This window comes from Ictalurus punctatus, chromosome 17 (assembly GCF_001660625.3).
Source record: "Ictalurus punctatus breed USDA103 chromosome 17, Coco_2.0, whole genome shotgun sequence".
In the NCBI taxonomy this organism is placed as follows: Eukaryota; Metazoa; Chordata; class Actinopteri; order Siluriformes; family Ictaluridae; genus Ictalurus; species Ictalurus punctatus.
In genome coordinates this window covers 6819223-6963401 of record NC_030432.2, presented here as the reverse complement: position 1 = coordinate 6963401, position 144179 = coordinate 6819223, and the positions used below count along the sequence as shown (strand labels likewise).

At 39.0% G+C, this 144179-nt stretch overlaps 1 protein-coding gene and 1 long non-coding RNA gene across 3 annotated transcripts; both read left to right on the top strand.

Moving 5' to 3' along the window:
- Positions 1-8866: 8866 nt before the first annotated feature.
- On the top strand, positions 8867-13935 carry LOC108277424 (uncharacterized). Its single transcript, XR_001815117.3, has 3 exons — positions 8867-9269; positions 11001-11031; positions 11464-13935. It is a non-coding gene; the product is annotated as an uncharacterized LOC108277424 (long non-coding RNA).
- Positions 13936-46745: 32810 nt separating this feature from the next.
- On the top strand, positions 46746-128669 carry zgc:77784 (Ig1_Robo domain-containing protein). Of its 2 annotated transcripts, none has more exons than XM_017490164.3 (27): positions 46746-47374; positions 53515-53841; positions 77607-77764; positions 78159-78279; positions 78369-78507; positions 80645-80772; positions 87386-87510; positions 96637-96808; positions 98944-99149; positions 106022-106103; positions 106723-106891; positions 110703-110869; positions 113367-113488; positions 113580-113796; positions 114539-114657; positions 114788-114965; positions 116715-116930; positions 117642-117684; positions 117778-117917; positions 119159-119398; positions 119840-119942; positions 121079-121291; positions 122794-122942; positions 123063-123179; positions 123262-123399; positions 123670-123800; positions 126325-128669. In XM_017490164.3, exons 1-27 carry the CDS (start codon positions 47314-47316, stop codon positions 126334-126336), a joined length of 3993 nt encoding a protein of 1330 aa, XP_017345653.1. In that variant the 5' UTR covers positions 46746-47313; the 3' UTR covers positions 126337-128669. The 2 variants fall into 2 exon arrangements, with proteins under 2 accessions (XP_017345653.1, XP_017345654.1); XM_017490165.3 differs by having other exon boundaries at positions 122797-122942; positions 126325-128668.
- The last annotated feature ends 15510 nt before the right edge of the window (positions 128670-144179 follow it).

Sequence of the window (144179 nt, the reverse complement as noted above, 5' to 3'; positions counted from 1 at the left end):
TAATTATTTATCATGCTATACGTGCAAATAGATGACTGTTTGATGCCGTCAGCTGCGTCTGAAACGGTATACTTACTATATAGTAGCCAAAATACCTTAAAAACCAGGTATTAAAACCAACACAATTCCCAGTATAGCCATTAAAACCATTGCAAATTTGAAACTGTAATGGTCCTTGTGGGTCTCTACTGGTAATTTGTTGCCTTCTATTGGTGATTGGTGCCATGTTATGTCTAGTGGATACCATTAAGGGCCAGTCATGGTAATGGCACTTGTTGTAATGGTATTTGTAGTGGAAACCATTAGAATTTCTGTGCTGGTTTCTACTGTTTTTTTGTTTGTTTGTTTGTTTTTTAGCAGGAATGGCCAGGGGTCTAGCACCCATTTTAAAGTATGAATATGTTCGCCTTAAGGTTATCTATATGTTATTGTGCTCCAAAACACTGACAAAATTCACATTTAGAAGATATATGCATTCAAAATTTACAGTCTCTCTCTACCAACAATACAGATCAAGAATGTTGATGACATCGTTCTGCACTTCAGTTTCTCATCAGATTTTCTGTCCAGTCAAATGCTCTGTGGAATCTGAAGTGCCCCACCCCAACATTATAAAAATCACCTTGCCTAAGTTCCCATTGTTGAGCGAGAGAAATCATATCAGCAAGCATGGGTTGTAAATGTGCGCATTTTATTCAGTTTTCCAACTATAATTGGTTAAGAAGGAAATTCACTTTGATGGAGGTATTTATGCCAGCTCACAGCTTTGGGACAGGCATTTTCCCGATGATTCCTTCACCAATTTTGAGATGCACATTGCAGGGTTTGCGAGCTACCTTCAACTGGCAGAGATGGCAGAAGATTCTGCAATGTCCCCTGGAACAGGTGAAGGAGCTGGAGAAAAGACGTCTACGAGTGAACCCAGAGCATTGTAATTGCATGGGCTCATGTCCATGGTACTAACCATCAAGTACAGCTTAGCCCAGGCTGTGAGGAAAGCTAAATGCTATTGCCTATTTATAAAGGGGGAGGGGCCACTCGATATGGCCCACCCTGACTTCCTGTTTCAGTGGAAATTACATCAACACATTGAATAGCTCTATTCATTTCAAGGCACTTCACAGGGACTTTAAAAGTGAGGGGGACATATATCCAGAAGGGATTAAATGTACATAGGGTCGTTGACTGTCTGAATTGGTCATGTTGTTGTTTTTCTGCGTCCTCCTCTGAAAAAATTACAGAGTGAATTACCTACTGTTGTTCGCCAAACTTTAGGTCCGTCTGATAATTTTTCTCCCATGTCACCACAAGATGTTTGACTGCTCCTAGTTTGATTAACATTACGATGATCAAAGTATCACCCAGTATTGAGCTATTTCAAATGTAAAAAGAAACTGAAAAGACTGCTTAAAAAACGTCTTAAAAACAGAAGCAACGTCACAGAATCTTAACTCTAAGAAGTCGGGGCTTTCAAAAAAACCAACAACAAAAAAACCCTGTCTTTTTGGACTTTTCCAGAAGGAATTATGAGTTGGAGACCAATTCAAACAGAATTTCCTACCGGAAAGTGGGAAACTTCCCAGTTCCCACTTGGTCATGAACTCAGAAATAAATAAAGCAGGAAATTCATAAAGAAAATGGTTAATGGTTAATTGTTAACAGCTTAATGGTTTTAGCTCATAGCAGCTAACTTAGCCCACAAAAATACACAAGAACATAATCATTTATCAACTGAAGCTGTAAGTGTGATGAAGTGTAGGTGTGATGTAAAACTGTAGAATAGGTGAAATACATTGTATTGCTTTTGTACAATTTTTTCACCTATTCTACAGTTTCACATTTTGACCAGCAGATGGCGGGCAAGTGTTTTAATAACAGTTTTAACATTTCACAGCAGACAGATGATGTCTTTCATTTCAAAAGTGGGACAGCAGCCTAAAGAACACGTTTTAGCCTAAAGAAAATGAAATAATCCCAATAATAGGCCTTCACTTACTTTGCTAGTTTGGAAGAAAGACTAAGGTGGATGGCTGGTATCTCAGGGGGGAAAAAAGATCATTACACTTACAGGTTCTTTATCATCATTCAGTAATACTGGCTTTTATTAGATGGTGCTTCCTTACAAAGTGGTTAAATTAGTAGTATAGAACATAAAGTGTAATCATTGTGTGTAACTACAAAGTTTACTAATGTTTGGATATGTTAATAAAGTATCATCTAATATGTATAACCAACAGTTAGAATTGTTATTTAGAAGAATTATCTAAATCCATAGTACACTTATTAATCAAGTTATATTATAAGTGTGTATTGAGTTAGATGAATTCTGTGTCTTACTGAACAGTCGGCGCAATTGTTTTTCTGTGTCAGCCCGTACCGCTCTGCACAGCAGGCATAAAATTTAAAACTATAAAACACTTTCTAACTTGTGACATTCTCAGAGTATAAATTAAGAACCTTGTGTTTTGCCTAAAGCAGCTTTACTCTATGGCAGTAAATTAAGAACTTTGTGTTTATTTAAAGCAGGGTCATTCTCTATGGCAAGAAAATAGCAATTAGACCCCCACTAGAACTGGGTTTCCAACCAAAGCCCTCTAAGCTTTCAAATCAGAGTCAAAAGAAAAGATAAGACTTACAGGAGGCAGGGTAGCAGACTGAGACTGTAGGATGAATTATGAGACAAAGTAAAAAAATCTGGTCTGGTAAAACTTTTAAGGAAAATGCATTTGAAAACGCATGTGCCATAAATTTAAGGTGACATATATACAGGACTAAGTAATTGTGGCAAAGAAGATTGATCTGTTTTTAATGAAAAAAAAGAGGCAAGAACCCCGCCTAATCTGAGTATGCTGTGGATAAAGGTATATAAAAAAGGGATGTATGTGTTTGTATCAGTTAGACTTTCTGCAGACTGTCTCACTTTATTGTTTATTTACTTTTTGACATCTACTAACCCTCTGTATCTGAAGTTTTTGTTAGGCTGAAAAGATTGCTCACCATGACAGTAGCACTTCCCTAGGCAACACAACCCTAGGTACAGTAATATAATTTTTATAACACAACACAAATTTTACAGGTTCATACTGTTGTATATCTTTCAGAAGTCAGTATCAATAACCAAAAGACCAGCCAAGAGCCAGGTTTTAGAAGTATAGAAGATTTATTATAGGTACACAAAAGCAAATGAACAAAAGAATAATGTATGCAATAATGATCTGGTAATCGATGGTTTCTGTGTCTCTATAATATGTTTGATATATGGTTTGGTTTGGTCAGGTCTGGTCTGAGGTGTGTCTAAAAACACACAGGTTAAAGACAAACATCTTCGCGTACAAATGCACAATAAGTTAGACCCTAACCTTAACCCTAACCCAAAATAGGAGGACACCTTCCTAGCACTTCGTCACACAACAAGGTCGTAATAGCCTATATATATATATATATATATATATATATATATATATATATATATATATATATATATATATATATACACAGTATCTCACAAAAGAAGAGTACATCCCTCACATGTTTGTAAATATTTGATTATATCTTTTCATGTGACAACACTGAAGAAATGACACTTTGCTACAATGTAAAGTAGTGAGTGTACAACTTGTATAACAATGTAAATTTGCTGTCCCCTCAAAATAACTCTACACACAGCCATTAATGTCTAAACCGCTGGCAACAAAAGTGAGTACACACCTAAGTGAAAATGTCCAAATTGGGTCCAATTAGCCATTTTCCCTCACTGGTGTCATGTGACTTGTTAGTGTTACAAGGTCTCAGGTGTGAATGGGGAGCAGGTGTGTTAAATTTGCTGTCATCGCTCTCACACTCCCTCATACTGGTCACTGGAAGTTCAACATGGCACCTCATGGCAAAGAACTCTCTGAGGATCAAAAAAAAAGAATTGTTGCTCTACATAAAGATAGCCTAGGCTATAAGAAGATTGCCAAGACCCTGACACTGAGCTGCAAGACCATACAGCAGTTTAACAGGACAGGTTCCACTCAGAACAGGCCTCGCCATGGTCGACCAAAGAAGTTGAATGGACGTGCTCAGCAACATATCCAGAGGTTGTCTCTGGGAAATAGACGTATGAGTGCTGCCAGCATTGCTGCAGAGGTTGAAGGGGTGGGGGTCAGCCTGTCAGTGCTCAGACCATACGCCGCACACTGCATCAAATTGGTCTGCATTGCTGTCATCCCAGAAAGAAGCCTGTTCTAAAGATGATGCACAAGAAAGCCCGCAAACAGTTTGCTGAAGACAAGCAGACTAAGGACATGGATTACTGGAACCATGTCCTGTGGTCTGATGAGACCAAGATAAACTCATTTGGTTCAGATGGTGTCAAGTGTGTGTGGCGGCAACCAGTTGAGGAGTACAAAGACAAGTGTGTCTTGCCTACAGTCAAGCATGGTGGTGAGATGTCATGGTCTGGGGCTGCATGAGTGCTGCCGGCACTAGGGAGCTACAGTTCATATAGGGAACCATGAATGCCAACATGTACTGTGACATACTGAAGCAGAGCATGATCCCCTCCCTTTGGAGACTGGGCTGCAAGGCAGTATTCCAGCATGATAACGACCCCATACACACCTCCAAGACGAACACTGCCTTGCTAAAGAAGCTGAGGGTGAAGTTGATGGACTAAACCCTATTGAGCAACTGTGGGGCATCCTCAAACGGAAGGTGGAGGAGCACAAGGTCTCTAACATCCACCAGCTCCGTGATGTCATCATGGAGGAGTGGAAGAGGACTCCAGTGGCAACCTGTAAAGCTCTGGTGAACTCCATGCCAAAGATGGTTAAGGCAGTGCTGGAAAATAATGGTGGCCACACAAAATATTGACACTTTGTGCCCAATTTGGACATTTTCACTTAGGGGTGTACTCATTTTTGTTGCCAGCAGTTTAGACATTAATGGCTGTGTGTTGAGTTACTATGCAATGCAATGACTTCCGAAAGCTGAACCAGGTCTCAGAATTCGACAGCTGTCCCCTCCCCTGAGTGGATGACCTAGTGGAGCGACCGGGGAGGGCCCGGTTCATATCCACCCTGGACCTAACCAAAGTATACTGGCAAGTGGCCCTGGCCCCAGAGACAAGACTGAAGACGAAATTCAGCACGGCAAATGGCCACTGGCAGTACCGGGTTCTCCCCTTCGAGCTTCACGGGGCGCCCGCAACGTTCCAGCGAATGATGGACATTGTCCTGCGTCCCCATCGTCCCTTCGCAGCTGCCTACCTGAACGATGTGGTCATCTACTCCTCCACTTGGTCGGACCAATTGTTCCACCTGGGGGAGGTCCTGAAAGAGCTCCAGAAGGCCAGGCTGACAGCCAACCCCAAAAAGTGCCACTTGGGGCTGACTGAGGCACAGTACCTCTGGTACCGTATCGGCCGGGGTCTACTAAAGCCCCAGATGAAGAAAATTGAGGCAGTAAAAGACTATCCCTGGCCTACATAAAAAAACTGGGGTTGGCGGGGTACTACTGCCGATTTGTGCCTAACTTCTCCTCTGTAGCCTCCCCCCTCTCAGATCTCACAATAAAGAGCCAGTCGGACCGGGTGAAGTGGACAGCAGAAGCGGAAAGGGCCTTCCAAGCCCTGAAAGAAGCCCTCACCAGCGCCCAAGTGCCACGCAACCCAGACTTTTCCCTTCCATTCAGCGTGCACACAGATGCATCCGAAACCGGACTGGGCGCGGTTCTCTCACAGACCTTCGGCGGAGAGGAACACCTGGTCCTCTACATCATTTGTAAGTTGTCCCCCGCTGAAAGGAAACATGCAGCCGTGGAAAGAGAGGCCCTGGCAATAAAGTGGGCCATCGAAGAGCTACGATACTACCTGGCCGGTCGGCACTTCTTCCTGGTGACAGACCACGCCCCACTACACTGGATGGCCATAGCCAAGGACACTAACGCCAGGGTAACCTGATGGTTCCTCTGGTAACAGGACTTCTCGTTCCAAGTCCAGCACCAGGCGGGACCCACCATGGGAAAGCAAATGGTTTCTTGCGACGGAATGCACTGTGGGCCTGACACGCAGCGGCAGTAGGCTCGGAGCTGAGGGGGGGTACTGTCGTGACGGACCAACAACCGGTGCACAAGAGATTAAAATAACTCCTCCCGCGACTGCCGCGGTGGTGCGGAAGAGACAGCTCCACTTCAGCACCACCAATGTTTTGGACAGCCAGAGAGCACGTGGCAGTTGGGCGGGGCTGTCGTCACACACATGGCCTCAGATGCTTATCGGTGAGTGCCTGCTTACTAATCGTCATTGTGTGTGTTTTCTTTTCCCAGACGACTCAGACGCGAGCGAAGACTCCACCCTCTGGCTGCAAACACGGCGTTGTCTGACGGCCGAACAGAACCCCCTTCACTCGGGAAAGCCTCGGCGCGACTCCAGCAACCCCACAGACAACTGAGACCCTCACCGTACGATTACACGCCCACACGCAAGCACCCACACACACCCAGACTGTCCTGAATAAAGATCCTCCGCGGCAACACCAAAACGGCCTCCCGTGTGTCTGTGCTCCGCTGGCTAGCTTCCCTACAAATATCAAGATCATATCATATGATAATAATGAGTCTTTATTACTCACATATACATTACAGCACAGTGAAATTCTTTTCTTCATGTACCCCGATATGTTAGGAGGTTGGGGTTAGAGCACAGGGTCAGCCATGATACAACGCCCCTGGAGCAAAGAGAATTAAGGGCCTTGCTCAAGGACCCAACAGTGGAAGCTTGTTAGCACTGGGGCTTGAACCCCCGACCTTCCGATCAGTAACCCAGAGCCTTAACTGCTAAGCCATCATGATCAGTACTTATAGCTATAAAGTAAGTAATAATAATAATAATAATAATAATGTGGAATATTAAGTTATTAAGTTGTTTACAGTTTTAATGTCTATAAAACTACAAGAATAGGAAATGGTCTGTACCATTACTTTCATAACAGTGGCAGGATCTTAAATGCATCTCAATTTTCATCATCATCATCCATCTATCCATTTTCTCTACTACTTATCCTACACAGGGTCATGGGGAGCACCCTGGATGGGGTCCCAACCCATCACAGGGCACAATCACACACACACACACACACACACACCCATTCACACAATACAGACAATTTAGACATACCAATCAGCCTACAACGCATATCTTTGGACTGAGGAAGGAAACCAAAGTACCTGGAGGAAACCCCTGAAGCATGGGGAGAACATGCAAACTCCCCGCACACGGGGCAGAGACAGGAATAAAACCCCCAACCTCCATGCTAACCACTAAGGCATATTTCTGATAAAATAATAAAAATGAATGCCATGGATTTAACCATGGAGTTCAGTTCTTATTTCTTTTCAGAGTGCAGAACGTGGGAGAAATTGGAAGCAGAAGTGAATCACGACATACAGTCCATTCACCTCACAACACCCTCGATATGGAAAGAAAGAAAGTTTCTTGAATTCGGTGCTAATTAGCCTTGGTTAGAGGTTCCTTATGATTAAGCAAAACATGCATAACCTCAATAATTAAACCTCATTAAATGCTGATAAGTAGTCATGCTAATGGAAGATAACCCCTTTCAGAACATCCCAATATCAGAAAATAACACAAGTTGGATGTGTTAAAGTGGCACATTTTCTCTGCCAAGTCTATTATCAGCCATAAGCTTCACAGTGGTTTTGTTAATTTTTATAGTTATACGGTGTCATAAAGTACACCACCAACACATTATTTAAATTAAAATTAAAAAGGATTTTGTGTGAGATAGATTTTTGTCAGTTTTTAATTACATTAGCATTGTAACTGTCACCTGTGCCAGTGTCTGTGAAAAGGTAACTGCCCAGAGCCCTGCCGACTGTTCACACCACTTCTGGCTGGCAGACGGTTTTTGCTATGTGGGTGAATCTCGGCTGAAAGTGGGTGTATTTGCGGCAGGTCCATACTCGATGTAGCTATGTGTATCTACTTTCGGACTGAATTCGTTAAGTCACAGTCGGGCCACATAAAACAATATGTCACTTTACAGTGTCTGGGCCAGATCTGGGCCGGAGCAAATTGTCGGTTTTCAGTGTGTGGGCCAGTTTTGGACCGGGGACCCAGGCGTATACTGAGCCAGAACTAAAGCAAGTATGTGGCCCACAAGTGGGGCAGACAAATGTTACTATCTGGGGTATTTTTACTGTCCTAAAGGTTAAAATGAGGTATATATACTGTCTTAAAATTCATATAATTGTTACAATGTGCATTTATAATGACTGAAAATTCTTTCATTAATCATTTAATTCAAGTGTAAGAATTCATTAATGGAATTTTTTTTCAAACAAAAGTAGGGACATGCTAAATTCATAATTTGATAGTTTCAAAATGTGAATGTGCTTAATTCATTTGAGTAATTTTTTTAAAAAAGTGTTCAAAAATGTATTGTTTCTGTTTAAAAATGAATGTAAGTCAATGTATGAGATTGATTCACAATTGTTAGCAGATGAGAGAGATGCATTGTCAACCTCTAAAGTTCAGGGGGCGGGGCTAAAGTGCACAACAGGAACTGACGGGGAGATATATTTCCGGGGCGGAGATATGATGAATGCCAGGAGGAAGAAACAATTAAGCACATCTTTATATCCATCCATCCATCCATCTTCTATACCGCTTATCCTTCCTTCAGGGTCACGGGGAAACCAGGAGCTTATCCCAGGGAGCATGGGGCACAAGGCGGGGTACACCCTGGACAGGGTGCCAATCCCATCTTTATATCATGTAAGAAATTTATACAAGAAAGGCTTGAAAGAATTGAAGAATCAGCTACTGGAAATAGGTTTAGTAGAGTATAATGTATAAAGTATAGAAGAAAGTGGAAATAAAGACCAAGGACGGAGATATCTGTTTAATTAAGGACAGGACTGGAAGGACGAATTTAATTAAGAAATAGTAAGTTACAGGGAGACAGCAGGTGGCAGTACTGCAACATTATGGATGCCAACTGCCTTAAAACACCAAAGAAGAAGAAGAAACTAGTTTAATAGAGAACAGGTGGGCCTAATCATGGTTGAAGACTGAATTATCTTTGAGGCCTGATTTGTGATGGAGGGTGGTGGGCGTCGGAGACTGAGGTTTTCATCCAGGATTGACATCATCGTGTTTTATTCCACAGGATGGATTTAAGCCTGGGAATTGTGTTTTTCCCTATTTCTTTCCTCATCCGGGTTTGTGAACTCTGCTGTGTGGTTTCCACTTGGTCTGGATTTTTGTAAGTACTCACCATTTCTGAATGTGTATGAGCTCCAACAAAACAAATACCCAGCTGGGTGTCCTTTTTTAATTTTATTTTTATTTTTATTTTTTATTATTATTTTAAAATTTTTGTTTCAAATGAAGGGTTTAGAGTGTATGTGAAAGTGAATGAGTTTAAATGGTGCACAAAAGAAAACCAAGGAAGGAAGCATAACTTTAGTTTAATAAATAATCCTGTGTTCCAGTTTAATTTTTGTGTCTTTTCTTTAATGAGACATTGAAGGTATACTGTGAATTTCTATTTTACATGTGTGGTATCTAATGGAGAAATATCAAAAGTCATTACTAAACTTTCCTTAATATATCAGAGCCTGGGAATGAGGTATGTTAAGTAATAGGGAGTTATTGAACTTTTTTTTTTTTTTTTTTTTACTAGGTCTAAATTTCGATGTGCCTCTGACCAGTAATTTAAGTTAACTGTAATATCCTGAGACACTATCGGAGCACATCATGGGTGATACAGCTACATTTACAGGGGCTTGTCCAGGTTCAACAGATTTAAAAACTTACACCCCGCTGGTTCTTAATACATCATGTTGCCTTCTTAATCTCTTTAATGCAGAACACAGATGGTATTCCTATTTTCAAGTCATCCAAATTCTCAGTTTGGCCTTTTTACTGTATCATTAATGAGCTAAACTTTCTGGCGTGTACAAAAAGAGAAAACATTATTTTTGCAGGACTTTTCGTTTGATGATGCAAAACCATCTATGCTGACTTTCCTTAAACCATTGTGACACTCCTAACAAACTACAAAGAGACTGAGTCCTTGTTCAGGTTTCTGAATAACCCAAGCCTTTCACATGCAAAGTCTTAACCATTGCAGTGATTTGTGATTTTTACCTGCCAAAGCATTCGAGTTAAATACTGTTCAGTTCACGTTTCAAACACCACAAATTTCCATTGAACAGCCAGACAAGACAGTAACAATGGGAGAAAGGGTACATGTGCATGCTTTTCCCTTTCAAAGGGAAGATCCAAAAGGTCTTGCACGTACTCATAAGAGATTCGTTGAAGATACCAAGTTGTCATTTGGTTCAAAATCCATTTTGTGTGTGTGGTGTTGAGGATCCCACTTACCTTAGCACATTAGATAGTTTTGATTTGGTCTTAGGCACAGCTATTGATTACATCCGTTCTGTCCTGCTTGGTGTCATGATTTTTGATGTTTTTGTGGTTTTCTACAGACTTCTCGTTCTGTCTTTTTAGCATGGTCAGATAAATTGAAGTAGACAAACAGGAGTGAAATTCAACCACCATTTGGACCACGTTACCCTCGTGCTGTTTCTACCCATAGAATGTACTACAAAGCCTATGAGTATCTGTATATGTTGTTCTTTGGGCTAGTAGTGTTCAGAGGTATTCTAGCAGATCTGTACTACAACCAGTTTCTGCTGCTAAGTGAGTCAGTATTAATTCTTCTATTGGACTCTTAACTTCTGAATAATTAGATCATGCTGAGAAACTTCTGTGAATTAAACTTTATTTAAAGTTTTCAAAAAACTGAACACTTCAGAGTTTAAGTCTATATTAAGAGTGACATTGAAGGAATTGGATTAAACATAATTTGACATGTTAAGAGAATTCAGAGCTGTACAATTTATGTACATGGGGCAGAATTTGTTCTTGGAACTAGTCATCTACCAGATGCCTTTATCCAAAGTGACTTTTATATGTCTCATTACAGGAACAAAACCCTGGAGTTTTTTTGGTGAAAGGTATGATTGCTTATGACTCAATCTTTGAATACTATAGATTACTAAATATTAATACTATGTTAATATTATACAATATTGAGATGTTTGAGTACATATTAAGACCATTCACTTGTGATGTAGAGATGTCTTCTGAAACTTTAGGAGATAAATAGGAGAGCAGCAGAGTGTCGCAGGACCCCTCGTCCCTTGTGTGCCCCCCCCCCACACTTCTCTATACTTTTAAAATTTTTATTTGTAACGTGTTTATCACTATTTTAGATTAAAAAAAAACCATAACGTTGCAATATCGCTAAGCTTTCATTGGACAAACATCCGTGACTAGCCTGTTCACATCACCTTACTGTTAGCATTGTATTGCAGTTTACATTTCTCCCTCATCCACCGCTGTTTTATAAAGGCAAATGTCAGTTGTTTCTCCACCTTTGAATGCAGATGAGTACTCGCTCAAGCTGCACATGTAGTTGGAATTGGAGGGTGTGGAGAAACACATCTGCGACCTACTCAACATGCAGGTCCAGCTGCGTGAATGACGGAGGTGCTAGAAATATCTTGCGCTATTACCTACAAATCTAAGGTAAGCATGCAGTGTGCTACTATCACTCCCAGCAAGGACCATGCACCCAGGACGTATCCAGTCCAGGTCTCCCTCACTCCGGTGCTGACACACCACTGACCTTGAGTGCACCAGCAGCGGAAGGTGTGGGCCAGACCCTGGCCAAGGACCTCTCCCCTTCCGCTGCCCCCCGACTTTGAGATCCCCATCAGGAACTGCTTCGCCTCTCTGTGAGAAGAAACCGAGCGCTGTGATTATCGGAGACTCCATTGGTCAGAACGTCTGAGGTGTCACCTTGTCTAAAGGTGAGGTGTGTGCGCACACTGTTTCTGGTGCTCGTGTTCTTGATGTCGCTGTGCAGGTATCCGTGATCCTGACGAAAGACGAGAGCATCGGCGCTGACGTGCTGCATGCAGGAGTGAATATCGGGCTGTGGCAGACGGAAATCCTGAAGAGGGACTTTGGCAGCCTCATGGAGACGGTACAAAGCAGATCGCCCGCGATGAAGATCGTGTCTGGACCCCTCCACACATACAAACGTGGACTTGAAAGGTTCAGTAGACACTTTGCCTTAAATGAGTGCTTAATATCTTGGTGTAATGAACAGAATCTGCTCATTGTTAATAAATGGTATCTTTTCTGGGAGTGTCCTAGGTTGTTCTGTGCTGATGGCCTGCACCCCAGCAGCCTCAGGGAGGAACTCCTGTCAGACTTCATGTCCAAGATGCTACACACAATGTGACACCATGTGAACTTCCAACATCAGCATTTGTAGTCCATCCTATTGAGACTCTGTTCCCCGAGTTAAACCAATACATCGAAATTTTCAGAAAGCTTGTTTTCCTGTTGCTCATCTATAGTCATATTCTAGGCACCACACAAAAACCTAGTCATAAATTCAACCCCTTTGGAGTTCTTTATACTAGTATGACACATGTAGCCACAAAAATAAGTCGATTCCACTAATGATTATTTACAGACCCCAAGGTCCATATTCTGAATTCCTTGATGAATTTGCAGATTTAATGTTGGACCTGTTTGTTTCTCTAGACAAAGCATTAATCATTGGCGATTTTAATATTCATATTGATAACCCAAAAGACCCTCTAACAGTGGTTGTGTCCATTCTAGATTTAGTATAGGTCAATCAGAACGTAATAGGACCCACTCATAATGGTGGTCACACTCTTGACCTGACACTAACATATGAATTAAATATAGAAATTTTTTTTGTCACATTTCTGCAGATCATTATCTCCTCTTGTTTAAATTGACATTGAAATTGATGCACATCGCCATGCTACCGTGTAAAACATACGTTCACACAGGAAGAGAGGGAATTGTGGTGGCGTTTGGGTGAGAATCAGACGGACTGTTGCTTCCTCCATACAATCGATGGAGTTTCCCTTGGTTACTATAAGCTTGGAGGGACTCCACTTGACGTGACGATCATGGGATTACAAATAGTTTTTTCATCTGCCTATTTTCCCGGACTTCCTACACTCATCTAATTGCTCTGCTCCTCCACGATTCTGGATTCGTCAGAGAAGAGTGAACTGTTTAAATCTCTGCCAACTGGAATTCGTTTCACCAGATCTGACCTAGTTACCTCAGTCTCCTCTGAATATGGCCCTAGTTAATGCTAGGTCCATGTGCAACAAAACTTATTTTAAATGACTTTTCTGCCAGACATAACTTGGATGTTTTATTCCTGAAGGAGACCTGGGTTAGTCCTGGTGAGTCAACAGTCTTCGAGGAACTGTCTGCCGAAGTGTTTTATTAGTACTCCATGGTCTGCTGGCAAAGGCGGTGGGGTTGCTATGGGCTTTAAACAGTCACTTAATGTATGGACGGTTTCTGTTGGGATTTACTTCTCGTTTGAGGTACAGTGTGTTGCGTTAGAGTCGACCTCTTCCGTGCTTTGATCTATAGGCCACCTAACCTGGCTTTTTTTTTTGTTGTTTTTTTTTTTATATAAATGTGGTTCTTTTTGTAACTTTTGTTTTATTTTTTTTAACTTCTATTGTTCTTTTCTATGAACGCATGTTATTGGGTGATCTTAATGTGCATGCCTGCTGCCCTGATCTACCCTTGGTTACTCAATTTTGTAATATCTTGGATTCCTTATTCAACACATAAATCGGGCAACACATGCCCTTGGTCATACTCTAGACCTTATATTTTCATATGGAATTGCTGTTGATGTTATTGAAAATGCTTCCTTCTCTGATCACAAGCCCACTGTTTTTCACTTTTAATATCTGTGAACTGTGATATTTTTGTAAAGCTGCTTTGAGACAATGTCTATTGTAAAGAGCGCTATACAAATAAAATTGAATTGAACAATCTTAGCATTGCATGTGATGTAGATATCTCTTCTGAAACTTTAGAGGAGATCAATATGAGAAGCAGGAGCCTCAAGCAACAGTCTCCATTTGATGTTCATGTAACCTCATGTATGTCTAGGAATGTCTAGAAACATTTGAGATGTTAGAGATCAAATTTTTTTATTTTTCTTTCCTCTGGAAGATGCAACAACACCTCTTCGGAGGTCTTGTGTTCATGCCTTAACAAGTCAGAGCTGTTTTGGTGGCACAAAGGGGACCGACACACTATTAGGCAGGTGGTTTGTATGTTATGGCTGATCGGTGTACTCGTTATAGGGTTTTATTTTTTTTTTTCCTCCCCCTCTTCATTTTTGAACGGCATTGACTGATTTGGATGCTTTAAATTGAAATGTAAATAACTATTTACATAAGTACTTTGAAGGTCTAAATAAAAATCTTTCAGTTTCAATAACGTGTGTTAAAAAAAAAATAATAATAATAATTTAAAAAAAAAACTTACCCTGAAATATTTAAGTATAGCATATCAGTGTATATGGTGTCCACATAGACTGCTTATACACACTAATGAATATTCATTATGTGCATGAATATATAATGATGGTGATTTTGGAAGGGCTCAAGACAGTGCTTAATAATTTATTAATTTCTGAATATTTCATGGGGCAGGTTTCTCAGTCTGTGCTTTCCTAATTAAAGTCAAAGCTGGTGGCGTTTTGATGTTTTTTGACTTGCATTTGTTCACCTTTGACTATTGGTTGTACAAACAGTGTAATTATTATAAACACATTTCTGGTGTACAAACAGGGATTTTTTGACTTTGCTGCATCTGTTTTGAAAAGACAAGAGTTTTCACGATGGGTAAAACAACTTCCACATATACAGTTATTTAGGGTAGGGGTTCTGAAACTTTTTGCAGACAGTGACCATTTTATCTGTAAATGAAATTCCATGGACCTCTTTAGCACCTAATCCAACAACTCAAATACTGCATTAGCTTCATTTTTTTGTTATATTTTGGCTATATATTTGGAGCTTTCTACCACCACACACAGTTCCACATGGGCATGTATAGTTGACTTGTTTTCAACTTATTGACGTTTGGATTAAATCCCTTCAGCTGAAGTAACCAAAAAAAATCAAACCTTGATGATTAATAGAATAATAATTATATGCATTTACAGATCCCACACTGAGAACTACTGATCTTGTGTATGGTCAAGTCAGAGTAGACTTGAATTTTCTCCCACATATTTCTCTCACTTCCGCTAGGAAAATCTGCTGCCTGTGGCCACACTGAATAATTCATCTTTAATGCTTGACCCAGTGAGAAAATGTTTCTGCAAACTGCAGGGTTGGCGTTATTCCATCACACAGTTTTGCTAGCATAGTCTCGGTTATGAACTATTTGTTCACAAATTGCACAGAACAATTTTGCATGTGCTGTATTGTGCATATAAAATAATATTGGAAATATAATGAACTATTTTAATGTATTGCTATAGAATATATTCTTTCCAAATTTTCTCATTCCAATGGTACAAACAGTGCTTTAAAACAGGCCATTAAGAAAAATACTGTTCCTTTACACTGTATTCAGTGCTTTTTAAATCTTAGGGTTAACTTTTCACAAGTTAATAAATGTCTTTGTCTGACACACAAGTCTGTCCTGCCATCTAGTGGCCAAGGACTCATTGCTCCTCTCACTATTTACATAAAAGAGCATTTTAGATGAGTGGGACTTAAAATTATGTCCATATCTATTCGGGAAGAAATAAAGCACTGCTAACTACTGATATAACATCTATGATGTCCACAGATCACATGAGTAATTTTACTTTACTATACATAATTATTTTTGGGAATGTATTTTTTACTTGGGTATTATTGTAACTGATTAAAATTAATTTATTTTAGTACTTATTACAAATCTTGAATGTCTATTATTCTCTCATCCAGCCAGTGACTCTAAGCTACAGTACATGTCAGTATAATAGGCTCCCTGAATATTTTATTTACATTTCAAATTAAAGCATCCAATCAGTCAATAACTTTAGCCATAACATTAAATCCACCTGCCTAATATTGTCAATGTTAGCAGCAGATCCTTTAAGCGGTGGGGCCTCCATGGATTGGACTTGTTTGTCCAGCACATCCCACAGATGCTTAATTCGATTGAGATCTGGGGTATTTGGAGACCAAGTCAATAACCATTCCTGAACAATGTTTGCAGTGTGGCAGGGCACGTTATCCTGCTGAAAGAGGTCCTTGCCATTAGAGAATACCGTTGCCATGAAGGGTTGTATTTGGTCTACAACAGTGTTTAGGTAGTGTTTATGGTACATGTCAAAATAACATCCATATCAATGCCAGGACCCAAGGTTTCCCAGCAGAACCTTGCCAGAGCATCACACTACCTCCGCCGACTTGCCTTCATCCCATACTGCACCCTTGTGCCATCTCTACCCCAGATAATCGATGCACACACACCTAGCTGTCCACATGATGTAAAAGAAAACACGATTCATCAGACCAGGCCACCTTCCTCCACTGCTCCATGGTCCAGTTCTGTTGCTCAAGTGCCCATTGTAGGCGCTTTCGCCAGTGGACGGGGTTCAGCATGTGTGCTCTGTCTGGGCTGTGGCTACACCTTTCTATCATAACCAGCATTAACTTTTTGAGAAATTTTGTGCTGAAAATTAAAATTAGCGCTACTGTGGGATCAGACCAGACAGGCTAGCCTTTTCTCCCCATGCACGTCAACAAGCCTTGTGTGTCCATAACTCTGTTGCCGGTTCACCGGTTGTCCTTTATTGGACCACTTTTGGTGTGTTTTAACCACTGCAGGGAATACCACACAAGACCTGCTGTTTTGGAGATGCTCTGACAGTCATTTACCCATAACAATTTGGCCCTTGTCAAAGTCACTCAGATTCTTACGCTTGCCCATTTTTCCTGCTTCCAACACATCAACTTCGAGAACTGACTGTTCATTTGCTGCCTAATATACCCCACCCGTTGACAGGTGCCATTGTAACGAGATAATCAATGTTATTCACTTCACCTGTTAATGGTTTTAATGTTATGGCTGATGGAATTAGTTTATCATCTGCTGTGACCTTTTCATGCTAATCAATGTAGTTAATGATATAGCTATCCCTGTGCATCTGAAGATTGATAAGCCACTGGACTGCAGTGTGGAACTTTATGATGAGCATCCCTGGCCCTTCTTCAGTAATATGATTCAAAATTTACAAAATGAGGCTATTTGCTGCTATATTACAATTTCAACAACAGTAACGCACCATATTTTTACAGTATAATGCTGGCAACCACTGCTGCCTTTTTACAGTGTATCTAATTTGAATAAGCATGATAAGTTTCACTAATGTGCTATCATTAGCTTCCTATACTATATTTTCTTTCACGCCTCTTTAGCCTAGCATTGATTCCAGTAGCTAACATAATTGGCTAAGCAGCAAGACAAATTATATTTTATGGTAAATATTGTTAATTTATGTGCTTTATTTCTGATTAATTCATTCACAAACTTTGTGAATGCTATAGTGTTTGTCATGCAAACAACAAGCAAATTTACAGAGATTAAATGAGTTCTGGCACAATGGCCTAATTGCTTACAAAGGTTTTGGATTAGGTATAATTAATGTATAATTTCTCAGTATCCCTGGTGATGTTGAGGATGTCTTTTCTCAGGAAACATCATTACAAAACCCCAGAGAGCTCATGCAAATGTAGCACATGAAGTTGCTGAAATAAAAATGCTACCAGAGCAGAATTGAAAGCAACCCTTGAATGCCTGTAATAATCAACGATTCTTGTCTTTACAGAATCTACTGACAAAGTGTAGACTTTAACTAACTAAATCTCCAACCCAGTCAGATCATGCATCACACAAGAATGCTCAATTTGTTATATAATACTCCCTTTTTTTGTATAAACAAGGATCTACAGCATGTTCCAAAAGTCTCCACAGACAGCCCCAGGTCAGTTGTACCTTTTGTCAGTGGATGTTCCTGGACGTCCACTTCTTGTTTGGTCCGTGACACTTCTAGTTGTTTCAAATTTGTTAATAAGCTTGGTAACAGTGTCATGTGTGATGTGCTTGCCATGTTTCCTGTTAAAGTCCATCGCAACCTTGTGACAGATTTCCGATCAGGCCATGAGAATGATTTCAATACATTCTTCTTTCCTCAAAGGCATTCTTAAAGGGTATCTGAAAAAAATGTGTAATATAATCTAAGTATGAAAAATGTCTTCCAAAATTTAGCTAAAGTGTCCATTTCCCCAATGTATGGAGGCTTTTGGGACAACCTGTATATGCTATTTAAGGGCAGACATTGTATACTGTATAAACAACCACCACCAACCAAACAATACACCCTAAAATGTTCTTTGGTTTGCTACTCTGGGAAACCATTACAGATTCTATACACTTGTAGAAAAAATGGTACTAAACTGTACCTTTCTTTGTTGCTGGTGTGCTAACCTGAAGCATAGACCTATTGTACTATTAGTATAGTGGTTTTATTTATTTACCTAGAAATCTGCGTTTAGTGTGCATTTAAAGTTTTCCTATACAAACTAATTATAGAACATTTACATACACTATATGACAATCACACCCATATGTGCTTGTTGAACGTACCATTCCAGATTTAGTCCCCATTTGCTATTATAAAAACCTGAACTCCTCTGGGAAAGAAACTCATTCAGCCACAACAGCATTAGTGGGGTAAGGCACTGATGTCAGGTGAAGAGACCTGAGGTGCAGTCGGCATCTTAAAGGTGTTCAGTGGGGTTGAGGTCAGGACTCTGTGCAGGACACCCGAGTTCTTTCACTTCAACCTTGGCAAACCATGTCTTCAATGACCTTGCTTTGTGCACAGGGCCATTGTCGTGCAGAATCAAGTTTGGACCCCTTTGTTCCACTGAATGGAATTGGCTTGCATACCAAAAAACACCACTGCTTGTCATTTTTGTACCTCTGCCAAGACTCAGAAGTTTCACATTCTCTGCTTGTGTTGCAATTACCCCCCCATTCATTTCGGTTGATGGCTTTGTGGTGAAATAATTATGTATACATGATTGTAGCCAGTTATTGGAAGCCTTCACTGAAACAGGTCTTAGACTAAACCTGGAAATTTGTAAATCAATATCTTAGTCAAACAGCCTGCAGGAAGAATGTTCTTTGATTGAATTTCAAAAGATCAGATATAAGATATTGACAGGTGGAAAAGCCAATCTTTCTATGACACAGTGTGCATTATTGATGCCTGTGATTGAATAATGACTAGCCAATAGACTACTTTAAAATAGACTTTGAAATTGCAGAAAAATATATTAACTGCTTATATAAGAATATAACAAGCTTCTGTTTTATAAGTTTCTCTTACCTGTTTAACTTTAGATAAATATATATTTCACTAGTTATGCATGTATCCGTTGTATCAGATGCAACTTTAAACCGCATATTAGATGTTTGTTGATGCAGAGGATAGACAGGATAGAGATAAGTAGAACACACTCATCTAATGTCATTAAGAACTAGTTGGCTGGGTTAATTAACATTGTATTACCTTTCCTTATGACTGAGAATCAATAGACAGCTTTACTTAACTTACTTACATTACACTTGATAAATTTATTTCTTGTTATACAACCCCAATTCTGGAAAAGTTGACAGTATTAAAAATGCTAATAAAAACAAGTGATTTGTGATTTGTAAATGCACTTTGACTTATATTTAAACAGAAAACGTATAAAGACAAAGTATTTGATGTTTCACCTAATCAATTGCATAGTTTTTTGAAGATAAATGTTTATTTATAAATTGATGCACGCAACAAGTTCCCAAAAAGTTGGGACAGGGGCAATTTAGCAATTTAATTGCGATGTGACAAGTTGAAATAAGGTGATGTGAAACAGGTGAGGCAATGGTCTAATTATAGTATATAAGGAGCCTCCAAAAAAGGCCTAATCCTTCAAGAGCAAGGATGGGTCGAGTCTCACCAATCTGCGAATAATCCAACACTTTGAGAACAGCATTCCCCAAAGACAAATTGGTGGGATTTTGTGCATTTCACCTTCTACAGTGCACAATATAAATTAAAAAAATTCAAGGAATCTGGTCAAATCTTGGTGTGTAAAGGGCAAGGCCGAAAACCGCTTCTGAATTCGTGTGACCTCCGATCGCTCAGACGTCACTGTCTTAAAAACCATCATGAGTCTGTAATGGATATCCTGACATGGGCTTGGGAATACTTTGGTAAACCTTTTTCAGTCAACACTATCCACAGATGCAAGTTAAGGCTTTACTATGTAAAGTAGAAGCCATACATCAACACTGGCCAGAAGGGCTGCTGACATATCTGGGCTCTGTCTCATCTGAGATGGACAGTATTAAAGTGGAATCGTGTTTTGTGGTCCAGTGAGTCAACATTACAAATAGTTTTTGGACAAAACGGCCGTTTTTTTTTTGGGAAAAGGAACATCCAAGCTGTTATCAGTATTAGGTCCAGAAGCCAGCGTCTGTCATGGTATCAGGGTGTGAAAGCGCATACGAGCTTAGCCAAGTCACCCAGTTGGTAAAACTTTTAGTTTGGGTGTTCAGACATTCAGGGTTCAAACCTGACCTGTGTGCAGTAAAGAAGCCAACCTACAGTGTCCAATGTGTAGTAAACTTGGGATCCATTGATCATATTTCTGCTTCCTGGAATGTTTTTTAAAAACAGCTGGTATACCCACAAATGGATCCACAACATAGCAAGAGCAGAGCTCCAGCTTGAGACCCACAAGGTGGTCTCACCTGCAGAGCTTCTTCTGGAGATCAACGTGGTGACCTCATACCCAGAGCTCCAACCTAAGACTCACGAGGTGGTCTCACCTGCCGAGCTCTAGCCAGAGGTCAACGTGGTAACCTCCTCCCCAGACCTCCCATCTGAGGTCAACGAAGTGACCTCCCATGTCAATTTCCAGTCGAAGACCGAAGAGACGGCCTCCCAAGCTATGTTCCTGTCCCAGGTCGAAGAGGTGGCCTCTCCAGCCCTGTTCCTGTCTGAGGTCGAAGAGGCATCCTCTCCAGCCCTGTGCTCCTCCTGTTCCAGGTTGAAGAGATCCAACATGAGACCTACAAGGTGGTCTCACCTGCTGCACTCCCGTCTGAGGTCAACTAGGTGACCTCCCACGTCAAGTTCCAGGTACTTGTCTAAGTGCAACATCACAACTGACCACGTTGTGCTCACGCCAGAGTCTGCTGATACGGCCGACCAAGTTCAGCCTTCCTGCTTGGCTGAGGACGTCGCTCTGCCTTCCTGCTCGGCTGAGGACGTCGCTCTGCCTTCTTGCCCTGTTGAAGCTTACGATCCAATTTCCCTGACCTCAAGTGACTGAATTCATTTTGGGAATGAAAGGTAATAGTGACAAACAGTAAACTGAAGAAAGTCATTGTTTGATGACTCTGGGTGTCTGCTAAAGCTAGTGGCGTCGCATTGCGTGCATATGATGTCCTGCGCCGTCGACTAGGAGGCGGCTTATACTTCTGGTTAGTTAAAAAAAAAAAACGCTAGTGTTTCTTTTGAAACGATATTACCTTTCTAAAATTCATACACTAGATGGTAGAGTATGCAATGCATAGTGTAAGTGTATAGTATGTCATTTGGAACACAGCTTTACTCTTTACTCTTGGAAGCGTGTTTTTGGAACAGATGTAACGTAAATGCACCCTGCGCCGTCCGCAGACCAACTAATCGATGATGAGATTCGTTGGTAACGATTTTCATAATCGATTATTATCAACTTTATCGAGTACTTGTTGCAGCTCTAAAACTATAAGAAAATAATTACAGAATATTTACCCATTATTGCTTGAAACATGACAGGGTCAAGAGCTTCCTTCAATTCCCTGTCTGTGTTCTGCTTAGATTTTCCTCCTAATACATGTGAAGGTTTCCAATAACATAAATGAGTTGTGTAGAAGCAGATTTAATACTAGGGTCAAATAGAGGTTAAAATATTTATAGTACATAGTGTAATATTACTGCTATTGTCAGTAGTGTATCGGTCACTAAAGTAATTTAATGTACAATGCTGTGAAAAAGTGTTCTGATTTCTTCTGTTTTGTATATATCATATTAAATTGTTCAGAAATGAAAACAAAATCTAAACTTAAACACAGTCAACATGAGTAAACACACAATACAGTTTTTAAATGGTAATTTTATTTATTGAAGCAAAAAAGTTCTCCAATACCAGCTGGGCCTGTGTGAAAATGTATTTACCCCTGTAGTTAGTAATTCCCCAAAATCTATGAAACTGCATTCATAATGGGGTTCAGCTGAATTAGACGCAACCAGGCCTGATTACTGCAAACCCAGTTCAAACAAATCAACACTTGAACTTTTTCAACAGTATGAAGTTGGTTAAAAGGTCTTACCCAGTAACACACCATGTCAAAGTTGAAAGAAATTCCAGAAATGATGAGGAAGAAGGTGATTGAAATACATCAGCATGGACAGGGTTACAAAGCTATTTTAAAGGCTCTAGGACTCCAAAAGATCTCAGTGAGAGCCATTATCTCCAAATGGAAAAAAAAACCCAGGAGTGGTGAACCTTCCAAAATTCCTCCAAGAGCACAGTAACTACTCATCCAGTAAGTCACAAAGCCAAGGACAACATCAAAGGACCTCAATTGCATCAATAAAGTTCATTGTTCTTGACTTCACTATCAGAAAGACACAGGGTGAAAATGGCATCTATGGCAGAGTGGCAAGGTGAAAACCACTGCTAACCCAGAAGAATGTTAAGGCTCATCTGACTTTTCCCAAAACACACCTTGAAGATCCTCAAACCTGGGAGAATATTCTGTGGATTTATAAGTCGAAAGTGGAACTGTTGGGAAGACAGAGGTCCCGTTACATCTGGCAGAACCAAACAACAAATTCCACAAAAAGAACATTATGGTCAAGCATGGTGTTGACAGTGTGATGGTGTGGGGATGCTTTGCTGCTTCAGGGCCTGGGCAACTTGCAATAATTGAGGGAAACATGAATTCTGCTCTCTATCAGAAAATCCTAAAGGAGAATGTCTGGTCTTCAGTCTGTAAGTTGAAACTCAAGCGTAACTGGATTTTACAGCAAGACAATGATCCAAAGCGTAGGAGTAAGTCCTAGAAGTAAGTGAAAGACCGATCTCCAGTTATCAGAAGCGTTTGGTTGCAGTTATTGCTGCTAAAGGTGGCACAACCAGAATTTAAGGGGGCAATTAGATTTTCACATTGATGATAGGTGTTGGATAACTTTTGTTTTAAATAAAAATTAAAAATGTATTGTGTGTTTACTCAGGTAGCCTTTGTTTTATGTTGTATTTCATTTGAAGATCTAAAACTGTTTAATATGAGATACTCAAAAACAGAAGAAAAATACTTTTTCACAGCACTGTACATGATTCTTCTAAAAAATTGCCAGTGTGAGACTGATGGCCTCCATCGAAGATTGCTTCTAAGAAGTACCTCCTCATGAAACACAGCCACTAGCAGTACTCTGGCCATTATAGTGGCAGTGTTAGCATCTACCGCAGCCCTCCAAGCATTGGTGGTGACAAATACATTGGATCCAGGGTGAATCTCAACCTAAGAAATATAACAGAAACACAATGAATGTTTTAAACTGCGCTATTATGAACTACAGGTCACACCTGTACATATTGCTATAGGTCTCACACATTCATAATATCTAACTTGAATCTACTGTAACCTTCACCTAAGCATTGGCAGTGCTGAAAGAGCTCCCCGATAAACTTTGATAAATTAGCATTTTAAAATGCATTTTAAATTAGCATAAAAAGACAATATGCATATCAATTAAACATTACAATTTTATTTTCTGGATGGTTTAATTTTCTATTTAGTAAGGCCACAGCTCTTTGATAGCTGTAACTATTTAGATTTGTTTGACACCCATTACTACCAAACTACCTACCATCACAGGAGTAAAATAAATTATACCATTCTTGAATCTGATTGGTCACTATTTTTGTGCGTTATTTATGTATAACAGAACGGCTCAATGAATACCTCTGACTGTATCATAAATGATAGGTTTATATTAATACGATCAAATACATTCTTGTTTCTATAGTAACAGTACCTTTTGTTTACCACTCTACCTCGTAGTCAGTTTCACTGTCTGCTCCATCCAAAAACTTATTAGTGTCAAAATTCTCTATCTGGGAAGTAGGCACAATGCTTCATTTCCCAACATCGGAGCCTCCATACCACTGTACCAGTGCAAACAACATCAGAACAAGCGATGATGAACATGAGCGAACTCCACCTATCTTTGCTGATCCTGTTGATTGTGGCAGTTGAATTTTTGAATCGTCAAGAAAGTTGACTGGTTAATATGAATGGGGTGGAGTCAGACCATACAAAATATCATTCCAGTGGATCATTTGCTACAATTTTATTCATTGTCAGTATGTATATGTACGATTGCTCTTAACTGCTTGTTATATATTTTTTTTTTCCTTGCGATATTCTAAATTGCCGTGTGGGTTTTATACATCACCTTAATTGACCGTATTAATTGACATGGTCCTTGTCATATTAAAAAAAAATGTATGCTGGGCACACACGGTACTCGGTACGGGACATCCAGGTACACAACGCACACACCATCTCCTGGAAGAGAAATACTGGTGGCCCAATATGATAGGAGACATACACAAGGTGGTGAAGTCCTGTTCATCGTGCGCACAGAGTAAAGTACCTCGGACCCTCCTCCCCGCTGGGAGGCTCAAGCCCTTACCTATCTCCGAATGCCCATGGTCACACATCTGTAGATTTCGTAACAGACCTGCCTAGATCCCAAGGAGATACCACAATTCTAGTCGCAGTGGACCAGTTCTCCAAGTCCGTACGTTTCATTCCCTTACCCGCTGTCCCCACTGCATTCAGGACAGCCGAACTTCTATTCCAGCATGTGTTCAGGTATTACGGCATTCCTGAGGAGATTGTCAGTGACAGGGGCCCGCAGTTTACCTCCAGAGTGTGGTCCAGCTTCATGACGAAGATGGGAGTGACAGTGAATCTCACCTCGGGTTATCACCCACAAGCCAATGGGCAAGCCGAACGAGTCAATCAGGAACTGGGGCGATTTCTCCGTACGTTTTGTGCCAATAACCCAGAGGACTGGAGCAAGTTCTTGCCATGGGCCGAGTACGCCCAGAACTCACTACGTCATTCAGCTACCAATCTCACCCCCTTCCAGTGCGTGCTCGGTTACCAACCCCCACTGTTCCCGTGGAACGCAACTCCCACCGCAGCTCTGGCTGTTGACCACTGGTTCAAACGTAGTGAGCGTGTCTGGGCAGACACCCACCGACGCCTGAGGGAGACCTCAGACATGTACAAACACAAAGCAGATCGCCGCCGCAAGGAACACCCTGATTACCAATCCGGCGATCGGGTGTGGTTGTCCACAAAAGATTTGAGACAAGCGCGTGGCTGTAAAAAACTAGCACCGAGGTACACGGGACCATTCAAGATCCTCAAGCGAGTCAATGACGTCACCTACCGTCTGGAACTGCCACGACACAGTCGCATCTCCCCTTCATTCCACGTATCATGTCTAAAACCTGTTGTCAACGGTCCTCTAGACACCGAAGTACCAGCTGAAACTCCCCCGACCCCTCTGGAAATTGATGGACAACCGGCTTACCGCGTCAGGAACATCCTCAACTTGAGACACAGGAGGGGCAAGCTGGAGTATTTGGTCGAGTGGGAGGGTTACGGACCTGAGGAACAGTGCTGGGTTCCCAGGCAGGATATACTTGATCCACAGCTTACCAAGGACTTTCACACAACTCATCCTCATCTCCCAGGTCCACAACCCCGGGGGAGGCCAAGAAAGAACTCTGCTCCCGGAGTGAGCCCTTTGGGGGGGGTTCTGTCACAGCTCGGTCTGATCAGAACTCAAATTCCCAGGGTGCAATACTCACTTCTCAGGCACGCATGCGCTCCCCATCCCCGGAGTTCTGATCAGACACACCTGGCACCAATCACACACTAGTACTTAGAGAAGACATCCACCAAGAATCGGCGCGAAGTATATGCTCAGTAGCCTAGTTTGCTGCGTTACCAAGCCGATCTAGTTCGTTGTTTCTTGTGATCCTCGACCCTTGCTTTCTGTCTCGACTACGCTTTCTGGATATCCCCATTTGTATTGTTCGCCCGATCGCTTGACCCTTGCCTACTCTACGACTACGCTTCTTGAACTTCCCGATCCTACGCTGTTCACCCGCCTCCCGCTCCTGCTTCCGTACCGTCTCGAGGATGGTGACAAATCCAAGGGGACTTTGGCTAAATACAGCTGGTTAACAAGTATTTGCAAAAATTACCATATGTAGCTATATATGTTGTTTCCCTAAATTTACATGCATGGGTAAGACATATAATTTTTATATTGGGGCACACATACTTCACCCTTTTATCAAAATTGGTTATATATGTTTTGATCATATGACTACACATGTAACATATATGAAAACCTTTCTTGGATATATGGAGATATATGTTCATATGTTAGATTTTCATATGGACAGCAATTGTTAAGAACTTAGGTGATGGCAAATCAGTAACTCAAATTGCTAATAAATCTGGCAGAGATCACCCCACAGCTACCACTGTTGCGCCCTTGAGCAAGGCACTTAACTCTCTCTGCTCCAGGGATGCTGTATCATGTTTGACCCTGTGCTCTGACCCCATCTTCTGAACAAGCTGGGATATGCAAAGAAAAGAATGTCACTGTGCTGATATTCCAGATATTCGATCTCCATTGAAGGCATGTTGAATGGGCCCTGACATACATGAAGGTGGATTTCCAAACTGTATTGTTCACTGATGAGGGTTGAGCGAATCTTGATGGACCTAATGAATGGAACAAGACTGAGACACCAGCAAAGGAATGCTGGTGTCAAGTTTTGGGCTGGAATAACTGTTAGTCCCTGTGAGTTCCTGAAGATGTAAAATTAAACAGATGCTTCTACTGAATTTCTGAAAAACAGAACCATGCTTAATAAGGCCTTGTGGTTAAGGTGTTGTATTTCTGATTGGAAGGTTGAGAATTCAAATCAGCACCACCAAACTACCACTACTGGGCCTTTGAGTAAGGCCCTTAATCCTCAACTGCTCAGATGTATAAATGAGAGCATTCTAAGTCGCTTCTTCATAAGGGTGTTTGCCAAAAGCCATAAATGTAAGACGAAAGATATTCATGCATATATTCAGTGTTCCATCACATGCTGTGGAGAAGTTATAGAAGAATTTCTTTGATCAGACTATGATTTAAATATGTTTATTATATAATCCGTCAGGTCCAATCAGAAGTTAAAATAGTAAGTGATGATAAAAATATTTTAATCCATCAGAGGCCTAATAATGACTTTGAAATGTATCAAAGAATATTCCAATATAATCATGTATAATCAATGAGATATAAGATATAAGAGTATTCATGTATATTAATCAAAGAAACCAGGACAAGCTGATATAACTCCAGTTTGTGAGGAATCACTGAGCACACATTCCTCATTCACAGTATCTTTTTTCTTCCTAGCTTGTTAACTTCTGTCATTCCTTAGCATGCATCCACTATTATTACAAAGCTTTATGAGCAGGAAGTTAAAAAAAAAATAAAGGATATGCATGTACTGATGAGGCCACCTATTTAGGATGCACAAATGTTCAAAGGAATGTATTTGGGAGTTGGTTGCAGAAAGAACGCCTTCATACTCTTATCAAAACAGATGGATGGGCTGTAGAGAGTCTTTGTTTTGGAGGGGTATAAAGTGGAGTCAGTGTGTCAAGATGAGGTTGGGGAGTCTCTTTGCAAACCGACTTGGCTTTTGTTACTATTGTAATAAGAATCTCATTTCTTTTTTCCATCAAAAACCTTGTGACTCAGAAGTTTTTATTTTTGCTGAAGAAGAGTCCGTGAAAAAGACTGAAGAGTACTTGATGAAAGTCAGCTTCAAAAATGGCTGTTTGATGGAGTGGCCATCTGAATTCCATTGAGAAACTATGCAGCATCATCAAACAACAAATGTATGCCTCTTGATATCAATTTTCCTTACAGGTTGAATTGTGGAATGCTTTTTCAAAATCAGCAAGAAATATTCTATATTCAAAAATTCTGAATCTAACCAAGTCGGTGCCCCAAAGACTCGACTCATCCATTTCTAACCATGGCAGTTACATCAGTAAAGTAGCTCATTAGGTTGTACATTTGTTAAATAACACCTTTTTTAATTAGTTCTAAATAAACAAACTTGCAAATTCCAGATTGTTTGTAATAACACGGTCATGAAACAATTTATTTTTCATGGTTATTGGATAGATTTGCATAATAGCAGTGTGGAGAAAGGTCATATTTTGGCAAACTTGCAAATATCTCTCCAAATATTTCATGTAATGCCTCATAATTTTGATTATTTATTTAATATATAAATAATTTAAATGTGGTGCACTTGCCACTGGTGCAGTATGTACTTTTTATTTTTATTTTTTTTGGGAGGAAGAGGTAAGATAATTAGCGTTTTGGATAATACACACACTTTATGTATTAATGTGGCACCAGGGCCATGAATTTCTTGTAAATTTCAGCATTGTTAATGAATAAAGTGATTCATGATTAATGGGTGAGAGAGATTAGTAATTTTGCCAATTTGCATGGCACTATATAAGATTTTACATGACAAAAATCAGCCATTCCTTCCATTCCTCATTCCTCACACCAAAACTTGCTGAATCCCTTTCTATTATTGTATAGACAAAACAGTGTAAAGTCAATGTCTAAAGCAGATTAGTTGAACCAGCTGGACAGTTATTTAAAACAGGAAAATCAATTAATCCATTCTTGTTTATTGTTGAGCCTCAGTTCTAGACAAGGCGACAAAGCCGTAGCTCATCTCATCACTGGGACAAAAGAAGCCTTTGTTGAAGTGATTTATTTTGCCTTCAGAGGATGTTCTTCTCCTCATTTGTTTTAACTCGGGACTCATCAGACTTGCAGTCCCCTCTGAAACTATTGGAACGGCAAGGCCAATTAATTTGTTTTGGCTGTAGACTGAAGATATATAGGTTTGAGATCAAAAGATGAATATGAGACAGTTTAGAATTTCAGCTTTTATTCCTGACTTTTATATGTAGATGTGTTAAATTATATAGAACATTTTGTATCAGACCACCCAATCTGTAGGTGAGCAAACATATTGGAACATGTGACTGACAGGTGCTTCTTGTTTCCTAGGTGTGTCCTGTTAGATTATTATTGCTTAAACTATAAATAGCTCTGAACATCTACTCTTGGTTTTAGCCTTTAGTTTTACCTGTGAAGAGTGCATTTGTTGTTAAAAAAGGATAAGTCAACATAAAGATCAGAGAGCTGTCTATGGGTGAAAAGCAAGCCATATTGAAGCTGAGAAAAGAGAGAAAATCAATCAGAGGCACTGCACAAACACTGGGCATAGCCAGGACAACAATTTGTAAAGTCCTGAAAAAGAAAGAAACCACTGGGTTGGCCAAGGAAAACAACAGCAACTGATGCCAGAAACCTTGTTGGTGTGTAGCACAAACAAATGAATTGACCTTGCCATTCCAATAGTTTCGGAGGGTACTATAAATCCCTCTCATAACTATACACCTCTCCTAATTAGTTTCACTATAGTTACCGAGTAATTCATAGTAGTCACAGGAGAAATAAATTAAGGGGTTAAGCTTTACTGATGGTTGGTCCTTTTCCTTATATTGATATGTGGATTTTAGGTACAGCACCATGAAAAACCTAATGTCCAACTCATGTTGATTTTATTAATATACTACACAAATTCACTTAAATTGACTAAAAAAGTCACAGTGAATATTCCTCTAAGTCTCATGTGCCTTATAAATATGAATTAATCATATTCAATGTGCGCTACTCTGCCGTCAGGCCTCATTACCTTAACCATGAGAAGTAGGGAGTGATTCCGAGAGAGATTCAGATAAATAGAGACAGAGATCATTGCAAAATCCTTTTACAATATGTTTCTTTTGCCATTTAAAAATCAATCAATTCCAAATGCAGCATCATCTGGAACATTTCAGGACCAGTGCTTTCTTTGTATGACAAACAATCAGTTGTGTGGTTTTGACAATGATAGCTTAGCTGTGCTTCCTCTTGGCTAGTGCCAACAAACTATCCTAGTTAGAAAAGTTTGATATTTTATCGGTCTGGTTGTCCTACAAACAGTGACAACACCCGAGGCAAGTTTTATGATAAATCAGTCTTTTTCTGATCGTGACATTCATTCATGCGCACTAAAATTACTGAAAGAATGACGAGTTTCACTTTGTAGTGTATTTTTGTAGGTTTGATGAACAGTAACTTGGAAGTAAAGTAATTAATAATCTGATTACTTTTTACATGCAGTAATCAGTAATGTAATCAAATTACAATTTTAAAGTAGTAATTCATAATTTGTAGTGCATTACTTTTTTTGAGTAACTTATCCAACACTGGTCCTTACACACCATATCTCAATTTCTAAACTTGTTCAACCGTTGTTTACACCGTTGCTGTATCAGCCAATCAGGAGACAACTTTACCTGTGTCACTAAACTCCTCCTCCCTCGCGCAATATTAGCTGAAAAAGTGCCCACGGATTAACACTTTGAAAATTTACTGGAAATAGTAGACATTCCGGGTATTTTTGGGATACTCATTTGAGCATACTACCATTTGGGACACACTAATTCTAATCTTGGATACTGTTTAGGTCAGATAGTAGGCGTATTGGGACGCAGAATCAGTTCACACGCTCAAATTCACCCAAATACTGATTGCTCACGCGTGGACTCAATCTCAACTACACACTACTTAAACACACTCACTGCACAAAAACTTTTTTTTTTTTTGCACTGTTTACACATCTGACGTACCAAGCCTTTTTCGAATGATGTTTCCTTGTTCTGATTTTGACCCATGTTTGCCTTCTCGTTTATTGATCTTATTTTTTTTCCTTACCTGTTTGTACATTGCCTGACCCTTTGCCTGTTTTTGAATTTTGACTTGGGTTTACTGATTTGGATTTGTTTGTGCTTACCAGTCTTTATTTTTAATAGAAGCATTCATACAACTGTCGCTGTCTCTGCCACCTGACACTAGTTAATACAATTATGCATTCATTCATTCATTCATTCATTCAATCAAAAGTAGCATCTGATACTGGGTTTTTCACCAAAAAGAGAACGTGCTGTTAAGCCTGAAAATTTTTTTATTGGGGGATAGACATTCGGTGATCTGTGTATGTGAAGATACAAGCATTAAAATAAAAATCTAATAGGAGTCTAATATATTTCCAGTATTGCTGTATGAATAGACCTAATTGCAATTGTCACATTAGTCACTGTAAATTTGGTTACCACATTAGTCACTGTAAACAACGCGGCTTCTACCCTGTTTATTCAGCAGTTTATAAAAAGCTCATAAAATAGCATTTGTCTGACATACTATGATTTTACATTTTATATTTTGCATTTTACATAATTTAATGATGCCACAGGGTATTTAAATTGAGGTCATAAAGTCATGTTTGTGTGTGATGTAGACTATTTTATCTCTCTTAATTCACTATTTTGAGTTGTTGAATTAATAAAATAAGGCTTTTCTTTCTGAATGGCTCACATTAAGTGTTTACAATCTTTTCTATAAACAAATTCAGTTTTCAAGATAAGCAGTGGCTCTGATTAAGATGCTGCTTCCTCCAATGTCCACAGTAGGAAAAAGAAAAATGTTTTTGCAGACTTTAAAGGGACATTACCATTCATTTAATTAATAGTGTCATATTTTTGTATTTATTATAGTATTTATGTATGTAGTTTTTTTTGTTGAGTGTATTTACAACCCAAAACGTACATTTCAGCATGGTGTATTGTTGTTGCATCAGACTGTCAGACACTGATGCTGGACTTAATACTCGAGCTGAGCTAGTCCATGGTCAGAACTGAGTGTAACTGACACATGCCTCTGTTTTAGGTGAACTCTTGCACTTAAGTTCGTAGTTATGTCTGAAGTCTGAATTATGATGTATGTTATACATTCTCTATCCTTTCAACACATTTTGTACTGTTTGCCTTCACGTTGTTGCCTTTAATTTTGACTGTCCACTTTAAAGGGCAGCACAGTGGTGCAGTGAGCACCGTTGCTGCCTCATAGCTCCAGGCTCCTGGGTTTGTGCAGAGTTTTGCATGTTCCTCCCAAGTTTGCATGGGTTTCCTACCCTAAAGTCTGCAGGTTGGTGAATTGCCTACACCTAGTGATAATGGGAGCTGAGTGGTTAAGACGTTGGACTTCTGACAGGAAGCTCGTCAGTTCAAATCCACCAAGATGCCACTGCGGGCCCTTAACCGTCAACTGCTCAGTTGTATAAAATGAAATAAACACAGTCATTATGTCAGTTGGATAAGGGCATCTGCCAAATGTAGATTGCCCCTGGTATGTGTATGCATGATGCTGTGAAGTGGCCTGGTATCCCATCCAGGGTGAATTCTCCCACCTTGTGTCCAATGTTTCTGGGGTTGGTTAAAGAACCATTGTAACCCTGCCTGACCAGGTTACTAACGATGAATGCTAAAGATCAATGGATGTCTACAGTAATGTATCTATTTCCACTATTGAGTGCCACTCTCCTATCTGAGTCTGGTTCCGTTCAACGTTTCTTCCTCATGTCATCTCAGTGACTCTTCCCTGTTTTTGTGACAGTGTCTACTGTAACATGGATTTGGAAGCAAATTGGATGTAATTACATACAGTATATTCATAGACCCTGGTATTATTAATGAGAGTACAGGTGCAGAGATGTACTGTACAAAGGCCATTCTAAGTACCTTTGTGGGCATTAACAATTAAACTTACTCTTCATAGATCATTTTTAATGGTATAAACCATTTTACTTCATATACACAGAGAAACTGCACAAACAGTGTTTAAAATGTTTTACTTGTCCATACAGGAAACAAACAACATTTACAATGCAGCCGATAATCACATATTGGGAAGCAGCAGAAGAAATATGTAGAGAATACACAATTGAAAAGAATTGAATAAGTCCATAATGCGAGTAGCGTTACTGCCTCACAGCTCCAGGGTCCTGGGTTCAGTCCTGAGCTTGGGTCTGTGCAGCTTTTCTGCCTGCATTTTCTCCAAGTGTCTTACGTGGGTTTCCTTCAGGTTCTTCTGTTTCCACCCACCTCCCAATAACATGCCAGGTGGCTAAGATACAGATTGGCCCTAGGTGTGAATGGCTGAGGGCCAGTGCAGCAGAAATTTTTATTCAAATTTGACTAACATTGACTTACAGAAAATTCTTTTGCTGTGGCATGCACAATTAAATGCTTGTGGTATGTATGAACATTTACAACCGGGAGCTACTGCTTATAATGACACCTTCACAAACCCCATGCTGTTGCCATGGCAGCAACATAGACATAGCCCAGCAGGCTGGTACTAAAAGTAAATACCTGTGAGTCCTTTGCAAACAGCCGCCAGAGTAACAGGGGAAATGCATTCTAAAAAGTCATTCAGGGGACCTATTACCACAACTTAATTAAATGTGTGGTTGCAAGATAAAAATTCGAATTTATTTATTTAATTAAATATTTTAAGTTGTAAACATTATTTTTGATGAGTTGTGTTGACATCATAATGCTGATAATTACATCAACTTAATATTGTGTGTAATTTAAATTTAAATTTCTGCATTAATTGATTTAAAACCAAATTTAAGTTGTAGTAACTTAATGAAATTGGCTTGATAACTTCAAGTCACCTAACCTACCCATTTAACATGCCTGGACAAATTCAAACAGTTAAGACTGTGTTAGAGGACCTGTAGACTGAACAAATACTATACAAAGGACATTTCAATGTGAGTATCATTTCATTTACAAATAAATTCTTCTAAAGCAATGAATTTGGGCATATTCTCAATTGTGATATAACCAACAGTGGACTTGTGTATAGGTTAGGCTACACCTGCTAATACAATTGATGTGCTAATACAGTTGATGGATTATGTTGCACTACTACACATAGCTAATGCTAGTCATATTTAGCAGTGTAATTTGAATATCTACTCTTTAGTTTACCATAGCAGTGGATAAGAATGATAGTTTTATTTGCCAAATCTGCTCATCTAGAGAGGGCTTTTCATTTGTGCTATAGGAAAGAAAAGCATGATTACATTTCTGCTCATTTGTGTAAACGTCAACTACATTGTATAATCTAATTTCATGTATTGACACAATTTTTTATTTTATTTTTTAAAAATGTCATTCACATAGATTGCCTTCTAGCTCCAGTGTAGTCAGTTTGCTCTTTGACCAAAATCAGTAGCCTTTGGACTGTGGATAGTTCTATGAGAGGGATAAAAATAGTAGACGCAAAGTGTTGCTTTTTTGTCTATATTGATCATTTCATTCAGTGCTTTTATGTCTATAAAACCTGCAAAGATGTTAGGTATGATATTTGTATTGTAAATGACGCTGGAATTTATTTAATACTGTTATACAACTTCAAGTGAGTCATTTTTCCTGTATTAAAAGGCTGCATTCTACTGGAGAAAATCTAATTGGTGCAGCTCAATTTTTAAAACATTTGTCAACTTAAAAACTTCATAATTATGTTCATATTTATGGTAATTAAGTACATAAAACTTAAATTCCTTTTAAATAATGTGGAAAAAACTACTTGGAACAACTTCATGTTTGAGTAATCAACTTAAAAACTTGTGTTTATTATACAAATTATTAATTAAGCGTTAATTGAAAATACATTTGATTGTAAAGGAAATGGTCATTTCTCTATCTCAATGTAGTCTGTTGGTTGAACTTAATTTCATTAGAAATTGTCATAACTGAAAATGATTGATGCAAACTGTTTCGGTGTATTTTTTTATTTTATTTATTTATTTATTTATTTATTTTTAGGCTAAACATTTGTTTTTAGAGTGTGGCTTTATCATACCTGTTTACATACTTTACCAGATTTCTGTCATCTCTCTTCATTCCAAGTGCTTGGAACTGAACCAAATGTGTCCTTGTACACACTCTCAAAATCATGGGATGTGTCAAAGTGTCTATAAACTGTCAGTGATAGCATTCCTATTTTTCTCCAGATTTAGCTTAGGTTCTTCTTATACGAATCATAGTCCTTTATACATCCATCCAATTATACATTTCAGGGGAATATACAGTAAGTAAGGGGATAATTATGAGGTGTCACCCAGATGAGATTGTGTTATCTTTTGAGTCTGGTTCCTCTCAAGGTTTTGTTCTCATCTCGTCTCAGGTACTTTTTCCTTGCTACCTTCGCCTCTGGCTTACTCATTAGGGATCACTTTAAATCTATATCTGGATTTCTGTGAAGTTGCTTCATGACAATGTCCATTGTTAAAAGCGATGTATAAATACAATGGAATGGAATTGAATTGAATAGTTGTCTACTCTCTCATGTGTGGTGGATTCTAAATGTCAGATTTCTGATTCACCTTAGAAATCTATAATCTGAGGATCAATGTTTGTATAGCAAGCCATGATTACGTTGAAAACGGAAGCTGAAAGTGGAACAGAAAAGTGCTCTAACATCAGGAGATTGCAAGTTCAATGGTGTCCGTGGCCAAGACAGCAAAACTGACTGTGCCCTCTGGGTGGGAGGAATGGCATACTCTCTCTTCCCTGTTGGTCACAGCGACACTAACCACTCGTGGCGATCTGTGAGCTCATGTATGTGGAAGAGGGCAGATAACACTTTCCTCTGAGTGTTTTATGCTGCTCTGTGATGCAGCCTGCGCAGCGGTTTGAAAAAGATGCAGAGGTTGGTTTCAAGTGTCTCGGTGGAAGGACATGATTGTGCCACCTGTCCTGGCTGGTAAATAAATAAATAACAATACATCTTTCCTTTAAAATTCATTGTGTTGGCATACAGAAATAACACAGTCATAATTTCTATTATTGCAATTACAATAAAATTACTTACAGACTGCACTGTTACTCAAAAAGACCAAAAGCCTATTTCAAGAGTAATTTCCTCTAATATGTCAATCAAGATTTGTTTTGGTAACTCCAATAAATCTATTTGGGGAAAAAAAGTACAATAAAAAGGAAAAACAATAATCAGGAAAGGAAGTGGTATCCTCTGCCTCATTTCCAACTAACTTTCTTCTACTGGAGAAACTGCAGCATGCTGACCAGCCGTTCATTTGTTCATCTGTTCATCAGCACGATTATCAATTCATCTTCTGAGACATCCAAATGGCTTCCCTGAATGTTCATTTTGGCATTGTGGTCTAACAAGCACCACTGTCTTGTAATTTTAGCCAGCTTCCAAGGCAATTCAGTTTGAATATGCTTTATGGTCTATAATAATTGTGCTAAATATTATTACAACTTTTCTTTTTTTTTTTGGGGAAACATGACAAAATTTTTTATTTTTTATTTTTTTTAAGTCCTCACATTGCAGATTGCTCCTTGAATCACTGCTACTTAAACCATTCTGCTGAATCCACTAGATGGCAATGCTATAATGAAAACTGTTCTTATATTGTACATTTCATCAGGGTGGTATCAGAGAATTTCTTCAAATGTACACGATTGGTTACTTGAAGATTAAAAATAATTCTGATGTCTTTGCATCATTGTTTTGTACAGAAGTACCATTATTATTGTTCCTCGGTTAATTAAATTCAATGGCACTGTAGCATCCGGGGGTTTCTTTGTACAACAAAATCTGTCTTAAGGTAACAGTTAAGACTAATAGAGGTCAAATGGTGTTGGTTTTATTGTTGCTGAGCGAGAGTGAGGTCTGCTCACTCACACGCCCCCTTTTCAAACATCCCGACTTTAGACTTCCATGTGATGCCCCTGCTTCTATTCCTCCAAACCCCTTTTGTGCCAGGCAATAACAAATCACTGTGAGGGCTTTGTCTTCTCTTGATAGCTGTGTCTTGGTGATTGTGCATACGTGTGTCTAGCCAGCTGGGCCTTTTGTTGCATGTAATGTGGATCATGCCCTTTAGTGACCTGAAGCCCCAACAGCACTGGATTTATAGAGTAAGAGAACAGGTTTCTGGAACAGAGAAACATGGCCATATGGCACTATGACTGAACTGACAACAGCAGCAGAAATAGACTTGTTCTACAAGTTATAAGCCAGCAAGAACCCTGAACCTGTTTTACTTCTTGAGTCTATATATGGTAACACTTTAGAATACTGATCCGTCATTAATGAATAAAGACAGAGGAAGAAATGAATAACGTCATATTAACATTCTAGTAACTACTATTAACTAACTAGAAACTCTGATTAACGAATTAGTAAGAAACAGCACCCAGATGAATGTGGTAGTTCACTATTAGTTTATCAATAACTACTATTTATTTCATGCCTCACGGTGAACTACTAAGAAACTATATACAGTTTCATAATTAATGCGAAACCGCTACTGTTAACGAATAGATAAGATTGTTTACTAATCAGTAGGTAATAGCAGACTTATGATTTGGGTAAGCTGTTAATAATTAGTACATTTTATCATTCCTCCTAGGGAACTATTTATTAACTATGAGTCATTTTAAAGAAATGGCTTTTTAAATGCAGATTACTGGACCTTACTCCTGTGGCCAATTTTCCGTCATCCCTCTAAACTTCACCCTTATTTATAATCATTTTTTCCACATTATTATTATTATTATTATTATTATTATTATTATTAATACTTAAACAGAAGACAGCTTACTGTAGGACCACACGTCTCACTGAATCACTAGAGAGTCATGGAGACTACTGGAACATTTCAAGTCATCAGCCGTACCCCAAATGCCAGACAAATTGTAAGCTATATAGTGCTTTATTTATTTAACGTAACTCAGAAATATATGGTTCTATGTAAGTCTTCTACCTCATGGTTAGAATATTCTATACGTTATACGGATCATGGTAGCCCACTAATAATGGCTCAAGTGTTACTACATCCTTCTAAAGGAATTAATAGCCATTTGGAACAGCATTCTAAAGTGAAGGTCATGGTAGCCCACTAGTAATGACTCAAGTGTTACCAAATCCTTCAGAAAGAGTTACTATCCAAAACCCTTTAAAAACCTTAAAAGCTTACAGTGACTTCAGTGTTTGGTTGCACATGATATTTATTCATCATAACTGGGGGAAAATGCAGCACATTGTCTTGAAGGGCAACGTGTTTCGACACTCACTACACAGAACGAATTTCTGTAGCTACTGAGCCACATATGATGGCTGACTTTAAACATGAGGCATGGAACACCATCAGTTACGGTGTATATAGCCACTGGGCTAGAACATAAAGCATGGAATGGTTTTTATCGCACAGATAAACACTCATACACACGCATAAACATCTATAGTCATTTTATAATTTTAAACCCTAGAACAAACCCTAGCGGTCAATGTCTCAGATTCCACAACAACGATTACTCCAAATAATTCCCAGCTGAGCTTTGTTTGAAAACATCACGCAGTACTTTCACAGAATGTTCTAATGCCTACTTGTGTCATCTGTTGTTTTTGATCCTAAGTGATGACTCAGTAGCAGTTTTAGAGTTTGGGGAGATATTAGGCACATCGGTGACGGGCAGGCCATGAGAAGAAATATTGCTCCTTTTGTGGTGTTTGTCCTAATGGGAATTAATTGGTTCTGATTTCTCACAATCAACTTTTACTACAAAGGATCTGTTTCATGCTGCTGAAAACAACTGTGATGTTGATGCTCTCAAATAATAACTACATTTTTTCCTGAGCTGATATATGTTTCTATTTTGCATGTATCTCAACAATAAATGTAGTTGTAGTATTTTAAAGTTTGTTTACTCCCAAAAAAGGATAAAATCACATTTAAAGATTCTATTCTGACTGCGGCACAGGAGCATCACAGAGAATTTGACAGCCGATATCTGATTACAAATAAGACTGATTTGGCTTATATCCATTTCTCGATTAGACATACTGTAGCTATCCATCAACTTGATCAAAAGCGTGACATTCACCACACACACACACACACAGTGTACCTACATAGAGGAAAGAATTGGGTCAGCCTGTTTGTGTCTATAAGTGTTGAACATCCAAAATATTTTCAGAAAATAAAGCTTAAGCACCAAGGAGATACGATACTGTAGCATGTGTCTGTTACATGAACTGCTCAGTGTAGTTCCAAAAAAACCCCTCACATTTACAAAACACACACACACTGCAATTAGACATAGCAGGCATCAAGCAGACAGGGCTGTTTGCACCTGATCTGCCTGTTTGCGCTCCTTTAAAAAGAACTCTGATATCTCTCCCTTTATTTTCATGTTTAAGTGATCCTGTGCAAAAATATGACAGTCTACGGTTATATCTAATCATCCATTTACCAACATTTTTATCTTAATTACACACCCTTATTTTTGTAACTGTACATTAAAATCACCTACCAGTCTAAGTTAGCAGTTTGATCATTGCTAGGCGTCCTCTTAACTGAAGTAACTGAGCTAGCTAATCCATTTCAAACTGCTACATGTTAACCCGTTGAACACCGACAGCCGTAGCCTACTTCCCCACATTAGTTAAACATCTGTATACTGTAACTTACATACTGCACGGTATATGAATGTATTACTAGCACAGATATAAGCGTAAGGATTGTTATGCTAAACTGCAAACCGATCTCTCTAATCTGATGAACTGGTAGTGTAATGGTAGCACAGGGATGTATATGGTTATATTTGGTAATACAGAGTACCATGTATACTGTTAGTGATTATGCGTAGCTACAGCGATGAAGCTGTGGGAACACAGATGATGTTAAAGGCTGTTGGATGTTGTTTAATAAAAGGAACTAAACGGAGCCACGCTTGTTTCACCTCATTTATATGTGCCGTTCTTACATTACAGGTAGCCTATTGGAGCTTTATTAACTCACTCAGCATCTCATAAGTTATTCAGCTACCCTGCCACCCTGGACACCCCTCTGGCTCTGCCACTGACTAAGTGACCCAAACATGTTCCAGCAAGACAATGCCCCCGTGCACAAAGTGAAGTTCATAAAGACATAGTTTGCTAAGGTTGGTGTGGAAGAACTTGAGTGGCCTGCATAGAACCCTGATCTCAACTCCACTGAACACCTTTGTGATGACTGACCTTGTGGCTGAATGGGCAAATCATTACAGCCAACTTTCAAGATCAAGTGGAAAGCCTTCCCACAAGAGTGAAGGTTATTATAACAGCAAAGGGGGACTAAATCTGGAATATTGCTTCAAAAAGCACATATGGGTGCCAATATCTTATGGTCAGGTGTCTACAAACTTTTGGCCTTATAGTGTATATTTTGACCTTTGGAAATCAGGTTAAACCAGAATCTTGTGGTTTGTTTCCACTGATTAAAGTCTGATTTCTTATCACACATTAAAACACAGATGTCATGAAAGAAATGCAACTCATTCAGTACACATTTCAATTACTCTCAGTGTTCAGATGTACATAACACCTGTAAACGCTTGGCACAAACAAACAAAATCAAATTCAGTCTGCCATATCCTTCTGTGACTTCCTCAGTGTTAACAAATGGTCTCCAGTTTGCCCTTTCAGATGCGACCCTTTCACAGAAGTACACTTCACTTATTACTATTAGGTTTATTACTATCGTTGACTGTGACCTTGTCCATTTTAATGTCTTAGGCTCCTCCATTGTATTTTTAGGGTGACAGAGTGGAACAGGATGCTTGTATCACATGGAGAGCCCTCAATTATGTTAGCCCTTCACAGCAGACAAAAAGTCAATGGAAGAAAAAGTGTGGCTGCTTATAGAGGGAGAAAGAGTGAAATGGCAGGATCACCGAGGAGTCAGTTACTCCGGTAGAACAACAACAATAAAAGCTGCTTTGCCAGGTGTTGAAAATAAAACGGCGACCCCTAATCAATCATATTTCATTCCAAACTGTCGTTACTAATCTAATTTAGATTTGACTTTGACATTGCCAACTGTTACTTTAGCAAATATTAGCTTCAGTGTAGTAGTTGAAAGGCACTGTATGTAATGTTACAAATGATGTTTTAGCAAGAGTTCTTCAGTTTACCTCAATCCTACAGTATGCCCTCCATCTTGAACACTCTACAGAGCCACTTTGTGTTTAATTTCAGATGGCAATTGATCAAGATCAAGAAATGTTGCAGTTACTCCACTGATCAATCTTATGCTGTATGTTGGATGAAAAGTCTACACTTACAATAGAGCTTTTAAAAGCTATATCTAAGCAATACTCACAGATTAACACCAGGGGATGTGTAAGTATTGTGTTTTGTCTCACTAATTATTTAACTAGATATATTAACTTAGGTATACCAAGTTTACATTGAAATATACTAACTAGATTGACATACTTAATACACAGGAAACTCAGTGTACATACCTAATTGGGATGTAACGTAAGCACACCATCTATATTGATATCTGTATCTGTTTAGAGCTCCAAATATTCATAGTGCTCCAAATATTTGAAGTGGGCATGGTTCATACTCCTGAAACAATATTTTTGTGTGTATGTGTATACCTGTCTGCAATATTTTCTAACAAATTTAATTGGCTCTTTCTCAAAATATACACAAACTAGTAGTATAATTTAAACCACAGTGATAATGATCAGGTAATTACTAAGGATGAATGAATGATCCTTGTCCATGCAACATGCAGCAACTCACACCACTATGGGAAGAAGGAAAGCCAGCAGAGGTGGTGTGATGCTCTGGGCAATGTTCTGCTGCTATGCCAGTGGCCTCTTTCAGCATGATAATGCTCCCTGCCACACTGCAAATATAATTCAGGAATAGATTGAGGAACATGACAAACAGTTCAAGGTGTTGAATTGGCCTCCAAATTCCCCAGATCTCAATCCAATCGAGCATCTGTGGGATGTGCTGGACAAACAAGTCCGATCCATGGAGGCCACCTTGCAATTTACAGAACTTAAAGGATCTGCTGCTAACGTCTTGGTGTCAGATACCACAGCACACCGTCAGAGGTCTTGTGGTGTCCATGGGACAGAGCTGTTTTGGCAGCACATTTGGGGGACCTATACAATGTTAGGCAGGTGGTTTTTAATGTTATGGCTGATTGGTGTAGGGTTAGAATAAAGTATCATGTCCAATAGCTTTCAAAATTGATAAATAAAAACTTATTATTATTATTATTATTGTTATTATTATTATTATTATTATTATTATTATTATTATATCAAGCCTGCATACAGCTGAATGCTAGAGAACGAAGGACCTTAGATGAATGGCGAAAATGTCTTTAACATTAGTCTTCCAGTTGCTTTGACCTCTTACTGTTTAGGCATTTAAATGGTTTGAATGACTGAAAACCTTCACAGACAATGGAAATAAAACATTTTTTAGCAGAGAAAATGATAAAGTTGCTGATATCATCGTTAACTAAACTCTCTAAACACATGAAGAAATCTTGTAGCCAGTTGATAATAGATGTCATTATACAGAAGTGTTAAAACATCACACAGTGTATGTGATACTTTTGCACAGTGTTCAAGCCAGTATCATCTGTTGTTTTTGACAGTAAGTAATGACTCAGTGTTCGCTAACAGCTCTTGGCATTGCTGGCATGCGAGATCTAAATAGATATGCGATTGGCTCATTCACAACTGCTCCAGAATCAATTTTCCCATAATGCATTAGTGATACTCTGTAGAATGACGTGAATGATGAGGCCGGTTACAAATCAGTGCTACCCTAAAGCTTATTTAAATGTAAGCAAGTTTGGGTAATTGACAATGCTAACTACTTTTGTACAAAAGTTCAAATTGTCCTCGTGTCTCATCTATTGAAGCACGTGTTCAGACGAGACTGTTATGAATTTGATCTAAAAATGGGTCATAAGGTTTTACTCAAACGTGTGGAGTCCATGCCAGCTCAAATGCACACTGTCATTAAAGCAAATAAGGGACAAACCAAGTATTAAGAAGAAACTCAGAAATTCATGTAAATATTTTAAAGATTCTACTTTTCACTCAAGTTGTTGTCACTAATATAATGTGTAATGAAAAGAATGCAAAATAGAAGCATTTTCCCTAGTGCTCTCAGACTTTTGGACCACACTATATTTGTTGTATGTTATTCAGAGAAGAATTTGGTCAAATGGAAAAATCTCTTGGATGGTTGATTCTAATTGTATGGAAACATTGATTGTTATTTTGTTAGTTAAGCTTCTGTTAGTAAATTGGGATTATGACAATTCTAAAAACACTCCTGTCTCATGACTCGTAATAAATGTAAGCTAGTTTGCTAGTGATTAGCTAGTAAGCAAACTAGGTGTCAGGAATGTGATCCTCGGGTTGTGATGTTTCAATAGTACAAGAGAAAAGAAGGTGCCCTTTCCCCGCTACACACTTCCTGTATCAAGCCTTTGGGAGAGTTGCCAAATGGCACACAAAATTCAAATGGAAAGATCTCCGATTTATTCAGAGAAAGGCAGAGTGTATGTATCGTGTTCGACATACAACAGAGACAATGTGTTAACTATTGATTGGCTAGGCGGAAGGGCATATTTGCATAAAACAGGAAGCATATGAATGTACTCTAAGAGAGGAACAACTCCATATATGGCATTCAGGAAGTCATAGGAATGTGGGCAAATGGTATTTGGGGAGACCGTGGCTGCGTCCAAAATTGCGTACTACCCTACTACACAGTATGCGAAAAGCAGTATGCCAGAGGGGTAGTATGTCTGAATTCTCAGTAGGCGAAAAAGTAGGTGAGAAATACCCCGATGGCGTACTGCTTCCAGCAAGATTTTGCAGTATGCACTCGATGGACACTACGCAAGTCAAAAATCCCATAATGCAACGGGACTGGTGCGGACGAGCCCAGAAAAGAAAAATCATGGAAGACAGCGCAACGGCTATTTTTAAGTATTAAACCTTGGTTAAACAGGACTTGTTTAATAATACCCGAATAAATTGTTTACTTGTTGATGGTTTAAACAAAAAAACAGCTGTCACAGGTTTAGTGACAACTTTTTTGTGATCTCCATCACGCCTTAGACGGCCAAGCTAACGGCACCAAATTTACCTCAGCCTTTTAACCCCGCCCACATTACATTACTACTAGAATTCAGTTAACTTTCCTGATGTGCATTTTGCCATTAGTGCGGTTGCTTTAATCTGGTGGTCCCTTTAAGATGTTTGTGTTTATAATGACATCGAAGGTCACATAATCACATGATAATGCCAACATGGCGATTGCATTATGTCCGGGTTTGTAGTCATACTACACACGTACTGATTAGGACGTACTGTTTCAACTGCCGTGCAGTAGGTACTGCACCGAATACAGTGTGTACTGTCACAGTACGCGATTTTGGACGCAGCCATGGTCAGAGGCTTTATCCGCTTATACCTGATTGAAACTGGTTTCATGCAGTGGTGGAAGCATTAACAAAGAAAACAAAGAGGAAAAATGTTAACAAGGGAACCGAGAGGGAAGAGTGGAACCTATTGTAAATTTATCACATGTTAGTAATCCCCTCCAGATTATTCTTAACTGAAGAGATCAGTCAGTGTTGGAGCAAGGCCGTGCTTTTGCTTCTCACTATGTAACATTTTCCACATATCACTAATGACAAAGCAGTACAAACTGTATTATTGCAGTTCACATTCTTTCACCTTTCTGGCTGCTTTTTGATCAGATTGCTATTATACCTTAAGCAGAATCACACAACGAAATGCAATACTTTGAAGCGGACTACTTTTACACGTGAATCGTATTCACGTCTGACACCAGTTTGACATTTAAGTTTTAGAAAGCAATCCCCCGATGATTGTTTTTCATTTGAGAGAGCAAGCGATGTAGGCGCAATGCAATGAGGTGTGGCAAGTAGTCTGGTTACAAGTGAAAAGCATTACTGTTTGTGTATTACATTTCATTTTTTTTTTCCACAGATATGACTGCATCAGTCTGACAAAGATTCTTCTACATACGCATTAGCGTCTCCCTGACCTGCAATTTTCATGTCATGCCATAGTTCTGTCACTATCTACTGACATTTTAAGGTGAATCACAGTGTTTTTGTTCTCATAAAAGGTTTAGGAAAGGAATAAGTAAGAATAGCACCAAGTTATAGGCCTTTTTAAGCCATGGCTGGCAAGTACTTTATTATTTTATGGTTTTATTAGCAGGAAAAGGTTACTTGCAAGGAATACTGAAGTAGAAAAAAGACTGCACTCTTACATTAATGTATGCTTTTTAATGCGTAACCATATATGCTTATTTTAACTGTCAGTAACACACTAGCATAAATAAGAATAAAATTTCTGTGGAGGAAAAGGAGGACACTGTAACTGTAACATTAGCAGCATATGCCGGTTTGAACGACTGTGGTATCACATTTTGGCTTCTGTATTACCGTCGATCAGCCTGTCCTTATACCCATTCATTTGTAATTGTACATGGGCTTCAACTGACTTTCCATTTTTAAACTGCTCAAAAGAATAGGCACTCGAGCGACACACTAGATAGGAAAGGATATCTGGAAATGTAAGAGGAAGTAGCATGTCCAGATTCCTATTCCTATGCTATTTAGTCCCACACCATCTACAAGACAAAATTTTTTGCTTGGCATTTGCCTGGAGTTTGAAGGTAAACCACCTTTTGTATGTCCAAAAATAAAATAGTCAGAAAAGCCACAAGCTTTTCTTATTTACGCTGTGTGTGTGTGTGTGTGTGTGTTTGGGGGGGGGGGTTGTATGAATGTGTTTGTAACATGTAAACAAAGAACAAACTGAATTACAATGGCAGAACGATCGCATTATGGAGTGTAATGAGACATTAATTCCCAAGCCCTATTCAGGACGCATGCATGATCAGGTTTGCAGTGGATCTGCAGCCTATCCATGAGATGGGAATCCACACTGAATGGGATGAAAGTCCATTGCAGCACACCATATACACACACACACACACACACACACTCACACACTCACACACACATTCACACCAAGGGCGATCTGTCATAGGCAATCCACTACATGGATTTTGGAAGGTAGGAGGAAACCCACATGGATGTAGGGAGAACGTGCGCAGAAACGCCACACAGACAGTGGCTCCCACTCAGAATAGAACCCTCGAGCTGCGAGGTTGTCCAAATGACATCCATCCATCCATTTTCTTTACCGCTTATCCTACACAGGGTTGCAGGAAGCCTGGAACCTTTCCCAGGGGAATCGGGGCACAAAGTGTCCCGGGGGACATCCTGGACAGGGTGCTAACCCATTGTGCAGGCCACAGTCACATACACTTTCACACACTACAGACAATTTAGAGATGCCAGTCAGCATACAATGCATGTCTTCTGACGGGGGAGGAAACCAGTGTGCCCAGAGGAAACCCCTGAAGCACGGGGAGAACTTTCAAACTCCACGCACATTGTGGGGAATCGAACCCCCAACCCTGCAGGTGTGAGGCAAAGTTAAATCTAAGAGATCTTTCCAGGCAACAAAAAACAAACAAACAAAAAACAGTTATTATTCTACATGGATTATTATAGTGGCCAAAAAAATGGTATGTTCGTGTGGCACTTTGGGGCAAGTTAAAAAAAAATCATTTCAGCAAAATCAGTTGCGCGTCATAAATGACGCAAACAAGGATCGCTTAAGGATCATACGGAGATCTGGGGGAGTAGAGGACGGTGGTTGGAGAGTAGTTTGCAGGATTGGTGTGCAGCGTGCCAGGGGCGGGGTGAGGAGGACAGGTGGATCCCTGCGCTCGCTGTCTCTTTAAGGTTCGTCTCGTGCCGCGCGCTGTCTCTGCGCACTGAGCTCCTGCGCGTCGCGTCGCGTCTTAATTAGCGCGCGGAGCTCGAGCAGAGCAGGTGCATCACGCATCTTAATCGGACCACGTTCATGCACGCAGCTGAAATGCACCAGAAAGTCAGTTTCTGGAGGTTCGTCATCGTCACCAACGTGTGTCTTCATCTAGCTCCGTCATAGTTAGAATACTGATCTCTCTCTCTCTCTCTGTGTGTGTGTGTGTGTGTGTGTGTGTCTGCGCGCGGCTGCTGAACCCGCAAGAGTACCGTTCAAGTAAGATGCGCTTTTCTCTAAATGCGACAGGTTCGCCTGGTTTTCTTTGTTCCATGCGCACTTCATAACTATGGGACTTGGCGTTGTCAGTGACTGTCCACGCGCTTATTTTGTCAACACCACGCACATATCACTCTGTTGCTGTAAAACCGCACCGGACACGCGGGACAATGGCGTTGCGGGTCAGAAAGAGCTTCCTGCTGTTTTTCATTCAGATCTGCCTATGCACAGGTAAGTTTCAAAAGAAAGTACATAAAAAAAGTTGAAATTAGATTAGTGGTTCTAGTCACTGTTTACAGAATGTATAGCCTATGTTAACTCATTTGCTTATATAGAGAAATATTAATAATAAGAGAGCATTTGCATTTCTTTCGTTAGCTCATCCTGAATGTTTCTAGGCTATATGAATAATCAGCTTTAAGTACGATGTGCCACGTGCAGTTATTAGACTTTAGACTTATTCCTACACTGTATTTTATTTTGATTGGTCTGTTTATCCTGATTGTACGTATTGTATTTAATTAATGATTTATTATTATTATTATTATTATTATTATTGTTGTTGTTGTTGTTGTTGTTGCTGCTGTTGTTTGCAAATAAGCCACCAAACACCATTCCTTCCCATGTCTGCAATGAACTGTACTCTCAGCCTTTGTATGGATCATTTGTGATGCATGGAATGGTGTAAAATTGGCATGTGTCTGTCCAGATGTTTCACCTACAGTGCTGCGTTATGCATACAGACTTGACAGCAACAAAGGTGCAGACCCCTAAAAACGTTCATATAATTCAGCAGCAAGCAAAAGTGCTAGAGGCATCTGATCGGATAATCAGGGATGTTCATCTAAATCAGTGTTGCATCAAATCTCTGAAGTCGTCGCATTATTGTCTTATTGGGTTACACAGGGACAGCACAACAACATTACGCGTATTAAATGTAGTTTTTCATTCTGAACAGTGAAACACTCAGCGTTGCTGTTTAATCCACCAAATGGACCCATGGTAATTTAGTACTCTAGGTGGTCCAGTATGTGAACTCAGTATGAAGTCAGTTCAACAATATAGGTGTCAACACATGATTTGAGGGGAACTCAGATGATATTATGGGCGTTGGCTTCTCATGAGAATGAATGTATAATGTATAATTAATGTAAGATCCAGACATAGGACCTCTGACGAATCAACAGCTGCACTGTTGAATTTACTCATACAGTGCACAATGATCACACATCTGTGCTGGATTATATTTCATAGTTTTCATCAGAACCATAGTGTGTTCATTAGGTTGTAAACACTGGTGTCTAGATTTTAGCTTTTTACTACATCTATGTAACTAACATGATTTACATGAAAATGTAAAGCAGCGGAAAGTTATGGCCACCACTTAGCATTGTACAAACTCCAAATTCATAGCAGGTTGAAGAACCTGTCAGAGTAGTCATTTGCCACATTTTTATTACTGAGAAAACATTTTAATCACTCGACTAAATAATACATTTCAGATTTACCTGCAGCCTTATTCAGCTAGTTCAGAAACTGTTCATGTGCAAATTGTATAACTAATAGCCTGACAATGTTGGCTGAGGCAAATGAGTGATAATTTTATCATGCACGTCAACGTTCCTATATCGGCCTTATGTATTAGGCGAGACAGAAACTGCAGCACATAGCAGGGTTTTTAAATCCACATTAGAAGCTTGCCCCGGGCCCTTTACTGTAGACGGACTTGTTAATGCAATGAAAGAGCTGTAAATATAGAACATTGCTGTGGCTTTTTCTGCCCTGGCTTGCTGCCTTGTTTGCCAGTTAAATAAAAGTAGTGTGCAAATGAATGTGTCAGCTCTGTAGGCAGTGTGAAACATTTGTTCACTGAAAAATGATTTGTTGGTTGAACTTAAAAAAAAAAAAAAAAAAAAAAAAAAAAAAAAAGTAACTGAACTTTGTTGACTTAAAACAGTTTGTTGGAGCAACTTTGTTGATGAGATTCGGCGAATTTTATTCATGACAGGCTATAAAGAAGTGAGCAGTGATGTGGGGGAGTTTGTGCTTCATTTGTTATGGCTATGTTCAGAACTACTGTACCATAATGATCAGTATGTTAGTGTGCTACTCCTCTGACACCTGTTATAGTGTGGTAGTATGTGTTTTGAGGTTTTAGCATAAGAAGATATTATTATTATTATTATTATTATTATTATTATTATTATTATTAATACACAAACTGTCCAGTACAGATACACACGTACTGTATATCAAAAGTTATACTGGCAGCTTTCCTCTTGAGTTAAGTACAAGCATGTTCTCCTTAGGTTTAAAGCACTACATGGCCTCATGCGTCAATATTTCACCAAGTTTCTGCATCATTAGAGCTTCAACACTTAGGTCCTGGAGTGTTGTTCTACTGGTGGTTCCTAACATCAGAACGGCTTAGAAGTAGGGCAGATTCAGTTTTTGGCCTGCAGTCTCTGAGACTCTGTGTATTCTTACTTGTATATTTTAGGTTCTGCTTTTTTATTCACTTTCAAGCCCCAACTAAAAGCATGTCTTTTCTCTCAATATGTTCACCTCCCGTCCAACTCCTGTAGCAACATTAAGATTTAAAAATGACTTTGTGAGATTTCGTAAGGGGATAATAGAGGCACAACTTGCTGTGAATAATAATAATAATAATAATAATAATGGGGGCATGGTGGCTTAGTGGTTAGCACCGTTGCCTCGCACTTCCTGGTTTGGGGGTTTGAATCCCACCTCTGCTCTGCGTGCATGGAGGCTGGTAGGCTGATTTGCAAGTCCAAAGTGTCCGTAGTGTATGAATGGGTGTGTGAATGTGTATGTGATTGTGCTCTGCGATGAGTTGGCACCCTGTCCGCCTTGTGCCCGACGCTCCCTGGGATAGGCTCCAGATTTCCTGCGACCCTGTGTAGGATAAGTGAAATGGAAAATGGATGGATGATAATAATAATAATAATGCAAAAGAATAATGAATATTCTTGTAATTATTAGTAGGGCTGCAACAACTAATCGATAAAATCGATAGTAATCGATAATTAAAATAACAGACAATGAATTTCATTATGGATTAGTTGGGTCTGTGATGTCAGTGTGGATACCCCCCACCCCCCTCACCCCACCCTTGTTGTTGTTTTCTTTGTCAGGAGTATTTTGTATATCCGTATAAATGTATTTTATCACACTACGCTACAGTCAATCATTTTAGGCCATGCCATTTTATTACACAAATGATGCGAGTCTCAGTGGGTTTTTTTTTTTTTCCTTTTCTCTGGGGAAAGCTAATGTTTTATTTAGTTTTCCGCTGTTCGTTTAGCAACAGTCAAATATTCGTAAATGGCAGTCATTCAAACTGGAATTGCTCATTCTACCAAATTGATTTGTGTAATGTCGGGAGATTAAGCTGATGGATCACCGCAGAATTTTTAAATCAAGCACGGCATAGGGAAAGTGTTCCTGGAGTCATTAACATATTAGGGATTAAACTGAGGATAGGCAGAAAACTCCTGTGTGGTTTGTTCCATTCAGTGGCTTTAAGTTGTTCATGGGGGAACAGACCACTCTGGTTGAATGGAGTAATAAATGGCATTACACAAACAGACCTATTGGAGATTATATCATGTAATATGTATGTGTTCTTGTGTTGTAGTGTTTTGTGAGATTGCCTATAAAATGTCCCCTTGCATTAGGATGCCCCTTTTCAGTAACTTTTCTTTTATAGCTCTCATTTTATTTTTCTTAGGTCAATATCAAACATCGCATAAATTGCGCTTTTTATTCTAGTGCGTTCATTTGAGACTGTTACTGTATTATTTACATATCTCTAAGGTACACCACTTTGGAAATGCAACCCTCTCTGGCCCTCATCTTCAATCAATTAGTTTAACAAGATCCTATTTAGGCTTTGAGGAGGCAGCCGGAGATGCATGTTTAATATTTATTAATATTAATTAATGAGAAGCATTACATAACGGTGTAGCTTGTAGCCATGCTGTAGATACAGCTTGTGTTACTGGTGTTACAGGAGAAAAGACTCAGTTGTGCCTTGTCTTTTCACCAGCACTGGTCTTATGCGCCACTGGAGCTGTGTGAATGCTTTGATCGAACAACAATTGAAGTTAACTTCTGACACTCAAGGCCTCAAGATTAATCCCGGTTTGTTCTGCTCTGGTAATGCCTTCCAGTGTTATCACTTACTACATCCCCAGAGGAGTGTCTAAAATGGAAGGGAGGGAATTGATGAATGCTGGCGGGTGTGATTGAAAACCCGCCCTAGGGTTCTGATGATATACTTTCATTAATGTGAGAAATTATAGCATGATATACTTTTCTGAGTGTATTTATAGAACACTCACCAACTGCAGACAGTCGTAGATCAATAAACTGTTAACAACCACCTGTGACATCACATGGTCAAATTAAAACGCAGTAGTTTATTGGTTTGGAATTTTAGCCCATTGTGTCATTATTTTATTTATCTAATTTTACCACCTAGACTTACAATGCAGTGAATGGTCCCCCCTTGATATTTTCCTATTTACCTCAGAAATGTGTTCAGATATGCATACTGAGAATTTACTTAGCATTTGTGATCAGAATCATTAGAATTTACTTTTCATTTTTGGCGTGACAATAATTGGTCTGTTTGTTTATTCTGAAGTGTCATGGTAGCTGTGTATGTACTGTATATTTATATGGAAATGGTTATGAAAACATCTGTTTTAAAATATTTGACTAAAAACCTTTTTGGGTTATTAATATGTTCTGTTCATTATGGTTTTTTGAAAGAGCTGCTCTCTTTTCTCTGCGTTCGAGCTGTCGGGTATGAGCTTATCCTTGAGACGCACAGCAAGAATAATTATCCGGTGCTCCTTCATTAGAGGCTGTCACACACTCCTCTTTTACCAAAGCACAGAGAGATGTCTCAAACACTCAGCTTCATGGAAAGCAACCCATTATCCTCCTTTGATTAAGCTGCTGTAGAACATATTGTCTCTCTTGACATAGTGCACTGTGATTGTAGCAAAAATGTCCAATATTTGTTTACCAGTACCTGAATTAGTCTTATATGGTTTGTATATGAACTCGTATGACTGTTTCCCTAAATCATTTTGGGGGGGATCGTTTTTGTTTCATCATGACATATAAGAGCAAGTCATGCTGGGGTTTTGAGGTAAAATAACTGTTGAATATGCTTTTAATGAGCAGTAATAATGAAAAACTCTTGACTTGTATTGTTTTACCAACTCTAATTCCTCTTTAACATGGTTTTATCTTGATAATATTCATAGATTCTGACCTTTTTGTACTAGAATGAGGATATGTTTTTCATGGAGAGGATGGCTGTAAGTTGCACTGGTTAAAGGCATCTGCTAAATGCTGCAAATGTAAATACTTTATGTAATTGATTTAAGATGATAACCATGTTTTAAAAACTTTTTTCCTATAATGATCGAGTTATTGATACTGTACTTTGATGATCATAGTTGTTTTTGTAAGTTTTTTTTTTTTTATTATTTTTTTTCTTTTTCTTTTTTCACAGCCTCATTTTCAATGCCATTATCCTCTTTTCAACGATGCCATAGCAACACAACTCAGTCGGCCATGAGGCGCTCATTTCCTGGAATATAAGAATATGAGATATGTTCTATCTGTGTCTGGCTCTTATCTGCATCTCCATCTCCCTTCAGTCCCACGAGGGAATGTGCGGTTTGTTTTCCGAGCTTTCTTTTTCCCGACAGCAGCCGTGCCAAGCCCCAACCTTAATGTCAGCTTTTTTTTTCTTTTACCTTCTCCCTCCTTCCGTTTGCACATCCAGACTCTTCGAAAGCCTAACAGATGCTGAGTCATCAACTCCTCAGACTCGCTCCATCACCAGCCATTAAACGTCTAGTCCACTCCCGTTCTGTGTCTGATGTCTTCTAAAGCCGTCCGTTTTCATTTCTTTTAACTTCAGCACAAACGCCTGTTTGAAATATTGCAGTATTGACTTTGAGGCAAATAAAAGTGTATTTTCACCTGTAGAAGCCACGTCTGATTTAATCACTACCTGTCAGGCAGAGTAAAAGTTAAAAGCTTTCTGGACTAGCTGCCTATTTCTGTGATTTTTTGTTTGTTTGTTTGTTTGTTTGTTTGTTTGTTTATTTTTAAATCAGAAATTGTTTAGTGTGGAATAGGGTCAAAAAACCTTCGCTCAATTTCCTTGATTTTTAATGATTTGAATTTTTAAAGCTTTTTGACATCCTAGCCATTTGTGATACATTTGTTTGTATCATAAGACCTTATGATGGTATGTAATGTCTAGACAGGAACAGCACTAAGCACTTTGAACAGAGTAAGTTGATTTCCTTAATTTCCCGTAGGCTCTCGGTTGCGTCTGGAGGACAGTCCGCCTCGGATCGTGGAGGACCCGTCTGATCTGATCGTGTCTAAAGGTGAACCAGCCACGCTGAACTGCAAAGCTGAGGGACGGCCTACACCGAATGTGGAGTGGTACAAAGATGGAGAACATGTAGAGACAGATAAAGATGACCCGCGTTCACACCGCATGCTGCTGCCCAGCGGCTCGCTCTTCTTCCTACGCATTGTGCACGGCCGCCGCAGCAAGCCAGACGAAGGCGTCTACACCTGTGTGGCCCGTAACTACCTCGGGGAGGCAGTGAGTCGCAATGCCTCATTGGAGGTGGCCAGTAAGTCTCTTTTTCTTTTTTGGCCATTATTCTATGCATTACATACGAATATGTGTATTATGGGTACAGCTGTTTAAAACACTTTTAATTTAATAGATTTTTGGGTTATTGGATTATTGGGACACTGAGTTACGCTATATGGCCAAATATATGTACACACCTGACCATCACAGTCATATGCCCTTGTTGAACATCCCGTTCCAACACAATTAATACGGAGTTGGTCCCCTCTATTGCTTCTACAATAACTTCCACTCTTCTGGGAAGGCTTTCCATTAGATTTTGGAATGTGGCTGGGAGGATTTGTGTCCATTCAGCCACAAGAGCATTATTGAGGTCGGGCACTGATGTCGAACAAGAAGGCCTGGCATGCAACCCCTGTTCCTGTTTATCCCAAGGATCTTCAGTGGGGTTGAGGTCAGGGCTCTGTGCAGGCCACTCGAGTTCTTCCACTCCAACCTTGGCGAAGCACATCTTCATGGACATCGCTTTGTGCGCAGGGGCATTGTCGTGGAACAGGTTTGGGCCTATTTAGTTCCAGTAAAGGGAAATCTTAATACTACAGCATACAAAGACATTCTAGACAATTGTGTCCTTTTGAATTTTGTGGCAACAGCTTGGAAAGGGTTCACACATGAATTTGATGGTCAGGTGTCCACATACTTTTGGCTGTATATTGTAAATATTACAAGTAAAAACCCATGCTAAGGGTTAAGATGAATATAGATGAACTTGATGCCCAAGGTATGAACAATGCTCATGTGTGCATGATGATAAATGTCAGCACGTTTGCGGCACAGCTGATTTACATTTGGTGAAAACCAAAGCTTACAGAGTGCAGTAGGCACCAATGCTGCATTCAAACTAAAATCGAGAGAGGAAAAAAAAGAGGGAAAAAAATAAACTCCCCCTCAACAAGGAATTCCAACGTGGGAGCTCAGGATGGTCTCCTCGTCCCCTAGTTCAACAAATGACATTTCTTTTGTTATACTTTAATGGCTAAATATGATTCATGTAATGTGAAAATTTCTTGGGATATATTATTACTCACCAATACCTGATTTCTTGTTCCGAGCTGTAGAAGCATTAGTCATTGGCCTATGAATGCATGAGTCAAATTTGTTTAAGCTGCGAATTACTGCATCACGTACAGTATTTCTGAAACAGGATGATCCATCCCTAATATCAGTAAAAAAAAAAAAAAGGTTGCTTTTTACTGGAAACAGTAGCAATGATGATGCCCAAGACATAGAAGACTATGTAATAATTGACTCAGTATGCCTGGATTGATATTGAGAAACACAGGGTGGGTTGCACCAATAAGGATTAAGCTTAAATCTCGATTATATCAAGGGTTATTTCTAATTCTGTTGTACCAAACTTTAAACCTTGTTTTAAAAATAACCAGGCTTACATTTAAACCATCATGTTAATCCTGGAGTTAAAAATACTGGATTTAATAAACCTGGAATAAATATAATTTTGTTGCTCCATCACTTTAAACTCAGATTTTTAATTTTTTTATTGACATTTTTTAATTTCTCAAACTGTATCGGTTATGCAAATGAGCGGTTAATAACGGCACTTTGAATTTTTTTTATTCAAAGTTTAAAGTTCACCATCCCTTTGTAGTCACTCAAGTAGAAGTGAAAGAGTTACATTGTTGCTGTTAAGTTACACTGGAGAATTCATATATTTCCACGTTTATGAAATCCGCATGCACTGCCGCAATGTTGTCAATGGCGAATCCACCATGGTGGAGAAAATTAATTGTAAATGGAGGTTTCAATCGCAGGTTAGAATTCTAATCCCCGATTTGTTAATCTGTGTTTAAAATTAAGCGATGCAACACAACGCGATTTAAAATAAAGCCCAGATCAACAAATCCTAGATTAGCTTGAAACTGTGCTTAATTGAATCCTTACTGGTGCAGCCCACCCACAGTGTGTGTTAGTAATACACATTAGCATTCAAAAGTTATATATGTAGTCACAGCGCTTTTTAAAAAAATGAAGCAAGTGACATGCATACATTGTATTAGTATTTGACAACTTTTGAAAGTGCAGCTCATGTTAATCGACTCTGCATTTCTAAAGGTTCACGTAGTATAAAAATCATGCAAACTTAACACTTGCAAGAGGAAAGGTGCAAGAAAGCTGATTCATTAACAGAGTCTGCTGATTATTGTATCCTTTAAATGAGCACAATAGTCTTCTCTGTTTTGCATGTTTGTCTTAGTGAATATGCAGTTTGGGATGTTTCTGCTGAGAAGTGCAAAATACAGGGTGGAGTCTATGGAAATAGATTCATTCACATTCGCAGTGTGATTTACTAAACCTGACAGATACTTTCTGAACAGAAATTGTGTGTCAGGAAATGTTCAAGTTTGGATGGAAACAAAGGGTTTGATTTATTGAGTAAAGTAGAGCAGACAAACTGAAAATGGCCAGGCAATATTCAAGATCATAAAACAGATGGGTCGCGTGATCTACAAATGGACTGAACTAGGCAAAGACAGAATGTAGCACTAGGCAAAAAAATAAAATAAAAGTCAGAACTACAGTGGCAGGATACATGAAATCACTGGTAAAATGCAGGAGTGAGACTTTGCAAACATGAAGTGAGAAGCCGGTTATTCAAAGGAGTCAGTGTGAATGTGAACATGTGTGGATGATAAGGAGTACAGATACTGTGAGCAGCAGTATGCTGTTTGTGAGTCTTGTGATTGGTCTTGATGGCATTTGTAGTTCACTGTCTGGCTGGGATTCATGGAAAGTGTAATATTTGGTATCCACAAAAGCAGGTGCAGATATAGAAGTGACAGTAACCGTAAAAGTGCTCATTTATTAGGATGATCTCCAAGGTCTACCCCTGGGATGAAGTGCTGGGCATTCTGGACAACAGGTATGAAATGCTCTGACCAGGACCTAGGTCTTGTGTGTCTTGCACTAAGACCAGCACTATTTCTCAGGGCCATGTCCTTCTGGTCAATCAGCGGCTAAATTCTGTCACCACCATGCCTGGAATTGAGTATGGCTCTGACTGCATAGGCGAGCTGGCCTCCAGGTACAGTGGTGGTGATGGAGCATATGGAGCCCTCATCCAAAGGACCAGGAACTAGAGCTTACATGAAAGGGCCATAGAAGGTGAGTGACAAATGATACCAGCATGGTAATCAAAGTTCATATATCACCTCATTGATTGGTGGATGATCCAATGGTCCACTATAGTGATGCATCAGTTTCGGGCACACTCAATGCAAATGGAGGTCCCTACTAGAAAGCCATACTCAGTCCTCAGGTTCATATTGGTGTTGCAGAGTGGCAGTGATTGGCTAATTTATTGATAGAAACTTCAAAGCACTTCTGTAAGTCGCTCTGAATAAGGGCATCTGCCAAATTCCATAAATATAAATGCTGTCTTAATTGTCTGTTCCAACCACCTGTTAGTGGCTTCTCATCCTCCTCACCTTTCTTGAACTAGTCAATGACTTTGGGATATCTGTTGGGGTGGTATGCCAGGTGAAAAGTAGGGGTTGTTATCATTTAATTATACACTGAAAGGTGGTGAGTTGGGTTGCAGAGTGACAGTGTGTCCTGCACATAATCTGCCTAGTGCAGAAAATGAGACCAATGCTCAAAATGTTCTCAGACTCGTCCAGTCTCTTAGTTGGCACATTCTATTTGGCCTTTGGCGTGTGTGACAACCTGAACACCATCAATGTATCCATTAAAGCCTTCCAGAGTTGGAATGTGAATTGAGGCCCCTTAATTTCAAACTATGTCTTTGGAGATGCCAGAGAACCTGAAGACATGCTTGAACAAGAGTTTTGAGGACAGTAAGCAAAGCAGAAAGGTAAATCAGGCATAAGGACTTGGAAACATCCTATATAGTACTACATGGATATTAATAAATCTGTGACAAAGTCTGTGGCTATGTGTGACCAGGGATACTGAGGAATAGGAAGTAGAAGCAGTTTATCAACCGGTAGGATTCTAGGGCCCTCGGCTCATTTCTGAATTTCTGAATATTGGACATCATGGTTTACCACCAGTATTTAGCGCTGAGAATTTGGTGCCTCATGATACCACTCTGATTTCATTGGTTTTTAGAAATCGAAGTTGAAAAACAAACAAAACTTAGTGATTTGAAGAACAAACTGAGTATATTTGGAGAGTCTGAGTAAACCAGAATGAGTTGCAAGTGAATGTAATCAATGTGCAGGTGAGTTAGAATGAGAAGTGGGTGTAGCTAGAGAGTTCTGGGAGTTCCCTCAGAGCGCTGTGTTTATGATTATCAAATAATTTTCAGTTTCAGCCCTAGTCGAATATAACCCTACGTAAGGGATTCTGCAGATGATAAAGTGTAAACCCAGGCCCTACAATGGATATTAAAAAGTCTGCACACCCCTGTTAAAACAGCAGGGTTTTGTGATGTAAAAAAAATGAAACAAAAATAAATATCATAACATTTCCACATTTCCTGTAAAAATTACAACCTGTACAATGCCATTGAAAACCAAACTCTCACATTTCAGAGAAAAAGACTTAGGATAACCTAATTGCATAAGTATGCACACCCCGAACTAATACTTAGTTGAAGCACCCTTTGATTTGATTTTATTACCACTCTGTCTGTTTGGGTAAGCGTCTATCAGCGTGGCACATCTTGACTTGGCAATATTTTCCCACTCTTTCTTGTAAAAACATTCTAGAACCATCACATTGTAAGGGCATCTACTGTGCACAGCCCGCTTCCGATCACCCCACAGATTTTTAATTGGATTCATGCCTGAGCTCAGGCTAGGTGAAAAACCTTGGTCTTCTTTTTGCTAAGCCATTGCTTTGTTGATTTGAATGTATGTTTTGTATCATCATTGTGCTCAAAGCTGAAATTCCATTTGGTCTTCAGCTTACTTGCAGATACCTGAAGGTTTTGTACTAAAATCGACTGGTATTTGTAGCTATTCATGATTTCCACCCACCTTGATAAAAGCCCCAGTTCTGTCTGAAGAAAAGCAGCCCTAAAGCAAAATGCTGCCACCACCATGCTTCACAGTGGGTATGGTATTCTTTTGGTGATCTGCCTTTTTTGTGTGCCTCAAACATACCCTTTGGATTATGGAATTATTATACCTTTGGCAATTGGTCTCATCAGACCCTAACACATTTTGCCACATGGTTTCGGGAGATTTAGTTGGGCTTGGATGTTGTTTGTGAGAAAGGGCTTCTGTCTACCCCATAGCCCAGAATTGTGAAGAATGCAAGAGATTGTTGTCACATGCAGAGAGCAATCAGTACTTGTCAGATATTCCCGCAGCTCCTTTAATGTTGCTGTAGGTCTCTCGGCAGCCTCGCTGATATGTTTTTTTTCTTGGCTTTCATCAGTTTTGGAGGGACGTCCTGTTCTTGATAATGTCACTGTGGTGTCTCATTTAATTACTATTGAACATGAGAGTGAAAGTGATTGCTTCATTCTGAACACAGTAACATCCCCAGATATAAAAGGGTGTACACACTCATGCAACCATGTTGTAACTTTTTTATTTTTCCCTAAAATTTTTAACCTCTTAATTTTTAGACATTGTAATTCACACTGAGGGTGGAAAAGCTCTGACATGATTTATCCTGGTTTCATTTTATTTTATTTTTTTAATTTTCAAAACCTGCCATTTTAACAGGGGTGTGTAGAATTTTTATATCCACTGTACATGTCTAAATTATTATGGTGATGAGGGTAGAGCACATTCTTCACATTTACTGAAGACTATAATTTTTTTTGGGTGATTGCGCTATATCAGGACTAATAGTGGAGGCTATAGTAATTGTGGGGTGAGTGAAGTACAAATGGTCATATTGGGTGACCAGGCTAGAATTTCTTTTTCAGACCAGGAGTTCTGGGTATTGTGTGTTTGAAGCCAGGGTGATGGGATATTAAAAAAAAAAAAGTTTTGGAAATGCTGATTTTCTTTGTACTTATGTGTTTATATAGATGAATGCCAATCACTCGTAAATTACCAAGCGCATGCACTGCACAGCTGATTTGCACGTAGAGACGTTCACAAAACTCCATAAAAGTTTAAGTGCCCAGACAGCTCTGAGCACGAAACGTTTGATCAGGGTAAAGTCTGTAAATTTCTTAATATATAATACTAATAATAATAATAAGAGCACGCTTAATCCTCCATCAGCTGAGGCATTTGTTTACAGCTATGCACAGAAAGACCGTCTCATCCTCCGTTATACGGCAACATTTCTTTTGTTATAATTGAATAATTAGTTTTATTTCTCTTAGTTTTATTTATGGGTTTGTGTTGGCTTGCTTATTTTATTCTTTATATTCTTTAATTAATGGCAATATATAAAGAGGTTTTAAAGGATTGTATCGATGGTATTCTTTTCCATTCTTCCCTAGTGAACTAGCACAAGGACGTGTTTTTGATAGAGACTCCAAAGCACTTCTCTACTGTGAGTCAAGCAGGATAAGGGCATTTGCTAAATGCGGTAAGCATAATAAAAATGAGCTATTTAAACTTGACAGTATATTCCATATATAAAAGTGCAGTAAGCCATTCAAATTATAAGATTTTAAGACGATCTAGTCGAGGGTTCCATTAGTTGGTCTTCTAATGCATAAATTTATAGACACTCAGGAGAAGGAGTAAGATAACATTTTTCCAAATTGATGGGATTTTCATGAATACCAAATTTCTTGTGTAAATGCTCATACAAACGATTTACGCATACATCCGTCCATATCCATCTTGATTAATGAGACCCATTGGCAGAATGTGATGAGTGATGACTCCACCTCCAATGGGTCAACCATACAGGGCTTGGACATGCATGGATAATTCACTTGAGGCAGGTCAATGTAGATGTGATATGTTAGTAGTTGATGTTGCATGTAATAAATCGAATTGATTCAGGTCTTATGTGCTTATGTGCTCTAGGGCTGTAGATGATCCCAGTAGACTTAAATTTTCTAATACTGGCATGTCACACACAGTCGAGGTTTCCCTCTTTTCTTATTTGATATAGAAATGTTTGTCCCTCGCTGTGCCACACTGCTGAAATCCTGATACTATACCATATGAACATCCGAGTCACACTAAACACATTGATTTGCAAAGACGCATAACAGATTAGAGTGGCTTCATTAACAACACTAAACAGCAGTTTAGTATCAGTCCATTTCCTTGGCTGGATCTAATTCTCAGCTTTAGTCAATAACAGCTTGTAGCTGAATGACCTCATCATGAGATTGCATCAAAGATAATTATGTATTTATGCTTAGAAACCCATATGTACTATTTACTTGCTTAAGTATTTTATATTTATCAGCAATGACTCTTGCCTGTGGCAGTGCTTTAGCTTGTAAGTATCTTAAACCTTGAATTTGCACTAGGATCAGAATATATTTTCCAAGTAGACAACTGGCTCTGGATGAGATCATCTTCCAAATGCTGTTAATGGTGTCACAAGCTGCAATATGAAGGAAGGTGTTATAAATCTCCTACATGCCCTTTATGTACCACCAGGTCTAAGTTATGTGTTCCTTTTATTAATATGTATCTACGTTTTCCAATACTTTCCCAAGTCCAGTTTTGTTTCTAAACGATGATGTAAGCGCCGACAGTGATTACATTAGCGAAATGGATTAAGAGGATCACTGTAGCTGAGGTCAGAACTGCAGTCAGTGAAGGAATCATTTCACCTTGAAAGAGTATGTTTACTCAAATGTAAAAAAAACTTAACCGCTGCAATGAAATCATTTATCCATGAGACATGGTGGAAAAAAGAAATCGTTATATACATACTGCAGTTGGTAAATTATTTATGTTCAATATACAGAGACAAAACTTAAAAGTTGGTTAGGTCATATTTCACCACTGTGCCACATTCAGTATACAGATCTGCTCCATAATGGGCTCTTTGCTGTATTCGTAAGACCTGTATTGCACTTAGGGATCAAGTGCTTGTCCTTGTGGGTGATGAAATCATGAGAGTGAGGTCATAACAGTGGGATCGTACACTGTTGCCAGTCTGCTCCCCGTTAGCTGTGATTCATATGGTAATTAGTGCTGGCCTGCTGCCTACGTTCTGGCTGGGTGATCTATGAGCAGAGGACAACAGGTGGAGGAAGGCGAGGATGTGGGCTGGCAGTTCGACCTCGCTTCTTCCTATGCACCTCTTTTGAAATTTGTTTACATATGCTAGAGCTGCGGATCCTGCAGCGTAGATTACACGGCAGGTGGGAAAATATGCAGCCGTATACATGGAAGCATTAAGCATTGTGTGTTGATAAGTGAGCAACATTTGGAGTGATAAATCAGTTTTTAATCCTTTCAGGGATTAGGAGAATAATGCATTGCTGTCAGTCCCTGTCATGCCTATCGTTTTTTATGTTGTGATCATTTGTTATTCTCAGGAGTGTGAAATGTTCAGAACCACTTGCGAAGTTATCACTCATAAGCTCATTATGGTGTGGGTTTTTACAAAGTGGAGCTCAAAGCCAGACGGATCATCAGGGCTACAGCTGACCTTTATGTAAGCAAATCATATTTGAGCTTTTGGTGTTTTACATAATAGCATAAGATCTTAATATAATACAAAAAGCTATAGGATCCAAAGCAATTAGGTTGACCAAATTTTATTACAACTGTAGGAACCCCAGGGGTCTGTGAAGCAAAGCCATGGCAGCTATAGAGTTTTTATTTTTTTTATTTTGTGATTGAAATCACATCCCACCATTATGAAAGCTATTATAAAGTTGAGGCCAAAAGTTAACATATAACTAGACTAAACACATTCAAGCACAATTTTTCACCATACATTTCATGTGTTAAGCCAGTTAGGTTATGTACTTCATTTCCTTAAGGGATTATTTAAAAAAAATAGCTATAAGACATATTTATTTAAGCTTTTATTTACTATATCAGATTTTCCCTGGGTACACTTTTTTTTATTAATTGGTGACATTGCTTTTTAATTGCTGGAACTTTAATCAAATGCTCAGGACAAGCTTCTCACAATACTTTATGGTCTTCCTGACAGAACTGGTGTGACTTAGTCAGGGTTGTGGGCTCATACATGCTTATATTTTAGTCCAGTTCACAAATTTTTTATGAGATTCAGGTCAGGGCTTTGGGATGGCCTCTCTAATACTGTCATTTTTGTTGTCTTTAAGCCATTTTGTTACAACTTCAGAGGCATGCGTCCTGCTGGAAGATCTGGTTTTAACTTACGTTCTGATGTCTTGACACGTTGCTTCAGTATTTCTAGTATTTTCAGTATTTTTTATAATACCTCTATGTATTATATTATACACATTATAGTATGTATTTACAGAAAGGGATTATTTTTAGGTTGCCTGGAACGTTGTACTTTAGCCATGCAAGACCTCTGCCTTTTTCTATGAAAGGACACATGATACTCATGTAGGAATACTGACGAAAGCTGAAGGCAACTTGCTGAGCTCGCAAAAAAATCTGACAGAACCTGATTTTGCATTTGAAGGGGAACATATGAAGCCCATCAGGTTTTCCCAAAATAGCAATGCTTTTCTGCTGTCTATTGTGTGTAGGAGAAATCTGTATCGTGTTTTAAATCACTGTCTGGGGGAGAAAAATGGCAGTGCTTCCTGAGCTAGGATTAAGATAAAGTAGGACAAACAAAAAAGTAATCAAACCTGGTTAAAAGGCATCAGAGCCAGCTGTTCCTCTTTCACTCAGTGTGGGATTATGGAGTAATGACGCTTTGAAGGCAGCGTTAATACGGCTCATCCTGCACCTTCGCAAAGGGCTGTATATAAAATGACTGAATTTGTTGTGTTCTGTTCATGCGTTTAGAAATCATTCAGGCAGTTTGATCAATCATGTAGCAGATTAGATGTCCTATAAAGTGTCCTTATTAAAAATGTGTTCTTGTTTTCATTCACCTCTTACCTCACCTGGCTTGTTAAAGCCTTCTGAAACTGGTCATTAGACCTATAGTGGATCAGCAGTTACAGTTCTGCACTAGTGACCGGATGGTGGTGAATTTAAATCCCACACCTGTCAGAGGGCCAGACACACTGCCTTGGGCAAGCACCTTAAACCTGCACTGCTCAGGATGCTATGCTAGGATTGTGTTGGCTCACTTGGATTAAAGTGAATAAATGATCATCTCAATAAGATAATCGAGTCTTCCTATAGATCTATGTTTTCAACATTCATTTTCTATTATTTAGTTTTTGGGCACATGTATCTTCTTTTTCATCTGTTTTCAAAGAGCCACTTACTGGCTGGGGTCTGAGTGAGTGTTTGTAAACACTGACAATGTGGAGATGAATCCAGTCCCCTCTTCCTGCAGGCCAGGCCTCCATTAGCTAAGACTTGTGGGTGGACAAAACAGTTACGTTATATTAACTGACCTCTGGAATGGATTTATGTATGCGGTTCTTTGTCTGCTGAAGTACACAACAGAGCGCTGAACCAATCTCATTCACTCTGCTCGCCTACTCTTACCGAATTCTATATGTCAAGCAGGTACCTATGATGCATCCAAGTCTATCTAATATCCACAGCGCAGCTTGTGTAAATGTTTAGATGCCACTCAGCATTTTATTTAAAAACAACACAAAAGCTAAAGCACACTAAATTATAAAGGTTGAAAATAATGCATTTTGGAAACTGGAGTCTGAGTGGGTACGAGTTGGCATTTTCATAGTTGAGACGTTTGTTTTGTGCCCCTTTTAAAATGTAAATAAAAGGACCAAATGGCAAAGGAGGCGCTCACCAGAATTTGGCAGTGGCACATTAATAATGCACTGCCCAACAGGCTTGCCATTTAGCGTTGCTTCATGAGCCCTACAGGAGGCAGAGAAGAAAGCAGCTCTGGCCTTTTAAAATGAGATCAACCTGAGTGAGGCTCTGCAACAGAAGTGGCCTTTTATTCTTTTCATTCATAGAACAGCAATTCAGATTGTGTTTCTACTTGGCTACCAGTCAAGACTGCTGGTTTTCACTAATGCAAACAGCATTTAATCTGCGCATATCCTAAGACACCTGAATGAATACAGTCAGTTCATGTGAGTATATCATTCTTCTCTTTGGATAAGACAAAAGGTATGCCATTGTGGACTCTGAGAGGTATAAAACATGTGATCAAGTGCAAAGTAAACATTTGGGTTCACACTGGCCCAAGTTAATAAAATTGGCGTCTGAGAGGTTTATCTCAGAGCAGGCGTGCAAACATGCTATTAGTGGCAGACGTCACTTCCAAGTAGGACTTTAGGCTTCTTTTGATTATTCATTCATGTAGATATTTTGTCTTTAGGAAATAATGTGTAATAATACAAAGTATGAGTCAAGCAAAATGTGTCTTTTAATACTGCATGATTTTGGGTTTGTTTTTTGGCTTTTGTCATGTAGGTCTGGTAGCTCAACCACATACACTGTGAACTTGTATATCAATTTCCTTACATTTAACAAAGACACAATAAACAGGGTCATATTTGCAATTTTTTAAATGTTAAAGACCCAGTGAGGTGCCTTGAAACATGCAGCATTATTCAGTGTGTTGACATATCGAGGGGCTCCTCCTCCTTTTTAAATAGCCAATAGCATTTAGCTTACCTCACAGCCCAGTCTAAGCTGTATTTGACAGTTAGTAGCATGGATGTTTATAATGTTGGGGGTGGGATACTAAAGATTCTAACGAGTATTTGATTGGACAGAAAATCTGATGAGAAGCTGAAGTGCAGAATGATGTCATCAAAATTGTTGATCTGTATTGATGGTAGAAAGAGACTGCCAAATGTTTTGAATGCATATACAGTGCCATCCACTAATATTGGCACCCTTGGTAAATATGAGCAAAGAAGGCTATGAAAAATGGTCTGTATTGTTTAATCTTTTGATCTTTTGTTTAAAAAAAATCAAAGAAATACTCTACTCTCATGGATATCAAACAATTGCAAACAAAACACAGGTTTCTCAAAAAATAATATCTTTGTTAACAATAGGTGTGCACCCTTTTAGTCAATACTTTGTGCTACCTCCCTTTGCCAAGATAACAGCTCTGAGTCTTCTCCTATAATGCCTGATGAGGTTGGAGAATACATGGCAAGGGATCTGAGACCGTTCCTCCATACAGAATCTCTCCAGATCCTTCACTTTTCGAGGTCCATGCTGGTGGACTCTCCTCTTCAGTTCACCCCACAGGTTTTCTATGGGTTTCAGGTCAGGGGACTGGGATGGCCATGGCAGGACCTTGATTTTGTGGTCAGTAAACCATTTTTGTGTTGATTTTGATGCATGTTTTGGATCATCGTCCTGCAGGAAGATCCAACCACGGCCCATTTTAAGCTTTCTGGCAGAAGCAGCCAGGTTTTCATTTAATATCTGTTGATATTTTCAGGCAGAAAAACAGTCCCAAAACATTAAAGAGCCACCACCATATTTAACTGTGGGCATGAGGTACTTTTACAAAACCACCTGTATTTTGGTTTCATCTGACCATAGAACCTGATCCCATTTGAAGTTCCATTAGTGTCTGGCAAACTGAAGACTCTTGAGTTTTTTTTTTTCTTGAAACATTTCCAAACAACTTGTGGTGATGTAGGTGACTTCAGATTGGAGTTTTGGAGACTTTCTGACCACAAGATGCAACTAGCTTCTGCAATTCTCCAGCAGTGATCCTTGGAGATTTTTTGGTCACTCGAACCATCCTCCTTACAGTGCATTGAGACACTATAGATGCATGTCCAATTCCAGGATGAGTCATAAAATTTCCACTTGACTGAAACTTCTTAATTATTGCCCTGATGGTCATTTTTAGTGCTTGTGCTATTTTCTTATAGCCATTTCCCATTGTGTGAAGCTCAACAACCTTTTGCCGCACATCACAGCTATATTCCTTGGTCTAACCCATTGTTATGAATGACTAAGGGAATTTGCCCTATGTGTTACCTCATATACCCCTGTGAAACAGGAAGTCGTGATTGAACAATTTCCTGTTCCTAGTAACCCAGGTGTACTAAAAAAGTTAAAATATAAATGCGATAGTTTGGGTGAGTATGTGCCCATGATTGCCTCAGAATCTTGTTCTTGGTTGACAGGAGTGGAACCTGATGTGAGCTCCTGCTGTTGTAGCCCATCTACCTCAAGGTTTGATGTGTTGTGCATTCTGAGTTGTTTTTCTGCTCACCACGGTTGTAAAGAGAGATTATATGAGTTACTACAGTATATACTTCCTGGTAGCTCAAAACAATCTATCCATCTTCGTCTGACGTCTCTGGCGTTTCCACCCACAGAACATTCACTCATTCACTGTTTGTTTTGTTGCACCATTCTATGTATACATTTTCTGAAATACCCAAAACAGCCCATCTGGTACCAATATCCATGCAGTGGTCAAATACACAGACATTTGTCTTCATTCTAATGTTTGATATGAACATTAGCTGAAGGTCTTGACCTGTATTTGCATGATTTTTTTCATTGCGCTGCTGCCACATGATTGGCTGATTACATATGAGTGTGAATGCATGAAGGTGTTGGTGTACAGATGTTTCTAATAAAGTGGATGGTGAGTGTACATGCTCTTAATGGAATGAAATATATAGCAAGACAGCAATTTGGAAAAAAATTTAATTGGTGGGTGCAGGGTATTCAGGTTCAAAATTGATTTATATTTGTATCAATTTTAAAAAATGTATTCTTGAATAATGAGAATAGTAACACTGTTGAATAATGTAAAATTATTGAGTAAAATGATGCACAAAAAATGTTTGTGGGCTCTTGGCTGTTGAGTTACTGATATAGCTCAGTTTGATTGGAGCTCATGTCCGTGAGATACATAATTGCTGAAATGCAAATATGCTGTCCAGTCATGCACCCTTACCAGATTCAGAGAGTTCATTGACAGAGCTCTCTGCTTATATTGCTAAAAATAACACTACGGATTCGTTTCCTGCCACTTTTCTACTTTGGCTTCTGTATAGAAGAGGACAAGGGAGCGACGACTTGGGGCAAGAGTCTTATCTGCCTGGCTTAGTGCCATGAGACAGGAGCGGGGAGAGGGTTGAGTGTGTTTTGCTCTTCCCCTTAACAAGGCGTGTGGTATTGCTACAGACCTTATGGGCCAGCTGGAGGTAAACAGTGACACTTTTACCCTGCTTTTTTCTCTTCCTTAAGCCGAGCTCATGAATTACTCATGGCTCTTGTCTCCTGAAAGATGCAGCATGTTTCAGAACAGCCTGTCCTTGTCCTTGCTTGTTCATGGGTCTTGTGCAAGTTATATTTAATGCAGCAAGTCGATTAGGCAGAGAGTAGGGAAGCGAGAGTGACAGTGAGAGTGTGTATGGGTATGATGTGTTTAGAATGCATTTTAGAAGGCATACAGTGGCATACAGTGCAGGTTTGCTAGTGCAGTTATGACTTGACTGTCAGACAATAAGTATTAGTAATGGCTGGTGAAACACTCAGTTAGTCCCAGGATTCAGCTCCATCTTTGTGTTCTGTTCAGCAATTAGCAATGAATGTCCCATTGATATTCATTCTAGCAATAAAATTAAAAAATCTATTTTTAAATGCTCAATATATTGTCTTCGCCACTACTGATAAAATAAACAATATTTATTTAAAAAATACATGCAAAGCCACTGAACATGCTTGGGGATAGTGTGTGTGTGTGTGTGTGTGTGTGTGCGCGGGCGTGCACAAGGTGGGGTGGGAACATCTTAAATGCATTAGCTATCTCCCTTGGCATGTTAAAGCTGCAGTGTGTTGCCCAGTCACATGTTTTGGTTGCCTGTAATCCTATTTGTAATGAGAGATAGTTAGCTAGTTAAGTGCATTAATACAGACTAATACTACAAACTAATACTACAACCCTAATCAAGCACACCTGAGCAAGCTAACCAAGGTCTTCAGGATTACTAGAAAATTACAGGCAAGTGAGTTGGAGGTTGGAGCTAAACCCAGCAGATTTGAAGAACCCTGTGATAGATCATGCTGCACTGTTGCAAATATCAAATGTAGTAACATTTTAGACCTCGTTGAAAGCAAAAGCTGTTGTATGCCAATCATAAAAACAATTACTGTAAAATACTGTTCATTTTTATTATCTGTTATGTTTGTTACAACTGTTCATTTCTCAAAATGTATGAATAAAGTAGGCTTTCCCACAGATTTCTACTAGCCCCAGCTCTGTAATCAGTGGGATTGCAAACTCAAAATTTTTACAGCAGAATACTACTACAGAGGACTTATTTCTGTACAAATTGTAGGTTTGTATCTTGTCCCCCACCAGAGATATTCAACCCGAAAGAGGGGAATTTTAAAAAACGAGAAGTCTCAAACCTGAAATGTTTTGTATGCACACTAGAGATAATGACAAAAAAAATTTTGGGGTGGGAATTAAAAATGTGTGACTGATTGTTCTAGAAGGAGTGCTATATGATGGCTTTTACATTAAAACTGTGTTTTGATAGTCTTCGTACATTTCCAAATTCCTGGAAGCTCCTGATTCTGCAAAGATCACCGGTCATCCATGCATGCTCATTATTAGTCTTTTAAACATAAACACCAAATGAAAACATAGGAAGTAGAGTTTAACCCTAACTTATCTATCAGGCAATTGCATATAAAAAAAAACTAAAAGCCTGGAGACGAGTTATACTTGTCCCGAGCATGTCGTCTACTGATTTGTCCACTCCTGATGTCAAAATGATGTTATCTCTGTATAATATAATATTGTGGTGCTTAAAAGTTTGTGAACTATTTTCTAATTTTCTACATTTCTGCAAAAATATGACCAAAAACATCAGATTTTCACACAAGTGTGTAAAGTAGATAAAAAGGGAACCATAGTAAGCAAATGAGACACAAATATTATACTTGGTCATTTATTTATTAAGGAAAGTGATCCATTATTACATATCTGTGAGTAGCAAAAATATCTGGTGTGTGACCACCTTGTGCAGGAATAACTGCAACTAAACCATTTCGGTAACTGTTGATCAGTCCTGCACATCGGCTTGGGGGAATTTTAGCCCGTTCCTCAGTACACAACAGCTTCAACTTTGGGATGTTAGCGAGTTTCTTCAGATGAAATTCTTGCTTCAGGTCCTTCCACAACATTTCTATTGGATTAAGGTCAGGACTTTGACTTCTCCATTCCAAAACATTAACTTTATTCTTTTTTAAACCACTCCTGGGGATGGTAACAATTGTCTTGAATTTTCTCCATTTGTACACAATCTATCTGACTGTGGATTGGTGGGGTCCAAACCCATTAGAGATGGTTTTGTAACCATTTACACCCTGATGAACATCAACAACTTTTTCTGAGGTCCTCAGAAATCTCCTTCGTTCATGCCATGATACACTTCCATAAGCATATATCATGAAGATAAGATTCTGATAACTCCCTGTTCTTTACATAAAACAGGATGCTCAGTCACACCTGATTGTCATCCCATTGATTGAAATCACCTGACTAGAGGTTCACATACTTTTTCCACTCAGAGATATGTAATATTGGATCATTTTCCTCAATAAATAAATGACCACATATAATATTTTTGTTTATTTGTGACATTTTTTAATATCGGAAAACAAGATGGTAACTTTTACATGCGACAAATACTAAGTGCTCGTGTTACAGTGAGGCAATCAGCAATTAACAGTAGAGAAAAGACAAGAAGATGTTGACAGCACAAGAAGAAGAAGGAAAGAAAGAAAAGAAATTCATTATGATTGTAGGTGCTGGTGTTAATGTGTCGTTTGTACAACCCCAATTCCAAAAAAGTTGGGACACTGTAAAATGTAAATAAAAAGAGAATGCAATGTTTTGCAAATCTCATAAACCCATATGTTATTCACAATAGAACATAGAAAACATATCAAATGTTTAAACTGATTAAATTTACCATTTTAAGAAAAGAAAAAAAAGGTAATTTAGAATTTTATGGCCGCAACACGTCTCCAAAAAGTTGGGACGGTGGTAACAAAAGGCTGGAAAAGTAAGTGTTACTAAAAAGAAACAGCTGGAGGTTAATTGGCAACAGGTTTTAGGTCATATTTGTGCATATATACAGAAAATTCTAAAGGCTTCAGAAACTTTCAAGCACCACTGTATAATTGTAAAACTGGTCAATTATTTTTCATGTCTTGTCATTAGTGAAAGAGCCAGGTTCATTTTGGATTGATCACATAGTATTTTGTCAGGATTAGTACACATTTTAAATGATCCATTTGGACCAGAAACAAAAGAGTTAACCATTCTGAGTGTTAGCTTCTTCTCCCCTCAAGGTATTTCAGAGAGAAGGGGTTGCTGAGTAGGACAGACACTGTATCAGAATACTGCATCCTTCTTTTCCTTCAGTTTCCTTGCCTCAGGGTCTGTTGGGTCATCAGCCCAGGTCTCACACACATAGGCACACACACTCACATTCACACACAAAAACACACCCTAGAGGACTCCTTTTTCTTTCTGTGAACATGGTCATAGAGAACAGCCTGAAGAACACGGTGGACACTCAATCAGCAGTGACCACCAACCACAAAGGAATCAGTGGCAAGACTGAATATATATGTTACACTTTAATGGTTTCATTATTGGCCCTTGCGGCCATGGAAGAGAAAAGACGCTTTTTCACTCTAAGCTCATCCTCATCCTCTATTCCTGCTTCATTGCTTTTCACAGTCTTTCGTTAGATTATGGGAAGATCTGATATTAAATAATTCCTGATTGCAGTATAACTATGGGAAATAAATAAATCTGTGTGACTTTGAAACTATTCAGCAAACCGGAGAAGAGATGCAGCGTGAGAAGGGACGTGACAGATTGTGCGTGGCGTACAAGGGCCAGCAGATTCGTGCGAGTTGTGCCGGTGGTGTGCTGTGTGTGTATGTGTTTCACAGTCCACGGCCTGACAGATGACCACTTCAAATGCTGCCGTGCGATCTGACAAATGAACTGCTCAAAGAGACAGTCCCCCTACCATTTGTCCCTGCTGGACAGATTTGAATATTCATACTTTAAAGAGGGAAACTGACATTCAGAGCTGTCCCTGTGTCCTCCAAAGTATTACTGTGCCCTGAACATCTATATCTGGAAAGAACAAGAAGAAATCATTATGTTCATAGAAGATTTGTGTGGGGAATTATCGAAATCCAAAAACAGAAACAGTGGTATTGCAGAGTCTCAATCGAATAGTCGAGCTTGCTGAATTGGTATCATAATTAAGAACTGAAGTGAGGATTAATGACGCCCGATTCGGTTTCCATTCAGTTTTCATTTGCAAACACTAAATGATTAGATTAAGCTTCGCCATGCTCCATTACGCTGATACAAATCTATACATGGCAGGAGAAGCAATATGGTTGCTAATGTGATGATGATTCCATTCTGGTGTATGTAAATTGCTGTTTATCTCTGATTGAGATGGTTAGACATTCAGGAGGCGGAGGAGATCGAATGAAGACTTTTTATTGAGATTTTTTTTTTCAATAAACACAGTATTTCCAGGCAACTGCATAATTGTTTAAATTCAAGGACCTCTCTGAATTGAGTGAAAAGCAGGGACAGAACGTTGCAAACTAGGTATGCATGTACCTTTGTTATAGTATTTGATAAAAGGGTTCATTGGAATTGTACTTTTCTAAAATATAATTAAATCATAGTATTTTACTTGTTAAAAAAAAAAAACATTTGCTACATTTATTTTTTATCTCTGTTACAGAGTAAAAATAATCATGCATTTAACCCCAGAAGCCTGTAAGCCAATTAAAGACAGTATGTGAGAATTTTAAACAATTCAATTTCAGGACCCAGTCAAAATTTTATATGCTGAAAGGCTGCACTTCACATGCCAAATGCTGAGTCAGCAGCAGCAATGTCTGAGACAGTGGAGACAAATGAACACCCCCAACCCAATTTATCAGCTATCTTCATTTTTAAACGATTTAAGCCAAAACCTTTGAAGATATCAGCATTTCACAGCTAAACACCCAACCTAGAAACATGTACAGGTACGACATTAGCTAGCTAAGTATACTAGTTTTTTGATTTTACAGTATGAAAGCTCTGTATTAAAATGAATCTAAGTGCTGCTACCGCCTATAAGCAGCGGGATAACAGGACATCTTTGATAGATAGCGAACCATGTAGCTAGAAACTTGTACGAATGAACATGAGCTAGCTAGCTATTTAATGTAACTAGCAAGCTACAGAATCCCCAACAACATTTGTCTGTTATCCAGCTAATGTTACTTTTCTTTATGTAATGTTGATAATGAAGGTGTTCACTTCAGCATAGCTTACTTGGTTAACAATCATATAGAAAATACAACAAATTTCTGATTAGTTGTCTAATTCTAGACATATAAAAAAGTAATTTGTAAAGTAATTACTCAAGTGGTTTTTCCACAGATGACTTATTTACTTTTATTTACTCTTATTTTCTTGATTACTACTTTTACACAAGTAATTCGTGCAGTGGTCAGGTGCATTTTCATGCTGCGAATCTCCTGTTCTACCACATCCCAGAGGTGTTGTGTTGGATTCGGATCTCGTGACTGGGAAGAACATTGAACTCATTGTCATGTTCATGAAACCAGTTCGAGACGAATTTTGCTTGCTGACATGGAGCATTATCATGCTGGACGTAGCCATTAGATGATGGGTAAATTGTGGCCATGAAGCACATGGTCAGCAACAATACTCAAATAGACTGTGGTATTCAAGTGATGATTGACTGGTATTAACAGGCCTAAAATGTGCCAAGAAGAGATTCCCCACATCATTACACCACCTCCACCAGCCTGGACTACTGACACAAGGTAGGTTGGGTTCAGGGATTCCTGCTGTTGGTGCCAAATTATGACCCGACCATGTGCGTAAATCGAGATTCATCAGACCAGGCTACATTTTTCCAGTCTTCTACTGTCCAGTTTTGGTGAGTCTGTGCCCTCTGCAGCTTCATCTTTCTGTTCTTGGCTGACCGAAGTGGAACCCGATGTGGTCTTCTGCTGTTGTAGCCCTTCCGCCTCAAGGTTCGACGTGTTGTATGTTCTGAGAGGCTTTTCTGCTGACCACAAATGTACAGAGTGGTTACTTGAGCCTTTCTGTCAGCTTGAACCAGTCTAGCCATTCTCCATTGACCTCACTCATCAACAAGACGTTTCAGTCTGCAGAACTGCCGCTCACTAGATGTTTTTTCATTATTGCACCATTCTGTGTAAACTCTGGAGACTGTTGTGTGTGAAAATCCCAGGAGATCAGCAGTTATAGAAATACTCAAACCAGCCCATCTGCCACGAAAGATCATACCATGGTCAAAATCACTAATCACATTTTTTCACCCAATCTACTGGTTGATGTGATCATTACCCAAAGCTGCTGGCCTGTATCAGCATGATTTTGTTCATTGCATGATTTTATTCGATTGGCTAATTAGATAATTGCATGAACGGGTAGGTGTACAGGTGTTCCTAATAAAGTGCTCAGTAAGTGTATACAGTCTTAAGCAGGAATCACCCATATGTGGAGCTTTGGTACCCTTTTTGACAAAAATATTATTTTTGTTTTAATCGTGGTCATATTTTATGATTGCTTAGCTTCAAATAAATGAGTAAATATGCAGACGTTTCTTTGTAGCCCTTTGCTGTATTAACTTATCTGAACGTCTATCTGAAATCCAAGCTGACCGTTTTTACCCTGTCTGCTCATGTCCCTGATTAGACCATACATGATTCACGTGTATTAATCACTACCAAGACAAAAATCCTTCTTTTTCCTTATTCTTCCACTAAAATACAAGTCCTTTTTCCCAACTCTAAACAGCCTTTGATTTCTTCCATCAGTGTGCACTTGTGTGAGGGTATAAAAAAAACCCCAACAAGAATCATGCCATGTTCCACCTCACTCGCACCCAGTTATCTTTAAACAGAAAAGCAGTCAGTTTGTGCTTCAGTCACATCAATGCCAATTAGCAAATAACAACACTAGCAGGACTGTCACGTCATCTAATGGTATTGAAGGTGGTGGTCATGCAGGATTGACTGCAGATTAGTGTCTAGACCATTCACTGTGGATAAAACCAAAGTCTGTCCTTGCATTATTCCCACCCAGATATGCTGGCACAAGAAAACTGTCACAAGAAAATTAATTCAAAGATATGTTTCATGTGGTCTTTAAATAAGTGCACTCGAAAATAAAATGCTGGGTTGTTTTTTCTACCCAAACGCTGGGTTGAGCCTTTTGGGTCATTTCGTTAGGTTATTTTCTCAGTCTTGGGTAGTTTTATGTAACCCAACTGCTGGGTTAGTGGCTGGGTCATTTTCAGTGATAGTTGAATCAATGCACCCCTCCCTCACCCTGACGCACCAGACCAGCTCCTCGGGTCAAATCAACTCAGCGTGGACTGTTGAATTCATCTCAGGTGGAGGTAGCGGTTTTCACACGGACAGACTTTTAGATTTATTTGGAGAAACAAGGTTCGTACCAGTGTGTGTATCCATAAAACCATTACTGTACACTAGAATAACAGTGATAACAGTCCAGTTTAGATGTCACTAAATGCACCGCTAGCTTCATTCGCTTCGGCTTACTTGTTTGTAAGCCATAACATAAAAACCACCTGCCTAATATTGTGTAGGTCCCCCTTGTGCTACCAAAACAGCTCTGACCCGTCGAGCCATGAAATCCACAAGACCTCTGAAGGTGTGCTGTGGTATCTGGCACCAAGACGTTAGTAGCAGATCCATTAAGTCCTGTAAGTTGCGAGGTGGAGCCTCTATGGATCGGACTCGTTTGTCCAGCACATTCCACAATTGGATTGAGATCTGGGGAAATTTGGAGGCCAAGTCAACACCTTGAATTCTTTGTCATGTTCCTCAAACATTTCCTGAACAATTTTTGCAGTGTTGCGGGGCACATTATCCTGCTGAAAAAGGCCACCGCCTTTAGGGATGAAGGGGTGTACTTGGCCTGCAACAATGTTTAGGTAGGTGGTACGTGTCAAAGTAACATCCACATGAATGCCAGGACCCAAAGTTGTCCCAGCAGAACATTGCTCAGAACATCACACTTCCTCCACTGGCTTGCTTTCTTCCCATAGTGCAGCCTGGTGCCATCTCTTCCTCAAGTAAGAGACGCACACGTGTCTAAGGATTAAATGCAACCTTATTTTTTCAGCAAGGTTCAAAGTTGTTTGCAATTGGATTTATATATTTAAAAAATGATGTACATTTTAGGTTTTATATTTTTATTCATAAAAATAAAACGTTGGGTTAAAACCTAATCTTTGTCGGTGCATCCCAAACATGGAAAGTAACAAAGTAAAGGTTTTACAAGTGTACAAGTTTAATTTCGCAATCCTGCTAGTGTTGCTGCTTGCAAGTGCTTTTATTTACTACATTTCAAAAGTAATATCGCAAACATTAAATCACTACATTTCTTTATAATCAGTCCTTTGTAAAGTCATAATGTAATTTTAACATCAGACATCTTCAATGATCTAGTTGATCTAAACACCTGTGAATTTTATGAATCCATGTACTTTCAGCAAATTTAAGACTATATATATATATATATATATATATATATATATATATATATATATATATATATATATATATATATATATGTGTGTATATATATATATATATGTGTGTGTATATATATATATATATGTGTGTATATATATATATATATATATATATATATATATATATATATATATATATATATATATATATATATATATATATATATATGTGTGTATATATATATGTAATTACTTGAATTTGATTGAAGAATCTGATTCTGAACTTCAGTTTCTATAGAGATTTCTTCCGATGAGTAATTGCACTTTTACACACTAAATTTCGGTACTTTTACCACCTTTGGTGTAATCGACTGTAAGTGTTTTAGCATTGTGGATGTCTTTTAAAATGTCTGACATACCATTATGAACACTAACTAGAGATGATTCATATGTTGGAGACGAACAAATAGTACGTACAGGTGAAACTGATAATGGGGGACATGAGCCGGGAAGAGCCAGAGCAGGAGTGAACAGGAACACAAGAAGGTGCTGCGACAGCTCTATCAGGAGAAGACTAATGACATGCAGTTGCGTGTGCGTGTGCGTGTGTGTGTGTGTGAGTGTGAAGCATTTCAGCTCCAGAGAGTTTCTATTCTTTGATATGAGCACCCTTAGACTCCAGCCACAGGGCACAGGACATGCTTTTAATCTGTCACTCATTCATGCGGGATTCATAGTTTCCATGGCATTTCCGTGTCTTATCTTATCTGTAATGCTCTTAGATGCTGTTAACAGTACAGGTGATACTTCAGTCAGCATTTATTTCAGCATTTCTTTAGAAGGGGCTTTCTTTTGCTTCACTTTGTTCCTTTTCAGGAACTGAAACAGTGCCGTGTCTCTCGCTTTGTCTGGAAAATTGTTTGTTCGAAAAGCATGTGTACAATCATGAAAAGAGCACGTTATTGCTAAGCTCTGTGGGCAGAAGGGCCGAGTAGCCCGAGGACACAGGGAGCCAAAAAAAGAAAAAACAGCCATTGGTTTATCATAGCACAAGAAAGGTAGTGCATATTCTCATTTTTTTCCTAATCTATCTGTTTTATGCTGTAGATCTATCTTTATTAATAGACATTAAGGAGAGTGTAATGTTCTACCTGTCTCTCTCTCTCCTTTTTTCTCTCTCTCTCTCTCTCTCTCTCTCTCTCTCTCTCTCTCTCTCTCTCTAATAGCCCTGAGAGATGATTTCCGCCAGGCCCCGAGTGATGTGGTGGTTGCTGCCGGTGAACCTGCTGTGCTGGAGTGCATCCCACCACGCGGTCATCCAGAGCCCAGCATCTCCTGGAAGAGGAACAACGTCCGAGTGAGCGACAAAGACACCAGAATCTCTGTGAGTCTCCAGCAATCTATTGATTAGAGCCTGAGGGAATTAGGGGAGGAAGAAATAATGCTGGAGGAAGAGAGCGCTGATTGCAAAGTGCTTATTAGAGCTTGACCTCTGATCTGATATGACCTCATCGGCTGGCTCCCAGTGCAGTCAGGATTATCTCACAGTATGTGCATCAGCAGCTTTAGCAACCACTTGTGCCTTCTTAAAACGAGATTGCTTTGGGCAGGTGTTATTGTCATTACTGATGTAGATATGCATCCAAATCAGGAAGCAAATTGCTTTGAGAAGAAAGAGGACTGATTGATGTTCCTGAGCTCTTTGTCGATTCTAAGAGGGTAGTGAAAATGTAACTGTCAGCAAGCAGCAGAAGTGTGATTGCTTTGCGGTGTCGCAGATGCGCGGTGGCAAGCTGATGATCTCACACACCCGGAAGAGTGATGCAGGCATGTACGTGTGCGTAGGCTCCAACATGGTGGGAGAGAGGGACAGCGATCCGGCTGAGCTGGTGGTTTTCGGTGAGGCCTTCGCTCCTTGTATTTCTGTTACGTGAAAGTGAGGGTCAACATATGATTGGATGTCTGTGTGTGTGTGTGTGTGTGAGCAGAGAGACCGGTGTTCATCCGTAGGCCAGTGAATCAAATAGTGCTGGCAGATGAAACAGTGGACTTCCTGTGCGAGGTCCATGGAGATCCAGCTCCCACCATCCGTTGGAGGCGTGAAGGGGGAGAGCTGCCTCGAGCCAGGTCAGAAACAAGTCATAAGTCTCTTAGAACACCCTAAAAACTTGTATTCAAGAGAAGGATTGGACTCATTACTCATGTGATTCCTCTAAGGTGACATAGTGGGGTTTTTTTTTTTTTAATAAGGCGTGGCCACAAATATATATTTCAAAGGCACAGAACAAAAAGTGTCTCGTGGTAAGATTATTATATCGTGGCCACGAGATACCAAAGTCTTGGCCACAAATTGTGTATCTTGAGACCACATCTTAATATGTTGTGGGAACATTATACTTAATACATGGCTTTCAGTTAATTATTTTATTTAAAAATAAATATTTATTTTATTTGATTAAAGAAGGTGACGCATGCTAATAGTACAGTTCTGTGAAAAAGTATTTTCTTCTGTTTTTGTGTATAGCTCATACTAAATGGTTTCAGAAATTAAAACAAAATCTAACATAGAACAAAGGCAACCTGAGTAAACACAAAATACATTTTTTAAATGATAATGTTGTTTACTGAAGCAAAAAAAGTTATCCAACTGGGCCTGTGTGAAAATGTATTTGCCCCCATAGTTACAAATTCCCCAAATCTATGAAACTGCATTCATAATGGGGTTCAGCTGGACTAGACACAACCAGGCCTGATTACTGCAAACGCTGTTCAATCAAATCTACACTCAAATAGAACTTTTTCAACAGCATGAAGTTGCTTAAAAGGTCTTACCCAGTAACACACTATGCCAAAGTTGAAAGAAATTCCAGAAATGATGAGGAAGGAGGTTATTGAAATACATCACTTTGGGAAGGGTTACAGAGCTATTTCAAAGGCTCTGGGACTCCAAAGAACCACAATGAGAGCCATTATCTCCAAATGGAAAAACTCAGAACAGCAGTGAACCTTTCCAGAAGTAGCTGACCTACCAAAATTCCCCCAAGGGCACAGCAATGGCTCATCCAGGAAGTCACAAAAAACCCAAAGACATCATCAAAGGAACTACAGGCCTCTCTTACATAAATAAAGGTCACTGCCCAAGACAGAAGAACATTAAGGCTTGTCTGAATTTTGTCAGAACACAAGTTGATGATCTTCAAATCTTTTGGGAGAATGTTCTGTGGTTGATGAGTTGAAAGTGGAACTGTTTGGAAGACAGTGGTCCCGTTATATCTGGTGTAAACCAAACACTGAATTCCACAAAAAGAACATCATACCTACAGTCAAGCATGGTGGTGGTAGTGTGATTGTGTGGGGATGCTTTGCTGCTTCAGGGTCTGGACAATTTGCAATAATTGAGGGAAACATGAATCCTGCTTTCTACCAGAAAATCCTAAAGGAGAATGTCCGGTCTATGCAGCAAGAAACTGATACAAAGCATAGGAGTAAATCCTAGTCCTAGAAGTGAAAGACTGATCTCCAGTTATCGGAAGCGTTTGGTTGCAGTTATTCCTGCTAAATGTGGCACAACGAGATTTTAAGTTTAAGGGGGCAATTCATTTTTCATATTGGTGATAGGTGTTGGGTAGCTTTTTTGCTTCAATGAAAAAATGTAAAAAATAAAATCTGTGTTGTGTGTTTACTCAAGTTGCCTTTGTTTTATGTTGTATTTTGTTTGAAGATATAAAACTATTTATGAGATGTACACAAAAACGGAAGAAATCAGGATGGGGCAAATACTTTTTCACTGTAAATCTGAATGTTACACATGAAATGAAGATAAATAATAATTTAATAAAGATAGTGAGCATTAGTTGTCATGGGGAAGCAAATTTCAATAATCAAAACACTTGAGATGTTGGCCACTGCCAAATAACTGGCTTGTCACTTTAATTATTCTAAAAGTAATTATTTATTCTTTGATGGAGAACCGTTATGAGCGTACCTGTATAATTGCCTGTAATTAATTCATCCTGAAATTATATTTATAAACTATCTTATGTATTAGAGTGTTCTGTAATCTTGTTGAAAGAGCTCATTCATAGTAAACAAAAAGTGGTTAAAGTCACTCCATAAGGCTGTGAATGGAAAGAAATGCAGGCCAAAATTGAACAGTTGCAGCATAACACAATGGTTTTAGAGGTGAGGACTGATGAGTGGAGTGTATGTGAAATTCCTCACACCACAAAAGCTGTGATTTGTTCTTTTCTTCGGGTGGGTGTAGATTTGAGATCCGCGGTGACAACACTCTCCGTCTGGTGAAGGTGCGAGAGGAGGACGAGGGGACTTATACGTGTGTGACGGAAAACAGCGTGGGGAGAACAGAGGCCTCGGCGACGCTGCAGGTCCACGGTACATAACAAGGCACAAAGACACATCTTTTAAGACACACACCAAATTCATGACGATGCACATGTGGGCACTCTGCAGCACTCATAAAATATAAAGCAGATGTCTCTGTTAATGGGTTCGTATGTATGCTCTTCCTTGATTTCCATTAAGCTGATCTGATTACAGCTCTTTGGGCCTGTCAGATGCCATCAGTGTTATCTGGGGGAATTCAGATGGAAGGAGTGTGTTTATAAGCCTCTTGTTCTCTGTCACAGACACTACATGCCGGCTTGTGGTAAATCATATGCATTACTACATCTGACAGCCATTAGGGAAGCAGTGCGGGCCAAGTGATAGAGAACAGAGTATTAATAGAATTTGTGTGTGTGTGTGTGTTTGTGGGCAAGTATTTATATCTTGATGGGGACAAAATATCCTTATGAGGATATGAATATCTGAAAGTTTTGACTTTTTGCGGGCATTTAAAAGAGTCAAAATGTTTGCACTGATGGTTAGATTTAAGTGTAGGAATAGCATTAATTATCTGCATTAGGAATCATGTCAATTGAAGGTAATCACAGCTTGTAAAACAAAACTTTGTGACAAATAAATGCTGTTTTGGTTTTATTTTAAAACACTTTTAGCTCAGGTTAGTTGCAGGTTTAGGGTTATTTAAGTACAGTCAAACGCAAGGCATTTGAAATATCTCACAAATATTGCAAAACCAACGTGCATTTGTGTGTGAGAGAGAGCACAAGAGAGACTGGAAGACAATTTAAGGCTTTTAGAAATTACGAGGCTTAATGAGATCAAGCCGTCCCATTGTTCTTACTGTATTTCAGTGCAATAGAGATGGACGTTTCAATTAACATCCATCAGCAGCCAGACAGAGAGTGAAACACAGATGCTTTTGGAAGAGTAGAGCCTTTTTTTTTTTTTCTTCCTCATAATGGACGCCTCATCTTGGTCATCATCTTTAAAGTGTCCTCTGCTCAGTAAGCCCTGGAATGACTTCATGTCCTCCAGATTATGGCTTGGCCACCCACACATCTGTTGTTTTTCCATTCATCAAGTGAGACGCTCTGTTTACAGCCAGACAAAACCCTCCCATGACTTCGTAGTGACTCAGTCATGTGACTACTGAAGAACCCCACTGTCTCGATCATCCAAAATTTATCGGACATGGAACACAGAATGGGAAATGAGGCGTGGAGGTGATATTAAGTTCAAACTCTAAATATTTCATCCTTCAGAGGAAGATTTCTTCTGTATGCCTCATTATCTCAGTCTCTAAATCTGATGTACACTTTCTGGATGGCTGACTTAATTGGTCCCCTGTTTTTTTCCCCCTCTCTCATTTTTCTCTCTAGACTTTTGTGGTAATCGGCCCCTTATTTTATTCTCGTTCTGTCTCTGGATTGCTGTGGTAATCGTTCGCTTGTCACACTAGACAATTGTTCTCTTGGAATTCAGCTTTCCTGGTTGCCTTCGCAATGCAAGTGCTTATTTGCGTGGGAGTACGATAGTTCAGTCTAGAGTCGCTCTCCATTTCTTTTTCTCACACCCTCTGCAACATGCCTGCTGTATTTATATGCCTGCTGTGAAATTTCTTGAGCAGCAGGATAGGAGACTGGTTATCAAAACAAAGGCCCACACAGCACTCAGCTCTGTGGCTTATAAATCCATAGGATGGCTGTGAGGTGGATTCTTCACGGCTTGCATATTGGTGAGATTACAGATCAGCTCTGAGAACTTGTGAAAAGCATTATTTATTTAAGTTATACTTTGTTTTTATCAGGAGACCAAACACATGAAAAAGCAGCTATTACTTTGTCATCATTTTGCTGCTGACAGCTCTCACGTTTAGTACAGCTTTCTTGCCAAAACAAGTTCCAACGTTTGTGTAAGTAGTGGATAAATTGGATGGGAGAGCAGGGGAGAGGAGCTACTGTGCTATAATTTCATAGGAATGTAAATCATAGCCTGGCTTTATGGTAATAATAATAATTTAGATGTAATACAGTTTCATGCTGCTTTATAGAGGAATGCTTTCATATCAGAAGTATAAAATGTTTTCCCTCACTCAGAGCAACTGCTGTATATAAATGTGATCATTAGAGCAAAATGTATTTATTTAGCTACTTTTGCCAGAGCCAGAGTCTCCCTGCAGTTCTTACCTGGTTTCCCATTGAAGCTAAGCAGGGTTGAGCCTGATCAGTACCTGTATGGGAGACCTCCTGGGGAAACCTAAGGTTGCTGCTGGAAGTGGTCTTAGTGAGGCCAGCAGGGGGCGCTCACCCTGTGGTCTGTGTGGGGCCTAATGCCCCAGTATAGTGACAGGGACACAATACTGTAAGAACAGCACCGTCTTTGGGATGAGACGTTAAACCGAGGTCCTGGCTCTCTGTAGTCATTAAAAATCCCAGGAGCGGTGTCCTGGCGAAATTGACCCTTCTCTATCATGGCCCCCTAATAATCCCCATCTCTGAATTGGCTACATCACTCTCTCCTCTCCTCTAATTGCTGGTGTGTGGTGGGTGTTCTGGCGCACTATGGCTGCTGTCGCATCATCCAGGTGGATTCTACACATTAGTGGTGGTTGAGGAGACCCCCCCCAACACACACGCACACACACTATGTAAAGCACTTTGAGTGTCTAGAAAAATGCTATATAAATGTAACTGCAAACTATGAACTTTAACATTAGCTACTGACAAATTAAGGTCAGGCCACTCAGCTGCACTTAATCAAAATTAAATTAGTCTCTTAGGGAGAAAACCAAAAACTAATACACAGTGGATTCAGAAAACATTCTGACTCCTTCAGTATTTTTTCACAATTTAATGTGTTCTAGATTACATTTAAAGTTGAATAATTTACTTTTTTTGGCCACACATGGTAATTCATAAGGACAGTGGAAAAATATGTTTTTAGAAATGTCTCATTTAGACAAGTATTCAGACTGTGGCTAAAGCAAATTTGAGCTCAGGTGCATTCTGTTTGTGTTGAATATTTTAAGATATCTCTAGAATGTGACTTGGAGTCCATCTTCCAAATTCAGGTGGACATCCAAGTACATAATTTAGAATGGCACACACCTGTGTTTGTAAGGTCCCACAATTCACAATGCATGCATGCCGAAAAACAAATCTATGATATCCAAGGAACTCTTTGCAGACCTCCAGATCAAATAGTGTTGATACATAATCTTGGCAAGGGTATAAAACCATTTCTAAAGCTTTGAAAATTCTCAGGAGCACAGTGGGCTCCATCATTGTGATATGGACATTTCTTAACACTTTTTCTGATTTTGTGAGTGAGCTCAGTAACTGGCCTAGAAGGGTCTTAGTCAGAAAGGTGACCAAGAACCTAGTGACTAATCTAATAGAGAGTCAGCAGTCCTCCACAGAGATGGGAAAACCTGCCGGAAGGACATCTATACTCCATCAATCAGGCCTTTATGGTTGAGTGGCTAGACAGAAGCTACTCCTGTGTAAAAGGCATATGGCAGGCACTTAAAAGACTCTGAGTGCATGAGGAAAACATTCTCTGGTCTGATGAGACAAAACGGAAGTCTTTGGGCAGAGCTCCAAGCACTACGTCTGGCCAAAACCATCCTGCTGATGAGAGAATAGAAGAAATTGCCCAAATCCAGGTACAGCTTGTAGAGACTTGCCCATGAAAACTCAGTGCTGTAATTGCAGTAAAAGATGCTTCTACAAATTACTGAGTAAATGGACTGAATAGTTTCTAAATTCAGCTTTTTCAGATTATTGTATATAGATTACTGGGCAAAACAGTCAGTTTAATCCATCTTAAATTTGATCTATAACACAATAAATTGTGCAAAGAGGTCTGGATACTTTCGAAATCCACTGTATAATGAAAACCTGTTTTACTCAAATGTCCATGATATCAGTGTTGTGAACTTCGCATATTATAATTATCATATTATAAATTGAACAGTACTGTTCCCACATTGTTGGCACCAATGAGACCCTCTTCGTAAATCCCATTTTAACCAATGAGTAAACACTACTAGCCTCAGACATAACGTATTAATCCAGAAACGGACTCTCTGACCTGCTTTCCCAATTAATTAATTTCCCTAATCCTGTATGACTGGAGGTTAAATATGTTTTAAACATGGAAATCACAACACTCGTTGAGCGCAGAGGTTAGAAGTAAATATAATCATTAGCGAGATTCCATTAGAACTCATTAAAAAGACAGTAAACATTCACTTTGATGGGAACATCTGTTCACCTGCTCATTCCTACAGTGATATTTTCACACACAAGTATCAATAGAGTTTACACAGAATAGAAACAAAATCTAGCAGGCAGAAGTTCTGCAGGGAGAAATGAATTGCCTTGTTGATGAGAGAATCGTAGAATGGCCAGACTTGTTGGAAATGACAGGAAGCCTACTTTAATACAAGTAGCCACTCTTTACTACCGTGGTGAGCAGAAAAGCATCTCGCCATTCACAACATGCCAAACCTTGAGGCACATGGGTTACAACAGCAGAAGACCACATTGGGATCCACTCCTGTCAGCCAAGAATGGGAATCTGGGGCTACAGTGTGCACTTCCTCACCGAAACTGGGCAGTTGAAGACTAGGCGTGTGTCCAGTTATTGGCTGATTGAATAATTGCATGAATATGCAAGTGGACAGGAGGACAGGTTCCTATTAAAGTGGCTGGTGGGTGTATTTTTTAAAAGTTTCATGTCATTCATTATATTTTTGCAGTTGCATGATTTAATGGTATGAAGTCTTGGGATGCAAATTGGTCGAAAACAGCAATTTAGACCTAAAATAAAGTGTCAAATCTATCACCGGTAATGGTAAAATGGTAAATTAGAATGTGATTAAAAATGCTCTCATGCACAGCAGCAGATCAACAGAGAAAATGTCAGCTGTGTGGAACGGTTTCACAATTTCTATGAGGGACATTAGACAAATGATTTATAATCGCTGTTCATGCCAAGTGTAAAGAGGGGGTACAATGCCCGAGGATTTCTCCACCATTGGTTTGATACACCACTTGAAAACATGGCATCCCTCTCAATATGCATAATACAAGACAAGAGAACAGAAGAAAAAAGCCAGCTGCAGCCACAGTTTTTAAAAAAGATGCACAAATTCACAAAGGACACAAAGTATAAGCAAAACCTAATGTATGACCAAATGTTCCCTGTTGTCGTGGATGTTGGATTTCACTGAAGTAGTAATATGTTACTGTAAGAGAAATGCTACTGTATTTTTCAGAAACATGTCTACTACAATGTACAACATACAGTCCCCTTTGAAACTATTGGAACGGCAAGGCCAAAACATTTGTTTTTGCTGTGTGGACTAGACATTTGGGTTTGAGCTCAAAAGAAAGAAAGAGAGTTTAGAATTTCAGCTTTTATTTCCTGGTATGTGGATGTGTTAAACAACATAGAACATATCACATTTTGTATCAGACCACCCAATATGTAGGCGAGCAAAAATATTGGAACTGACAGGTGTTTGTTATTGCCCAGGTGTGTCCTGTAAGAATGATTGTTTAAACAATAAATAGCTCTGAGTTTTAGCCTTCAGTTTCACCTGTGTAGACTGCATTTGTTGTTAAAAAGGATAAGGCAAGATGAAGATCAAAAAACTGTCTATGGGAGAAAAGCAAGCCATTTTGAAGCTGAGAAAAGAGGGAAAATCAATCAGAGGCACTGCACAAACATTGAGCATACACAATACAACAATTTGGAATGTCCTGAAAAAGAAAGAAACCACTGGTGTACTAAGCAACAGACACCAAATGGGTCGGCCAAGGAAAACAACAGGTGATGACAGAAACACAGTGAGAGCTATGAAGAAAAAACTCAATAACAACTTGAGTGCATTCCACTCAAGATCTTCCACAGCAACCTTGCCAAACCATGCTGATGGAGCCTTTTTGATGCATATTATATTTTCAAAGGCCCCAAAGCACCATATCTATGCAGACTTAGTATTACATCATATTAGACACTATATGGCCAAATGTATGTGGACACCAGACCATCATGCTCATATGCTTATGTTCCACTGGCTTTTGGAGCGTGGCTGTGGGGTTTTCCCCATTCAACCCCATTCATTAGTGAGGTTGGGTTCTGATGTTGGACAAGAAGGCCTGGCACATAGTCAGCATTCTAATTCACCCAAAAGGTGTTCTTCCACATCACAATCGGCAAACCATGTCTTCATGGACCTGACTGTTTGCACTGGTGCATTGTCATGCTGGAGCACGTTTGGTCCCCTTAGTTCCAATGAAGAGAAATTATAATCCTATAGCATACAAAGACATACTATACAATTGTGTACTTCCAAATTTGTGACAGCAGGTTGGGAAGGAACGCATATGGGTGTGATGGTCAGGTGTCTACAAACCTCTGGCCATATAGTGTAGTTGCAGCTCACATCCCTGATCTCTTCCTGATAGAGCAGTAAGCTTTCAGTTGAAGTGCTGAAAAAAGCTGCTTTTGGTTTTTGGCCCAGTGTGTCTGCAATTTTGGTTCATTTTCACTTCAGTTCATCAGTAATAAAGATGGCACTTGGTAATGGATGGGTATGAATTTGCTAAACTTAGACCTCTCCTTTCCTTTACAGTCCCCCCACAGATTGTCCTCCAGCCCCAGGACCAGGTCTCAGCCCAAGGACAGACTGTAACTTTCCGCTGTGGCACAAAAGGCAACCCTCCTCCAGCAGTTTTTTGGCAGAAAGAAGGGAATCAGGTACAGGTGCAGCTACTGAACCAGCTGACATGGCTATGTTTTGCTTTCAGGCTCCACTTCATGCTAACTCCGAATAACAACAAAGTGCTATTTGCTGATGAGCTATTATGTGTGGGTTACAGACGCCTAATCATTGTAAGCTCTTGCTGCTAATTTCTTTCATTTTTGCGCCTCGTCGTGTTCATCCATGACTCATTAAGTACTTCGAACAAGCCAGAGCCTCACAATAAGTCCCTCTGCCCTCCCCCTCTCCAGTGCTGATTAGGTCTGTTGTGCTGATTATGCTGAAGTGGTAAATCAAAACCTCGGCTCATTTCAGCTGAGCAGATAAAGAGGTAGATCTGTGTCGTTATGGGAGCGCATCTTGAGAAGGACGCTTTTGTGGAGAAAATGTGAAGGAGGTGGAGAGGTGGTTGTGAGGAACATCAGGTGCCAGTGCTCCTCCTTCAGACCTACACAAACTCACTCTGCACACTCTCTTGCCTGATGGTGGTTTGGATCAGGCTACTATTCTATAAATAGACTACAGGCCGAGTGAATGAGAAGAAAGCCTCGTGGGAGGCGTAGTGCAGTGTTCTTCCTGGTGTTGTTCATGCACGTATCCAGTGAAGTCAGCTTTAGTAATTTTACAGTCAGCTTGTGTGTGTGTGTGTGTGTGTGTGTGTGTGTGTGTGTGCATTCTACATAACTTAAAATGCACATTGCCAGTTTAAAAGGCATTTACAGCAATACTGGATGAATCATGTAGGAATCAGGAATCCATGGGATTTCACCTATTTTCAGTGGTATATCTATATCAGGCATTTTTGTAGAATAACTTTTTGCTTAGTGAAACAGTACAGAATATTAATGACCACTTCATAGATCATTGCTGGCCCATTTATCTGTCATATTGTTCTAAAAACTATGAGTCACTTTTTTTTTTTTTTGAGATTTCAATTATCTCTTATTCAACACCCACAAATCACTGCATATAAATGAACAAGATTTTTGCATGCAATTAATATTGATGGGGCGGAACGGTGACGCAGCAGGTAGCCTTGCTGCCTCAAAGCTCCAGGGTCCGATTCGATCCTGAGTTCAGGTTACTTCTCCCCATGGTGCCCTGTGATGGGCTGGCTTCCCATCCAGGATATATTCACACCTTGCACCCTGTGGATTCACCATGACCCTCAGCCGATAAATGAATTCATTCATTCATATATCATACATTAATACTAGCTTCTGAGGCCCTGAAGGACTTCACTATGCAGACTTCACAGGGGGAGAAATGTTTATATTATTTATAGTATACATTTGTTTTTAATGAAACAGACTTCTTCAAGCATTGCCCAGGACTCATATGCCAAGGAAAGGTTAAAAACCTATTGCTGCATGAGCGTCATTAGGTGCCCTGCTCCGACAAAAAGCTGGCTCTGCACTTCTGTATGCTAGCCTGAGGTTTTACAAATATGGAAACAGGCCCAAGAGGCCTCTGGCTAAATGTATTAGCTTAAAAAAAAAAAAAAAAAGCAAACAGCAGTTAGTGATAAGTTTTAAAGTAGAAACCTTTTTAGGGATAAAAGGGATAGTTTTATAAATATTCTTTTACCCCAAATATACCCACTCAGTCAAGATGTGTCCAATGTCTATGATTTGCTTATGGCTAATAATTTAGCATTACGCAAACTGCATGCTGAAATCAGTACACAGTTGCCCTGAAAGACCTTGGCAAAGTAGTGCAATTTGTAACTGTGTGTAAAAGTTGTCATTAAATTGCAGCATAAGTTGAAATAATGTTAAAAAATTTTATATACATATAACTTGAGGAGGGGGGCGCGGTGAGTTAGTGGTTAGCACATTTGCCTTGCACCTCCAAGGTGGGGGTTCGATTCCTGCCTCTGCCCTGCGGGAACGGAGTTTCATGTTCTCCCCGTGCTTCGGGGGTTTCCTCCCCCTATCCAAAGACATGCATTGTAGGCTAATTGGCATCTCGAAAATTGTCCATAGTGTGTGAGTGTGTGTGCGATTGTGCCCTGTGATGGATTGGAATTCCAGGTGTCCCCTGCTTGTGCCTGAGTCCCCCTGGATAGGCTCCAGGCCTCTTGTGACCCTGTGTAGGATATGCAGTATAGAAAATGGATGGATGGATGGATGTAATTTGGTGGTGGCACAACGGTGCAGCAGGTAGTATTGATCGATACTGAGCTCAGGTTACTGCATCTGTGGACTATGTATATATGGAGTATGTGGTCCTCAACAGCTTCTAAAATCAAGCAAATAACCTGTGGAGAAAAAAATAACATGACAGATTTCAAGATGTAGATTTTTCCAAAAAAGGAAACCAACGTTCAGAAACCAGGTGGGAAAACTAAGTACACCTTTTCTAGTTCCCGAATAATAAATTAGCAGGCAGATGTTACTAATGAAAGATATAAGATTAGTTAATCATCAAGAGATATGACCACTTTTATAAAAGTAGAACTTTTGGCATTTTGGCTTCTGGAGCACTCAGGTATGTGTTTACATAAGCAGTCATGACCTCAGAGAAGCAACTGGTGATGCTCATAAATCTGGGAAGGGTTATAAGGCCATCTCCAAACAATTTGGGGAGCCTTCAAGACAGTTACCAATCTTCCTAGGAGTAGGTGTCCGAGCAAATTCAGTCCAAGGTCAGACCGTTTAAAGGCTCAGGGATATAAAGAAAACCCCAAGAGCTACATGTGACCTACAGGCCTCTGTAAGCATATTAAATATTTATGTTCATGACAACACAATCAGAAAAAGACTGAAAAAGTATGGAAGGGTGGCTAAGAAAAAGCCCTTCTGTCCAAAAAGTATATTTCAGCATGACTTAGGTTTGGAAAACTGCATCTGAACGAACCACAAAAGTTCTGGAACAGTATCCTTTGGACTGTTGAGACTAAGGTGGATATGTTTGGTCATCATGCACAACACCATAGTTGGCAAAAACCAAACACAAACACCTCATAGCAACTGTCTAGGATGGTGGTGGAGGGGTGATGAATTGGGCTTGTTTTGCACCACAAGACCTGGGAATCTTGCAGTCATTGAGACAGCGATGAACTCCATTTTATATCAGAATGTTCTTCAGACAAATAGGGGTCCATCTGTCCAGCAGCTTAAGCTGGACTGAAATTGGATCATGCACCAGGACCATGATCCCAAGCACACCAGCAAATCGACATCTGGATGGCTAAAGAAGAAAAAAAAATCAAGGTGGTGGAATGGCCGAGCCAAAGTTCAGACCTCAACCCAGTTGAGATGCTGTGGAGGGATCTTATGCCCTGAAACATCAATGAACTGAAGCAATGTTGCTAAGAATAGTAGGCCAAAGTTTAATTTATTGTTGCTAAAGGTGGTTTTACATGTTAATGAATTATAAGGTTTACTTATTTTTTCCCATCTGGTTTCTGAATATTGGTTAAGTCTTTTTGAAAAAAATGGCTACATATTGAAATCAGTATTTTTTTTGTTGTTGTTGTTGTCAACCGAGTTGTTTTTTTGTTTGTTTGTTTGTTTATAGAAGTTGCTGAGGACCACACAATTGTTAGTTATGCCCTGATAAATAAAAACAAATACCCCCCCCCAGGAGTGTATGTACAGTATGTGTGTGTGTGTGTATCCAAATCCAAAGCATTGATGCATTGATGGCAATGCTGGTTTCAGTCAGGTACTACGCTTATTTACTCATACTCTCCTAAAATGCTGTGATACCAGCATCTGATACCACATAAGCCTAGTGTATAATTCTGCACTAATGAACAGATGACATGTATTTGATGATTTAATGATGGCAAAACAAAATGCAAACTGAGCAAAGAAATCAAAGCAAAGCAGACTGCAAACTGTGTTCTGTGAAAACATCAAGAGGAGCAAGTACAGTGTACGTCCTACAATACTGGTAACATGCTGCACCTTGTGCTCATTTTTAATGGCCATGATCACTGATGCAGCTCTGTGCACTCAGGTCAGCCACCCTCATGCTCTCCATTAAAGATACAGTAATATTTAAACTCTTAAACATAAAATATAAAACATAAAACTCAGCATAATGAGATCATTGCTGGTGGCACATGGTACCAGCAAATATAAACAGAACTAAACAAAATATTCCATGACTCATTTCAGGATATTCCATGACTCATTTCATTGTCGCTGAGCACCAAAAAAAAGTACTTTTTCTGAAAAACAAATTATACACACACTATATGTGTTTTATATTTATATATATATATATATATATATATATATATATATATATATATATATATATATATATATATATATATATATATAATGTATGTATATATATAATGTATGTATATGTGTGTGTGTGTGTGTGTGTGTATACATCTCAATACCAAGCCATACAAAAGGGGGAGAGAGTGGAGTCTAGTTTGAGGCAGAGGATGTATATACAAAATTATACAATGGGCTTGCTTCAGTGCTAGCTGACTGGAGCGCAACCCCCCTACCCCCCCCAAATAGTTTTGCGGCCTTGTTGCAAACAGTTGAGTCTATTTGTTTTGAAACTCAAACTTAACAATGTAACAAGTAAACTGACAGTAGTGCCAATAAAATTATTTTAAGTGCATAAATGAAGATAATGTTAAATGCATTAAGGAAAAAAAAGAGATTTGAGAGTAGAGAAATGCTCTGAGCTATTTAACTCTGTTGTCTGAAGCTGATGAATTACTGTATATCTTCAGTGAGCTATTTGAGGAATTTGCTTATAAGAAAATAAAGTAAGGCTACTTTCAGTGCACACCAGTGTATTACTACCAGTGTATTACTACCATGAAATATGAGGGATGGGCACAACTGAAATTTTACCAGCTGTAATTACACCCCATCTCAATGAAAATCATTGTTGTAGGGTAATGAACAAACTGCACACTTTGCTTTGCAAGTACAGCAGAACACTTCACCATTACCCCACAAACAGGATCTACATTTTATTGAGATCCACCTTGAAGAAATGTGACCCACTATGTATTTAATATACTGTAATGATGAATGTGCCTGCCTCCACTTGTCACTGGATCTGACAGACAGGAAGCAGCAGGTGAGGTCATGCCTAAAGTCATGTCTAGCACTCTTCTCTGATGCTCTTCCATATCCACAAAAGACCGCTTCTCTTACGACTCTTCTGTCATGCTACTGAAATTTGTGGATGGCATCGGAATCACCCGGGACAACGATGAGACTGTATATATTGAGGTGGACCGACTTACCCTCTGGTGCAGTCATAACCTGGAGTTTAACACAGCAGGAAAAATCCCAGACTCTAGCCCCCCTCACCATCCTAAACAACACAATTCTTGAAGTCCTTTAGGTTTCTGGGAACCATCCTCTGGCAGAACCTGAAGTGGAAGACTGACATATTCTCCATCATGGTAAAAGCACATCAAAGGATGTACTTCCTATAGCAGTTAAGTATAACCTTCCTCAAGAGCTGCTAACCCAGTTCTACAGTGCTGTTATTGAGTCTGTCCTTTGCAATTTCATCACTGGCTGGTTTGGCTCAGGCACCAAGCAAGACAAACTACACCGGATAATCCAGACCGCAAAGAACATCATCGGCACAGACCTGCCCACCCTTCAAGACTCGTACTCTGCTCGATTCAGAAAATGAATAGCTAAAATTATCACAGACCCCTAACATCTTCTGGGAGGTGCTACAAATAGCTGTGTTCCAAAACAACCAGACACAAGAGCAGTTTCTTTCCAAAGGTCATCAGACTCATGAACAGTACTAGATAATGCACATTTCTTAACATACAGGACAATATCACTGTGATTATGGACCTTTTTTTGTACTGTGCAATATAACTTTCCCATTTCTAACTAAAGTATACCTTTGTACCACAGGCTTCACAGCTTGTGCACATAATAATAATAATAATAATAATAATAATAATAATAATAATAATATGGTTGGGGGTTCGATTCCTGCCACGGCCCTGTGTGTGTGGAGTTTGCATGTTCTCCACGTGCTGTACTCCACCTGGTACTCCAGTTTCCTTCCCCAGTCCAAAGTGTCCGTAGTGTATGAATGGGTGTGTGAATTTGTATGTGGTTGTGCCCTTCACCGTGTACCCCTCCCTGGGATAGGCTCCAGGTTCCCCGCAACCCTGTAGGATTACTCATAAAGAAAATGGATGGATGGATAATAGTAGTAGTAGTAGTAATAATAATAATAATAATAATAATAATAATGGATTTTGCATGTTTTCCCAGTGCTTCCAGTTTCCTCCCCCAGTCCAAAGACATGTGCTGTAAGCTGATTGGCATTTCCAAATTGTGGTTGTGTTGTGTGTGTGACTGAGAGAGCTACTGGAAAGCCGGAGTCAAATTCCTTGTGTGTTTTTAGGCAACCTTGGCAAATAAAGTTGATTCTGATTTGTTCATAATCTTATTTGTTCATCTATGTTATACTTCCATTCTTCCATAAAGTGCTCTGACTTCAGGTTCACTTACATTTTATTGAGATAAATGTTTGTGTTTATGTGTGAGGCGTATCTCTCAAGTCTGGAAACGTAGTGTCTTTTGAGAGCTACGGTGTAATATCCATTTAAGTCCCTGGACAAACCTAAAATGTCCTCCTAAGCTGCTCTGATGTCAGTCGAAGACTTTGTAAGGCACTTTGAGTGTCTCAAAAAGTGCTATATAAATGTAACTGTAGCTAGCTGTAGCTAAATAAAAAATGGATAAGGGTAAAGAAAATTGTGCGCGGCGTTTGCATGTTCTCCCCGTGCTGCGGGGGTTTCCTTCGGGTACTCCAGTTTCCTCCCCGAGTACAAAGACATGCATGATAGGCTGATTGGCATGTCCAAAGTGTCTGTAGTGTATGAATGGGTGTGTTTGTGTGCCCTGCGATGGACTGGCACCCTGTCCAGGGTGTAGCCTGCCTTGTGCCCCATGCTTCCTGGGATAGCTCCAGGTTTCCCTGTGACCCTGAAAAGGAGTAAGCAGTAGAAGATGGATGGATGGATGGATGGATGAAGTTGAAAAATGTTCCACAGGAAAAATCTTGAGTACTCCATTTAGAAAGGATAAACTACTAAAAGCAGAATATCATCTTGGCCTGAGGTTTATTATAGCATTTTATCTTTCAGCAACTCTTCAGCATTTATTCACAGATCAACTATTTTCCAGTAAGGTGTTTTAAATATCTTAAAATTTTTCCAAGTATCCTCAGTAGGCACAGTGTTAGTAGAAAACAGATTTAGGGGGGAAAAAGTATTTTATCAGGAAGCCCAGGGGCTAATGATTACATTCCATTAAGTGGGATTATGGGACAGTTATATAAAATGGATTAAATCCCATTTCTCCAATAGCCTGTTTTCTGATTCGGTCACCTTGGGTGCAGAAATAAGGCTCAGGAACACCACTTTTGTTTAGTGACCAATATGTGATTAAACATGAAGTTCCTACTACTTATTCTGTACTGTATCTTTAAAAAGGTTCAATGGTGTGTAAAGAAAATCTGTAATGCAAAGGAAAAAAAAAAAGTGAAATAAACCAAACTGACTATAAAGAGCAGTAAATAGTTACAAATAAATAAATTCATCAGTCAAACTAAACAAAACAATGTGGCATGACCATTGCTTGCTTTTAAAGCTACATCAGTTCCTCAGGTACACTGTTGTATAATTTTTTTTATTATTATTATTTTTATTATTTATTATTTTTTTTAAAGAAATGTTTGGTACATTTTTCCAGGCATGTTGGAGAACCTGCCACAGTTCTTCTGCAGCCTTTGGCTGTCGCACTTGCTTCTGTTTCTGCAGATAAAACCAGGCAGCCTCCATTATGGTGTCAATCTAAAAAGTGCTACATTACTTTCTATGCCACACAAACAGTGTACCGTTCTGTGTTATGAATTCCTTTGCATAATATTTTCCTGGGGGGAAAGGTGGCTTCGTGGTTAGCACGTTTGCCTCACACCTCCAGGGTTGGGGTTCGAAATCTCTACCCTGTGTGTGTGTGTGGTGTGTGTGTGTGTGTGTGTGTGTGTGTGTGAAGTTTGCATGTTCTCTGGGGTTTCCTCTGGGTACTCTGGTTTCCTCCCCGAGTCCAAAGACATGCACTGTAGGCTGATTGGCATTTCAAAATTGTACGTTGTGTGTGCAGTTGTGCCCTGTGATAGGCTGGACCCCTGTCCAGGGTGTCCCCCGCCTCATGCCTCAAGCTCCCTGTGAAAGGCTTCAGGCTTCCCCACCACCCTGTGTTGGATAAGCAGTACAGAAAATGTGTAGATGTTTGCCTGTTTCCTCATTCTCCAGAATGAAAGGTACAGTAGGGAACTAGTGAAAAGAAAACACCAGCGTATCATGTATTTTTTTTCCTTAATATGGCTTCATTGTAATTGTGATTTGTGCTAATCTTGAGTGTTATATTAAAATAAATCTCAGTAGTGAAATTTAAATCAATGAGCATTAACTTCTGTATCTGATCTTTTGAGTCAAAGATGGCTCCATGTTCAGAGACACAGTCAGACTGGTTTAATCGACGGAACATCTAAATTTGTGGTGATGTAGCATGTAGTGATATTGCCTCACAGCTCCAAGGGTCATGGTTCGATCCTGAGCTCTGGTTACAGTCTGTGTCTGAGTTGCACATGTTCTCTCTGTATCCATGTGGGTTTCCTCTAGGTTCTCTGGTTTTCCGCCCACCTCCCTAGTGCCATTAGATTGATCACGCTAAATTTCCCCAAGGAAAGTGTGTGTGTGTGTGTGTGTGTGTGTGTGTGTGTGTGTGTGTGTGTGTGTGTGTGTGTGCGCGCGTGTGCAAGTGGATTAGAACTGAGATGAAAAGAGATTTCAGAGCACAGATAAGTAATGCAAGTAAATTACTTACTTCTCAAAGTCACAGAGAAAACATTCATTTTATACGGGGTGTAATGATGCAGTTGATGAGCAAGACACGGGTAATGGGATGTTGAGCAAACAGAGGAGCGTGTGTGTGTGTGAGTGTGTGTGCGTGTGTGTGTGTTTATATCTTGGTGCTGACCAAATGTTTCACAAGGATAAGTATATCTGACAGTTTGACATTGTGGGGACATTCCTCACCACAATATTAAGACAAATCTGTGTGTATGGGTGTGTGTGCGTTGTATAGATGCTGCTATTCCCAGGGCAGCCTCCTTCTCCGGCTGGACGTTACTCCGTGTCCATGAGCGGTGAGCTAATCATCACAGCAGTCCACAGTGAAGATTCTGGGTACTACATGTGCCAAGCCATCAGCGTGGCAGGCAGTACTGTCTCCAAAGCCTTCCTGAAGGTAGTCACTGGTAAGCACAGATATTCCCACTACTAGAGCACGGTACTGAAACTGGAACTGGTATTTGACCACAGTTGAATTGTTACATATACGGTTGTTTTTAGTCGTTGTCATTTCATACAAATAATAAAGTAAATGATAAATAATAACTCTGCTGTTTCTTTGCAGCGTACAATACCGAATTGTATATAAATACATCATTAATACAGGTACATTGTTTGGATTGAAAAGATAGTGTGTTCAAAATAGATACAAGTACAGATAGGAAGGAGGTGCACATTATTATTATTATTATTATTATTATTATTATTATTATTAATAATAATAATAATAATAATAAAAAGCTTGTTAGAAAGGATCAAAGGATATCTGGTTCAGACTATTGCTGTGTATTGGGACCGAAACGTCAAACAAAAAGTCACACGAGCAGGAGTGTTTTACTTTTATCCACACGTGAGCAAGAGCTCAAATAAAGACCACATTCATTAATGTGAATTCCAAGGAGTCCTTACTTCCTGCCTGATCAGGGTGACCGTGGTTTAAATTATTCTATTTTGAGAACTAAATTTGTTAGAAAATATCGCAGTCAGGTAAAAACAACAATAATAACCATACAAGTGGATTTAGAAACAGTCCTGCGCACATTTCTAGTTGAGGCTAATTATGAATTGAGTGATGAGGTTAGGAAAATTCACAAACAATGCTGGCATTTCTACTGATGAGTTATTCTTAGTATTTGCTTCATGTTTAGGCCACACCCACTTCAGGTTTAAATCTGAATACAGATATAGATATTTGGACTCGTAGTCTACATAATCCAGTATTTACCAACAGAAGACACTGTAGATTTCACACTGTTTTTCCAAGATTATCTGCCATAGTTCCTCTGCAGGATAAAATCAGACAGCCTGTTGTTTATCAGTCTGTGTTACATACATATGATATGTTTGAATGTAATACGGCACTTTGTAAAGGTAGGCTTCATATTTAATTACAAAAAACACTAGGATTAGGCCACTACCTTTTGGGTTTGAATTCGAATACAGATACAGACATTTGGAGCACTAAACAGATACAAATACAGATAGTGATATTGTAGTTGTGTCCCAAATGACGCACTATACACTATGCACTTATGCACTAGGTATTAATTTTATAAGGTTATTTTTTTTTCATTTAGTATCAGTCTGATAGCCCCACCCCCTCCACTACATAATTAAAGCTGCTGCAGTTGAGTGCATGTAGTGTCAAACATTGCACACTTTGTTTTTCTTTTAATTTATTAAGAGGATCATTCGGGTAATTTATTTTTCTATTTGAAATTTTGAGTGTGAACACACTACTTGCATTATTTATACTGCAATCTGGCATAGAATAGTGCATAAGTATGCGAATTGGGACGTACCTTGTGTTATACCCTTAGTGTACAAAATACAGTACGCACCCATAGAACAGTATGTACAAATTTCGCAACTTTGCATATTGAATGTTTATTTTACTATGAATATTACATTCTATGCCCGTTTACTGCAGTCAAAGTCTCATATTTATTACATACTTGTACACGAATAGTATATGACAAAGGTATGTAGACACCTGACCATCATACCCATATGTGTTCCTTCCCCAAAAAGCTGCAACAAAGTTGGAAGCACACAATTGTCTAGAATGTCTTTGTATGCTTGTGATAATTTCCCTTCACTGGATCTAAGAGGCCCAAATCTGTTCCAGCATGACAATGCCCCTGTGCACAAACCTAGGTCCATGAAGACATAGTTTGCCGATTGTGATGTGGAAGAACACCTTTTGGGTGAATTAGAATGCTGACTGTGTGCCAGGCCTTCTCGTCCAACATCAGAACCCAGCCTCACTAATGCTCTTTTGGCTGAATGGGGAAAACCCCACAGCCACGCTCCAAAAGCCAGTGGAACATAAGCATATGAGCATGATGGTCTGGTGTCCACATACTTTTGGCCATATAGTGTCTAATAGGATGTAATACGAAGTCTGCATAGATATGGTGCTTTGGAGCCTTTGAAAATATCATATGCATCAAAAAGGCTCCGTCAGCATTCAAATGAGTCCCTGTATTGTGTTCTGGGGCAAGGCAATTCATTTATTCATTTACCTCCATTTATTCTTCAGGGCCCTCAGACCTCGTTCCCCCAATCATCCACCAAGGCCCGGGTAACCAGACGCTGACACGGGGCTCCAGTGCCGAGCTCCAGTGCCATGTAATGGGCATCCCACCTCCCAGCATCAGATGGGAGAAGGACGGGCAGAGACTCACTGCAGATGGCGTTCACATCAGTCTGATTGAAAATGCCACTTTACACATCAGCAGCCTGCAGGTATTTGACAGACAGTTTAAGGCAAAACATAGATTGTTGGCTTTCATTAGTGTGCTGGAAATTGAATGCACTTAAGACAGATACGCCTCTAAATAGACTTTTTAAGTCAAGTTCACTAAAACACACAGCTAATGCGTGCTGCTCAAAACATTTACCATGACTCCACTGATTCACAGTTCAGATTCACTTTATAATTGTACATTTAAGGCAGTAAAAGAGAAATCACTTTTGACAAAGTTAATCCCATATCCAGCAGTATTGGTGCTTTTCAGATATTTAGAGGATCGTCCTGTGCTGAAATAAATCTTACTGCTATGCATTCTCCCAAGTAGCAATAAATGTTTCTACTGTAGCGTTTGTTATTAGAAACTATTCACAAAACTTCAGAGAGGAAAGGAATTGAAGGAGTTCTAAAGCTAAGATGAAAGACATGGTTGATCCCATTGCTATGACTATGGAAATGTTTTGTGAATGAATATTGACAGGGATTGGCTGATACTATACATACTGTAGATGAAATTGCGATTCCCATTGTCCTATTAAAATAAATCAAAATGAAAGTGTCATAATTTCAAGTAGTGGGATTGTATACTGTACACAGAAATACGATATACTTGTACTTTATTTTGTACTGCATTGCTTCTTTTAGTATTGGAAGTGTCTGCTTTCCTGAATAACACCACAATCATGACAACATCCTCGTCTCACCACCCAAGACTTATATTTGTATTGTTTATCATTGGGGTGTATTTTCGTGATCATAGTGCGTGTATAAAAACAAGGCATAGGATCGGCTGCTTGTGTAATTGCCGTAGGTGGTAATGTGACTCACAGTAAAGAAAGTTTGAATAAAAACATTTTGAATAGAGTTGGTTATTAATATGGTTAGGAGAGCTGCTGTGATATCCAATCAAATCAGTTCATCTCCTTCCCTAAGAACCGTGTGCCTTAACATTTTTAATTCTCCTCGTTATTTATCATCATGCTTAGATATCCATAATCAGTAAAAGCTTTGGGGGATTTTTATTCGTTTTCTTGATTTCTGTTATTCCATTGAGTTAGAGTCACTCGATGTTGTCGAGCAACTAGTGGAAGTAGATAGATGGAGAAATTGGTCCATTATTATTGCTGAACTCCTACACTAGTGCACGCATCAGGATAAAAATGACTTAAATAGCACAAACATGCCTAATTTAAATGTGGCTTGCTTCTAGGTGACTCCTAGTAATGTTTCAAAATAATAACATACAAAATCTTTATTTTTTATATTTACAGAAATATTCATTTGTAAAATAAATGAATAAAACAAAAGATGAAATGTGAGTTGCTCTCATTTGTAAATCAAATGGGGTCACAACCTCTAGTTTGGAAACCCTTGGGTTAAACATTCAGACATTGAACAAAGAGAAAGAAATTGAACGAATAGAAGAGAATGAATGCAAAAATCTGATGAATATAGAGAGAATGACAGAATTCATAAATTGTGAGCAGCAGGCATACGCAGAGTCCATTTTCCCTTCTGTATGGTTTATAATCACTGTAAAATACAACACTCGGCCTATATGCTGCAGTTTATGCTTCCAAATAAAACAGAATCTGAACTATATTTAATAGTTTATTTGGAAAAAAAAAAAGATGCATACCAAATTTACACTTTGTGTTTTTATCAATGGAACTGATGGCTCATGAGTCACTACCCAGTAATTATGTCTGATCACACTGTACACAAACACGTGTTGTGTAAATGGTTGTCAGATAAGTGTGAATAGATGAGTTAAAGCTGGTTTAATTCCTATTTTTTTTTCTTCTAACAACCTCCCAGTGTGCAACACACTGAAGTTGTTGTAAACCATAACACAATTTTAAACAACTTCCAGAGCATCCATCATCCCGTTATTACTCTAGAATTTTAAATAGAAAATGGAAGCATTATCTTACTTTTAGAAATGCTTTCAGTGAAAAGATCGCAGAAGGTTTTTAAATTTATTTTTCCAAAATAAATATTGCTTCTTCTGATAACAACGCATAAGCCACGTGGGGCGGGGTGGGGGGGGGGAGTAGGGGTGAAAATAATTCTTGATAAAAGCGCTCTATATGTTATGCGTCACTGATACATTTTGAGTGAAACCATGGGTGCAACTACGACTCGCTCATCCTATTCATTTTTCTTAATGAAATGAAATAAATTTAAATTGATGCATCGATCCAAATGATTGGATCATTATGCTTAGTTACAGGTTTAAGAGTTCCTTTTTAGCACTAAATTCTTTATGAATTACTCTTAGTCATAAAAGTAGACAAAGAGAACCCAATTAAACAAATGAGACTAAAATGTTATACATTTATTAAAAATGTTAGTCATTTATTTATTGTGGAAAATGAACCAATATTACATATCTGTGAGTGGCAAAAGTATGTGAACCTTTGCTTTCAGTATGTGGTGTGACCCCCCCTTGTGCAGCAATAATTGCAACTAAACGTTTCTGATAACTGTTGATCAGTCCTGCGCATCGGCTTGGAGGAATTTTATCCCGTTCCTCAGTACAGAACAGCTGCAGCTCTGGGATGTTGGTGGGTTTCCTCACATGAACTGCTTGCTTCAGGTCCTTCCACAACATTTCTATAGGATTAAGGTCAGGACTTTGACTTGTCCATTCCAAAATATTAAGTTTATTCTTCTTTAACTATTCTTTGGTAGAAAGACTTACATAGTGCCTTTCAACCTTAGCAGTTCTACAAAGTGCTTTACAGTGTGTCCGATTCACTATTCAGAAACACAAACCAATGACTGCTATGCAAGGTTCTAGACTTCGATTGGGAGAAACTTGAGGTTCAGTGTCTTGCCCAAGGACCAAGGCAAGGAATCAAACTGTCAACCCTGTGATTAGTGGATGACCTGAGCCACAACCACCCCAAGTCGGGGTCATTGTCTTGCTGCATGACCCACTTTCTCTTGAGATTCAGTTCACAAGACAGATGTCCTGACATTTTCCTTTAGAATTGGCTGGTATAATTCAAAATGTATTGTTCCATCAATGATGGAAAGCCTTACTGGTCCAGCTGCAGCAAAACAGGCCCAAACCATGATACTACCACCACCATGTTTCACAGATGCGATAATGTTCTTATGCTGGAATGCAGTGTTTTCCTTTCTCTAAACACTTCTCATTTAGTTTGATTTTGATCTCATCCATCCACAAAACATTTTTCCAATCGTCTTCTGGCACGTACATGTCATCTTTAGCAAACTGCAGAAGGGCAGCAGTGTTCTTTTTGGAGATCAGTTGCTTTCGTCTTGCAAAAGACTGCCAAGCACACCATTATTGTTCACTGTTCTCCTGATGGGCTCTGGTAGGCTCATAAATATTAACATTAGCCAATGTTCGAGAGGCCTTTAGTTGCTTAGAAGTTACCCTGGCTTTCTTTGTGACCTTGCAGACTATTACACATCCCATGGGGAGGGTTTTGAACCTCTTCCAGCCTGATGAGCATCAACAACTCTTTTTCTGAGGTCCTCAGAATTCTCCTTTGTTCATGCCATGATACACTTCCATAAATATGTGAATTTGACATCAGAATTGAATAGATGCCTGTTCTTTAAATAAAACAGGGTGCACACTCACACCTGCTTGTCATCGCATTGATTGAAAACAACTGACTCTAATTACCTGCTAATCCTACACTTTTACAGACTTTTGCCAAGAACAGATATGCAACATTGGATCATTTTCCTCAATAAATAAATGACCAAGTATGAAAGAAATCTCATTTGTTTAATCGGGTTCTCTTTGATTACTTTTAGTACTTGAAAATCTGTTTGAACGTGTGAAAATCTGAAAGTTCACAAACTTTCAAGCAACACTGTAGCAACTTTTGAATGACTAACTTTTACCTCTATATATTTGTGTTAATGTGTAGAAACAGATTTTATCACCATTTGAGTGTACTCAAAGTTTCCAAGTACCCAGAAAGTACTTTTGTTAATACTTGCTTTGTATGTCAGATCAAGTTTTTTGTTTTTTCGTCTCTTTTTGTCCATGCCTCTGTTCCATACAGTTGCTTCAGTCAAAATCCTATTAAGCACACAAAGTTGTATTAGTAATTAATGAGCTCATTTAGAAATGTAAATAGTGGCTTTGACAGAGTACCGGTTGCTTTTTTTGTCTTGCCTCACCTGCTGTTTGCAGCGCTGAACAGAGTGTATTGGCTATAGTAATTAATTCAGACCCTATGTGATTTATAGTCCTGGGAATTCTAATTAGAAACTGTCAGGTGAAGAAATACTTTAAGTTTCCCTGCAATAAGGTTCATTCACAGTGGTGAACGGTGTAAAGAGACTTCTCCATGCCCAATCAATCAGCGGACTGAAGCAAATCTGTCATGCTGTGATAGAGTTGAACACACGAGATGCATTAACCTATCAAAGGCTTAGATAGCATAAAGAGATACTTCCAAAAGTGGACTGAAATGTTTAATTCACATTATTATGTAAAGCTGGCTTGAATACTAAAGCAGTGCACAGCACTGAACAAGCAACTCTCATTTCAAAGGAGGTCTTTACATGACCTTTTAAAAGCCTCTGCAAAGTAATATCATTTGTATGTACAGTAGCCACTGACTGACATGATGTTTATTTTTTAATATAAAATCCAATAATACATCAGCTTGCTGAATGTTGAATAATAGACAGTAGATACAGTATATATGTAAGATACAGAGAACAGTTCTTTTTTTTTTTCTTTTTATTTTTTTGGGAACACCTATACACCTGCTCATTCATGCAATTATCCAGTTGCAGTATCAGGCAGATACAAGCCAGGAGCATCAGTTAATGTTCACATGAAGCATGAGAATGGGGAAAAACTGTGATCTCAGTGCAGAAAAGACTGGTTTGAGCGTTTCAGAACCTGCTTTTCTTCAGGGATTTTCATGCACAACACTATCTAGAGTTTACACAGATTGGTGATGTTCTCATGTGGATGGGGAATAGAGAGGTAGATGGAGAACAGAGGAGAATGGCCAGAAAGCTATGGTAAGCCAAATAACCACTCTTTGCAACTGTGGTGAACAGAAAAGCAACTGATTTCTTCTGTTTTTGTGTATATCTCATATTAAATTGTTTCAGAAATTAAAACACAATCTAAGCTAACACAAAGGAAACCTATGTAAACACAAACTACAGTTTTTACCTGATAATGTGATTTTATTGAAGCAAAAAACTTATCCAATACCAACTGGGGCTGTGTGAAAATGTTTTTGTCTCGTTAATTACTAATTCCCCAAATTTATGAAACTGCATTCATATTGAGGTTTAGTTGGACTAGACACTGCAAACTCTGTTCAATGAAATCAACACTTAAATAGAACTTTTTCAACAGCATGAAGTTGGTTAAAAGGTCTTACCCAGTAACACACTATGCCAAAGATGAAAGAAATTCCAGAAATGATGAGGAAGAATGTGATTTAAATGCATCAGTCTGGGAAGGGTTGCAAAGCTATTTCAAAGGCTCTGGGACTCCAAAGGACCACAGTGAGAGCCATTATCTCCAAATGGAAAAATTAGGCACAGCAGTGAACCTCCCCAGAAATGGCCAACCTTCCAACATTCCTCCAAGAGCACAGCAACGACTCATCCAGGAATTCACAAAAGAGCCAAGGACATCATCAATGGACCTACAGGCCTCTCTTCCATGAATAAAGGTCACTGTTACTGACTCCACTATCAGAAAGACACTGGGCAAAAATGGCATCCATGGAAGAGTGGAAGTGAAAACCACTGCTAACCCAGAAGAGCATTAAGGCTCGTCTGAATTTTGCCAAAACACACCTTGATGATCCTCAAATGTTTTGGGAGAATGTTCTGTGGACTGATGAGTCAAAAGTGGAACTGTTTGGAAGACAGGGGTCCCGTTACATCTGACGTAAACCAAATACAGAATTCCACAAAAATATCATCATACCTACTGTAAAGCATGGTGGTGGAAGTGTGATGGTGTGAGGATGCTTTGCTGCTTCAGGGCCTGGGCAACTTGCAATAATTGAGGGAAACATGAATTCTGCTCTCCACCAGAAAATCCTAAAGATGTCCGGTCTACAGTCCATAAGTTGAAACTCAAACATAACTGGATTATGCAGCAAGAAAATGATTCAAAGCTTATGAGTAAGTCCTAGTCCTAGAAGTAAGTGAAAGACTGATCTCCAGTTATCTAAAGTGTTTGGCTGCAGTTATTGTTGCTAAAATTGGCACAACCAGATTTAAAATTTAAGGAGGCAATTAGTTCTTCACATGGGTGATAACGTTTTTTTGCTTCAATAATTTTTTTTTTTTTAAACTGTATTTTGTGTTTACTCAGGTTGCCTTTGTTGTATTTCGTTTGAAGATCTAAAACTATTTACTATGAGATACACACAAAAACAAAAGAAATTGAATACATTTTTCACAGCACTGTATTTGCCTGATTTTATGCATTGCATTGTCACACGACTGGCCGATTGGATATCAGGTGCATGAATGCACTGCATGAATAATCAGGTGTAGAGGTGTTCCTAATAAAGTGGTGAATGAGTACTTTGTGTATGTGTATATTTAGACATGCCTCACCTTTTTTCATCAGTGCTATGCTATTTTGAAAGCTGACAATTGATCATTTTAAGTGGCCTGTATGGCCTGATTTCAAGCTGTTAGACAAAGTCATGTACTCATGCAGAAATGTTTGTCAGTTCCTTGGGTGACCTCTAATTCTCAGCAAACAGGCTGTATCTGCCCAAATGTTCCATTTGATCTTCTCCATTTGGATGCGGTGCGCTGCTTGCAATTATCTCTGCCTGCTTTCATCCATAAAGTGAGATTATTTGGCCTTAACTGTTGCTAGGAGACCGACTCAGGGATGTACGCGTGTGTAGCCTCCAGTTCCACAGGAGAGACGAGGTGGAGTGGCAGCATCACCGTGAGAGGTGAGATAATAAAGAATTCTTGACAATACTAACATTGTGTGTGTGTGTGTGTGTATATATATATATATATATATATATATATATATATATATAAATATATAAATATATAAATATAAATATTTAAATATATAAATATAAATATCTCTCCCAGTGCATGTTGCATGTACATTTTAAATGTTATCCCATGCCAAAGTGTAAGAGGTGTTAATAGAAAATATACATTTTTAAAAAAGCAAAACATTACATCGGTATTCTGAGAATAAAGGGCATATCAAGTGAACATGGACATTTAAATATGCACATGGTGATTATGTAAAATTATGCGCTTGAATGGGGAAGATGTTTCTGGATCTTTGGGGCATAAAATCATAAGGCTGAGTTACCTCAATGAGCAGTACACCTGACTGTGTGTGTATGTTTATATAGGACTTTCTGACAGCTTTGACCTAATGGGAACACTTGGCTGGTCCTCATGAGGAAAACTGCTTTATTACAAAATCTGCAGTTTTATTTAAAAAACTAAAAGAGCAAAAAGGTTATAGTTACTGCAGGTGCATTAATAATTATGTCATTGGAAGTCCCTCACAAGGATAGTAAGACGAACATGTCTGCGTTACAGATACAGAGACCTCGTCCCTGGTCCGGCTCTCACAGACCCTGCAGCTGCCTGGTCCCCCACTGAAGCCCGCTGTGACAGATGTAAGCCAGAGCAGTGTCACGCTGACGTGGCAGCCCAACCAGCATGAAGGAGGCGCTGCTGTCACCTCCTACATTATCGAGGCTTTTAGGTAAGCCTGCTAACATCTACAATGGTACTTTCACACCAATTCGCACCTCCAGTGTGTATTGTCTGTCTGTGAGCATAATGTGTTCCATGACGTTGTGAGTGTGAATCACAAATCTTTAAATGCTATGGAATTTTTCACCATTCAGTTGAAGTGATAAAAGTCTGTGATACCTACAGCACAGCTCTGAGAGTAGTGCCTGTAATTCAAATCCCAGGCTTATATTAACACACTCATTCTAATACATTTTCATTCTATAGTATATCACTATATAGATATATATCGCTTTGATTGTATCTCCTCTTTTGTAAGTTGCTTTGTATAAAAGCATACGCTAAACGAATAAATGTAATGTAAATGTAGTAAGAGCTCATTCACAGGGCAGGGACATGTATGGCAGATGTTAGCCACACTTAATGCAAGCGTAATAATAAATGGATTGTAAGAGGTCTTGGCTGTCAGTGCTTTTTTATGCCATGGGAGAGTCTTTAGGACAGAGCATTGCGTCCCAGTTTCTCAGTAACATGATGAGAGAAAGAAAAAGAGAGCCTGGTGAGGGAATCACTGTTTATAGCTGCTATAACTTGTGATAACAGCAACTTGCCTTGCGGATGATAAAATATTACATGTAAATATACTGTTTATATACTAAATATAAACTGTGAGAAAGCATGACGTGTGGTTTATTAATAATTGAATAATGAATAATTATTATGGTTCATTAATAAATGAAAAATCATTGGCGAATCACTGAGGTATATGAAGAATAAAACCCTTCAACAGGTGCTCTTATAGGGAAAAACTTGGTGGTAGTAACAGTATCAAGGTGGACCACATCACACCACTCCATCACTGATTATTTTCCTATAACAGCACGTACCAAAGTGTTTTATACTTAACATCAAACGTCTAGTCAACTTGACTCATGGCAGCAATGCATTAAAAGATGCTGAATGACTGAAATATATATATTTTTGCATCAGTCACCTTTTTTGTACATCACAGTGTGCTTATGCCAAGCTTGGATTAGTGTACACCCAAGAGAGCGCCGTAATGGTTGGGTTAAAATAAGCTTCTTAAGCGGTCTCACAGGGGGTCATGGCAGTACACAATGATGTGGTTTCCTCGATTTAGCACACCTGACTCAGCTGAATGGAAAATTCCCAAGCACCTCATTGATAGGAGGTTGTTATTTTTCTCTATCTTAACGGTATGAATCAGTTGTATATAAACAGGTCGAGATATTGTCAGTTAATTCTTTATTGTTAAATTTAACACCAAGTGTTGCGACACTGGTATTGAAGCTCATTAGTACATGCAGAGCGGCTTTCAGGTACAAACACAGTGCAACAGGGCTAACCCCATCCATCACATGTCATTGTGTTCGCTTGTTCAGTTGCTCTTTCACAATGGTGCGTATTGTCGAAAGGTCTCATTAGGGTGATGGCTGTTGGAGAAACACTATTCAGAGGCTGTCATGCTGATGGAGGCACAGGCTAGACTGTAGAGCCTCATCTTGTCTGTATTAAAGAATACCTTTAATACACTCTTGTTTAGTTCACAACTAAGTTATATTTTAAAAAGCATATTTATGTTCTTGACTTAGTTTTGAAATACATAATACAAAGATATAATATTCCGGTCATTTTGACATGAGAGTAACAATAGGGAGTAAAATGCATTTGACTTTACCACTGTTGTTATAGCTAGAAACAGATTTTAAGATAAGATGGGTAGTTAAAGATGAATGTTCTGGTTGTATTGCTATAAAATCCACAGATAGTGTCTGGGGCAACAGTACATTCATGGTGGGGTGTCAGCGAGGTTGGGAGCAGAGTTCAAGTCATTACTTAGCTTTGCTCTGACACCTTATTAAGGATGTGCTCTGATTTATAGCCTCTTCACACTTGTGTTCGCACAGCCTTTGCACATACTGTACATACACCACTGTCCTAACTGGCCCTTGGTGTGTGGTAGAAGGGCTCTCCTCAAATGTGTCCTGCACACACTTGTGGAATGGGTATGTGTGTGCAATTTCTTTCAACAACCATTCAGTATAGATTGTGTTCTGAGTTTTAAAACAGGAGCACCAGTATTAACTTAATTATTAGCATAATTTACTGGTTGAGGCTGATATGTTGCTATTTTGATTGGGTGCAAGCCAAATCTTTTCATGTTTTTCAAGGTTACAGTTGCAATCAAAATTATTCATCCCCATTGCAAATCAGATTTGTTGTCAAAATTTACAGACTTTCAGCTGTTTGCAATGAACAAATCATATAATGACTTCCCCAGTCTCAAAATTATTCAACCCTTGAATAGAATACCTCACAACAGCACAAATATGCAAAACAGATGTTCTCACAAGCACACCTGACGCAACTAATCAAGGGCTTCATTAGCTGCACCAGGTGTGCTTGAGCTGAAACACATGAAATACCCGAACTGGCTAGGGGTCAAAATACATGAAATACCTGGATGGGGCAGAAAAAGGAAGCTATCAACGGCTTCAAACAGATTTCTGAGAAGGCAGGTTGTGGAAAAACCCTTGAGTGACTGCAAAAGACCTGCAGCAAGACTTGGTGGCAACAGGCACTGAGGTTTCAGTGAACACAGTAAGGCATGTGCTAAACGCAGAAAGTTTCCATGCCAGAACTCCAAGATGTACACCACTACTGACCCAAAAGCACAAGAAAAGTCACTCAAAATCATATAAATAAGTCACAGAAGTTTTGGTATTCTGTTCTGTGGAGTGATGAAACAAAACCGGAACTTTTCAGCTCAATGGATCAGCAGTATGTCTGGAGGAAGAAAAACGAAGAAAGAACACTGTCCACAGTCAAGCATGGTGGTGGCTCGGTGATGCTCTGGGGCTGCTTTGCATCCTCTGGCACTGGAAACCTGCAGCGTGTGGAAGGCAAGATGGATTCATTGAAGTATCAGGAAATCCTAGTAGAAAACATCATGCTGTCTGTGAGGAAGCTGAAACTTGGGTGTCATTGGACCTTCCAACAGGACAATTATCCCAGGCTTACCTCAAATTTCACCAAGGCTTGGTTGCAGAAGAAGTCCTGGAAGATTCTACAGGGCCATCACAGTCACTTGACTTTAACCCTATAGAAAATCTCTGGTGGGATTTGAAGAAGGCCGCTACAACATGCAAACCAAAGAATATGACTGAACTTTAGGCCATTGCTCATGAGGAGAATGGGTTAAGATTCCTCAGGAATGCTGCCACAAGCTATGCATCTCCTTTGCAGCAGGTCATAACAGCAAAAGAGTGCTCTACTAAGTACAAAAGATGCTTCCCATGAAGGGATTGAATAATTTTGAGACTAGAGGACTCATCATAAGTTACCATTTTCAGTTGAATTTGGGGAAACCACTTGAAGCATTCATTTGTTCATTTGTTTGATTTGTTCATTGCAACCAGCTGAAAGTCTGTACATCTTTATTACAAACCTGATTTGCAATGGTGGTTGAATAATTTTGATTACAACTGTAGTGTATTAATTCAAACTCAGCAATGTTTTACATTTGCACAACTCTGTCCCACATACCGAAAAATACAGTGCCTGGATATTGTGACTTGTTTTTGTACATGCATTATGATCATGGAACACATTTAAATCTATTCATTTAGCAGACTCTTTTATCCAAAGAGACTTACAAATGAGGAAACTCAAATTGTTTTTTTCTGGGCGTTTTTTACCATGAGGGAATAAATGTGCATATCCATATACAATTGAAAAGCATTTATGTCTTGATTGATCATCATGTTGATGTTTTAAAATCTTTTTTTCTTTTTTCACAGTCAGTCAGTGGGAAGCACATGGCAGACTGTTGCAGATCAGGTGAAGCAGGAGAAACACACAGTGTCTGGTCTCTTCCCCAACACTGTGTACCTTTTCATTGTGCGTGCAGTGAATTCGTACGGTCTGAGTGACCCAAGCCCCATCTCAGAGCCTGTCCGAACGCAAGGTGAGTGTAAATAAATGTAGGAACCAGCAATTTCCTAAATTCTTTTGTAGTGCTGTTATGATTGATATGTACATATATATACAGCAGGGTCCAAAGCTCAGTTTAAGGCCCGTTCACACCTAGGATGATAACTATAATGATAAAAATAAAGATTTAGTTCTAAAAATCATTCTAAATATAAAAGAATAGTAGAGTCCACACCACAATTATAACAATAACGACACAGAGAAACAAATCCCTTTCAGAATGTTTTTTTTCCCAGCTGATGAACGATAAAAACATTGACAGCCAATCAGAATCCATCCTGATTTAAAGAGCTCGAGCATTTAAAGGAGTAGACAACATAACTGCAGCGCACAGATATCGTACAGCAGAACAATATCGTGTGTTGGTGTGGAAACTATTATAGTTATTATTATAGTTATTATAGTTACTAATATAGTTATTATATAGTATAGTTATCTTTATAGTTATCGTTCTTGGTGTGAACGAGCATTTACACCTTGCATTAACACGGTGGTCAGCTCACAATCAAAACAGTTCTAAATACAAGTGGGATGCATTACAACCAGAATGTGATTGCGTTAGCCAGACCATCTCAATCAGCATTGCACTGTGATTGGATCTCATGCATTATTTTAATTTAAACTATAAAAGTAAAGACACAGTTCACAACCCAATATAATTGCAAATAAAAGGCTACATAATATATGTAGGTTTCACCTGCATATATATTGTAAAAGTATGAAAATTGCTTTCCTACAGCACTTTGCCTACATACAGCAGATGAAGAACTTTTGTCCAAATGTCCTTTTTCTCTAGAAACTATGTGTACTTTGCTTAACTTTAACTACGTTTAATATTATTACTGATACTGATATTGTACACTACAGCTACATCCATCATTCATGTATATAGAATGCTACATACTTTGTGACATGCGTTGGCAGTATGTTTATATTTTAACATTGGAATCACATTTTTATATGAAATGCTCCTGAGTAGATTATCCAATAATAATAATAAACTTTATTTGCCTGAGTCAGCTTCAGAAAACCCGTTGTATGTCACTGTTGTTAAATTCAGGAAAACAGTCTAAAAAGACAAAAAATGTGGTTTTGGCCAAAGGTTTTTTCTACCTATAACATTTTGACACCTCAAATTTAAGAAACAAATATATTTCACTTTACAGAAATCCGGCTGTAATATTTTTATTTTAATTTATCCCTAATGAGCAAGGCAATGAAAAATTCCCTGAGTGTATATTATATGTACTGTTTCACCAAATAGATTTTAAATTTACTTTTTAACCTTGCTTTGGCAGTCTTCCTGCCAAGAGCACGTTGGGTAAGAAACCAGTTTAACAGACACAGTGAGAAATATATGTCTAAATCTTGCTAGCAAAGTGTGATTTCCTCGCACAGTGAATGACAGTCTTTGATCAAGCTGTTGGATAGTTGCATCACATAGCAAAAAAGACATAAGCCTAATTAATTGTAGTCAGATACCTGGCAAAATGTCCATGATGCTCCTGCGCCAGGTTGAAATCTTTCAATGCCATTTAAACATGCATGCAAATGAGAAACACATTTCAGTTTAGGAAAGTGTGTATATATGCAATATTAATATATAATAGTTTCCTGAGTCTGTGCCCAGGATAGCCTCAGATTCCTATTCTCGGCTGACAGGAGTGGAACCTGATGTGGTCTTCTGCTGTTGTAGCATGCTGAGATGCTTTTCTGCTCACCACAGTTGTAGAGTGATTATATGAGTTCCTATATCCTGGCAGCTCGAACCAATCTGGCCATTTTCCTCTGACGTCTGTTACCAACAAGCCATCTCCACCCACAGAATTGTCGCTCACTCTATGTTTTTTGTTTTTTGTACCATTCTGTGTAAACTCTAGAGACTGTTGTGTGTGAAATTCCCAGGAGATCAGCAGTTTCTGAAATACTCAAACTAGCTGTCTGGCTTTAGTTCTGCACAATTGAAAAGTATATCATATGTTTTTAGTTTGTAACTACTACAATATATATAATAACTAAGTCATGATGTTGGAGTTTGAAGATCAGGGTTTGTGAAGGTCAGATTTTGAGTTATTGACCACTGGGCTGGTTTTGTCAAGTACAACTAGCAACTCTGGCATAAAACAGTGAACAAAAAATAATGGTGTCAAAAAAACTAATAAATAAGATAAAAGGATTCACTAAGGTACACAGGTCATCAGCAGTTTAGGCCATTTAGAGAAAATAATTTTCAAACCCACCTGGAAGACAGAGATAGCAATTGCAGTTCTTTGGAGACAGAGATGATATCTGCTTTTATTTGTTGTTTTATAAGAATATGTGCAAGTTTTAGGGGAGGTATTGCCTATTGAGCAGCAGAAATAATAATTATTCTGCTCGTAGCAAATCAACTCGATAAAGACGTGATCATACTTTTCCTTCTTATCAGCAAAAATAAGTGTCATCAAGTTTTGTGTGTGTGTGTGTTTCAGATGGCAGTCCCAACAGTTCGCCAATCGATCACAGGCGTGTGCAGGCGGATTTAGCAGAGGTCACGGTGTATCTGCATCCTCCAGAGATCCTGACTCCCACCAGCATACAGATCTCATGGACTGTAAGAACACATCTTTATAATCTGAATAACACATTCATTTTCAGCTTAGCAAACCTTATACACATCAACAGCTAGTGTGTTGTCATTTCAGGTTGAGCGTGAGCCTTACTACATTCAGGGTTACAGGCTGCTGTACAGGCCGTCGGGCAGCGCCTGGCTGGTTCAGGACATAAAGGCAGCATCCAAACACACAGCAGTGTTATCAGAGCTGCACAGAGGCACAGAGTACGAGCTCAAATTGAGGCCTTACTTCAAAGAGTACCAGGGCTCTGACAGTGAGCTAGTAGTGTTTCACACCCCAGAGGAGGGTAAGGTTTTTTATATTAACTAATTCCTTTTCTGGTTTTATTCGAGTGTATCAAATACCTTCTAGCTAGAAACACTCTTTTATGCACCTTCAGTGTACCAGTTCCTGTATTGCCCATGCTGCCAATTTCAGTTATCTGACCCCAACCTCATTTCAGGACACAGGGATAGTGCTGTAGGGGTTTTTTTTTAGGCCAGGGGTATCAAAATGAGTCCTGAAAATTTAGTGGGAAACCTTTTCTGATATGCTCAAATCACCTCAGGAAGGGTTTCTTTTTGGGGCAAAATGAGAATAGGAGGGAGTCAAAAGGAATGTTCAAACATCAACTTTATGAGCTTGGCTTAATGCCTCGTATGAACATGAAAACCGTTTTATAAAACCATGGTTATATTGCAAGGTGACATTATTAAAGTGTTGAAAATGATTAGGATTTGTCAACATGTAACCAAAGAGGGTTTTACAGTAAGTCCCTGCAGTAATCTTTAATATTTTAATCTTTGCGCTCCCCTCTTCCCCAAGCAGGTTTTGTTTCATAAATGTTGCTGATAATTGAGATGAATGCAAGATATATTGAGAATTTTAGCATAAAATTGACAGTTGCGTTGCTATAGAATTGAAAATGATGAAGTGGGTCCATGGGACATTCACTGCTTTGTAGCGAACAGAGCATAAGGGATCACAGAATACTTGGATATAATCAGAAATTAAACTCTTCCGAGCTTATTTTTTCTCTACTTTCTCAGTGCTAAGTGGCCCCCCTCAGGCTGTCAGTGTGGTCCAGTTGGATAACAGCTCGACAGTGCGAGTGTCCTGGGAGCCTCCTTTAGCTGATATCCAGGATGAGCCAATTTTGGAGTACAGGGTAAGAGCCCTGGCTTTGTACCTACATTTTTTTCACCATAGTGCCCCATTTTGGAAAAGTTTGGAAAAGCCATGTACCATTTGCAGAACGTTGAGCACGGTACTTAGTGAGACTCTTGTGTCCTGTGCAGGTGTGGTGTGTAGGGAATGTGTCTGGACTTCAGATGCAGTTAAACCAAAGTGTGACCGGGGAAGTCCTCCACGTACTGGTGGATGACCTGGTTCCCGAGATGCTGTACAGCGTGCAGGTGGTTGCAGTGACCAGCACCGGACCTGGAGAACCCAGCGAGCCAGTATTTATTTTCATCAGTGAGTGCTTTCCTGTGACAGCTGTCTGGAGCTAGAGCTTAGGGTGACATTTATTGGATGTTACAGATTGAATTGGAGAAAATTCCTATGCAATTGCAAATCATGTTTATTGAGCTCCAGAGTACACATAGATGAACAGATTGGGGTATGTGATATTAATGCTTTTTCACTACAAGTCAAGAGCCAGGCAATAGCAAATCAAATGAACATAAACTCAGCCTTTTATGAGATCAAATATTGAGCAAATATTTCAAATGATCTGCTTAATATATATAGTTGTAGTTTTCATTTGCAGCTGAATTTTGTGCCTCTAACTAAATGGTTTAAGACAGGGGTTTCCAAAAGAATTTTTATCAACTGAATTCCTAAATTATTTGCTTTATGTTCCTTTTTAAATAGACTAGATTATAATTGACTAACATTAAGTAAATGGCTATTTTTTTAGCATGTTCATTTTCTCTTCATGAAATATGTAATGATTACTATTGTACGTAATTTTAACTTGTAAAAAATATATATTTTAAAATTGTAATTGAACGTGAGATTGACATTTTTATTATGGGCCCTTACTCTAATGACACCCAGAACCCCTAATGGTTTGCTAGCCGCTGCTTGGGAAACACTGTTTTAACAAATTCAATAGGTCACAGTGTGGACATCATCCATTACAGAGACTTGACATACAACCAACTTAAAATAAAAAGAGGACATCTGCTTCCAACAATAGCCGCTGGATCAGAAACCTCAAACAGCTCTTTTTGGTTAGAAGCAATTGACCCCCCATTAATGACCTACTTTCCGAGAGCTCATGCCCTCAACATAGACATACTGTATCAGTTGGCTGTATGTAAAATGTGTGATTGCATCTATCAAGGCAAGCTGGTAGAGTCAGTGACGTATCCTGACCTTCTAGAAAGCTTGGTGTGATGTTTTCTCCCAAGATGACCCCTACAAAAGTGTGATTGAAGTGTCAGTTTCTAATTATGTTGGTGGTTAATCGGTCACGCAAGGCCATCTGTCTATGTGATGTGAGTTAGCTAGACTGCATCTACTCAGACACCACAGAGGGGAAAAAAATCCTGATCGGATCATTTTCCTTTTGGCATTTCAAGATTTGTTATTTTTTTTAATTGACTAAGTTAACAGTGAAATGAAACTATCACAATAATACTTGCAGAGATTAAATACATTAAACTGACTTTAATATTGAAGTACAGACTGTCAGCTATAGCATACCATACAGCTGTGTAATGGAAATCAACTACCTGACCTGAACCTTATTTTACATGCGGTTTTCTGAACTCAAGACAAGCAGGAACTGAAAATGTTCGAATGTCTTCCACAGCATCACAGGATTTGATGTAACCAATACGAACAGAATAGCCCTCAAATTAAAGCCGACATTCTGCACTTTAGCCTAATGAGAGTTAAATTACTTATAAACTGCATTGTAATTTAGATTTTTTTCCTCATAATTTAACAGCAACCATCACTAAACTGATGGATAATTCTCCTGTGGAGTATGACATACAGTATCACTAGTTTGACGCAGCTATATTGATGTCAGTGCCATTATTGTGTCTTTTTTAGAATCCCATATTTCTGACAAATCTTACATTACATTCAGTCATACTGTACCTTCCACTTGATGACACTGAACATCCAAACTGTCATCCACATCCTCTTTCTCTCTCTCTCTCTCTCTCTCTCTCTCTCTCTCTCTCTCTCTCTCTCTCTCTCTCTCTGTAGCCCCTGTGGGAGAGCCCTCATTGCCTGTGCTGAATGATGACAGCAGTAGTCTTTCGGAGCACATCTCAGCACTGTTCAGACAACCAGCTTTTATTGCCACTCTGGGTTCAGCCTGCTGGATGGTGCTGATGGGCTTCAGTGCCTGGATCTACTGCAGACACAAGAGAAGCAAAGAGCTCGGCCACTATGCCACCTCTTTTGCCTACACACCTGCAGGTATTGATGAAATGACATATACCACATTGCCATTATCTTCCTTCCTGAAAACAATAGTTGTGTTGTAATGTTTAAGCACGAGTCTCAAATTGACCCAGTTTTGCTGGTCAGAACTTCTAACCTACAGGGTGATCCAAAAGTCTCAATACATAGGGAACTACTGTATGTATGCCATCACCACGTTGGTTGTCCCTTTCAGTGAGTGTTTTGAATTTGTTAGTAAGTTTGGCAACAGTATAGTGTTTGATGTGCTTGCCATGCCAGGTCAATCGCAACCTTTCAATAGCTTCCCGATCCAGCCATGAGAATGATTTCAATATGTTGTTCTTCTGTCAAAGGCATTCTTAAAGGCTACCTGTTTAAAAAAAAAAATCTAATAAAAACTAAGTATGACATTTTGCTAAAAAGTGTTAAATTCCCCTATGTACGGAGACTTTCGGGAGACCCTGTATTGTGTTTGACATTGTTGTTGCACTGAAAATTCAAAGGAAATCCAAGCGCAAGAGCAAAAAAATATCTGCAATATCAATTTAAGTGTGTGCACAAAGTTAAAGACTAAACAAAACTCTCAGAGAGATTAAAGAATCGTAATTAGGCACTGTTCCCTTGATTTCTGGCAGTAATATAATGCCTTAATCTATTTTCTTGCTTTACTTACTCGTATTCTCTAGAGCTAGAGATGAATGGTATTAACCTTCCTTTTTCTCCCAGTTGGCCTCTCCAATGGTGACCGAGCAGGACTTAGCAATGGAAGGTATTAAAATTCCATCTGCTTATACAGTACTTTTGCACATGCTTTTAAAAAGTATCAAACTTCAAAAACATATGTAATGACCTTGCTCTATAGGCCATGCTTGCTTGGGTCCAACATGGTTAACTATCCCTGGCTGGCAGATTCTTGGCCGAACAACAACCTCAACCAGAGCAGTAAAGACTCCATGAATTGCTGCACTGGCAAACAGAACTCCAACGACAGATATTACAACAGTAAGAGTCTTCTCACATGATGACAGTGATGGAATTTTTTTCACATTTCCCAGTATTTCTTTTTAATTCAAGGATGATGGTCAGTTGTGCTGATGGTTTGGGGACTTGGGGTTGGGTATGTGGGGTTAAGGTTAGACTTAAACTAGCTGTGCACTACCTAGTTACCCAACAACTTATGTAACAGCCTAATTAATGCTGCATAGAAGATTTAAATATTTCTGTTTATTCCGGACATATTTCACTGGCTATCATCGCTGATTAACTCAGTGACCCTATCCAATATGCAAATATCCCTATCTGTATCTGGGTTTTGATTTAAACCTGAAATGATCATTTAAACATTGTTTTATTTACATTATATATAAATCCTATAACGATGTCCTCAGAAACACTGGAATATGCTGGAGAAAAAGCTGGAAGTGCACTGTCAGCACAGTCTGTGAATTCTGGCTCCGACAGTTCTTTAACCTCACCTACATCGTAATTGGCTTCAACTAGGGATTTCTGCAGGACTCTTTCTTCTAGCAAATTTAGTTGGTTCTATTTCCCAAAATATAAACAGATTAGTAGACTAATTTAAACCACCATGACCCTGACCAAACAGTTACCAAGGATGAATGAATGAGTGCTGCATGGTCATGTTACTGAACATGGTCGTTCTTTGTAACCGCAAGCTTCATATCTGCCCACTCGCTCATGCCCACATGAAAGTACTATAGAGCGTAGAAGCTAATAAAAGTATTTGAAAATGAATATTGTATATTTGATTTATATACACCACATAAAATGTATTTTTTTTTAAAAATGAATAAATACATAAGAAAAATTTCCTGTGTGTATTTTATAAATATACAATACATGCACTATTCCAGTCTCGGCCACATGCCCTGTTAACCTTTGTGGCAATTTTTCTTTTAAAAAAATCAAAACAATGCAAAACGAAAGTGTGCCTCCTGTTAATATCTGTATTTATATCCATTTAGAACACATTATCTGTTCATTCCAGGAAATGTATTCATATTTGGTTTCATCTCTATTTATAGCACAGATCTGGTTTGATGGTAAGAAATCCTTAAGGGACTAAATCGAAATATTTAGGGGATGGACAAGTGGGGTGGCAGTTTTGCAGGAAATAACTGCCGCCATGTTTTTAACTAGGGAGAATGCATCCCCTATCAAATCAAGCCCTGTGTTTGTCCTCCACTTAAAAAATGAGCTTCCCTTATTTCTTTGTTCTCCAGCTACAGGGACAAGCTTCCTGAGGCCGAACCAAACATACAGCCCAACATCCAACGAAGGTGCCATCTATAGCACTATCGACAGAGCTGACGAGTCACAGCATGACCTGAGTAGTGTTTACTCTCATGACCTGTACATCAGCTCACCATTCCTGTCCAAACCTGACCTCGACCAGTGGAGCTTACAGTCTGACCTCAGTACAGCAGAATATGCCCAACTCCAGTACCCAAGGACGGACACTGGTACTGTGGCTCAATTTTACCTTCTGTCTTAACACTCATTTTCTGTTTACTACATAGTGCACTGTATGTTGCATTATGTAGCAGTTAAGTTGTAGGGTTTATTTTAGAATAACCAAGATACTGTTTTTGTTTGTTTGTGGTCTTTTTTCACAATATATCACTATTATATTTATACTCTTTCACCTTGTCATGACTTAAACATTGTCTGTAAATACTGTAAATGCCATTTTAGACAATTTTTCATGTAGTCAAGGAAAAATTTCAAAGGTAAAATCAAGTGTTAAATAATTTGTTCAAAAATGTAACACTTGTTAAAAAATGTAGTTGACCTGAACATAAGGGTGAGGTTATTAGATACTTACATAAGCCAGTCTTGCCATTACATACAAGACAATTTATGCCAATTCAAATGAAATTATTAAATTTACTCTGTTATTACAGCTAATGTGGAAATGCAGAAGCCTTGTGAGTCAGCGACGTATAACTGGTCCAATGTTCTGTCCCTGCCGCCACCACATACCCGAGAACAGAGACAGCAGCCCAGGTCAGACTCAACAGCATGCACTGTCTTATACAAAGCCAACAGATGAATTACTAAGACTTAAATGGTAGGACAAGATTACAGCATCATGTTTTGAAATCAAGAGTTCAAAATGTAACACTGTTTTTTGACTAGAGTTGAACCATTATTATTATGAACATAGCATATTTCAGATGAGAAAAGATAAATACCTTTAAAATACAGGTATATCTAAAATAATTTCAATATACAAATCCAAATCTATTTGACAATTTCTGTAACTTGTATGAAGGTCATGAAGGAATATCTGCAAACCCTTACAATATATGTTCTTTTGGTATAAATTAAATTTAAACTATATTTCCGAACATCCCATTCCAGATTTAGCCCCCCTTTGCTGTTATAATAGCCTGCATTGTTTGTCTTCATTTTGTCTTATGCAAACTTTTGCACTCAACCTTATGTTCGAAAAGTTGCAGTCCTATGTATATTCATTTCATGCCCAATATCCCTTTGCAGTATTTTTTATTTATTTTTTTTTTTTGCCAGATTATTTTTGACATCTTTCTTAATTACCCAGCCTTGTGCTGGACTGCTCTCAGTGGACAGAACGCAGGTGGAGAGTAAATAAAGGACCCGTTTTATCTTCTTATAGTGACAGCTTATAACTTATAATGACAGAAGCTAATGAAGTTAGAGCTCAAGTCCAAGCTTCAGTGCCACACTAAGAGACCAAGCAGGATGAGACCCGGGCCACCTGAGCATAGCCGCATTATAATAGCTGCTGGCAGTGCACTGTGCAATGAGACACATCAACTTAACTTCCTCCTCTTCTCATATCATGTTTGGAGTGTTGCCCTCTGGGATAGGCTGGGTTTAAGAGGATTTTTTGTTACAGTGTTCAATATGTAATACCCATAAATCCTATCCACAAACAGCCCAAGGGTCTGTGGTCTTCTGATAGTCGATCCATTTATTTGCTGGTGTGGTTCTCTGTCATGCTGTTGGATAATTACCTCAGGTCTCAACGGGTGGTATGGCTATAATACTTAAATGAGTCTCGGATTTCAGTAATCCAGGTCATTTCGATTTGTGATAACTGGATCCTCTTCAGGATTATAATATGTGCATGGTATGTGCATTGTCTCCCGGTCCTGCAGGTGCGAGGATGATGAAGACTGGTGTGCTCCTTTGCCGGAGAGGACTTATCGACTGGAGGGTTTGGAGAACGCAGCAACGTTGCCTCTGAGAGGAGAGCGCTGTGGGCGAGCTACCACCTACAGCCCGCAATTCACAGCCACCCTAAATCCATCTCCCAATGAGGAACGAATGCCAGTTAATCCATGTTTACAGCATCCTGACTTACTGCTACGGTACACACACAAACACACACACCTTACACACCTACACATCAGAGGCAAGACTAGCCCCCATCTCTCCTGGCCAGCTCCAACATTTCCAGATGGCTAGCAAACTGAATCAGCATCCATTCTAATGAAAAAATTAATGGCTAGAGAAAAGACAGGTCAGATGCAGGGTTTATGCAATATACACTCTATGCATAATAACAAACAAGGAACAATTGCCATTTCAAGCAAGTTATGAGACATTGCACTATTGATACTAAATGTAATAGTGTTCTGTTCACTTTATAGCAGGGGTGGTTGGTTTTGAAAGATAAAAATACATCAATATAAGGTTTCATTTTTGGAATCCTCTTCGTATTATTTGCTCTTAACAAAGCTGATTATTTTGGATTTTTGTAGAACCAAGCACAACTATCTTCTAGCCCAGGCTGTAGATTGATGCAGCCTATCAGTGACAGTTTTGTCAAGTGATTGCGCAGAGTAAAACACCCCAAGTGTTCCCATCAGCGGTGATGTGAAATACAATTTTGGGTGTAATGAACCTGAATGGAGTGGGTTATTTACTGTCATCATTTTGACCTAAAAAATTCTTCACCCATTATAGTTTCATTGTCAAGCTATTGATAGATATTAGATTTTAGCCTTCCATCTAATATCACGACCAGACATCAGTATGTACTAATATTAAGAACATTTACAGTACATTATTTCAGATGATATAACCTTTTAGCTTGGTAAAATCTGTTGCTAGCGTGTAGACAAGCCACACTGTTATAAAATGGCTGGCTGGCTTGGATCCTTATGATCATATATTCACTTATTCATGGATCATTCATTGTAGCATTTGCTGTCATACCATAATTCATTTAATGACAGAGACTGTTGATGTATATATAGTTACAGAGACTGAATATACCGAGATTGTTGTCCCTTGTCATGTGAGAACCATAATTATTGGTACCATTCAAGTGAATGGCCAGAAATGACTAAAATAAACATTGCACACCAGGGGTCTTCAATTTTATCCACAAAGTATTGGTGTTGCTACACACTTTCATTCCAGAGAAATAGTAAAAGAACATTACCATGCTAATTGTATATACTAATTCTAAATATCAATTGTAACAGTGTCAATAATATTGGACCCTTTGTTTTTCAGAGAAAAATGCACTTAAGACAATGTTTTATGTTTGAGAATATGTTGCAATTTAAATGTAAAAACTCAAAATACAGTATCATCCGTTGTATTGCATTTGTACTTATTTACTTTTTTTGGTTTCGGAATTATCTCTGGTAGTCAATATTTATAATTAAGACTAGAGTGTTTGAAGGGCATCACAAGTACATGCTGAAAAGAAAACACATTCCTTGATGAGAGCCAGACAAAGACAAATATCTGGGTCTAATGAGGCCTTGAGGATCCAGACTTCAGATCTGCCACACTAACATTCAGACAAATGTTATCATCAGGTAGAAGTTAAAATGTTCTTGGATTTGTTCTTATTCAGCAGTAAGGGGCCATGCACACCAAATTCCAAATCAACTCAGCCCAACCCAAACCTACTCACTAACCTGGAATTACAGAACTGCAGCCTGCCCCGTCTGCCAGGCCACTGGAGAGACATCTCCCAAGTGGAGAGGTCTCAGCATTTAAAAGGTAAGCCCTTTACCAAATAATCTGTTTCAAAACTCTATCATCAGGCTCCATCATGGGCTAATATAATATTACCAGTTCTCTAATTATGTCATTTCTATATCTGATTTTATCCTTAAAAAGGTGAGATTGCTTTATTTGTGCATGAGAAATCAATTCCATCCCCCACTGAGCAGCCACGGTCCAAAAAGACATCATCCAGAGATGGACCCCGGAGAAGAGAAACCTTAAAAACAGGAGGTTAGGAGAAAAAATTTTCTTTTTTTAGATTTAGGTGTTGTATAATGCATGTCGCAAACTTTTCGTTTGTTTATTTGTGCAGATCTGCCCCCTCCGCCTGAACCCCCTCCCGCAGAAGGCTCTCAGGTGGACCTGGCAGCCATGTCGAAGGCCAGAACACAGCCACCTAGCCGAGAATGGAGGGCAGATCAGAGAACACAGAGCCAGTGGAGCACAGAAGGTCTGAAAACCTACTACACACTCACAAATAGGGTCAGTCACCCATCCTGTAACTATTGTCATTCAAGGAATGAATGGCTGCAGGATGCCAGATGAATGTAAACAGGCCTATTCATGTATAAAGTGAATCACAATCAAAGGGTTTCAATAAGGTATGCTTTTATAAGGTCAGACCCCTAATTTGATTCCTTTCCTTCAGGGTATCCTGTTTGAGTGTAAATGCTTTAGTGTCTGTTTGAGTGTAAATGCTGAATGCTGTGTTTATATACAGATGAGGAGCTTATCCATTACAGTGTGAATATGCAGTCCAGGAATCACATGTCCAGTCAGTGTTCTCCTCCTGCAACTTCCAGCTCTTGCTCTCATCCCTCCACAGCTTCCCACACCAGGAGGAAAAAAGAGGTGGGCTGAGGATGTTAGCACAGTTATGTGTGTGAATGTTTCTTGACTAATTCATACTAATTTGAACCAATTGATCCAGTCTCCTTGAAAGCATGCATATGTCAAACTCATATACACAAGAACATATAATTAGACATTTGTTAAACTGTGTGTGTGTGTTTGTGTTTCCACACTACTTGATTCAATAGGCCTAAATTATTTAATTACAGTATTTACTACCCACACAGAACAGACAGCGCAGTAGAACAGATATCGATATGCAGCAACACAACACGTGTCTCAAACATCACCAGGTCCATAATTGGTGTTTCATTGATAAATATCATGTCTTTAAAAAGGAGTAATGAAGATCTGATTAGCTATAGTGTTCATTTCGTTAACGAAAACTATGATGAAAAATGTTCGTCAACTAACTTTTCTTCCATGACTAAGAGAGACGATGATAAGATGACACACATGTCATTAAACACTAACTGTGACTATATCAACAAGCAATATTGTTGACGGAAAAAAAAAGATGATACTAAAATGTAGTTTAAAAAAATAAAAATTTTACCAAGACATCTCTTTATTTTCTGAGCTTCACAACACATGCTTATGGAAGTGTGTCATGGCATGAACAAAGGAGATTTCTGAGGACCAAGTCAACTCTCTCAGAAAAAGAGTTGTTGAAGCTCATCAGGCTGGAACCATCTCTAAAGAGTTTGGACTCCACCAATCCACAGTCAGACAGATTTTGTACAAATGGAGGAAATTCAAGAATGTTGTTACCCTCCCCAGGAGTGGAGACCAACAAAGATCGCTCCAAGAGCTAGATGTATAATAGTCAGTGAGGTCACAAAGTAACCCAGGGTAACTTATAAGCAACTAAAGGCCTCTCTGACATTGGCTAATGTTAATGTTCATGCGTCCACCATCAGGAGAACACTGAACAATAATTGTGTACATGTCAGGGTTACAAGAATAAAGTCACTTCCTTCCAAAAAGTACATTTCTGCCCATCTGCAGTTCAAAGTTCATGTGGACAAGCCAGAAGGTTATTGGAAAAATGTTCTGTGTATGGATGAGAGCAAAATAGAATTTGTTGGTTTAAGTGAGAAGTGTTATGTTTGGAGAAAGGAAAACACTGCATTCCAGCATAGGAACATTATCGCATCTGTGAAACATGGTGGTGGTAGTATCATGGCTTGGGCCTGTTTTGCTGCATCTGGGCCTGGACAGCTTGCTATCAGTGATTGAACAATGAATTATGAATTATAACAGTGAATTCTAAAGGAAAATTTCAGGACATCTGTCTGTGAACTGAATCTTAATAGAAATGGGTCATGCAGGAAGACGACGACCCCTGTGGTATAGCGGATTGTCCACTAATAGCAGGGCTGGCCTACATGACTCCACATGCCGAAGTGTCCTTGAGCAAGACACCAAACCCCAAGTTGCTCCCAATGGCAGGCTAGTGCTTCGCATGGCATGAACCGCTAAGGTTAAAAGGTGCTATATAAGTGCAGACCTTTTACCAAGTCGTTCTACCAAAGTCCTGACCTTAATCCAATAGAAATATTGAGGAAGGACCTGAAACAAGCAGTTCATGTGAGGAAACCCACCAACATCCCAGAGTTGAAGTTGTTCTGTACTGAGGAATGGGATATAATTCCTCCAAGCCGATGTGCAGGACTGATCAACAGTTACCGGAAATGTTTAGTTGCAGTTATTGCTGCACAAGGGGGTCACACCACATACTGAAAGCAAATGTTCACATACTTTTGCCACTCGCAGGTATGTAATACTGGATCATTTTCCTCAATAAATAAATGACCAAGTATAATATTTTTGTCTAATTTTTTAAATTGGGCTCTCTTTATCTACTTTTAGGACCTGAAAATCCGATGTTGTTTTAGATCATATTTATGCAGAAATATAGAAAATTCTAAAGGGTTTGCAAACTTTCAAGCACCTCTGTATTTAACTTGACAAAAAAAAACAGGACAAGGTTGACTAAATATGATATAAAAAAAAAAAACTATCAAGGACATTTGACACAGGACTAAGACTAAATAAAATTTTTTTTAAAAACTGACAAAATGAACACAGGGTACTGTATCTTCGTGGTTAGCACGTTTACCTCACACCTCCAGGGTTAAGGGTTCGATTCCCGACACAGCCGTGTGTGTGTGGAGTTTGCATGTTCTCCCTGTGCTTTGGGGGTTTCCTCCCCCAGTCCAAAGACATGCATTGTAGGCTGATTAGCATGTCCAAAAAGTGCCCATAATGTATGAATGGGAGTGTGTGTGTTTGTGTGTTTGTGTGTGTGTGTGTGTGTGTGTGTGTGTGTGTGTGTGTGTGAGTGTGATTGTGTCCTGCGATAGATTGGAACCCTGTCCAGGGTGTCCCCCACCTTGTGGCCCTATGCCCCATGGGATAGGCTCCAGGTTCCCGGCCACGCAGGAGAGAATCTCTGTTTTTTGTGCTGTCCCCTGTCCTGCACCAGCAGTTTATATAATCATGTTTGTTTGCTTGCTTGCAGAACATGATGTGAGTGGAAGATGATGATGAGTTTCGTCATCAGTGTACCTGCTGTTCCATGTGATCCAACAAACTTTTATTGCAAATGATGTCCAGTAGAACACAAGAGCCATACATGTGTATGTGATTCCCATCCACCTCCTTAAGCTGTTTGTTTGTTTGGTTATTTAATTTTTTTATTATTTATTTATTTATTTATTTTTGTACGATTCCTTGCTAAGTTGAACCCCTGCTTTTATGCATATAATATTTTTGACTATGCTTTGCGTGAGTGAAAAACAAATGATGATTTTTGTCAGACGTAATGTCTCTGAATGTATTTTTTTTTCTATTTACCTTGATACCTCGATATTTAAATTTAATTCCATGCTGTTTATGTTGTGTAATACTAGAGTCTCTGCGTCTAAACCCATAGCAGTTTTATGGTAGAATAGTACAGCTATTTACGATCCAGCATCATCGCTTCAAATTCGTCCACACTGCAAAACTGTCATCTGCTCCAGAGAGATGAGTCTTGCCTGCTGAGCTGCGCTGCTGACATACAAATAAAGAAACCGTACAAGCTAAAGTGCTAATGTTATAAACAATGAATGGAAGTTAGCAGGGCATGTTAATATGATACAGATGAGAGGACCATGTTGAACACATTAGCATTAAAATCATTTGTCCTCTGTTTGGATTGTGCAAGAAAACACAATAAAGCAAATGTTGAAATACATTTTTTTAAATAATAAAATTATGGAGTTTGTCTGGAAGCTTTATTTTATTACCTGCTTGGAATGATTGAACTATGACAGATAAACTACTCTGAGCTCTATTTCCATTCCAGTGCAGTGTAATGTGCTAGTAAACACCAGATTATTTTTTTTTGTTTGGGCACAAGCCAGTTTAGCATTTATAACCTTTTCCTAGTATGGTCCTTTGCTGAATTGGTAAAGTGGTGCAAAATGGGGGTGTAACATTCAAAATCTGTCAACACAGTGGGATTTCTAAACCTATTTTTGGCCAAAATATATTTTCCTGACTTAAAGCGTTGGAGTTACAGTGTAGGTCTTTTCCCATCTTTAAAAAGACCATTTTGTGGATGTTTAGTACTGGCCTGTATCACCCAGTTCAGCTTAAAAAAACAGTTCATCCGAATCCTATCTGAAAACACCAGAATTCATTACTACAATATACATAATTCTTAATTATAAGAACAAATGTCTCAGTTCTGGCTATGAAAGGTTAGTTTTATAGCAAGAGCATTTACAAAGCTTCTGTAAGCCTAAAGATTTTACCTGTGTGAAAAAAAAAAAGCAGGATGGGGTTACGTTTAGGGTTCATGTCTCTCTAAATCCATTTAAGAATAAAATTACTCCAAAACAACCCAAACAAAAACAGTTTATTTACAGAAAGTATTAATAGGACATGCAGTCTGATGTACATTTTACAGTTTCATTGTATTACAGTGCCCTCCACTAATATTGGCACCCTCAGTAAATATGAGCAAAGAAGGTTGTGAAAAATTGTCTTTATTGTTTAAGCTTTTGATCTTTTGTTAAAAAAAATCACAAAAATATTCTGCTCTCATGGAAACCAAACAATTGCAAACACAACACAGGTTTAAAAAAACAACAACAACAAAAACAATTACTGGCACTCCTATAGTAAGTATATTCCCATTGACATTTACAAATTTTTTTAGTACAGCTAGGTGACTAGGAAAAGGAAATTGTTCTACCATGACTTCCTGCTTCAGGGGGGTATAAATATAAGGTAACACATAGACCAAATTCTCTTACTCATTCATAACAATGGGGAAGACCAAGGAATATAGCTGTGATGTGCAGCAAAAGGTTGTTGAGCTTCACAAAATGGGAAGTGTCTATAAGAAAATAGCACAAGCATTGAAAATGCCCATTTCCACCATCAGGGCAATAATTAAGAAGTTCCAGTCAACTGGAAATGTTATGAATCAATCTGGAATTGGCCGTGTGTCTATATTGTCTAAATGCACTGTGAAGAGGATGGTTCAAGTGTCCAAAAAATCTCCAAGGGCCACAGCTGGCGAATTGCAGAAGTTAGTTATGTCTTGGGGTCAGAAAGTGTCCAAAACTACAATCTGAAGTCACCTATGTCACCACAGGTTGTTTGGAAGTGTTTCAAGAAAAAAGCCTCTACTCTCATCCAAAATCAAACGCAAGCATCTTCAGTTTGCCCGACAAAACTATTGAATACAGCTCAGATACTGTTTTTACCTGAAAGCCTTGACAATCTATCTTTAAAATTATATTTTATAATGTTCAGAGAGGGAAATCTGCATGCACGATGTCAGTATGCAACCAAAGTTCTGTTATTCTATACACTCACTGTCCACTTTAATAGGAACACCTATAGACCTGCTCATATGTGCAGTGATCCAATCAGCCAGTCATGTAGATACAGTGCATCCAGAAAGTATTCACAGCACTTCACTTTTTCCACATTTTATGCTACAGCCTTATTCCAAAATGGATTAAATTCATTATTTTTCTCAAAATTCTACAAACAATACCCCATAATGACAACGTGAAAATTTTTTGTTGGAAATCTTTGCAAATTTATTAAAATTAAAAAACAAAAAAGCAAATGTACATAAGCATTCCCAGCCATTGCCATGACACTCAGAATTGAGCTCAAGTGCATCCTGTTCCACTGATCATCCGTGAGATGTTTCTATGACTTGATTGGAGTCCACCTGTGGTAAATTCAGTTGATTGGACATGATTTGGAAAGGCACACACCTGTCTATATAAGGTCCCACAGTTAACAATGCGTGTCAGAGCACAAACCAAGCCATGAAGTCCAAGGAATTGTCTGTAGACCTCTAAAACAGGATTGTATCCAGGTACAGATCTGGGGAAGGGTACAGAAACATTTCTGCAGCATTGAAGGTCCCAATGAGCACAGTGGCCTCCAACAACCGTAAATGGAAGAAGTTTGGGAAGACCAGGACTCTTCCTAAAGCTGGCCGCCCGGCCAAACTGAGCGATTGGGGGAGAAGGGCCTTAGTCAGGGAGGTGACCAAAAACCCGATGGTCACTCTGACAGAGCTCCAGCGTGTCTCTGTGGAGAGAGGAGAACCTTCCAGAAGAACAACCACCTCTGCAGAACTCCATCAATCAGGCCTGAATGGTAGAGTGGCCAGATAGAAGCCACTCTTCTGTAAAAGGCACATGACAGCCTGTCTGGAGTTTGCCAAAAGGCACCTGAAGGACTCTCAGACCATGAGAAACAAAATTTTCTGGTCTGGTGAAACAAAGATTGAACTCTTTGGACTGAATGGCAAGCATCATGTCTGGAGGAAACCAGGCAGCAGCATCATGCTGTGGGGATGTTTTTCAGCGGCAGGAACTGGGATACTTGTCAGGGTCGAGGGAAAGATGATGCAGCAATGTACAGAGACATCTTTGATGAAAGCCTGCTCCAGAGCGCTCTGGACCTCGGACTGGGGCGAAGGTTCATCTTCCAACAGGACAACGACCCTAAGCACACAGCCAAGATAACAAAGGAGTGGCTACAGGACAACTCTGTGCATGTCCTTGAGTGGCCCAGCCAGAGCCCAGACTTGAACCCGATTGAACATCTCTTGAGAGATCTGAAAATGGCTGTGCACCGACGCTCCCCATGCAACCTGATGGAGCTTGAGATGTCCTGCAAAGAAGAATGGGAGAAACTGCCCAAAAATAGGTGTGCCAAGCCTGTAGCATCATGCTCAAAAAAGACTTTAGGCTGTAATTGGTGCCAAAGGTGCTTCAACAAAGTATAGAGCAAAGGCTGTGAATACTTATGTACATTTGCTTTTTTTTTGTTTTTTATTTTTAATAAATTTGCAAAGATTTCAAACAAACTTCTTTCACGTTGTCATTATGGGGTATTGTTTGTAGAATTTTGAGGAAAATAATTAATCCATTTTGGAATAAGGCTGTAACATAACAAAATGTGGAAAAAGTGAAGCGCTGTGAATACCTTCCAAATGTACTGTACAAGTCAAGAGCTTCAGGATGTTCACATCAATCATCAGAATGGGGGAAAGTGTGATCTCTGTGACTTTAACCATGATATGGTTGTTGCAGCAGTTGTTTAGAAACTGCTGATCTCCTGGGATTTTCACATACAGCTGTCTTTAGAGTTTACACAGAATGATACATAAATAAAAAAAATATTAAGTGAGAAACAGTTGTGTGGGTGGAAACGCCTTGTTGATAAGAGAGGTCAGAGGAAAGTGTCCAGACTGGTTCGAGCTGCCAGGAAGGATATAGTAACTCAAATAAGCACTCTTTCCAACTGTGGTGAGCATCTCAGAATGCACAAAGCATCCAACCTTGAAATGGATGAGCTACAACAGCAGAAGCCCACATTAGGTTCCACTCCTGTCTGCCAAGAACAGGAATCTGAGGCTATCCTGGGCACGGACTCAACCAAACTGGACAGTTGAAGTATGAATTAAGACCAGTTGATTTTTTTCTACTCTTCAACTGTGCAGTTAAAAAAAAAAAAAAAAAAAAACACCAAAAAACAAATAACTTATTCATACGCTAACTGTGTTAGCAGTGTTACCAACAAACCCATTAGTGTTAGGCTTCCTGCTATTGCATGTGCTCAATAAACAAACACTAATGACTACACAACTGATTAACCAATTTTATCCATTGTTTTAACCATATTTGTTTATTTATTGAATTTTTTATAGTTTCTGCTGCCTCTAAGATGCTATACGACCACCACTAGGGGGAGCTGCAGCACCATTCAATCTGTGCATTAGTGCGATATCTGCGTATCATGTTTTTAATGTTTGTGGATTTTTGATTGTTGGCGTTCAGAAAACAGGCACAAATGTATCCAATTCTCCATGTGTGTGACACTACCATTAAAATACTGACATAAAATCCAGCAACAATGAAGAGCGAAAATATATTTGCAGTTAGTTCTATCAGTCACATGGTTGTTTCTACCAATAAAGATCGATATATAAAAATCTGTGAAATCTAATAGCGTTATTATGAAAATGTCAAATGTAATCACTCAAACTCAGACCCTTTGTAATTTTGAGTTGCTCCTGTGCCCTTGGAAGCCAAAAAATATGCAAGACGCATGTGTGCTGTCATTAAAACAGGGTAACTTTTAATGTCTGAAGTATATATATATATCTCACTCACTCACTCCCCCAGTTTCTTCTTCTGAAGATTTTTTTTCTCTTCAGATATTAGCAGATATTACATTATTCAGCCAAAAGTATGTGGACACCTGACCATCACACCAATATGTAGTTCTTCCCAAAACTGTTGGCACAAAGTTGGAAGCACACCATTTTCTAGAATGTTTTTGTATGCTGTAGCATTAAGAATAACCCTTTACTGGAACTAACAGTCCTAAAAATGTTCTAGCATGACTGTACTCCTGTGCACAAAGCAAGCTCCATGAAGACATGGTTTTCCAAGGCTGGTTTGGAAGAACTGAAGTGGCCTGCACAGAGCCGCGACCTCGGCCTCACTGAACACCTTTGGGATGAATTGTAACTCTGTCTCAGTGCCAGGGCTTCTCATCTGACATCAGTACCTGATCTCATTAATGCTCTTGTGTCTGATGAGCATAAATCCTCACTCCAAAATCGAGTGAAAAGCCTCCCCAGAAGAGTGGAGGTTATTATAACAGCAAAGGGTCGACAAAAATCTATAATGAGATGTTCAACAAAGACACATGGGTATGATTGGTCAGGTGTCATAGTATATGTATATGTACATCTACGTATATAACATAACATCTCATAGATGCACAATGCAGTTAACAAGATGAAGGCTAGGAATTCACAAATTAATTCTTATAAACTGACTGCAAAGTGCAAATTCCCAGTAATGTATCATCTAAGAGAGAAAGTTTAATGTTTTTATAGGAATCTAGCTCGGAAATTGAATGTCTTAGTTATTAATGACCTGACTGGTGGCTCCCAGAAGGAAATAGTAGAAAAACATGATAATCTGGATCTGAAGAATCAGAAATGATTTTCTTTGCTCACTAAGGACTGTTCTGAATAATATAAAAGAATTATTCATTTTTATATGATGTATGAAATAAAGAAAGTTAAGGGAGGCCTGATCCAATTGTGATTTTGAAGTTTGTGTTTTTACCACTGAAACATATTATATTAATATATAATATATATGAATATATTATATAAAGTAATATATACACTCACCATCCACTTCATTATAAACACTTGTAAACTGACACATTCATGTACTTATCTAATCAGCCAATCATGTGGCAGCAGCACAGTCCAAAAAATCATGCAGATACAGATCAAATGCTTCAGTTAATGAAAAACATCAGAATGAAAAAAAAAAAAAAGGGAGATCTCTGTGACTTTGATCATCGCATGGATATTGGTACAAGATGGGCTGGTTGAGTATTTCAGAAAAAGTAATTAATAATACTAATAATAATAATAATAATAATAATAATAATAATAATAATAATCTTAGGTTTTTTACTCACAACACTCTCCAGAGTTTACACAGAATGGTGCAAAATAAAATTGTGAGTGACAGTTCTGTGTGTGGAAATACCTTACTGAAGAGAGAGTTCAGAGGAAAATGGCCAGATTGGTTTGAGCTGCCAGGAAGGTTATAATAACTCGAATAATTATTCTTTACAACTGTGGTGAGCTGAAAAGCATCTCAGTATGACATGGAACCTTGAGGTTGACAGGCTACGACATCAAATTCCAATCCTATCAGCCAAGAACAGGAATTTGAGGCTATCATGGGCATAGACTCACCCAAACTGGACAGGTGAAGATTAGAAAAAAATCATCTGGTCTTTTTCCAGCCTGTCCAGAGACTGTCCAGATTTGGTGAGCTTGTGCCCATGATAATCTCAGACCAGTCTGGCCATTCTCCTCTGATCTCTCTCAGCTATGTGTTTCAACCTGCAGACCCTTCACTCACAGTGTGTGTTTTTGTTTGTTTATATTGTTTGTTTTTAGGGCTGATTTCCTTCTAGCCCAGACTGTATATAGTGCAGCCTATTTGTGACAGTCATGTCAGATGGTTCACACAGAGTGAAACACCCCCTAGATTTGCTCTCTATTTCGGCCGACATTTTTCAGCTAGCTTTGCTGACACATATGCCATCATCAGTGATTAAGGAGGTGCATGTGAAATACAGTCACAGTGTAATGAACACCAACAAAGTAGATTATTTACTTTCTGCCAAAATGCCTTTCAACTTTGACTGAACATGAATTGTGCAATCAAATTAGAAATGACAGAAAAGGACAGACAAAAAGAAACATAGGTCTGAAAGAAAATGTCACAACTTTTCTGTGTGCCATGTTTGGCATTCAGAGGAAACACAGCATGAAGCCAGTAACAAAAATAATAATAACAATAATTAGAAATCCCAAATGCAGCTGCTGATCTGTCTTTAAATGTATGTGTGTAATAATTTACCTTACACTAATCTCATTACGCAGTTGATGAGACCAAATGCATTGCTCAACCGCAATAATTTAGTTGTCAAGATATTGATAGATAGTAGGTTATATCCCTCCATTTAGATTATTTATTTAGTTATTAGATTATAATCATCATGACCAGCCATCACTGTTTGTACTATAACCTGGAATGTCATTTTAGTATGAATCCATGTCATGATTGTGCCAGTGTTGGCAATGCAGATCAAGAAGTTGAACGATGAGATGGGAAAACTTTTAAGTGATTATTGTTTAGTTGATGGCTGTGTAAAGACGTTGTCAGCATGCATCAATGCATCAGACTGAACAATAAGCCAGATGGCAACCTTGGCTTTTCATGCGATTTAAAAAAACAGGAGTGTTATCCAGTTGGCATCCGATAAATGGATAGAGACATGACAAAATAGTTTTCCAGTTAACGTATTAGCCATGGTTCGCCTGACTGGAAATGCTGAAAGTGGTGAGAGAACAAGTGTGTGCTTATATGATGTCCTCAACAAGTGAAGTGTTTGAAAGCAGTCAGAGAGTCAGCCATTCAAGGTCATGTTAGAAATACAAAATAATTACCACAGAAAAAGAAAGCACAATTCTTTATATTTTAGGCTATTATAAGGCTTTATTAATTCTGCAAAGACTAGACACTCTGAATTAGAATAAATGCAAGCAAAATTATCTTGGCGATTTAGACCATACCTAAAGCTTGTTCAAGCATCTTAAAAGGTCAAAGGCGCAAAAAAAAAATGGAAGTGTGCACACTACTCCTGCATTATAGTTCACACAGTCAATTTTAGAAAAACTATTCACAAACCATACAGGCAATTTCCAGAATACTTTTGTATTTAAGCCTATTCACGTCCTGCTCAGTGTGATACACCATGAACAACAGGGAGAATCAATAGGCTTACTCAAAGTGTTTAACACCTGTGAAATCAACTGAGGTTACAAAGAAAAGAATGTTAGCAAAATGTGCTGGAAAAGTCTACTTTGTGTATGCAGTAACATGGGTTCATCACAATGAACGGACAATCTGGTTCACTATGGTTTCAGGTCATTTCGACACCTAAAACTATGCTGACCTGATGACCATGGGACAGACATTTTTAACCTCCATAGAAACAAATGCTTTACATGTGTTAATACATTTTTTATGCAGACAAATAGGGTAGCGTATAGTAAATCTAATACTTTGATATATTAGGCTTAATGGCTTTTCTGTTGCATTGCAGATGAAAGATGTCATTGCAGTAAATTCATATAAGGCACTGCAGCACAGGAGACTTGATTAACTGATTCATTATAATCAGTCCCTGAACTAAATGGACCATTTGTTGCGATGTGGGATTTGCTTGTATTGATCCAGGTTGTGCACTGAATGAGCAACCAGGTGCTCCAGTGTTTGGCCCAGGGGTATGCGTTAATCTTAAACATTTATGGCAAATGCTCCTAACACATAAATTGTTATTTACTGCTTATTGTTTATAATATTTTCATTTTAGAAGCATATGCAGTGACTTAAGGTCCCATGGTTCCACGATAAGAGCAAATATGCTTTGAGAATTGCTTGTCATGAATCATTTGCCATTCCCTGCATGCCACTTTAAATTAGCTCTGAATGGTTGCATAGAGTCAGGCTGGATCTTACTACGATGATGAAAGGCAATTAAAATATTCCTCCCAAAGGCAAGTATATACAGTACAGCATCCCACATGTATATATAATCTTCACTAGGCAGCTTGATAGATAGAAATTCATTAAATTCCAGAATTATTTCCACTCTTCACGATGGCAAAATGATTTAATACTTAAGAAAACATAGCAGGCAATGCCACACATACATACATACATACATACATACATACATACATACAATGCCACAAAAACATAATGCACAATGATATAAAGTTGTTTTTTTTAATTAAGCAGGAAAAAGTAGAAGCCCATCCTCTAACAACTATCCATCTCAAATTAAAACAATACTATTGTTTAAAATGTGACAACCTGGGATCCCGAATGGCACAACAGAAAAGTGTTTTCCCTATCGTTGGGAGAATGTGAGGGCAAATCCTGACAATACCACAACCATCTGTGGCCGAGTCAAGAGATACAAACTGGCCATGCTCACAGGGTTAGAGGGATGGCGTAACCTCCCTGTTAATCACAGCAACACTAACCAATTGCGGGCATCTGTGAGCTCATTGATGCGGAAGGGGGTACATAGTGCTTTCCTGCAAGAGTGTTAAGCTGACATCACATATCACATGTTTGCCCCACCCTCCCTGGTTGGTAGCTGTCATGTGATAAGATTATTATTAGCTCATAGGTGGGAATTGGCAAGGCCAAAATATGGGACAAAATTGTCATAAGTAAATGCAAGCAAAATGTCATCAGTTCGATTTTATTGGTCCAACATTCTACATTCGGCATGTAACTGAATATGAGCTACAAAAACAGACATGATTTGAAGGCACAATATTCTTGTTGTTTTTTAGAAAGCTTGCCAGAAATCTGGTTAAGATTAGAGGCATGCATCAGAATTGGGCTCCCATGCAATGAAACAAAAAAAGTCACATGAGATGGAGATTGTTACTTTCATGAGAGCACGCACGAGATAGGAAGCCCATGGGACACAGAATGAGCACATTCCATCATGTGAATGAGAATCACTGTGCTATCCTTTTATAGCATTCATTCTTGCAACCTTAGTGACTCCCTTAATCTGGTTGTTCGTATTTTGGGGAACAGAACCAAGTAAATCTCTAGCTGTGAACAATTATAACGTCAAGTGATGTAGCTGAGGTTGAGGAATTGTCAGAACCAGGATTCACACACCATTGTACACCTATTGTACAAGTGTTTCCAACCTTGTAAGATAATGCAGGAAGTGGCATGATGCTGAAGTTACACTATATAGTAACTGTCTGGGGCATCAATAACAAAAAAAATCAGTGTTTAACAGAAAAAAGACATTTAACATTTAAATAAAAAAATACATATTAATTTTATGTACATTTTTATATATAAATTTTGCACTTTCTCCTGAAGTGTAGCAATAATTTTGGAGCTGAATATACATTGATATGCATGTGAAGGGTGTGTGGTGTCCACAACATACAAAGAGAAACAACAGTTGATCAGCTAACATCATTTATTACTTACAATATTAATGTTTATTAATTTGTTCGTTCAACATCGGTAACCACTTTATCCTGATCACGGTCATGATGGCTCCTGTACCTAACCTGGGAATACTGGGCACAAGGTGAGAGAATTCACCCCAGTGCATTGCTGGGCACCATTCACACATAACCATTTACACAATCATTCCCACCTAGAGTTAGGGTTAGGGGTAATTTGGTATAGCCAATCTGCCTTCCTGCATGAATATAGGGAGAAAATGAAAAAACCGCCACACAGACAGTAACCTCAGAGCAGCGCTGAACTCAGAATACTGAATCTGTGAGGCGGCAATGCTACCCAGTGAACTACAGTGCTGCCTGATGCTTTTTGGCACATTAATTGATATCTAGTTTCCAGTAATATCTAGCACCAGTAGTCTGACATCAAGACTATTAACACAAAATGCATAAAGTTAATCAATAACATTTCACTCTAACTGAAACACTTGAGTGAATTAATGAGATGATCCAAAGATGAGTCAGAGAAAGCATGGTGGTGCAGTGCAAGTAGTAAAATAACTACCCAATGGAGGTTATAATGTTAATACTTAACCCTTGTGTGTCCTTATGGGCATTTTTTTCTTTTTTCTTTCTTTTTAAAAAAAAAAATTTTGTCTGTGTTAATGCAAATAGTAAAAATTTTGCAAAAGGTGTGTATTTTTAGTGGAATTTTAATATTTCACCCTCATTTGCTTTCATAATCATTAATCTGTTTTAAACTAGATACACAAAATAGTTACACTGAGGACCTTAAGGACAAAAATGTCCCCATTGAAACCCATTCAATATTTAATCCCTGTGATATTTAAGCATAAAATCGTGCATTCTGTACTAATACGATTTTGTTTTGTTGACAAGGTTTCAAAACATTGATAAAAAAAAAAAAAAAACCTGATATCTTTGTGTACTATTTCCTCGGGTTTAGCCAATGAGGAAAATACAGGTGCATCTAAAAAATTTTGAATATCGTGGACCCCCCCCAATTAATTCAAAAAGTTGACCTTTCATATATTCTAGATTCATTACACATAAAGTGAAATATTTCAAGGTGCTTTTTTTGTTGTTTTCATCTTGATTATTACGGCTTACAGTTCATGGAAATCAAAAATCCAGTATCTCAAAATATTAGAATAAAGAATTTATAATACAGAAATGTCACCCTTCTTTATGGACCTGAGTGGTAGTTGTTTTTTTTTATCTGACACTGCATAAAAAATATGAATGCATCAAAATGAATGTTGTTGTTAATCAATGACAAAGACTGTAATAATCAAAGAAATAATTCTGCTTAGCATTTAGTATGGAAAATAATTACTATTTTTCTTTTTTTCATAAAAAAACAAACATTTGTGACATTATGTAAACAAACCAGTGTTTAAAGGGTTACAATTCTGAAAATGAATGTATGTTTGGTAATTATGATTAGAACTGATGATGGTAAAAAAATTAATAAATTAATTAATTAATTAAAAATTGACGTCAGTGAAAGTGTAAAAAAATTGTTAATATACAATATTTTTTATAACAGTTTTTGGACATGGACATTTTTGTCCTCTATGGACCAATGTGTAACTTTTTTTTAATTGACGCACAAGGGTTAAATATTTACCATTAATAATATTAACATCAAGTCAACCATATAGTATATAATATAGTCAGTTCTACTATCCATGGTTAGTAAACTTCATGATATACTCTGGATTGTGGATTATGTTGGTTTTCCATTGAAGTAAATAGTTGCTGCCATCTAGTGTAAAACATGAATTACTGCTTTAAAAATTTCCTCAGCACAGCACAGCCCATCACGGGAACACTGAACTTAGTGCGGGAATAGACCCTGGATTGGATGCCAGTTTGTTTAGGGAACCATGTACACATGTGTTCACACACTCATTCATACCTAGGAGCAATTTATCTTAGCCAGTCCATGTACTGACATGTTTTTGGAGCTGGGAGAAAACCAGAGAACCCTGAGGTAACCCAAACTCAAGATCAAATCCTGAACCCAGGAGCTGTGAGGTGGCAACACTACCCACTGTGCCACCATGTTTCCCAGACAAGTGTGCTTCATGACAAAATTAACTAATTAAGATTGCAGGAGTGTACATCATTACGTTTTTTTTATAGTAACAACGACTAAAGTGGGCATAGACTGTTCTGGTCAAATGGGACATTTAATTGCTGTCGATTTGTACATGTATTCCTGCTGTCTGTTGTGATGCCAGTGCCACTTCTGCTGCTGTGGCTCCTCACGCCATCCAGTTCTCCTAATTCATCCTGATGCTCTACTTCTGCTTCGTGCTTTATTTTTCAAGGACTCGCCACTGTTGCTGCTGGCTTGCTCTACATCTAGATTTCTGTTATGCTGCTTTGTGACAGTGACAATTGTACACTGAAATGTTTGCTGTGAGGCTCAGGTACTTTACAGCTGTGCAATACAAAAAGAAATATCAAAAGAAACATCAGAAGATAAAAAGGGGGAGGAGAGAGGATAGAAGGGGGAAATAGATTATTTACAAATACAGTTTCTATACAAAATATATAGACTATATTGGTATGTATGGTATGTCAGCCTAGATCATATAGATAGTATGTAATTAAGGTGCAGATCCTAACTGTAAACACTGGAATACGTGCAGTCACAGTATATGAACAAGAGTGCAAAATGTAGTCAAATAAATAGTAGTGGTGTGCAGCTGTAGTGTATAATACACAGATGAAGCAGCAGTACAAAGTAGCAAATAAAAAAGTATACAATAAAATGAGATGTAGTAGTATGTGTAATGTATAATAAATATGTACAATTTAGCAATATACTGATATTATATTATAGACCAGACTTAGGCCTTAGCAACAGTGAAATGGTAATAGTGCTCGTAGAAATATTGCAACATGCAGAAAAGTGACAGAAACATGTGAAGAGGTTGTCCTTGAGCTGTCAGTGAAGTGATCAGTGTGTGGTAGGTAGTGGAGGCATTAGTTACAGAGAGGAAGATTAATGAGTGGATTACAGTTTATTCAGGTTCCTGATGGCCTGTTCTTCAGCCTGTTGGTTCTGGATTGATATGCTGTAGTACCGTCTGCCTGATGGCAGTTTGGTAAACAGTCTGTATGTTGGGTGATTGTGGTCTGTGGAGATTTTCCAAGCTTTTGCAGTCCACCGGTAGTTTCCCTGCAGGGAAGGTTTTGCTGTGATAGAGTGCAAACTATTCCACATACACTTCAGGTCAGATCCTTGTGACGGCTCAGCGGTTAAGGTGCTGGGTTATTGCTCCAAAGGACAGGGGCTCAAACCCCAGCACTGCAAAGCTGCCACTGTTGGGCCCTTGAACAAGCCTCTGCTCCAGGGAACGTGTATTCTGACACCAGCTTCCTAACAAGCTGGGATATGTGAAAAAAGAATGTCACTGTGCTGTAATGTAGATGTGACAAATAAAGGCTTCTTCTTCTTCTGAAGGTTGTACCTGGCTTTCCTGTTCCCCAGAGTTGTAAGCTGAAGTTTGAGCTCTAAGTTTGTCCCTGACATCAGAATTAACCCAGGGTTAAGACAAGGTTCAGAAATGATTTGATACAGATTTTCAGAAACAGTCCTGAACTGTGAAGATGTTAGAGGGAAGCATCACTGCAAACCAATACAAAGTTATTCTGACTGATCACCTTTATCCTATTATGAAATATTTCTATCTTGATGGGAGTGGTCTTATCCAGGATGAAAATTCCCCCATCAACAGTACTTTATATGCATGGCAGCAGGATGGCACAACAGGTAGCACTGCCACGTCACAGCTCCAGGGTGTCTGTGTAACCCTGAGCTCAGGTTACTATGATTTACATGTCACATGTCCGTTTGGATTTCCTCAAGTTTCCTCTTAACTCCCAAAAACGTGCCAGTACAGTAGGTGGACTGTCTATAATAAACTGTATCTAGTTATGAATGAATGTGGCAGTGTGGATGTATGTGTGTGTGTTTTTTAATGTTTGCCATACTTAGAATAAATTATTATTATTATTATTATTATTATTATTATTATTATTATTATTATTATTATAACCCCACCATTTCAACCAGCATTTTAGTTGCCAAAGGTGGTGATGATAACTTTATTCACTACTGATGACCAGTCCTGTAATTTACTATGCCTGTAATTCTCTGTCATACCATTTCCTCTCATATGCCTGGAACTTGGAGGTGGGTCATAAGGAGTTTATTTAGTACGTTAAAGTTTGTATTGTATTGTCAACATTTACTGACAGATGGTAACACACACAGTGTTTTCATGCAGAGTGCAGTGTAGAGCACAGCGTGTTTCTCATGGTGTTTGATAATCTGGCTGGTACTCAGAAAGCTGCCAGCCATCAGTCATGCAGTGTAGGCATGCTGGTGAAATGAGACACAGATGGCCACACAGGCCACACACTGGACAATCAGATGTTTCTTCACTTCTTACTCCATACAGGCTTAAAGGCTCTTGCAGGCTCCAAACCTAAAAAGGAAAGAAACTATAGTAGTGTCCAGTTGTTGGGTTTTTTTGTAACTCAAAAGGTATTAGTAAGAAATGCTGAAAAAGGGCCATCTTGTCATAGTTTACAAGAGAATGTATATATTATTTACAGTGTACAATATACTGTATATACACTAAATTGTAGTAAGTGGAGCAAAGTTGACTATCGGTCTGTACTGCGAGGGAGGTATTTGGGGACGAGCTCCACAACAACAGTATGGGAGCCTACTAAAAGAACTATGAGGAGCTCTGACATGGTGCATAGTGGATATTGGCTGACTCAAATGCACCCCCCCCCCCCCCCCCCCCCCTTACAGAAAGCACAGGTAACACAGCTGGGTAATGTACCACACAGAACTGGACCAGGGCATAAGCAGGACTGTTAGGCTTCCAATCTGGAAGCAAGTGCCTCTCAGCACTCAAGACAGTATTCTAAATATTGATGTATTTAGCCTTCTTCTGACCCATAAAAGCCTCATTTAAGATATTGGAAAAGTGTTGGGACGTTCACAAATATCCATTGGTGCCATTCCAAATTGTACATATGGTCAAAAAGCATAAAACAAAGTTGGTAGTTAGTCCCCACCTTTCCCAGTAAGTAATTTTGGGAATGTAGTGGGTGGGGTTTGTTTCAGCTGGTATTGGACTTGTCACGGCAAGTATTCTGGTGTGAGGTTTGCACAGCCTTGGCAGAAGGCACACTTCCTGGTATATTGTGTGTCCATAACTAGGTGGGGACACTCAAATAAGAGAAACTGTGATCCAGTTCTTGGTCCCTAAAAGATGCAAGAAATTCACCTTTGGGTGGATAAAATACTACACCAGTCAATGGCCCATTTTTATTGCCTGGGCATGCATGGTGATATACATAAGTGGTGCATGTCTTACCACAAAAGTCAGCTGTCAATCCACAGGCCAGCCCATACGTGTCATTGCACCATCAGCTCCATATTGAGATTCCCTTGTAAAGTAAAGATATCATCAGGGCATTAGACTTTTGGATAGTTGGAAGTTGTCCCCTTCTTTTGGTGGTAACACCAACTGCATGTCTCCTTACCTTTTATTACCAAACAATTAATAATGACAACTTGTCAGTTTTGGATTTCACATTGCAGAGTCTCTGATACTTTATCCCTTCCCTCTCACAATTACAAAGCAATTATAGCATTTGATAAGATTAAGGAGCAAGATGAGGATGGGAACAGGCACTAATCACTGAGTATTAAATGTAATTACCTAACTCATTTATGCACCTGAACTTAAAAGTAATAATTACATATCAGTGCAATATTTTGGGCCTTTCATTATACTAATGAGTTCACATACTCCATTCTGCACATAAGTGGGGTTTGTTAATTGGACCAGTCAGGACTGGACTGGGACTGATTTTCAGCCTGGGTATGTCATCTGAGTGGCCCACATGCCCACTTGGGATGTTCACAATGACAAATCCGCAGTTATTGGATTATTTATTTTCAAAGATATTGCACAGAAGGCACCAATTACTAAAACACAAATATGTATGAAATAATAAAAATAACATGCCAAAAATAAATTTAAAAGGCTATAGCTAATTTCAAATGAGGTCATTATTGAAGACAATTCTGACTTAAAATTTTATGCTTAAACTGCCACTTTATTTCCTTTCAGCTGAACTGTTTTGAAATGTACTACTCTATTGATAAACATACACAGTAGGCCACTAGTAATACAACTATGAATAGGGCTTCTCAGAAACTACAAAAATAGCAAATATCTTTCACATCTACAATGATGCTAGAAAGAATTTTCTGTATATCTGCATAAATAAGACCTAAAACATCGTGAGATTTTCAGACAAGTCCTAAAAGTAAATGAGACAAAAATATTATATGTGGCCATTTACTTATTTAGGAAAATGATCCAGTATTGCATACCTGCGAGTGGCAAAAGTATGTGAACATTTGCTTTCAGTATGTGGTGTGACCCCCTTGTGCAGCAATAACTGCAACTAAACATTTCTGTTGATCAGTCCTGCACATCGGCTTGGAGGAATTTTATCCCGTTCCTCAGTACAGAACAACTTCAACTCTGGGATGTTGGTGGGTTTTCCTCACATGAACTGCTTGCTTCAGGTCCTTCAACAACATTTCTATTGGATTAAGGTCAGGACTTTGACTTGGCCATTTAAAACATTAACTTTATTCTTCTTCAACCATTCTCTGGTAGAAAGACTTGTGTGCTTAGGGTCATTGTCTTCCTGCATGACCCATCTTCTATCAAGACTCAGATGTCCTGACATTTTTCTTTAGAATTCACTGATATCATTCAGAGTTCATTGTTCCATCAATGATGGCAAGTCGTCCTGGTCCAGATACAGCAAAACAGGCCCAAACTATGATACTACCACCACCATGTTTCACAGATGGGATACAATTCTTATGCTGGAATGCAGTGTTTTCCTTTCTCCAAACATAACAGTTTTCATTAAAACCAAAAGTTACATTTTGGTCTCATCCGTCCACAAAACATTTTTCAAAGAACCTTCTTGCTTGTGATCTTTAGAAAACTGCAGACACTCAGTAATGTTCTTTTTGAAGAGCAGTGACTTTCACCTTGTAACCCTGCCATGTACACCATTATTGTTCAGTGTTCTCCTGATGGTGGACGTTAACATTAGCCAATATGAGAGAGGCCTTTAAT

Bases quoted from the DNA above. Each gene is read 5' to 3' on its own strand.
- zgc:77784 (XM_017490164.3), top strand. From the start codon at position 47,314: ATGGCGTTGCGGGTCAGAAAGAGCTTCCTGCTGTTTTTCATTCAGATC. The intron at 110,870-113,366 runs GTGAGTGTAAAT...TGTGTGTTTCAG, and splicing joins AGAGCCTGTCCGAACGCAAG to ATGGCAGTCCCAACAGTTCG. The intron at 122,943-123,062 runs GTAAGCCCTTTA...ATCCTTAAAAAG, and splicing joins GAGGTCTCAGCATTTAAAAG to GTGAGATTGCTTTATTTGTG.